This window comes from Amphiura filiformis, chromosome 5 (assembly GCF_039555335.1).
Source record: "Amphiura filiformis chromosome 5, Afil_fr2py, whole genome shotgun sequence".
NCBI lineage: Eukaryota > Metazoa > Echinodermata > Ophiuroidea > Amphilepidida > Amphiuridae > Amphiura > Amphiura filiformis.
In genome coordinates, this window is record NC_092632.1 from 61,701,084 (window position 1) to 61,811,796 (window position 110,713).

General features: G+C 38.1%; 4 protein-coding genes across 5 annotated transcripts; 3 read left to right on the forward strand and 1 right to left on the reverse strand.

Annotated features, from left to right (window-relative positions):
• Positions 1–8,831: 8,831 nt before the first annotated feature.
• Positions 8,832–10,131, reverse strand: LOC140152315 (craniofacial development protein 2-like). Its single transcript, XM_072174618.1, has 2 exons — positions 10,075–10,131; positions 8,832–9,782 (listed from the first exon to the last, which is right to left on the reverse strand). The coding sequence occupies exons 1-2, from the start codon at positions 10,129–10,131 to the stop codon at positions 8,832–8,834; spliced, it is 1,008 nt and encodes a 335-aa protein (XP_072030719.1).
• A 3,728-nt stretch (positions 10,132–13,859) lies between these two features.
• On the forward strand, positions 13,860–17,363 carry LOC140152316 (uncharacterized; the record flags this gene model as incomplete). Its single annotated transcript, XM_072174619.1, has 1 exon — positions 13,860–17,363. A coding segment is annotated over exon 1 (3,504 nt), but the record flags the coding sequence as incomplete, so codon positions are not given.
• Positions 17,364–17,377: 14 nt separating this feature from the next.
• On the forward strand, positions 17,378–19,460 carry LOC140153494 (uncharacterized). The gene is made up of 2 exons (XM_072176258.1): positions 17,378–17,490; positions 18,811–19,460. The coding sequence occupies exons 1-2, from the start codon at positions 17,457–17,459 to the stop codon at positions 19,164–19,166; spliced, it is 390 nt and encodes a 129-aa protein (XP_072032359.1). The 5' UTR covers positions 17,378–17,456; the 3' UTR covers positions 19,167–19,460.
• Positions 19,461–35,379: 15,919 nt separating this feature from the next.
• Positions 35,380–99,530, forward strand: LOC140153495 (presenilin-1-like). Of its 2 annotated transcripts, XM_072176259.1 has the most exons (11): positions 35,380–35,454; positions 35,803–36,105; positions 65,683–65,909; positions 72,755–72,896; positions 78,691–78,758; positions 79,577–79,797; positions 81,815–81,913; positions 86,799–86,888; positions 92,448–92,744; positions 97,208–97,320; positions 98,343–99,530. In XM_072176259.1, the coding sequence occupies exons 2-11, from the start codon at positions 35,926–35,928 to the stop codon at positions 98,496–98,498; spliced, it is 1,593 nt and encodes a 530-aa protein (XP_072032360.1). In that variant the 5' UTR covers positions 35,380–35,454; positions 35,803–35,925; the 3' UTR covers positions 98,499–99,530. The 2 variants fall into 2 exon arrangements, with proteins under 2 accessions (XP_072032360.1, XP_072032361.1); XM_072176260.1 differs by lacking the exons at positions 35,380–35,454; positions 35,803–36,105 and adding an exon at positions 49,806–50,512.
• The last annotated feature ends 11,183 nt before the right edge of the window (positions 99,531–110,713 follow it).

A 110,713-nucleotide genomic window follows, 5' to 3' on the forward strand; every position in this document is an offset into this window, starting at 1 on the left:
CAATTTTAGACTTTTCCCTCAACACAATCTTGGTTTTAAGAGAGTGACCATTTTCTTGCTGTCACAAAAGCGGGGTTCACATTGTCTTCAGCTTGTCATCCAAACATCGGAAGTAACATAAGAAAAACAGAAACTGAAGTGCATGTTGTTGTTATGTATGCGTTAAACCTTTAAAAGTCCAGTGGCTAGTGGGTATACTGAGCAAAAACTGATCTTATATACTGTACATGATAAGTTACTTTGTTACTTCAAAATCTATAGACAGTGGCTCTGAAAAGAGCCGTTTGGGATAGACAAGACATTTTGACAGTGTCACCTAAGCTCTTCAAATCCTTCTAATGTTGAATATGAAAAAAGAGTAATTTGCTACATCCACAACAAACAAATGTTGCTTCACATTATAACAGTGGCAATGAAAAGAGCCGTTTGGGATAGACAATACATATTTTGACAGTGCCCCCTAGTCTTTTTGTCACTTTGTTCAGGAGGCGGCTTTATAGGAGCAGGTCGACTCAGCTGTAACCCTTTTCGAGAATGGGTGCCTCTCCCTCCAGGCATGCCCTTTTCGCCTTAGTTTAGTAGTTTGTCAGGTTTTGTGAGTTGCGCGAGGGTCATGAAGAGCTTTAAACCCCCGTCCCCACCCGACCTATCAATCTCCCTCACTTTGCCTCCCCCGACAAAAACATTTTTCAGTCTAACTTTGGCTGTAGGCCAAAATATAAAGTAACACCAAAACTTTTGATTGATTCTTCTAAGATGTTTTTTTTTCTTTCTTTTGAAAATCCACTCCTCTTAGCATGGTTCATGCTTCATCGATCTACAAAGGGTCAAGAACAAACATAAAACATTTAAATGATCCTTGACATAGGTCATCGTCATGGAATAATTGTGTAGTTTGGCTGATTGCCGTTTGTATTTGATTGATTAAATACAATATTTCTGTTTGCGTTTAAAGAGGCAATTTACACACTTGGAACCGGGTTCTCTTGCGCCATTTTCTGAACGATGAAGATGAACACGTCGTAATGACTGTATAGATATATATACATCATTGTCTTGTGTATTTTGAGTCTTTAATGTCAGATTTTATTCATCTTTAAACATGGAAGTGAACATGTTATTTAGGATTATAACCCTGATCTTCGTTGGTTATATTCAGGAAATTTGCAGTCGCGAGACTGGTCGTCATATGCAGGTAAGTTGATTGCCAAACAATAGGCCTAAAGCTTTCTTACCCGTTTCTTACTCCTCCATTCACTTAGCATTTCAATCCAGTTCTTTTCCGGATTTCTTCCAGTCTTTTCAGACCAAATCAGGATAGTTTTAAACCATAATTCTCAATTACAGGTCGTGCAGGCCCTGGGGTGCTGGCATCGGTGGCGTAGTCAGGACTTTTCAGAGGGGGGGCTAAAAATGGGCTAAAAATTACAAAAAGGCCTCTCATAGAGGGGGTGGCAAGACTTCTCACATGGGACAGCTGCCCCTGGCTATGCCACTGGCTGGAAGTGGTGTAGGGGAAAACCTCCACCTCTTCCCCATGGGACTACTCCTTGACAGTTTAGGCCAAAATGCCCCCTCTTTTTCAAGATGTAGGCCTATTGACGCCACTATAGTTACAGCAATCCTACTTTTGTCATTTGGTCAGCAGGATAAAATCAGATTTTTGATTACCTCACCCCACATATTTTTTTGCCAGGGATGCACTGTCCCAAGATTGAAAAAGGGGGATGGGGAGGAGAAACAAATTAATGGAAGACCTCTGAAAACAATTTAGATTTTTAAATTTTATTCACAAAATATAAGTTTTCAAGTTCATTATATTTGCCATTTATTTTGATGAAAAATCCATTACTAATGGATTTGTGGTTCCAGAGATATGATTATTTTAGTGTTACTGGTACAATAAAATACAAAAGAAGTTGAGCACTGTTATAAAAAAAAGTGTTATTATCAAAATCAAAATTACGGACAAATGACTCATTTAGTTTGATGCATCACATTTGTTTTCACTGTTTAGAAGATTCTGTTTGCCTTTTGAGCCAAAATAACAGGGTTGTTTGATTTAAATGACTTGATTTTTTTTTAATCCCTGATTTAAATCAACTTTTTTCATTTTTTACCATTTTTGGTAAATTTATATAAGTTAATTTCTTTCTTAAGGGGGTACTACACCCCTGCCCAATTTTGGGCCTATTTTTGCATTTTTCTCAAAAATTAAAGCACATTGGTGACAAGTAAGATATGTATATTATAGGGGCAAGGACTACAACTACTGCACTGGAAATTTAATTTCAGCACAGACAACAGTTGTGGAGTTACAGCCAAAAATAAGGGAAAACCAATATTTGATCAATAAGTCAATAACTACTTGCCTTGAGTTGCTGAATTTTCAGTGCAGTAGTTGTAGTCCTTGCCCCTATAATATACATATCTTACTTGTCACCAATGTGCTGTAATTTTTGAGAAAAATGCAAAAATAGGCACAACATTGGTCAGGGGTGTAGTACCCCCTTAAAATGAGTGCTTTACTTCATTCCAAATGTTTCTACAACTTTTGGATACAATTAAAATACCTCTATGATGTCATTTTATCTATTGCTAAAAATTCATTTTCAAGGTGCAGAATTCAATAGGTTTTTTCCCCATGATTTTACCAAATTTTTTCTTTGAAATTTTCACATGTAAAAACATGTTGTGATTTTTTGTATATACCTGGTAGGATTGTGCATATGACTAGCATTCCACTGGTCTCTTTTGACTTTATCATGGGGTATTATAGCAGTTCTTGGAATAAAAAAAAATCAATTTAAATTTTAAAAAATCCGATTTAAATATAAAAAAAAAAAAAATTATTTAAAAAAGAAATTTAAAAAAATCAACAACCCTGCAAAATAATGAGGTACCATCAATTGTAAATTCAGCATTTTGGAAAAAAAATCCCATGATATACCGTACCAAATTTCATCAACGATTAGGTAAGTCGGGGGGGGGGGGAACTTGAAGCTGCCGATGGTCAAGGACCTGTAAGTGTAAAAAAGACAAAAGACATTTTATTTTTGTGAATGAAGGATTGGACATTGTTAAAACTTCTGTTTTTAAAGTGTTTTTATACAAAAATAACTCGAGCCAGCCAAGGTAACAAAATTCTATTGTCATTATTATTATGTTGTAGGATGCTGCTGACATCTCACAGTTGTTAACCAGACATAGAAGACAGTCAAACCCAACGCCAAGTAAGTACCATAATTCCCGAAATATATTTAGAACCCAAGAAATAAAATAAATGACTGAATACCAACTACATATTTTCAGGGAGATGGTCCATACAATTTTAGTATTATATTGAATTGGTGTTTTTTAAATGTGTTTTATATAATTATGTACTGTGTAATTTAAGTTCTTTTATTTTGGTGTGTGTATAAGGGACCCCATCTAGTGGGCCTGCGTGCCTGTTCGGGGTTGCCCTTTTGCACCACACACCGCATTTTAATATTTTTATGTGCAATGAAGGTAATAAACTAAACTAAACTGCAATCATCCCCCCTCCCAGGAATAATGCCACAAAATTCACACAAAATTATTTTGTTCCACTTTTGCACCATAATATGGCAAAATGTTTTGTGTGCATTTGTACCATACACTAACTCTGTCATCAAAAGGTGCTGCATTCATTATATTTAAAGAAATTTTGTCCAACCCCATTCCCCAATGTCAAAAAGAAATTTACACCACTAGGAGAGTTTATCAAAATAATTGTATACTGTTACCAAAATTAAATGCTAAAATGGACCAAACTAGAGACAATTGTGGCCAAAAGGCAGATAAAATGTGTCCCATTTTGTTTTAAATCAGGGAAATACTTTGGTGGGGGTTGATGAAAGGGGGCCTAACAAATTTGGTTTGAGGAAATTGATTACATGAAGGATCAACTGAAATGGTCTACTTTTGCAATTGAGGGGGCAGACATTGTTGACTCTGCAGCCGGGACCTAATGGGGGTCAAATTACAGGAGACAGGAGGGTCAGAATTAAGACTGAATTTATTGCTTCATCAGTTATCTACTGAAGATCATCCAAGATAATTTTTTACTTCAGTTATCTACTGAAGTTAAAGCCATATTTTAACATTTTCAAACAAAATAGATTAGCATTTCTTTGCCATAAAATGTTAGCTTTTACTGTCAGATATATCCCCTTTTATTTTTGAGCCGAACAAATACGGCAAAGCAAAGAAAATTGGAATTTACTACCAGCGCACATATATGCCAATCGTACCACTCCTTCGGTCATGTTGTGGTACGTTCCTTTGTTGTGTATATCACCGTCCCGCACGCTGTGTACGTACTGTGTGTTATGAACATCGTGTATGCGTTCGACTAGCATTTATTCCATCGTAATAATAAAGCGCCGATTCCGGCGTTTTATTCAAAATCACGGATTATGAACATCGTGTATGCGTTCGACTAGTATTTATTCCATCGTAATAATAAAGGGCGATTCGGCGTTTTATTCAAAATCACAGATTTTGACAAAACTACAGCACCTAGAGTCTTGATTTTTGCAGGGTATATTGGTTTAATAAAGTACAATTTAATCGTGTAAAAAAGGAATTTTAAAAATTCAGTGAGGGCTTCTTCCTCAGCAAATGTTATAATATGGCTTTAATGTACCACTACTTGAGTTATCTACTGAGGATAATGTACTTGTTACTACTTCAGCTATCTATTGAAAATAACTCATTACTTCAGCTAATCTACAGAAGATAATGTACTACTACTTCAGCTATCTGCTGAAGATAATTCATTCAGCTACCTACTGAAGACAATCATTTCATGTCAGAGCTGTTCATATTTGGAACAGTTTAACACCAATGATTCGAACTGATATGGAAAATATGTCTTTGAGACAATTTAAAACTAATTTTCTCATCTCATGTTAATGTCTAGTTTATGAATTCCTAGTTGTCATTGCATTTTTTTGTATATATCATGTATATCTGTCTTATATTATACTGTATTAATTATGCTAAAAATTATTATGTTTTTTATTGACTGAGGACCTGCTTGGAAAGCAGTGCTGGTCACTGAAGTTGTTACCCTCAATAAAGAAAGAATAAACTAAATTCTAGGCCTACTATATGTGACCCTGCAGCACAAACGAGCCGTAAATTCCCTAAATTGTATTCTGAGTTATGGTGTAAAATGTGTACAAAGGTCGTATTCATCGGTCACTTAAGCTGGCGCGACATCTGTCTTATTTTGATAGTCACAACACCAATCAATAATCCTATTATTGAAGTAGATAATAAGCTTCTACCTTAGATGGCTATAGAACTTTTAATAGCTCTGGTCTTTGTTTGCTTTTGCTAAATCCTTTTCAAGTGGTGGGTTATTTGTATAGGTATGCATAACCAACAATTAACCTTCTTAAACCTCGTTGACTTGGAGATGATTTGAAATGACCGCCAATTATGACTGTTTGATATTTATTGCCGGCAATGTGGAAAAAGAGACACACAAAAAAAAAAAAAAAGCTATAATTTTGTTGAAGGCGCAAAGTTTAACTAACCATAACTCCGCTTCTGGATATCGTTTGAAGTCAAATGATATACCATTTTAAAGTTTATGATGTTTATTTTTTAAACACGAAATAAAACAAAATTGACCGGGGGAGAAATTTACGGCTCATTCGCCGTGGACGGTCACATATATCATCAGCTATCTACTGAAGATAATCCACTACATCAACCACTATCTACTGAAGATATTCATTACCGGCATTTCATCATCTACTGATGATAATCCATATACCTCGGCTATCTACTGATGATAATCTACTTCATCAGCTATCTACAGAAGATAATCCACTATTTCATCAGCTATCTACAGAAAATAATACACTACCTCAGCTATCTATTGAAGATAATTAACAACTTTACCAGCTATCTACTATGAGAATCCACTATTTCATCATCTACTGATGAAAATCCATATACTTCAACTATCTACTGACGACAATCTACTTCATCAGCTATCTGCAGAAGATAATCCACTACTTCATCAGCTATCTAAAGAAGATAATTCACTACTTCATCAGCTATCTACTGAATATAGTCCATTACTTCATTAGAAATCTACTTAATTAAGATAGTCCATTCAGTTATCTAAGAAAGTCCATTACTTCATCAGCTATCTACTGAAGATAATCAACTATGTTACCAGCTATCTACTGATGATAATCACCTATTTCATCATCTACTCTACTGATGATAATCCATATACCTCAACTATCTACTGACAATCTACTTCATCAGCTATCAACTCAAGACAGTCTATAAGCTATATACTGAAGATAATCAACTACTTTACCAGCTATCTACTGATGATAATCCCCTATTTCATCATCTACTGATGCTAATCCATATACCTTAACTATATACTGACAATAATCTACTTCATCAGCTATCTACTGAAGACAATTCACTGCTTCATCAGCTATATACTGAAGATAATCAACTACTTTACCAGCTATCTACTGATGATAATCCCCTATTTCATCATCTACTGATGCTAATCCATATACCTTGATGATGGTGTGAGCCGTCGTATCCGACAGATCTCCTTTCTCTCAAAGCTGGTTGAGGGTTCGATGTTTTCTGCGGTGGCTGACCAATCCTGCGCGGGAACGGCAGTGTCGTTGACAGTCAGGGCAGACATAATCAGTATTGCTTGGTGGAATTTGGCTTTGTGTAGCATGGCGGGCTGAGCGGGGGCTTCCTGGAGCGTCTTGATACGTCGCTGCTCGAATTTGCTAACACCAGCACGACAAGCGGATCGCCACTCTGGACGGGTGAGAGCCTGACTCTCCCAAGATGCAGTAGGTATGTCACAAGCTTTCAGACTGGATTTAAGGACATCCTTGAATCTCTTGTGTTGACCTCCTCGTGAACGCTGACCATTGACTAGCTCGCCATAAAACAGGGCCTTTGGTATTCTGCTATCATCCATGCGAACAAGATGTCCAGCCCACTGGAGTTGGCCTTTGATGAGGATTGCCTCGATACCTTCCGATTCACAGCGTTCAAGTACTGAGGTGTTTGGTACTTTGTCCTTCCATGAGATACCACAGATTTTACGAAGGCACCTTAGATGGAATTGGTCAAGTTTTCTCACATGCCCGCGATACCAGGTCCAAGAGACACTTCCATAAAGGAGGGTGGATAGCACAACTGTTCTATATACACCGAGCTTAGTACTGAGTCGGATGCCATGATCAGACCAGAGTCTGTGCTGCAACCGTCCGAAACTGGCACTTGCTTTGCTAATTCGTGAAGTGATCTCGTCATCAATGCATGCATTGTGTGAGAGGAAGCCACCTAGATAGCAGAACTTCTGCACAACCTTCAGTTGATCGTCGCCGATCTTGATGACTGGGTCTATAGGTGGGCTGCCTGGCTTTGGCTGGAACATGACTTCTGTTTTCTTAATGCTTATGGTAAGACCATAGCGTGTGGCTGCTCCAGCAAAGTCGTTGAGAATGCTCTGTAGATTCTCTTGGTATAGGCAATCAGGCGCAATCATCAGCAAATAGTAGCTCACGCAGAAGTGATAGAGACACCTTTGTCTTGGCTTTCAGGCGTTGAAGGTTGAAGATTCCACCATCGCTTCTAAACCTGATCATGACTCCTTCGTTACAGTCCTTGAAGGCATCTTGAAGCATTGCAGAGAAGATGATGCTAAACAATAAAGGGGCCATAACACATCCCTGCTTGGTACCATTTGACACTGGAAATGCTTCCGATGTTGTCCCTAGGTCAGATATGCGGGCCATCATGCCATCATGAAATGAGCAGATTATCTTAACTACTCTTGGTGGGCATCCTATCTTCAGTAGTAACCTCCACAGGCCTTCACGACTGACAGAGTCGAAGGCTTTGGTGAGATCAACAAACACCATATACAGGTCTAGATTGTGTTCCCTGCATTTCTCCTGGACTTGTCTAGCTGCAAATAGCATGTCTGTTGTGCCTCTGCCAGCTCTAAAGCCACATTGACTCTCTGGAAAGGTGCTATCAAGATGGGTAGTAAGGCGATTGATGATCACTCTGGCGAAGATCTTACCAGCAATGCTTAACAGCGATATACCACGATGGTTGTCACAAATGCGTCTATCCCCTTTGTTCTTGTAGAGGTGTATTATCAGAGCATCCTTGAAATCCTGTGGAACCTCACCTTCTGCCCAGAGTTCTTTGAAGAGCGCGTTAGCTCAGACACAAGCTTATCTCCACCAAATTTGTAAACTTCTGGGGAATGCCATCCTCGCCTGGAGCTTTGCCACTAGAAAGCTGTTTGATCGCCTTTACTGTTTCTTCAACAGTAGGTGGTTGGTCGAGCTCTTCAATTACTGGGCTTTGTGGTATTTCTGCAATTGCCTCCTCAGAGATTGTTGACTGGCGGTTGAGCAGCTGGTTGAAGTGCTGAGCCCATCTCTCTGTGATGAGTGACGGTTCCTTGATCACAGTATGTCCATCAAGGTCAAGTAGTGGGCTGGTTCCTCTGGAAGAAGGTCCATAGACCGCCTTGAGCTCGCTAAAGAATTTCTTGATATTCTTTGTGTCAGCAGCTTCCTGTAATTCCTGTGTCCTGTCACGCCACCAGTTGTCCTTCATCTCACGTAGCTTCGCTTGAGCCTTTTGCTTCACATGGTTGTAGCGATCTTTCCTTGCCTGAGAGTCTTTGTTGTTGGCATACTCGATGTGAAGAGAGCGCAGTTCATCAAGCAGAGCGTTCACCGAGACATCATTTTCATCAAACCAGTCTTTATGCTTCTTCTTTACATAACCCAGGGAGTCAGCTGATGCCTGATAAATTTTCTTGCGGAGCTCTTCCCAGTGGCTAGCTGCATCACTGTACTCGGTGTCTCACGAGGTCTCACGAGGGCAGATGCAATGTTGTCCCTGAGAGTGGCTTGTGCCTCACTGGTTGCAAGCTTGGTAACATTTAATTTCTTGGTTCGTTGGACACGTTGATGCTGTCGGCTCGCTTCGAAGTGGATGGACACTTTGCTTTTCAGGAGGGCATGGTCCGAGTGACACGTTGATGCTTTGGCTGCACGAGTAAGTTTGACATCATGCCAGTCTCTCTGCCTAATGATGATGAAGTCAATTTGGTGCCAGTGACCAGAGCGTGGATGTCGCCAAGTTGTCTTGAAGCTGTCTTTCTGGGTGTACAGTGTGTTGGTAATGACCAACTGTTTCTCAGCACACAAGGTCAGCAAAAGGGTGCCATTTGAATTTTCCTTTCCAACTCCATGATGACCAAGGACTTTCTGCCATGCTGCATGATCTGATCCAACACGAGCATTGAAGTCACCAAGTAGAAACAACTTGTCAGAACGTGGTACTGATTGAATGATATGGTCCAGCTCCTCATAGAATTCTTCCTTGGCCTGGTCTGAGTATGCCATTGTTGGGGCATAAGCGCTGATGAAAATAACGAAGCCACTATTCACTTTCAGCCGCATGATAGCAAGTCTGTCACTAATACCCTGTGGGAGCTTGTCAAGGAGTTTAAGATGTTGGTTCCGTATGGCGAACCCAACTCCTGATTGTCTGGCTTCACTGGCTGGCTTGCCACTCCAAAAGAATGTATAGCCACATCCATGTTCTTCAAGTTGTGAAGTGTCTGGGAGACGAGTTTCAGAGAGCGCTGCTATATCAATGTTATAACGCTTCAGTGCTTTTGCTACTACAGCTGTTCTGCGTTCAAGGTTGTTTGGGTTGTCCTGAAGGGTCCGGACATTCCATGCTGCAATATTGATATTTGTCTTTCCTTTACGTTGTTTACGTTTGATTACGTTTAATTCTTGCTCTACCGCTAAATTGGATAATCAGCTCGCCACGGTGAACGAGCAGATTACAAGTGGAATGAGCTTTTTAGGAATCCTTTATCATCCCCCCCTTCCGGGAAAGCAGTGCTGTCCGTGGGCTGGGCTGCTTTGTCACTCGGGCAGGATACAAGATGAGTCGTCATTCCAAGTCGGCGTCAAAGCGACCATCACACCGAAGTCGCCTCACGTGGAGATTCATGGCTAGAGGCTCCCAGTAGTATCCTCCACCTGCCTCCGTCGTCATTAGTCCCTCGCCGTAGGGCTTGAGAGAAAAACCTGCACATGTCTTAGAAGTAACAGAGTTGTGCGCGTCCGATACCCCTCTCTCTTCCTGTGGACATCAGTTACTGCAGATGCGTTGCCGCAACGTGCAGAGGATGGACACAGGCGCAGCAACTGGCCAGGATCCTCGTCTTTGTGGACTGCCCTTTTCACTGGTTGCGCCAGCTTTCGCAGTTCATCCGCCTTCCGCCGTTGACCGCTATCCCATCCCTAAATATCAAGGGTTTGCTCGGTTTTTTGGCGCCGACCATCCCGCCAGTTGTAGAGTGGGTACTATTAGCTATTGTGCACTTTTTGTAGACGTTAGCTGGGACTTACTAACCCCCATGCACAGCCTCCCCGCTCTACCCGGATGCAGTTTAAAGTCATACCCAGGACATATACCTTAACTATCTACTGACAATAATCTACTTCATCAGCTATCTACTGAAGATAATTCACTGCTTCATCAGCTATCTACTGAAGGTAATTCATTACTTTATCAGTTATCTACTGAAAATAATCTACTTCAGCTATCTACTGAAGATAATTACTTCATCCACAATTATTTTTAATAATCCATTACTTCAGCTATCCACTGAAGATAATCCACTGATTTCTACTTAAGATAACTCATTATGTTAGCAGCTATCTACTGCAGATAATATACCATTTCATCAACTATCTACTGGAAACATGTTACTTTATCAACTATATACTGAAGATTGCAACTTCATCAGTTATCTACTGAAGATAATTCACTACTTCATCAGTTATTTAATGAAGGTAATTCATTACTTCAACTACTATCTACTTGGGACAATCTGCTTCAGCTATCTGCTGAAGTTAACTTATTGCTTCATTTGCTGTTTCCTGAAGACAATTCTTTACTTCATCCGGTTCCTAAGATAATCCACTACTTCATCAGCTTTCTACTGAAGGTAATCCACTACTTCTTGAGCTATATACTATAGATAATACACTACTTCAGCTACTGTCTGCTGAAGATATGACATTGCTTCAACAAATATTTACTGAAGGTATCCACTTCTTCCGCACTTAAGATAATCCACTGCTTCATCACCTATCTAATGCAGATAATCTACTACAACATCAGCTATTAACTAAAAATAAACCACAACTTTGTCACCTTTCTGCTGAAGATAATCCATTACTACAACTATCTGCTGAAGATAATTTACTCCTTCAGCTATCTACTGAAGAAAATTTATTATTTTTATCACATTAGCTATCTACTGAAGGTAGTCCATTATGTATGCTTTTTACTGACAATAATCCATCACTTCACCTATCTACTGAGGATAATCCATCACTACAAGTATCTACTGAAGATAATCCATAACTATAACTCCACTGAAGATAATCTACTTCAGCTATTTACTGAAGATAATTCATTATTTTATCATATCAGCAATCTACTGAAGACAGCCCACTACTTGAGCTTTCTATTGAAGATAATAATATAACTATCTACTGAAGTTGATGAATTGGTTTGTGAGCTAAACTATAATCAAGTACTTCATCAGCTATACTTTGAAGATTCATTTACAACTATCTACTGGAGACAATCTACTACTTCATCAGCTATCTACTGAAGATTTTTCATTAGTTTATCAGCCATCTACTGTAGATAATCATACCATCAGCTATATATTGAAGATAATTCTTCAGCTATCAACTGAAGCAACTATCTACTGAATATAATAAACTTCATCAGCTATCTACTGAAGATAACCAATTACTTCATCAGCTTAGCCTTATCCTTAGATAAAGTTTGTTTGGCTTATAACAGGCAAAATTTATTCAGCTTTTGTTACTGGGCGTGTCAATTAAGTCCCAACTCACGCTCACATAAATTCACATAGGCGAGCGCCAGTCACGCATTACGCAAAGCACTACTATTGTAAGTACTGCGCCCAACTGCATGCATGCCATTCTATATCAATACACTACTTCATCAGCTGTCTACAAAAGATAATCCCCTACTTCATCAGCTGTCTACAAAAGATAATCCCCTACTTCATCAGCTGTCTACAAAAGATAATCCCTACTTCACCAGCTGTCTACAAAAGATAATCCCTACTTCACCAGCTGTCTACAAAAGATAATCCCTACTTCATCAGCTGTCTACAAAAGATAATCCCCTACTTCATCAGCTGTCTACAAAAGATAATCCCCTACTTCATCAGCTGTCTACAAAAGATAATCTCTACTTCACCAGCTGTCTACAAAAGATAATCCCTACTTCACCAGCTGTCTACAAAAGATAATCCCTACTTCATCAGCTGTCTACTAAAGATAATCCCCTACTTCATCAGCTGTCTACTAAAGATAATCCCCTACTTCATCAGCTGTCTACTAAAGATAATCCCCTACTTTATCAGCTGTCTACTAAAGATAATCCCCTACTTCACCAGCTGTCTACTAAAGATAATCCTCTACTTCATCAGCTGTGTACTAAAGATAATCCTCTACTTCATCAGCTGTCTACTAAAGAATTCCTTACTTCATCAGCTAACTACTAATGATAATCCCTTCATCAGCTGTCTACTAAAGATAACTCCCTATTTTATCAGCTGTCTACTGTAGATAATACCTTACTTCATTAGCTGTCTACTAAAGATAATCATCTACTTTATCAGCTGTCTACTAAAGATAATCCCCTACTTCACCAGCTGTCTACTAAAGATAATCCTCTACTTCATCAGCTGTCTACTAAAGAATCCCTTACTTCATCAGCTAACTACTAATGATAATCCCTTCATCAGCTGTCTACTAAAGATAATCCCTACTTCATCAGTCTACTAAAGATAATCACTATTTTATCAGCTGTCTACTAAAGGTAATCCCCTACTTTATCAGTTGTCTACTAAAGATAATCCCTACTTCATCAGCTGTCTACTAAAGATAATCCCCTACTTTATCAGTTGTCTACTAAAGATAATCCCTACTTCATCAGCTGTCTACTAAAGATAATCCCTACTTCATCAGCTGTCTACTAAAGATAATCCCTACTTCATCAGCTGTCTACTAAAGATAATCCCTACTTCATCAGCTGTTTACAAAAGATAATCACTACTTTATCAGCTGTCTATTAAAGATAATCCCCTACTTCATCAGCTGTCTGCTAAAGATAATCCATTACTTCTCCAAATAGCTACTACATGAGCTATCTACTGAAGATAATATCCATTATTTTATCAGTTATCTACCCAGGCCACCGGGCATAAACGGGTATAAACATTGTTTATGCCTGGCTCCCCCAAAAATGCGGAAATGATGAAGATAAGTACAAATTTGTGATCTATTTGCTGCGTTTGCATTCATATTCAAATATCAAATAATGTGTTCACTGATTTATGTACGCATAAATTAATAGTAATGTTAATTTGTTATTTTACAGACTGTGGATCCAGTATTGTATCATCGGGAGACAAGATATCCTCACCTCGATACCCCTGGCCCTATGAGAGTAATTTATACTGCATTTGGATGATCAGAGTCCCTGCCAACAAAGTCATTTACATCAGATTTGATTCCATGGACATTAGCCGCGGGAAACTCATTCGTTGTGATCTGAACGGAGACTACCTGCAAATCCAAGAGACGGATCGAACAGGTGACGTGGTGGGAAATTACTGCGGACGTAATCGCCCGAGATCGGTGATGTCAAAGACGAACAGGGTCTGGATGACTTTTCGCACTGATGCGGATAGCATCGGAGCAGGGACTGGGTTTCAACTCACCTTCACTGCGATTGATCCACCGAGCGGCCGGATTGTACCGACAACCACTTTAAAGCCTACGCCGATTCTAGGGATTGCTCTGAATCACAGATTTGAACTTGAAACTGGAATAGGTGATGTTGAGTTGCTCCCAGCTGCACCATCAACTGACCAAAGCAAAACACAGTATAAAAGCATCAGTGGGGGTGTTCCAGATGCAACAACCAAACTGTTCACTGTTATTCAAGAAGGAAGCACAATATCACCAAAGTCAACTTTAACAGAAAGGGGAGCTGATCAAGATCTATCAGAGAAACCACTAAGTACTGAACGCAAGTTACCAGAGAGAAGTACTGAGCGGGGTCAGGCAGATGTAACAAGCAAAATGTCCACATTTACAAAAGAAATAAACCTATCATCACTACCAGCTACCACAATCATAATACCAGAGAGAAGTGCTGATGAGGGTCGGACATCTGGTACAAACAAAATATCCACTGTTATGGAAGAAAGAAGCACTGTTCCATCAACATCTTTGACAGATAGAATAGCTGATCAAGATCTGTTGAAGACACTACCAGCTACCACAATCAAAACACCAGAGAGAAGTGCTGATCAGGGTCGGACATCTGGTACAAACAAAATGTCCACTGTTATGGAAGAAAGAAGCACTGTGCCATCAACCTCTTTGACAGATAGAAGAACTGATCAAGATCTGTTGGAGACACTACCAGCTACCACAATCAAGACGCCAGAGAGAAGCACTATACCAACAACTTCTATGGCAGATATTTTACCCAGGACAATTTCCCCTGATGCAGTGGAAACAACCCCAGATAGTGTCATTGATGGCGTTTTTCGGAAACAAGATGGTCCTCCGCCAAAACCAGCTGTTGGGTCCGGATGTCGGGATGTGTTTGTAGAGCCAAATGGAAACTTCACCTCTCCTTGGTATCCAAATTTTTACGACACCAATATGATCTGTACGTGGACCATCTTAGCGGACCCCCTGGAGTACATTGCGTTACGGTTCGTCGATTTTGACGTTGATAATCCCATGCCTAATGGAGCTTGTGACATGAGGTACTCGTACGTCAGGATTTCGTATTTTGATAGTACGGAACAGATCGCTTCGGATCAATTCTGCGGATCGGTGTTGCCACTGAACGTCACCATCTCCTATTCAAACCAGATGGTCGTGTACTTCTTCAGTGAGCTTGGACTGGGCACAGGATTTGTAGCCCAATATGATGCTTTTAATCCAAATCCATTGATTGACGGGGCACCTGTGTTTCCAGAGATAGATTTCTTACCAGACGATGACTCCCTGTATTATATTTACTCTTCCCCTTACTACTGGACTGATGAAGACGATGATACCGATACTTCCACCAGTACATGCGGTGACATCATATCAATGTCTGGTAGTGTCTTTGTGTCTCCTGGATACCCTTCTGGATATGGGGTGCATAGTTCATGCAAATGGATAATTCTAGCAAAACCAAAGCAATATATCAAGTTGGAATTCAGTCACTTCAGTGTTGGCATCAACTCAGATGATGATGATGCCTGTTACTCATCACCAGCCTTGGTAACGGTATCTTACCAAGACTCAACAGGTCATTTTATGTCGAAGGATCTGTGCGGTAGTGCTGATCCATCACCAGTTATAGTGTCAATGTCAGACCAGATGCAGGTGTCACTTACAAGTCAACGGAGAGGTCAGAAAGGCTTTCGCGCTGAAGTCGCATTCTTTGATGCCGATGAGAATCAAAATGGCGGAGATCAAGAAACGAAAGGCAATGCTACTTCTAGTAACTTACCAAAGATAATCACAGATCTTGGTGTTGATATGACAAATGTGGCCTCACCTAGTCCAGACTCAGAGTTCTGTAAACGGATGCAAACTGAATGCTGCTATGATCTCAGCCAAGGGTCGTCTCGTGGGGTAATTGCATCCCCTGGGTATCCAGGTGGCTATGACCAGTATCTAAACTGCAAATGGCTCATCAAAGGAGACACCCACCAGTCTGTATCAATACATTTTACCAACTTTGAACTGGATTCTGCTGTCGAGGAATATGAAAACTGCTCCTTTGACAAGTCCATAGTAAGAGTTGTTTATTTTGATGAAAAACGTGGTATGAAAGAGCAGTTCTTCTGCGGTCATTCACTTCCATCAATGATAGTTTCAGACTCTCACACTCTTTATGTTGAATTCTACACTTTTGGTGACCCAAAGACTATGGATAAAGGATTTAAGGCAGTGTACTCAAAAGAGAATAAAACAGAAAGTTCAGTGAATATGGATGGTGGTGGCCATGTGTTCAGAGGATTGTTTCCATTCATACCAGTAGGGGATGATTTTAATGAAACATTGGTACCATCAGAAAGTTTACAGCCTTACACGGATGCCGCTGTTAAATCTTCAAGAGATGGAATAACTTTGGAACCAAGAATAACAAAAAGAAGAAGGCCCGGTATTAAAGATTTAATGCCAGATTTGAAAACAACAAGGGTGCCGGTAATGCAATCAAGTAGTGCAACATCTTACATTCCTGACTCAGAAGTAACAAAGGTTCACAAAGGAACAGAGCATCCATGGAGTGATGTTGTAGCTGCTACAGTAAGTTGGTCAGTGTCTTTGGACTATGACAAATCTGATACTGAAGTCCCTGAACCAGATTCTGAACCAACAGGTGCTGAACCTAATGTGACAAAGGGATCAACTTCTCAACTATTGCCAGGTGGTACACCTGCTGTAGTGGCAGAACCTGCAGAAGGGGATGTGATTTCATCTGCGGAGTCTGTAACTTGGCCCAATGGAACACCAAAAAGTGAGTTGGAACCATCTGCTGAACCAGCAACTTTGACAAATGGACCACCCGCAGAAAGTGTGTTGGAACCATCTGCTGAACCAGACGCTGTTACAAATGGAACTCTACATAGTGAGTCAGAACCATCTGCTGAACCAGAAGCTTCGCCAAATGGAACACCAGCACAAAGTGAGTCAGAACCATCTGCTGAACCAGTCAAAGTTGTGATAAATGGAACACTACAAAGTGATTTAGAACCATCAGCAGAGCCAGTAGATTTGACAAATAGGCCACCAGTGAGTGAATCAGAACCATCATCTGTACTAGAGCCTTCAAGGACTGCCCAATCTCATGAGAGCTTCACTGCAACTGCAAAGAATACAGAACAGGCCATTACTGATGGCATAACACCATATCTAGATGACCATTCACAGTTGATGCCATCTACGAACATAACGGATGATGCTCAAAATGCTACTCAAAATGGCACCATGTTGATCAAGGTTGGAAGCAGATTCATATCAGTGCCTGTCCTCAAGAGACCTCCTCTAGATCCTCCAAATCCAACTCCACCACCATCAACCATACCAACATCAAAGCAAGTACTGACCACCACAGTAGATGGATACACACAGATGGAGACGACAACTCCAAAAACGACAAAGAGAGTCAATGTTACATCCGAGGAGAGTATTGTAGTGGAACATACCCAACAAAGGACGACAACAAATGCATTGATTACTACAATGACAAAAGAAGCAAAGACCATGAAGACCAGAGGTATGTAAAATTACACAGTGTGAGAGGCTGTTCCTATTGTTTGCTCTCATTTCTCCTTTAATTTGCATAATTTTTCTCTAGACACAGGCACACACTGCTTGTTTATCCCCAAGTGTGAATTGACACCAAAAGGGAATCCAGAATTATGGTGTTTTCAAACTTCTGGGCTAAGGATAAACAAGTAGGCTGATGCACTATTCAGTCAAATATTTAAATTCCTCACACAATTGTTATTCCTCACACAAAAAAGAAGAAAAACTTATATTTGAAGTTTCAATCCTTCATCATCTGACTTCGTTTACTATTTGTTCTTGTTTCTTTAAATAAGCATACACGCAGAACCAGTAATGTAGCAAGAACTCGGGGAGGCAAATTTCTATGGGCAAATTTTGATGAAAATGGTAAAAATGGATCATTAAGTGCAAAAAGGTCTAAAAATCTTAGGGCTGGCAGAAACCCACGGGGGGGGCAGGCTTCGCATGGAAGGTGGGGGAAGCTGCCCCCCCTGGCTACACCATCTGCGCTATCACAAAGTAATCAATGTAGGGCTGCTACTCTCAATACATTAACATTAAAATAATTCAACAAAGAGTTTGTAGAAATGAGACCACAGGGGCACTTCTATTTCAAAGGTGATGTGTGGTCCCCTTTTTCAGCATCACTGTCACCCAATGACCTTTTTCCTATCACCCAATGACATTTTTTTCTACAAACTTGTGCTCACGTCACCCAAAGAGACATATTTCACCTAGGATCGGTCACCTAAAGACCCCTTATTTTCAACTTCATTGGCAATTTCAACTCAGTACATATCTTTCATGCTTGTTTTTAATATAAAAGTCATTTGAAGTCACTTCAGAACTAGCAATTTTTTAATATTAAAATATGTGGGACTGTTTTGACTATCACCCAAAGACTTGTTTGCACCAGCCCTTGGAATAATACAGGGGTGTATCCAGAAACTGATTACCAGGGAGAGGCTCAGAGTGCACCCAGGGGCATTGGTGCCAATACGGTGTGAAATGTGGGGGGTGGGGGGGGGGGGGCAATCGGCCAAGATTGTCAAAAAGTGTCTGAAAAGAACAAAAAATGGGTTATTTTGTCAAAAGGTGGGGGCCACATCCCTCCTGTACCCCACCCCCATCCGGATTGACACCCATGCCCACAGGGCTGAGTGAGTGAAATGTGCCCAAATAGGCTGATTTTGCATGCAGTGCACATGCATCCCCAACACTTGATGGATACGCCCATATAGCTTGGCTATGTGGCACACAATACTTTAAAGCCAAATATTGGAAGATTCTTTTGCTTCTTTCATAGAATCTGTGATGGGGAATACTCAAACTAGAATGGTGACCTTCATCTGTGTGGGTATAGGAGTCGCTCTGCTAATCATCCTCTTCATCCTGCTGGTGTACTGCACCATGGCAAAGAGACGCGTCACCGACAGCATGGACCTGGCAAAGGAACGCACCAACTACTGGCAGAGTTACCAGGCGTACGATGGCCCAGAGTGGATTGGCGGGGGGATGCAGGGAGGTAATGGGAGGGGTGGTGGTAGTAGGGTACAGCAGGAATCACCAGATGGTAGAATTCATGAGGAGATTGGTCTTGTAGGACATAGAGGAGCTGTCAAAGCAAAGAAAGGAACCTCATATCCGGAACGATTGATTTAGTTATTTGTGTGTATGTAATATGTTGCGGGTGGATTGATGAGAGAAGCACAGTCCTGCCAAATTGCACCTTGAAGAGTTAGTTGATAAACCTGAATTCAGTACTTCTCTTTTTGATATATAGAAGAAATCAATGCACTCAATGAATTTTTGACTGAACTATCAATTCAAAAATCAACAACCTTGAAGCCATGTATCATAAATGACGGTTTGTACTTTTCAGATAACTTTTCAGATATATTTGTCTGCAAAATTCAAACATGTGCAAGGCTTTATCTGTAGCAAAACTCTGTGTGGGGAATTATCCCCCTGATATATCTCTCATAGTGCATGAATGGCTTCATCACTCTTTGAAACTCTGCAGTGAGAAACTTTCACCTGTACAACCAAAGAAAAAAATAATTGAGTTTGATTTCTGTCTTCTATGTCGGTGCCTGTGTTTCCGCTTAATATGTCATATGCCATTATGCCAACTTGCAGCTTGGTTCACAGCTTAGTTATGATAAGGTCAGGGATAGGGTTGGGGTAAGAATTGTAATTAGGGTGTTAGTGATAATTAGTCAAGGATTTGGTTTAAAGTTGGGTAGAGGGTAAAATGGCATATGATCCAAGAGAGAATGAAATGGTAATAGTTCAGGATGCTGGTTTATTTGTCCAATTGGTTGTTGTTGATGTGTATAAGTTTTGTTTTTTGGTGTGTTATTTTGGGTGGGGTGGGAAGGGGCATGGTGGCAGAAATAGCCAGAACATAAGGAAAATCATAGAAATGAGTAGGATAATGTCTTAGGTGGTCCCTTTTAAGGTTATACTAAACTTTGCAATGATCGATCCAGAATGAGACTGCATGTAGCCCCCTTTAAAATTATCTATTTCTGGAAATAAATATCGTAGAGAGAAAACGCAAACTACGTCTAAAAGCTGAAAGTGTAAGGGTTATTATTATGCTTGAATTTTCCACTTGGCTCAAAAAGAAATGTACTTTTCAAACATTTCAATTTTTTTTCAATATCCGGAGCATCAAGATTTTTGGGAACACGGCCATAATTTCTCAGTGGAAGTGGCGATTTTGTTGGGAACTACGACGCACATTACAAACAAGTCAATAAAAGAATGTGCATATTCATTCTTGATATTGCTTGTCTCGATTTGTTTTAGTAAGCTTACATGTTTGCCGAATTTGAAGTAAAATGGCCTCCACTTGTATGTCGTTTTGTAACCAGTAATAACAATTCCGTGCACGATTTCATAGACAAAATTCTGACCTACATTATTTCTATAAACCCTCTTCTATATGCAGGTGCTATTTAAATTTTTATTTCGATAGCAGAAAATTGAGATATTTGCTATTTTTCCGACTCGCTGCTGTCAAATTGTCTAGTTTCGCGATAAAAAGATACAGCGAAATCAATTTTTTTAGAACCATTTCACCTCGTTTCGGCTTGTGCTTTGAAGTACAAACTTCAAAATTGATATAGTGATTCTATATTTCAAGCTGCGTCATACTGTGTTTTTCTTACCTCTGATTGTCGCTGCTCAAGGCCAAAATTCGAAATTTTTTGGACAAAAGTGACACTCTCATTTTTTTAAAAACACGCTGTTTACGTATACGACGGGCTCTATTTGCCCGATAAAGTGGTGTTGCCGAGTTTGGATTTTAAAATATTTAGGTATTTTCTAGCTTAAAATCTAGCGCCAATGAACCTGGTGCATGGGAGGGAAAATGTTGGGGGGGGTAGTTAGGGCGCGAAAAAAATTTGCACATTTTCATGCTTGCTGCGCTTGCAACAGGTAGATATTTAGAAATCCATTTAAGGTATGGGTATGAAAATTGGGGATCCCAAAAAATTGGCATATGCAAATGGGGTGGGGCATTTTCGGCAGGCCAAGGGGAGGGGCCACAAAATTTGGCAGTCCAGGGGGTGCGGACAAGTGATTTTGGCTGGCCGAGACGGGAGGCAAGCGATTTTTAGCGAGTCGCTTGGAAATTTTGGCTTATAATTAGTAGGCTAATACCGGTACTGCTTGCACAGCCTTTTGATTTCGAGAACGCAATTTTTGGCAAGCCGGGGCCGGGGAGGGAATAAATTTTGGCATGTCGAAAGGGAGGAAGAATGACTTTACCTAGCACACATTAAAGGGGCATTTCGTGATCCACAACCTCTACAACCCCATAGGCCTACGTCCTTTCTCACAAGTTAAGATTTTTATACCACTCATCCCGCTCTGGCCACATGTTTAGGAATTTTCACGCAGATCAATTCGTTAAGCAATGGAAAATATTGCCAAATTTGAATTTCGTTTTAAAAGCCTACTCCCCATTAAAAAAAACCACTAATTTTGGGGGGATTAAAAAAAAGTTCTGTAAAATGAAACAAAAGGCTGCCTCAATCTTAATTATTCATTTAAGGCCAGGCCTTCATTTCTGAAAATAGCGGGAGCTCAGTTAGTCCCTGTACTCAGGAGCTTGACAAGGAGCTCAATTATATAATATCAATATTAAACCATAGGAGCAGCTCAATAAATGCCATTGGTAAAATTATTAGGCCTACGATATTTTATTTGACTGTGATCCGTTTTAATAGGCTATATACACTGTATATACCTTTAAAATTTCTAAAATTGGTGGAATTGAACAAGCTCTAAATTTCTCATACGTCCAGCATAACCAAGGGCAACTGGGGTGGGTGGGAAAGCCCCCCTAGCTATGGTCATACCCGTAGTGGCGGAACCAGAATTTTTTTTTCGCGGGGCATGGGGGAAGTGAATTTGAGACGGGGGCACTTGGAAATCATTGCACTAAATTGCCGCAAAAAGTGGAAAATTACATAATTGTGCGGATTTTGCCTAAAAACTGGGTGGGAAAGAAAAATATTGGGGAAATACTGCCCCCCCTAGCGGCGCCACTGCATATCCATCCATGATGCTAGAATGACGGAAGTTCTGGCGCTGAAAGTCAATTTCAATATCACGAGTTTTTATCAGGATTTTACCAAGGGAAGGCGATAGGTGTAGGATTTTGCTGATATACCAGGCAACCCGAGAAAGGAACTGAGGTGTGGCTAAATAAGGGAGTGTTCATTATAAATATTTGCCATTATCATACTTTCGACGCCGAGAGCATAATTATTTGAAGCGTACATCGTGTCAGTCACATGGTCACATATTTTCTGTTGAAAGAGAAACGCACATGTCTCTGATTAGCTCGGGGATTCAGCTACTGCGCGCTGCGTGCTGGCCTGTTGTTGTCCCGGGTTGTTGTCGAGTGGAAATGGAAAATTTATGAATGAACTTCCGCAACTTTGCAACATCATCACGCAGCGGCGTAGCTGGGATTTTTTCCAGGAGGGCAAGACTGTAGGCCCTATGGGGCGGGGCCCAAATCCACCAAATTTCCCACTGGGGCGGGGGGCCAGAAATAGACAATTTTGCCAGGCTTATTGATAATAATCGTATATGGTAGGCCTATTGAGCTGTATTGCATATCGTTTGGATTCCCCCATCTCTGCCCCCTCCTCTCACCCTCTCTTTTTTCCTCTTCCCCCTCTTTCCCTCTTTTTTCCTTGCACTAGGGGCGGGGGGCCCAAATAGGCAATTTTGCAATTGCCCCCCCCCGGCAGCTACGCTACTGTCATCACGGTAGACATACGCGGTAGCCTACAACTACAAGAAAGGTTTACAGACAAATATAGGTCTAGTATAGGCCTGGTGGCATATTTTCTGGTGGACTCGCGGAGAATATCATGTCATGGAGGTCCCGGCGCTGGGTTGGGGGGGGTCTCAAGGCATTTTGGTATGCCTACCCATGCTTGATTCCGGGAGGTTTTTTAGCAGGCCCGACCATTTTTTTTTATAAAAACACCTCGGGCGGGTCTCTTCAAAACATTTGTACCGCGGGGATCAAAGTCACCCACATTTGGCCTAATTTGACGCTTTTTTATTGGGCACTTTTGCCAAAATGCGCCCAAAAGTTGGTCTTCGCTGTAAACCCACCCATCATAGTCGTTGAAAAGGTAGGCCTACCCCAAAACTGTGGCACATCCACGAACCCGAGGGAGAGACCTCCGCGGGTAAAAACACACCTCTAGCGGGACCAGATTTATAATTTAAAATAGGCCTACATTTTGGAAGCCAGTCATCACGACAAAACAGGCCATGGTAGTGTTAATGGTATTAACACTTTGATTTTAGGCTTAAATGATGAGTGTAGGCCTATAAATTGCAAATTTGCACACACCCCGGGGAAACCTTCTCAAGTTGGTTTGGGTAAGGATGTGAGGCTGTGACTCCGAAAAACTACGGTACGATTTTAAACCAAATTTGAATAAAACAGACCCAAAATTGTATCAACTTTTGGACTGAAAGTTTTCGCAAATTTTTACTTTTTCGAGAAAATCATTGAAAAATACCCTTCTTAAACCTAATTTTCACGACACCGAGGGTCAATAAAATCATGGCTAAAAATACAACAGAGTCTAAAGTAAATGGCTGAAAATGCACCCCAAATCTGCCGCACATCACGACACCGTATTTCACCTTATAGATTTTGAAAATTGTCGCAATAAAATAGGCCCGAACTTATCCCAAATTATCCCCGAAAAAATATTTTTTTGCAGGTGAGGTTGGAGTCTTATTATTTTTATTCTCAGAGAGGATAGGGGTTGATATTTTTAGCAGGGTACAGTTTGTCTTGTTTTTGTTTTGTTTTTGACGTTGAAGTTCCAGATTCTTTTTTCATATATTATTATTCATTTATTATTTATACCCTGTACGTGGGGAAAAAGACACACGACAGCTACAGAGAAGCCACGAAAAACTCCTGTGAAGTGCATGAAAATGACCCGAAAATGTGCCAACCGAAACACCCGAACAGGAAGATAAAATAAAAAAACAAAACCAAAAACCCAGGAAATTTCCCGAAATAAGTTCCAAATTCGTTGTCCCCCACTAAAATATATTATGAACACTCCCTTATGAAGTCTGCCCTCTTCCGGCTATTCTGGTAGTAGGCGTTGACAATTACCTTACGCGATTACCATATTTTTGAAGCATGTTTGAACCCGATTTGTTCTCTATTCACATTTTTAACGTTGCAAGTAACATTTCAAGACCTCTATTTGTGACAGGTATTTAATTATCTTGCTAGAGATGTGCCTAAAGTTGAAATTCAATATTTCGGATCGCAAAGATCGAGAGATATAAAGTTGCTGAATATCAGTTTAACACCATGGATCATATGGGCGTCGTATATGAACGATTATGATAGCTAAGCAAAATGGCTGGGATACAGGTTGTATAAATACTACATGAATATTCATGAACTATACAGATTCCATTCTTCTCTAATAATAAAGATGTCAATCACTCTCCTAGACGACAGTTGCTTGGCGCTTGTAAACAAATCGAATAATAGTGCTTGACAAGGGCTAAAAAAATAGGCTAAAAACACATTTTCACACATTTTTTTCCGGATTTTTTTATTTCACATGATAAGTAGACATATTTTCTTACGTATAAGGTAATAATATATTTTTTCTGGAGGTAAAGCCCTTCAACACTTTGTTTAACCTTAAAGTCCATACCTTTTTCTAGTTCTTACCCCTTAGACACAGGCATACTCGGGGGTGAAAAAGCCAGAGGGGGGGGGGGTGCTGAAATTTTAATGCTGAAATGGGCCAAAATGAGTATTCACTAGGACTAGGATCCACAACATGTTCATCTATCAGGGTACAGTTCTTAAACCCCAATACATCTGTACATTCATTGAATGACCTTTGAAGATTTGGGTACAAAAACTCATACTCTGCAACTTGAGGTCAAATTTTGCACTATGATTATGTAATTGAGGTTATTGGACTACGGCATTGGGATGAGGCTCTTGTGGTGCATAGTGATTGCGGTCTAATACTGGTCCAAGTGAAGATGCACATTACAACTTTTGTTCAAATTTGTTCCGGTATTTCGAGCTACGAGGAACAGATCCCCCACACCTTGTCTCTGTCCTCAGTAGGCTGGTACCTGTCCCCGGATACTAGTACGGTACCTAAAAATAAAAGTATCCTAAAAATAACGATCTTTGGCTAAATGGACCTTTTAGGGGATGTAGGTGGTGGATACTCACCACATCCACATCCACATCCACCAACACTGCATATGTGCAGATTGTCTTGTGAGGGGATTTGCACTAATTTGATCATGTAAGAATCAAGAAATGGTACGGTACATGATATTAGTTAATAAAGTTGAGTCAAAAATAGTATTTTTGTATAATGTAGTAGTTGATGCAGATCTTTTATATCTGAAAAAGGGTTATATTTTGGTAGCTTGGAACTTTTTTCTCCCTTTGATAAGGCCAGTTGATTATTAGAGTTAAGCCATATTATAACATTTGCTGAGGAGGACACCCTCAACGTTTTTTGAAATTCAGATTTTTTACACGATTGTAATGTACTTTTTAGTCTTTACTAACTAATTCTTGAAGTATAGTGAATCCAGCACCTTTTGATGATAGAATAAGTTTATGGTACAAATGCACACGAAGCGGTTGAATTTTTTTACTATTTTGAAACTAAACTGGCGAAATATGGTGCAAAAGTGGAATAAACATGCGCAAAGCAAAATATTGGGGTGATTTACCCCCCCCCCCCATCCCTGGGATCTATGCCTATGGACAAATTCAGAGATTTTGAATGAAACAATGAAGTATGTCATGTAAAATTATAACTCTGTACATACACATCAAAAAGACAGTCAATCGATAGAGTGATGCATTGGCGACATATGCGCTGACGTTTAGTGATATTATTTGCTTTCTCATCTGTTCAGGTCAAAATTCAAAAGGGACAAATCTGACAGTGAAACTGAGATTTTGTGGAAAAGAAAATATAATTCCATTATTTTGTGGAAATGTTACAATATGGCTTACCAAAAAGTGTTTTTAAATTATATATGTTGTAATGCTACCAATTAAAATTGTGTTCTAAAGTCACTAAATGTATATATATATGTATTTATTAATGAAAATATATACTCTCCACAAAAATATCTGGATGAGTGCAATATAGCCCGCCTTTCATAGCATTTGGAATTCTTTCCCAGATCAATAGGATTGGGTATACCATGGACAGCAAAAGTATTGTTTCACTTAGGACAATAGGATTAGCTACAGCATACCCACACTGCAAAAAAAAGTGTTCTGAATTAGAACACTAAAAATTGTAACACTTATTGAACATATAAAAGTGTACTGATTGTGAACACCAAGTGTTCCAGACTTTAACACAACAGTATAATTTGTGAACACGTGTGTTCACCTTTTGAACACTTGATGTTAACATATTGTCGTCATTTTGTGAACATGGTGTGTTCATGTTTTGAACACCTAATGTTAAAACTTTGAACACAAAGTGTTCCAAATCCTAACACATTTACATGTTCAATGCCATGTAACACTTTAAGAACACATTTACATGTTCAAAATCAAATGTGTTCAGCTTTAGAACACTTGTGTTCTAATCATTTAGAACACTTGTGTTCTAATCTTTGAACATTGAGTTGTGTTCACAAATGTCATACACTTAGTGTTCAAGTCTGGAACATATGATGACACTTAGGCCTACATATGTTCAATAAGTGTTACAAAAAGGGATGCAATACGCCTACACAAAGCAAAGTACAATGGGTCAATGTATAAATGTACACCTTTGTCCGATTGTAATAATTGTAACAACAGACTCAGTAGTAAATTACAGCAAACCTAGGGCTAGGCCTATGCATGTTTGACTAGTGCAACATCGCAATTACATCTATTCCATCAGGCATGCCATGGCATGAAATCGACCCGCATACTGACCAGTTGTAAGACACACTCGTCAGAGGTTTAGGCCTACAGTATAATTCACATTAGGCCTATATCAAATTGCAGATTTGCACACTGTCTGACCATGTGACTATTGCATGGTCATGATTGATAAGCTTACTGCGCATTCATTAAAATGCACTAAAACCACGCAATACAAAAACGATGAATTTACATTTTTAGTCTCGTTGTTCTATGATATGGGGAGAACACGTTCGATATATTTGTTTTTAAATAAAATGGTATTTTGTGGGTAAAATCTCACCTCCAAATCCCCGTCCAAATCGCGGTTTCTCACTCCGATGACATCGTCTGTTCTGTTATACGGTGCAACGACGCATGCGTGGCCCAGCACGTGGTAAATATAGCCTACATACATACAGTGTTCAAAACGAACACATTACATGTTCATTCAGTGTAAAAGTTGTGAACACCTTTATGGGCGTGCACCCAGAGTTATTTGGAGTGTACGGTATAGGCCTAAATTTCAATATTCGACGTAAGCCTACCCCTATAATAGGCCTATTTTCAGGTATTTTCTATAAACCGCAAAATGTTCAATGTTCTTTTATTCCGTGCAAGCTGCATGCTTGTGTAAAATAAAATGAGAACAACTGATGATCTCCATAAATAATACCAATTATAAAAATGGTTTTACAATCAGGCGAGCATTTTATGCTATTATAGATTAAACATACAGTGTTCATTTTATGAACATTTAGTGGATGATCAAACACTATGTGTTTAAAAGTTTCCTCTGACGTTATGTTACGAACACTAAGCATTACAAAATTGAATGCAGTATGTCAAATAGGCCTATATGTCGAATTTGAACAGGTGGTGTTCTAATGCTGAACATTTCAAACACTATGTGTTAAAAGTTTTCCTCTGACATTATGTTACGAACACTAAGCATTCTGAAATTGAATACAGTATGTCAACATTTGAACAGGTGGTGTTCTAATGCTGAACACTTCAAACACTATGCGTTTAAAAGTTTCATCTGACGTTATGTTACGAACACTAAGCATTATGGTTACGAACACCAAGCATTATGAAATTGAATACAGTGTGTCAAATTTTGCACAGGTGGTGTTCTAATGTTGAACACTTTTTTTTGCAGTGCATTAAGCACCCATAAACATCATAAGTACTGTTTTGGAGAGCCTGTCCCATACTTCCTTTTTGAAATTGCCAAGTTAAGAATAGTTAAGGGGATACTATACCCCTGTGGTAAATTTGTGACTATTTTAACATTTTCTCAAAAAATAATAACACACTGGTAACAAAAGTTATATTATATATAGGGGCAAGGAATCCAATTACTACACTGAAATTTAAGTGACGCATGACAAGTAGTTCAGTATATATGATAGGAAATGAGGTACACCTTAGCTGTACCTTATTTCTTATCATAAATAACGAACCACTTGTCTTGGGTGACTGAAATTCCAGTGTAGTAATTGGATTCCTTGCCCCTTTAATATACATAAAGTTTGAGAAAAATGCAAAAATAGACACAAATTTATCGAGGGGTGTAGTACCCCCTTAACAAGAAGATATTTGAAGAGCAAAATCTTACTTTGCTACTGTAACACATCTAAAGATCTGGTTGCCACCATCAAGCATTTTTAGGCAGGGAGTATAATTATTTAAATGTGACTTGTCTTGTATGTATATATTTCAGATTATATTTTCATCTTGTAGATTTAAGAAAACATCAGTATCTTTAATGTGACGCGATCTGGTCCACTGGGCTAAAGGCGGCAAATTTGAAATTGAGATAAAGGCAAAAATATGGAGTTAAAAACAATAAAATACATAATAAAATAGACTAACAAAAGTAACAAAACGTTAGAATAAAGTATGCTAGACATTTGGTGTTTTCAGTATGATATAGGCCTAAAAAGTAACTCAATTTTTCAAAATTTGTTCAATTTTTCAAAATGCCTTCTTTGGTCCCCATGGAGCAGATTGTGTCACAAATACAATAGATGTGACAAATCATAAGATAGTCAAGAGGTCTTGCTTGTGATCTTCCGTTGCAACAGACACAACACCCAATTTTCCGTATTTTAGCTATCATTTTCTGCAGCATCTTCTTAATGGAGAAAACATTTGAGAAGGAGAACAATTTATCACTTCATCAGAAAGTCTTAACTGTAAAGTGTCAGTCGCTGTGGAGAACAGAAAAGCGCAACATCTGTCGCAACGGAAGGATACTCTCAAAGACATCAGACTATATCTCAGCCTTACTGCTGGGGTCTAAGCAAGCATATACAATCCAAACAAGACATCTTTCAGCCCTTTTCATAGGGTAAAAGATATTTTGACATCTTTCAGCCCTTTTCATAGGGTAAAAGATATTTTGATATCAATGGCGATAGAGAAAAAATTGGGATAAGATTATAGATTGGATCAGCAACCTGTGTATGATATGGCTCAATGATTGGACCATACTGAAAAGAAAGAATTAAATTATATTTGTTTCTAATAGGAAATTTATACAACAATAATTTCTTGTAGCTCACAGAGCCTACAGTAAGGCAAAAAAAAGTTGTTTGCTTGTCCTCGTCCGACCGACCGTCTTGGCAATCCCGACCGTAGAACTTTTTTTTTTTTTGAAAAGGTTTTTCTTTACAATTTTCCCAAAAAAGTCATGAACATTTCGTCTGTTGTAAAATACCATTTCCTGCATGTTTCCCCTGTCCATTCGTACCTGGCTGAGGGTTCTGATATTTCGTATATCATCCTCAGTGTCTACAAAAGTAACTGCGGTCAGTGAGTGTTTCACACGCAAACAAGTACTTCACATTTATAGGCTATGCTTTTGTTGAAAAAAAGAAAGAAAAAAAAACTTTTCCGACCAACCGACCCAACTTCTGAAAGTGATCTATGGACAAACAAACAATTTATTTTTGTTAGCCTAATGCAGTATGATAGTTGCAGTACTAATTTACAGAACATTAAGATGTTAGAATTTTGATAATTTGTCAATTTGATTAATATGAAAATAGATATCGATGGGCTGGTTAATACAACCATATACCTTTCTTGTTTCTTGAGTCTCCTCTAACTAAAGACTGTAGTGGAAGAACTGGTCATAGTTCTACAAAATAAAAATATTTTTCAAACATACTTCTAGGCACATGGGTGTCAATCCTACACTGCAAACAAAAACTCTGGTGTTGAAAGTAACACCGGTTAGAGTCAATAGAGGACTTTTTAAGACTTGGGTGTAATTTGTGACCAGTAGCATAGCCAGCCGTCCTGAAAAAATGAAAGAAAAAGTGCCCCTCTGACCAAAGGGCAAAGGAAAAGACAAAGGGCAAGGAGTCCCTTTCCCATCAAAATTCACCCTGATCATGGGCCAAAATAGTGTAATAAAATACAAAACACATTGTCACAATAAAGCCATTTTCATCTCGATCATGGGTACACATCGGCCCAATAAAGCCTTTTTTGGAAGCTCGAAGACATGTAGGCTACAGTCTCTCTAAAAATAAAAATTGCATATGTTGCAACTGCAATTGTTTTTCAGCTGTGCCCTGAAATTGTGTTCCCCCCGACCAGGAAAGCTGGCTATGCCCCTGTTTGTGACGTCTGGAAGGTATAACAATAACACCAAAAGTGCTAAAAACAACACCCCCTTTGTGCAGTCCTCTCAACTGGTGTTATTTTTAATACCTGAGTTTTTGCATACAGTGTAGGGAGAATGAGGGCCAACTTTTAAAGACATCGCTCATTCTACAAAATCGGGTGCCAATCCACTGTAAAAACTGAAAAAATAAGTTCTTCTTATCATGGTTTTTTTAAAGTAAATATATCACAACTTGCAGATGTAAAAGATTGCCAACACCACTTTCATATTTTTCTTTCATATTTGACGCCCTAAATGCTCGACAATGTGTTTGTGGACCAAAGAATGGGAAAAAGGCTATTGGAACCCGATTTGTAGAATGAGCGATATGCCGATGTGTAGGCATGAATGAATCACCAGTGGTATAGCAATCTCCCCTGCAAGGTTTAAGTTTGAAAACGTGAAATGCCTAGGCCTAATGATTAAGATATGTTCATGTTAGATCTCTTGAATGCCACAACTTTCAAATAAAATGTATAGTTTCTGGTCTGCTTTTATTTCACAATATGACCAGCATTCCACCCACTGCAGTCTTCAATAATTATTTAACTTTTTGGATATGAAATCAATCATATGAAAAGAATGTTTGCAGATGAAATAATAGAATAAATAATGTTGAAAGGCTTAAAGCCCATTATATTGTATGTAGCTGGCATAAAAATAAAACTATATTTTTTGTATCTGAAAATTATCCTCATTGTTAATCATAATGCCTTGCCATGCACAGAAAGTATTATTACACATGAAATAAGAGGCCACTTCTTAAAGAAATTATCGTTCAATATGTGACACGATCTGGTCTATGGGGGCTAAAGGTGGCACATTTGAAATTGAGATAAAGGCAGTGGCAGCACAGGAATTTTTTCCAGGGGTGCATTGAGGGGGCAAAGTGAATTTCAAGGGGGGGGGCAAAATCAACAAACTATGCACAAAATTACCGCATAAAAAGGTGACATTTTGGGTTTTTACGGGGGAAAGAGTTCTGACTGGGGGGAATATGCCCCCTCCCCATGGTGCCGCCACTGGATAAAGGCAAAAATATGGAGTAAAAAAACAATAGAATACATAAGAAAATACACATCACAAAACTTCAGAACTTTAGAATGAAATATACTAGACCTTTAGTTTTTGCAGTATAATGATAGCCTAATGGTTGTATAAGGTAATAATTATATTAAACTCAATATTCAAAAATGCCTCCTTAAGATATCAGAAAGTTTATTGTATTGAGACATCTGTTGTGTTTTGATGTGATGGATCAAAGGTGGTCATATCTTGTTCCAACCTGCCTGTCAGCCAGGATGTTTCCCCCAGAAATGTGGATCTGTTGTCAAGGGGTGGGGTGCACTATGCATCACACCCGGAACATCCCCTGTTATTGAAGATGTAAGAAAATCAGAACATGTCTCTCAATTTGTTAGTAGAACTTAATGATTTTCTCATTGAATGTTAGTAGTTATAGTAGACTTTTTTGTATGCTAGGTCAAAGGTCACAAGGTCAAAGGTCATCACGTGTCAAAGGTCACTATGTCACGTGAAAGATCACTTGGGTCAAAGGTCAACACGTGTCAAAGGTCACGATGATGTCACGTGAAAGGTCACTTCTGGGTCAAAGGTCATCACATGTCAAAGGTCATGACGTCATCGTAACCTTTGACATGCGATGACCTTTGACCCAAAAGCGATCTTTCATGTGACGTCATCGTGACCTTTGACACGTGATGACCTTTGACCTCATGACCTTTGACCTAGCGTACAAAAAAGTCTACTATAACTACTAATGTTAATACTGCTGAATTACATGTACAAACATTCATGTATATGCCTCTAAATGATTTTTTTATGAAAGAGATGAAAGACAGACACCCTCTACAAAAACAATGCATTAGATTGGTCTCACAATAATATGTGTTTATACAGCCACCTGTATCAGTAATATAATTGCTCAAACTCCAAATGTTTTTGTGGAGAGTGTCTATACAGTATTTCCAAAGTAGGCCTGTTTCAGTGAAATACTTTCTGAGATGGTGTAACTGTTAATGAAATTTATAGTCATGTACAGTGAAATAATAATAAATCTCAACATAATAATTTATAGTCATGTGTAATATAAATTTCAACATAATCAATCATCATGTCATACATGGAATACATATTTGATGGCTGGAACCAGTATGGAATTGAATATCCCATTGAATATACATGCAATAAAATATTGTACCAAAAGCAACTTGTATTGTACAGTAGTAGCTAGTTATTTATTTGGGTTTTAACTTTTAAACATAAATGACAATCATAGCGCAAAATGGAACGCGCTTGAACGTATCTCATTAGTACACCTGACAAAATAGGGGGTAGCTTCCCCATGTGAGAAGTCTTTCCCCCAGCGGTGCAGTAGCCAGGGAGCAACTGCCCCTGTGAGAAGTCTTGTCCCCCCTGTGTAACTTTTAGCCCATTTGGCCATTTTCGTCAGTTTCCCCCTGGAAAATCTGCTTGCCCCCCCCTGAAAAAGTCCTTGCTATGCCACTGTCACCCCCCTCGTGGTGTGCTGGCTGCTCTTGTATTTAAGTATTTTATGCCATTTTGTACTTCGACATTTTTCATCAATTTCCCCCTTGCGTTGTTTTGCCTCCCTTTGTCCCCTCTGAAAAAGTTCTGGCTACACCACTGCATATAAACCAGAATTTTAACCTGAACTCCGGAGCATACCTAAAATCTATTTGCATATTCATGAAATGACGTCATTAATTTGCATATTCATGAAATGACATCAATTTGCATATTCATAAGATCAATTCATATTCATGAGATGTCAGTAATTTGCATATTCATGAGGTGACATTTGTATATTCATGAGATGACCTCGTTTGCATTTTCATGAGATGACATTTGCATATTCTTATGGTGACGTCGAATTTGCATATTCATGAGTTTGCATCAATAATTTGCATATTCGTGATGTTAGTAATTTGCATATTCATGAGGTGCCGTCAGTAATTTGTATATTCATGAGGCCACATTAATTTATATATTCATGAGGTAACATCATTAATTTTTATATTCATGAAAGTTTTTCATTAATTTGCATATTCGTGAAATGACGTCATCAATTTGCATATTATTTCTACAAAGTCAGAAAAAATTCCCTGTGGTCCTCTTTCCCAATTAGTAGTAAAATAGTCGCACTGTCTTCAACCCACACATGGCCGAAGGATATATAATGGTGCATGTGCCACCCCCTCCGATTCTTGAAACAGTTGCTCGCAGTGTGCACAAATAGGGCCTAATAATGATTTGATCTTTCAAATGATTTTGCGCCATGTGCACAAAACTTTAGGGGTGGTACAATAATTATGTGTACCCCGGGGTGGCGAGGGGGGGGGGAAGCATTTTTTGGCAGGGGGGGGCCAGGGAAGTTTTGGGGGGTTGGAAGGGGGGGGGGGGGCAAGCAATTTTTGGCACAGATATTTTGGGCACTGTTTCTATATTACGCCATAAAAAGGTGTAGGAAAACGTTAGAAACACGTTAAAATATGCAAAATTTCCTGCTCGCTGCACTCGCACTATATGATAAGACAATTTAAGGTTTTAAATTCCGGTTCCCCAAAATCTTGCATGTGTAAGGGGGTGGGGGCAAAGATTTTTGGGCGCATTAAAAGGGGGCGCAAAGGTTTTTTGGCATATCGAAAGGGGGGGCAAAGATTTTTTGGCATGGCCAAAGGGGGGCAAGCAATTTTGGCAGACCATTTTGAGAATTAACCACCCCGGGGGTACACATAATTATTGCACCACCCATTATTTTGACTTTCATGGCTTGGAGGGGTGCAGAATTGATGCTGAATTGTTCAGCATCAATTCTGCACCCAGGGCACTTTCCCCCACCCTCCCCCCGTTGCTTTGCCACTGACTAAGCAAAACACAAAATTACCCCCCCACACCCTCCGTGGGGAGGCACTCCAACTTAATATTTTTGTAGGGGTGTGCGGTGCGGAGTGCCAAACTTTGAGAACTAAGAACTGATTTTCGGGCAAAATAGGGGCTTACTGAATGAACTGAAATTTGGGCCAAATTATAGGCTGTGGAGCTAAAAATTCTACCCCACCCAATTTGAGCTTAAAGAGCTACAATTGTCTGAGTTTGAGGCTCAAAGAACTGGAGCAGATCCAAATGTGGGGCTAAGCAACCGCACATACCCGTACCACCTTTAAATGTGAGTGCCCCCCCCCCCCTTCAACCTGTCACCAATAGCCGCAAAATTAAACAGTACGGTAGTATTTCAAAAGCTACGAAAAAAAATTAATTTAAATTTTGACCCTCTTCCCTCTAAAGTCGTACATTTGTCAAAGAAATCACACATTCCAAACATTGCGAACAAACGCTTAAGGAATCGGGTAGCAACGTTTGCGCGGCATTGTTTTTTGTGCGCACACTGATCAGACACGCCAAATCACCAAGTTCTGGATATAAAATAATTTTTATTTTTTTATTTTTTAATTCGCGATATTTTATGGCAAATTATTAAAAATTGTTATTTCCATGTAGATTCAATGATTGTATTTTGATCAGAGAATTTAGCCGGTAACTGGTGTCCGGCAAATGTCGGTCAGTTTTATTTTATGGTGGTTCTTGTGTTTCAGACATTTTACCGGGAGAAAATGTCATCGGAGAGGGGATTCTGTTATGATCACGTGGGGGCTTTTCCCATCAATTACTGACGTCATATCACCCATCTCGCGCTCACTTCCGTATACCAAAAACTCCTGTTTTATTGTACGACCGAAGCATCAAACGCTCAGGTAGGCATACATTCTTGTAAATAAAAAAGGCATTAAACTATTACAAGTTTATAAAATATTGCGTAGATACGTAGATTTAGTTTCTATAGCCTTTGACTGTGTGACCCAAACTGAAAGAAAGCCAACGAAATTGCAAGTTTGGTTAAACTTAAAGTTAACTTTTTGGTTTTGCAATGAGATGACAACAACTCTTCAACGCCATTTTGAAAAATTCGTACTTGGCATCTTATTTGTTGTTGCATTTTATGTTGCCAATTTCCCATAAAATAGATTAGATTTTATAATGTGTATCCCAGCATCAATCCCCATACTTATTACTGCCTCATGTTTTTGCTGAATTTAAAACAGGAAGCTCATTTACTATTCGTGGCGTATACATGCGTGTTGTGAGTGAGTCACCACTGCGGAAGTAATACCTTTGAAGCGAGGCGGCCGCGACCCCGGCATAGCCTCATACCGGTTGCCTAGCCTATGGGAGACTGGGAAGAAAATAGCACAGAGAGTACCAGACTAATGGCGGACGTTGTAACTACTGCACCACCCTCACGGGAAGGGAGATCAGCGGTGGGATTAGAAGCAGGACGGCCATCAGGTTATGGGGCTGACGGAGCCAGTGATAATGAAGGACAAAATCCGAGAACCAGAAGAATGGTAAGTGACATTTTTCACAGTCATAGGGTACATGTTCACAATCAATGTTTATCCAATTTACCTTACTGTGAATCCCCGGGGGGATCACTCCCATTGTGGCCTGTACACCATCCGCGATAATCAACTTTTGAAAAACACCCTAAACAAGGATTTAACCCTTGGCTAAAACGACACCCTAAACAGGGATTTCATTCCTAACATCAAATTTCATACCCTAAATTTCATTTCCGCGATTTAGAAATTGCAATTTTACTACCCTTTTTTCCAATTTTTCATGTTTTTGACACCCTAAACGCGATCACGCTGCAGTACAGCGTACCCACCTAAAAACGACCCTTTTACGCGTTTTCATTATCGCGGATGGTGTACAGGCCACAATGGGAGTGACCCCCGGTGTGAATCACCGCCCATGCGCTATTTTTAGTTGAAGCACTATAGTATAGTAGTACTTGCTATAGTACTGTTCATGTCATTGTAATTTGTAGCAGGCCTATCACTTGAATGGTATTGAATTGACAATGATTGATGACCAAGTTCACTTGTTTTTAAAGATGTTACTTGGAATGATTACGGCACCCTGTGTGTATTTGTAAACAAATCATGAATGGAGTATCATTGTCGTTACCATCCAGTTAGTGACTGTAAGTGCCATCATCAACATAGGCGGTATTGATGTTGATATTGGCAGACGCGTAGCTATGCGTGGGAAATACAACCAATGCAAGATACAACAGAAGAGGCATTTCCATACAGTGAACAATAAACAAGAAATGAAATCCATAAACATATATCTGCACAAGCGACTGATAGCCTATCTTTAGTATTGATGCTTTCAGGCTTTAAACGATACTCAAGTAATGGAAATCGCCCCAAAGGAAGGATTTAAAAATAGTGAAATTGATCGCCACATCTTAATGGATTCACATGATCTTCCGGCGGAAATGTCAAACTGTTAATTACAACGTCTACTAGTGGACTGGTTTTAAAAATCCACTATCATCAAAGTAATCAAAACTGTAAACTACAATTTTATCCAAGAAATTAAAAGAAGAAATACTAAATATTGCTTAGTTTCAATGATGCTTACCGATTGAGTCGCCTTGATGGTGTATTTCCAATCATTTTGCAACGTGGCTGAAAAATATTTCCAAGACGCGAGTATCGCCATTAGGCACGGCCCGGTAACCTGGATAAAATTTAACTCAATTGATCGTCCAATCCTAGTTCACCTGAGTGATCACGTGGTGTGCCGAATGGAGCCGAATGAACGGTATCGGTGTCGGAACAAGGATTGTTACTTGTAAACAAATCGTTTACGGCACGTTTCAAGAAATTAAATTTACGATCTTTTGATAATTAGTTAGGGATCGTTTTATTTTAACCTCTGGCATGAGAGATTGAGAATGTGGGTTAAAGATAAGTTACTCTGTGTTCTCATTTTGCAACTAATATGCTTCTCATAAAGCGTAAATTGACGGGGTGGGATGCTAGCCATCCATGTACTTTAAAGTAGGCGGATATACCAAGCACCCTCACTACATTCGGGTCTGTGAGGGTGCTTGACCAGGCATAACGCGTAGCCAGCATTGTCAGTCCGGGGAATGTCAGTATTGTCCCTATTTTATCTTCCCCTTTTTCCAGGGGCGTCTATTCTTCCGTTAATCGCCCCCAAAGGGGAGGGAATAATTTTACCCCTTTGGGGAAGAATTTTGCATTTTGAATAAGAAAAAAATAGAGGGGAAAAACAGAAGAAAGTCAACAGGATTCAAGGACGATTAAAAATAAAATTAACTAATTTTGGGGGAAATGTATAACTGGAACATGTATTATTATGTTTTATGGCTATTTTTGGAATGAAATAGATGGTCACTGGCTGGCAGTGACTGTTCTACACAGTAGATGAATTCATCAAGTGTCATTTAGGGAAGAATTATAATGGGTACCGTACATAGCATTAGCATACATGTAGTGGTCCCTTGGCTTTTACCCATTCCCATCCCAAAAATAATTATTTTGAGGGAAACCATGGACTTTAGCATAAAACAGGGAAAAGTTGGGTCAGTAATTCTTCCCTGCCTGGGCAATAGTGACTAGTGGTCACACTATAGATAATAATGCACACAAAGATTAAGGGAGCTCTGCTTTGCATATTTCATACAAAATCCATTTCCTTTTTAGTTTGGACATCTGCCTATCTAGGGAAGCATTTGGGATTCTAAGGGAAGACAGAACCATCAATTAGTTAACAGCTCTATTGTCCAAGTTTATCTTCTCTTTTAAACCTCAGCTTCAGATCCAAATCCTTGATTATCCTTCCCTGGGCCTAGATGTAATAGTTCAGTGGCAATCTCCAAACTCTGCTACAGAAGAATTTTAATTCTAAGGCTTTATAAATCAGGGGCATGTGAGTCACCACATAAAAGAGCTGAAAACGCTAAAAACAGATAGCAAAAAGCTAAAAACACCTGTCAAAAAGCTGCAATTTGGGAAGATCCTATACTTTTGTACAGAGCAAGTGTACCGGTACAAAAAAAGCTGAAAATCAAAACAAAAAAGCTAAACTCTCACACCCCTGTAAATAATAAATCACAACTAGCTCTGAAATTAATGAAAATAATAAAGAGCCTAGATTTGTGTTTGCCAGCCTATCTTCCCTTTGAAACATTAGTCTTTAGATGCAATGGTTCAGTGTCCAGACTGTACCATCTAGGAAATAATTTGATGTTTTTAGGGAAGAGAGAATAGAACAACTCAGCCTAACAGTTGTATAAAGAAGTTTCTGGGTCTGACAACACACCTATATATCAGGCAGGGAAGGGAGGGAACAAGAAAATAAGGAAAAGTACATAATATGTAGATAACAACCAGCCTAAAATTTCCCCTTTTGGGTCCATTTTTTAGGATCTCAGTTGGGGAAGAATCTGGGGATGGATGTGACACAGCGCGGTAGGGTGAGGGAATAATTTCTATTTTCTGGAAGAATAGACACCCCTGCCTTTTTCTTCTCTCTCTCCCTTTCCCTTTTCCTTTCCACTTTCCTTTCCCTTCTCTTTTCCCTTCTCTTTCTCCCTCTCCCTTTCTCTTCTCTTTCTCCCTCTCCTTCCCCTTTTTTCTCTCTTCTCCTCTTCTTCTTGTCCTCATTTTTCCGCTTCTCCATCCCCATTTTAGGTGTCTGCCCCCTGCCCCTCCCCCCTGCTGGATATTGGATAGATCATGATGGTGACATGTAGATATGTGCAGAACATGCTGAAGGGATATTGAGAAAGATTTAAGAGAGGGGTTGGAGTCTCTGAGAAGAAAATGAAATGAAAATTTAAATTTAAAACGGCAAACTATAATCAATTTATAAAAGCTGCTTGCTTCAGAAATAATTAATAAATATTGTTTTTAAAGAGGACAAACAGCAACGTGCAATGCGGTACTCAAGTCTAGCTTTGAATTGGCTCACGATAACTTCAATCACATTTAGGCTATGAGTCCATTCGTTTTTCGGTAGATCAGTGTTGATTGTTTTTAATTTGCAATGCATGTTAAAATTTCTGCTGCTGTTTGAATTTTGATAATAGTTGAATACTTTTTTTGATGAGTCAACTGTATCTTTTAGAGCAAATGTTGCTAAATGTTAATAGTCTAGAATTGGGTGAAAACACATTTTTATTATTTACAGTGTACACAAAAAAAAAAAAAAAAAAGCCATCAGGCATGTTGTGTGCATGCATTGCAGGGAGAACCTTGTTTTGCGAGCGAGGTGGCTGATCTGTGCAAAGGATTATAGGACCAAATAAATGGTAAAAAAATGGGTGCAAAATCATGATAAATCATACACATTAACACTGCAGTTTTAAATTTAACACATTGACATTGCTGTTTTTTGGCATGCAAAAATGCTGAAGATATTTATTTAATCAGCCAAAGTTGGCAGTGCAATCTAAGAATACAGTACTAGTGATTCTGGTGACTTCCAGGTGGAGTTTGATTATGTAATTTTTAAGTTTACTACACTTTTAATCAAAACTCTAACTCGGGCAAATGTCGGGCTGGCAACCTTCAGTTTCTGTCGGGCTGGTAAATTTATGGCCGACTCGCTAGTGGGCAAAAAAGTACACCCCTGGTTATACATGTATCAGCTGATTAAATGAAGTGGAATGATATCATCCCGGGGTATAATTATACATCTTTTAGCGAATTTGTTTTAAAGTGTGGCTAGGTTTTTTGTTATGCCTGTGCAATGCAATTATAAGTCACTGATCAATTGGATCGATTGAGCCCATATTTATTGGTTGAGCTATGAGTTTCCAATATTTTAAAACTTACAGCGAGACCAAGAAATATTGGACGTAAAGCATCCAATTTTATCATTATTATGTGTTGGATCCAATATTTTCACACACTTGGATCCATCAAAACATAATAATGCTTAAAAGTGGACCGCTTTGCAATTTTGGTGCAAATTGAAATTTAAACAGTCCAATTTTAAGGGGGTACTACACCCCTGCCCAAATTTGTGCCTATATTTGCATTTTTTCTTAAAAATTATAGCGCATTGGGGACAAGTAAGATAAGTAAGATAAGATATTATGATAAAGAAGGCGCAAGGCGTCAGGGGGACACTATCTCACCCAAGCTTTTTACAGCCACCCTAGAAGGAATTTTCAAAACACTCGACTGGAGCAAGAAAGGAATTAACATAAACGGAGAGCACATGAGCCACTTACGCTTTGCAGATGACATTGTCACAATATCAAGCAACTTAAATGAACTTGAGACAATGCTGCAAGAGTTGGATGAGGCAAGCAGGGTAACCGGATTAAAAATGAATATGAAGAAAACAAAGGTCATGAAAGGATTAGAAACAGTCCCAAAGACAGTGAAAGTAAAAGGGGTTGAAATTGAGCAGGTCGAGGAATATGTATATCTTGGACAACGCTTCTCTCTTCGAGACAAAAACCAAGACTCTGAAATTGAAGGAGAATTAAAGCCGGGTGGCAAGCTTTTGGAAGATACAGCACCATCATGAAAGGCAATCTTCCAATATGCCTTAAACGAAAGGTCTACAACCAATGCATCCTCCCAGCTATTTCATATGGGGCAGAATCATGGACCTTAACATCAAAATGGAAAGAAAACTAGCAGCAGCCCAGCACAACATGGAGAGAAGTATATTAAACATCACCTACAAGGACAGGAAAACAAACAAATGGATCAGGAGCAGACCCAAGTTCAAGACATCTTGGAAACCATCAAAAGCAGAAAATGGACCTGGGCCGCCATATCAGCCGCAGACAAGACAATCGTTGGAGCTCAACACTCACACATTGGACACCTTATGGGAGGAAGCGAAAGAGAGGACGCCAACGGAAGCGATGGAGGGACGAGCTGCAAAACTACTGGGGAGAAGTGAACTGATACCAACAAGCACAAAACAGAGACACATGGAGACATCATGCTGAGGCCTTCATCCTGCAGTGGATTGATAATGGCTGAAAAAAAAAATAAATAAAAAAAATAAATAAATAAAGATATGTATTAGTGTTGGTCGATCCAACCCAAGATCGGATCTGCCGATCTCCGATCTGAAAATTAGCAGATCGGGCCGATCCGATCCCAATTCAGATTCCTTAAATGTTATTTTACAACCAGTACAAGTTCATTCAAGTCGGGCCCCAGTAATGTTAACAGTCAAAGCTTAATTCCCCAAACCTGTAACTATGTAAGATGATGGCCGTTTTTAGAGGTTTTTCATGTCAATATCAACCCAAATAAAATACCATTTTACACCCCAAGTCCCAGCGTTACTCACTCAGTGCCTCCGATTGTCGGAAGTTTAATCATTAATCCATTAAATGATGTACCATCGTATGGTTTCGTAGTTCTATGCCACTAGTTTTAATATTGACAATGTGGCGACCGTCTATAAATAAATGATCGCGCATGCTCAGTTTTGACTTAAGAGCTAATGGAATTCCCCGTATGTCACGCGCCAGGCACACAACTGCTGGGGTACTGGAGGGGGTAGGTATATTGGGCAATTCACAGATCCCTTCGGCCGAATGATGGCGGGCTTTATTTTTGGAAAATATTAGTCTTTGCCCGCGAGCGTGCAAGTTCAATTGATAAATACAACAGCAAGGTTTTGCGGTATGTGCAAAAGGTTACAGATGTCAAACAGCAACAAGTCATGACGACAAAAGCGCAAGCACAAGACAGTGAGACACGTGATTGTTTGTTTACATTTTAATTCGGTCTATCAAAGGGTGGATACATACATAAAATACAGTATGAAACGAAATGATTCTTGCGGTGGTAACAACGTTTTTTGGAAATATATTGGCATTAAATAGTAGTAATGTTACATAAGAAAGTAATGGTAAGCTTAAAGAATTGTTGTGTACTTTTATTACTGTCAAGTTCAGAGATCGGTAAGCTAGATCGGCAGCTGATAGCTCATCTGCCGATTCAGATTCAAGGCCGATGCAGTCCATATCGGCACCGATCTCCGATTCACAGATCGGTATCGGCCAACATTAATATGTATATTATAGGGGCAAGGACTACAACTACTGCACTGTAAATTTTATTTCAGCACAGACAACATGCAGTTGTGGGGTTACAGTCAAAAATGACTGAGGGAAAACCAATATTTGATCAATAAATCAATAACTAGTTGCTTTGAGTTGCTGAATGTAGTACAGTACAATGTAGTTGTAGTCCTTGCCCCTATACATACATGTATCTTACTTGTAACCAATGTGCTATAATTTTTGAGAAAAATGCAAAAATAGGCATAAAATTGGCCAGGGGTGTAGTACCCCCTTAAACCTCTTGTATCTGGCTATGATGGGACCAAGCATTAGTCAGGATATCAAGTGAATTATTTCTGTATGAATGACTGAAGTGTTGACATTGGGACAACAAAAGTAATATTAATACTCATTATATCCTTCATTAATAGATTCTTGTTCATTGATTGGTTAAAAGTGTGTCACATGATCAAAAATAAACACACTATTCTGGAAAGAAGTGGAAAAAGTACTATTTACGTCCGTAAATAGTACCTCCAAGCCGTAAATAGTACTTCTGGATAATATACTATTTACGGATAGCAGCATACCCACGTCGCAGTCCATAAAGCATAAAAATTACTTTGAACATCGACATTGACTATGACAATATTTTGTCACTGCCGTAAAACGACAACACAAACATGGCAAAATATTAAATCAAGCTGGAGTGGCTGCTTCTGCTGAAGAAGATTCACGATTTCAGCTGTTTAATTTGGACTTTTTTTACCAGTTCTAGCGCAGGAATATTACTGATATTCATACCACAGACCAACACAGTCAGATTCAGAGCGACACTGACACGGTAAGCTTAAAAACAAACACTGACAGTGCAAGACCAGTCTCGGACCGCCTAGGCCATGCATGCATGAATGAAGTTACCTGGCCTAGTACCGTGCGTATGGAGGCTTATCCCGATTGCACGATGGCCTTCGAGTTTACACATGTAAATCTTTTTACATGTAAGAACTTGAACAAATAAACAGTGACAATGAGTAAGCTTAAAAGTTAAACCACTAACACATGAACATGACAGTCATGACAGTGCGAGTTTTTGAACCGCCTAAACCGGCCTGCCATGCATAGGCCCTACCTATCCCTAGCTTGAAGCATGGTGGATTTTTCATATAATCTTTTAACCAATCAATGAACAAAAATCTGAATGAAGGATATAAAACAAATATATACCGCCTTCATTCAAGGTTCTGGTTAAAACTATGGTCCCTCGCTGAGATCAATAGTACTATTTTCCTTTGGGGCTGCGCCCCTCAGGAAAATAGTACTATTGATCTCACCTCGGGCCCATAGTTTTAACCAGAACCTCTCATGGCAGTATATATTTGTATACTAGTACTCGGGCATAATTATAATGCCCAGTGGTGTACTAAAATACCACGTAAAAGACTAAACGTGAAGTGCTTTATAACAGTAAAATTTAACTTTCTATATTAAAACCGGGTCGACCCGGTTTTATTCAGAGTTCATCGATCGACTGCTTGCTAACATCTCCCATGGATGTCAGCTTATGTGTACGCACGTCGAGCACGATGCTCGTGCAGTATTACATGTTACGATCGCCGAGCGTAGTACACGTATTGTAGGCGCTGGAATGAAATCGCAATTTTCTTCGTTATATAGTACCTCATTTGTTTGGCTCGAAATTAAAAGAGGATAATGTGATCAGTGAAAACAAACATTTAAATAGGAATCTATTCTTTATGCAAATCACACATTATTGCTTTTTTAAAAGTTAAGGCTCAAGTTAAAGTTGATATTCTTGTAGAACATGGCTTCTTCTGTGGTGTGAGTTTACCTCCTGGCTAAGACATGCCATGGATGGTTTAATATCACCACAAACAGTAATCAAGCCTTTGAGCTTGAGTGAGATATGCCGACAGATGTGCAAGGAGAATTATGCAACCTGTGCGATTGTCTCATACAGTACATCTTAAGCTGAATTTTATATTACATCACTTTATTAGCGATAGCGATTGGTTTTTACCAATGAGGTAGCGCGCTTTTTGTTGCTTTTGGAAAAGCGCTGACTCGTTCAAACACCAGTCATTTGTCGCTCAGCGTTGGAGTATGAATTCAGCTTTAGACTGAACAAAAAACAAGTTTGTTTTCTTTTTGTGACTAAATTGTGAGTTCATGGGCAATTTGACCGCATTTCTTTTTTATTTTTAGAATTCCTGGAAAAATTATATGTGGATCTTCAAGGGCCTTGTTTTTAGCTAAATGTATGTAGATCACATTTTAATTTTGTGATTAAGGTGTCAAAGGCGCTATTGATAAAATTCTTTTGTATCTAGAAATGATTTTTTTCCTATAGAACATAGTTAGGTCTGCATGCATATTGTTTTGGAGAGCAATTTTACTGCATTTGTTAAAACAAAACAAAAAAAATACTTGAGAAAAGCAGAAAAAAAAACAAAATTTCAAGCAAAAAAGAATAACGAAATGTTAGAAAACAGTTTTGTGTTTGTACACCTTGTTTACAAGTAATATGAAATGAATGAATCCTGTATAAACAAATCAGTGTACTTTACCTAAACCTACTCTGCACTGATTTGATGATAAATGGGCAATTTCAAGCATCATTCCGCAATGCGAAATTTGCATATATGCAAATTAGGGTCATTTGGAAAAGTTTCGCCCACCTTAATCTTTAACTTACCAAAAATAGTTCCATGTGCTATTCACCTACCTAATTGGCTGTGTGCATTATAAAAGAATTCATGTGCAAACTTCGCGTTGCGGAATGATGGCGCTTGGAATTGCCCAACAGTTTGAGACATGTTACCATGTACAATTACCATAAATCAATATGTAATTCTGCATTGAATGTCTAAAGTGCTGAAATTGGGACAACAAAATTTTAATTAATATTTTAGAATTTTAAAACACACTGAAAGATGGTTATAATATTGTGAGTGATTTGTGCAACATACATGTAGATGCCCTTCTAAATGCTTCAGAGCTTGAGATTAGGGTGTCAAATCATTTTGTTTATATTGATGGGGCCTAAAGTTGATATTCTTGTAGAACTTGGCTTCTTCTGTGGTGTGAGTTTACCTCCTGGCTAAGACATGCCATGGATGGTTTAATATCACCACAAACAGTAATCAAGCCTTTGAGCTTGAGTGAGATATGCCGACAGATGTGCAAGGAGAATTATGCAACCTGTGCGATTGTCTCATACAGTACATCTTAATTAAGCTGAATTTTATATTACATCACTTATTAGCGATAGCGCGCTTTTTGTTGCTTTTGGAAAAGCGCTGACTCGTTCAAACACCAGTCATTTGTCGCTCAGCGTTGGACTGGAGTATAAATTCAGCTTTAGACTGAACAAAAAACAAGGCCTAAAGTTGATATTCTTGCAGAACTTGGCTTCTTCTGTGGTGTGAGTTTACCTCCTGGCTAAGACATGCCATGGATGGTTTAATAGCACCACAAACAGTAATCAAGCCTTTGAGCCTGAGTGAGATATGCCGACAGATGTGCAAGGAGAATTATGCAACCTGTGCGATTGTCTCATACAGTACATCTGAGACTGAAAAAAAAAGCAATTTATCATTAATGGCTAAAAACAATATAAAACAAAAGAATCTAAACTGCTAGCGTAAGGTTATGCATGGTTTCTGAATTTGACAGCTCTACTCATTCAATAGTAAAAGTACTTTTATTCTGCCTTCATTTTGATGTCAGATTTTGTCATTTATCAGATTAATTGTTTGTTTATACATACACGCTATGTAACAGCGCACATGATTGGTCGAGAGCCGGGCATAAACAGCGTTTATGCCCGGTGTCCCGGATGTGAGTCAAAAATCATGTTTTTTAATAAATATTTGTAATATTTTGTTACTATTTCGATGAAATAAGAAATTAAGAATCACAAAATGTTCTGGTATGTATGAACGGGGTTCATTCATATATTTTCATGACTAAACGGTTGTTTAAACAACCGCTTAGTCATGAAAATATATGAATAAACCCCTAATTCACTATATTATGCTTGTCAAAAAGTGCAAAAAATTGAAGACTCATGCATTTTAAGATTAGTATTCTGTTTGTCATGCATATATTGCTGATAATCTCAAATGAAGGGAGCCATCTTTGTGTACATGACACCATCCTATAGTGCAATAAAAATCTGTACAATGTCTCCCTCTATCTTATTGCCTCATGATGTAGAGCAGTGTTAAAATTGAGTTTCATTCAAATGTAGGGGAAATCTTACTTTAAAATTAAACACAAGGCATTTGACATGCAAGTCTCCATACTACATGATAGTTTTTATTTCAGGTTTTTCACTATGAATGTTTGACAGCATGAGTTATTTTACTGAGATTATATTTGCCAATGTAATATTAATGAATGACTTCCTTTAGCCCCACCCATTTACATGTACAACTCCGACATACAATGTACACAGGCACACTGTGTGTACTTAACATAAGAAAAAAATGAAGCGCCTGCATTATTATTTTATTTTTTTTTTGCAGAGAAAAATATAGTCCCGATGATGACACATACACGTATGTGTACAAAATATACTTGAAATGCAAACAGTATTGAAGTTTATGTCAACAATATCCATAAATTAAAAAAATATTTTAAGTTTAAAGCAGGGCACTGGTACAGAGTCCATTGTGGTCTTAACATCATAGTCATGTAGCCCATCTAATAAACTGTTACCGTAGAAAAAATGTTTTCTTCCGTTATTTCCTTTAAAGTAGAGCAGGAAAATCACTAAGTTTGATGACATAGCAAGAAATGAACTTAGTCATTGACCGCAAGTGGCATTGATGAGTGTGTGAACGTTGTTTTCCATCTCCATGGAAACTAGACATGACATCAGACGAGAGTAAAATCTCACAGCAAACATGGCAAAGGGATTTTTACATCAGCTGTATGTATAATGTGCGTACGCAAGAAATAGGTTGCTGGACATGAGATGAATCATGAAAAACAAAATGTTTAAACATGTTGGAAGAAAATCAACTGAGTCATGGGGGGAGGGGTTGTAACAAAATTTAAAGCATTCTTCAAATTAGGTGGGAATTTGGTCAAATAAAACATATTTTTGTGTCTAATTTCTTTTTTTTTTTTCCTTTTAAAGTTATGCTTTAATATGTCAAGCATTATTTAGTATGTTTCTTGACTTTGGTTAAAATTTGGTAATTACAACCAAACTTTAAAAAAACATGGCTCAGAGTTATAGACTCTAAATTACTTGTTATTCAAGGTTTGGAAACCAGTGAAATACTGCTACTGAAAAGAAGTTATTTACATTGTACATTTCAGTTACTTTCTCTTTAACTTTTTACTTTCTATTGAACCAGGGAAGTTTCTTTCTCTCCTTTTTCTTTCCTTTCCCTCTTTCCTACTCTCTTTTCCCTTTATCGTTATTCGTTAGAGACCCTGGGGCTCAAGCCCCCAAAACACTCCTGGGCATGCACTTGATATCTCCTACTCCCAACTAATTACATGTACATAATTTTCAGGGAGCAACGGTACACATTGGAAGGATTTTCTTTTGAGTCTTGTGGGTAAATAATGTATTGATTTAATATAATCAGTGTAATTTAAGTCCACCTGCTTGAAACGGATGACACGGTTACGATAATCACAGTTAAAAATAATTTGTTCAGAATCCTTTTGAGACTTAAACCAAGGTCAAAATGCATCCTCATTCGCCGCTATTAAACCAAGGTCAAAATGCATAGTCACTTTCCGCTATTTCTTTTGTTAGTGATACCAATAGAATCAGAGACTTAATTTGAGCATAGATTATCAATGATTTGAGCATAGCATGAATTGTAATAATTGGTCAAATAGGATCAGTGAAAGTGGTTGATAAATTAATCAATGAAGAAAGAATCTATTACTCTACTCGTACCAGTATAGTCCCACCCCTTTTTTTAGGTGAAATTTTTTCTAATTTAGGGGGTGGGATTACACTTGAATTAAAAAAAAAAAAAAGTTATTTATTTTTTAAGTTTTTGAGTGTCCCTGGACCTAGAGCTAAATGCTAGGATCATTCATGTTTGACTTATTTAAAGAAAAACAAATTTCTGCATTTTTATTTATGCAAAGTGATAATTTGTGTTCATGTCATACTCTATTTAATAATGATTTCAAAGTGGCTACAAATTCAATGCATTTTGAAATCATTAGGCTATATATGACATGAATACAAATTATCACTTTGCAGATTAAAAACACAAACAATTTTTTTTAATAAGTCAACCATGAATGATCCTAGCATTTTCCTATAGGTCCAAGGACACTCCAAAACCGAAAAAATAAATAACTTTAAAAACAAACAAACATATATATTTTTTTTTATAATTTCTGGAATTAAAAAAAAAAAAAAAGGTGGGTGGGACTATACTTGAACGTGGGACTATACTCGGACGAGGGAAATTTATTTCAAGAAATAGGTGCACACATGTACAAAACACCCTGCGTGAAAGTCAATGTATTGTTGAATTCAATAGTAAGCAAGTAGTTCACTTTTTATGAAAATTACAAGTATTTAAAATTTGATTTAGCAGAGAGATGCTTTGAAAATAATTCCAGGAAATAATAAAGACTGAATTTTTTCTGCTCAATTACTTATTAATTCAAAATATTTTAATAATACAATAGAGTGCCTAAGGCCATACTTGAATATGGTATTAAAAATTTGACATTCAATTTATTTTTATCAGAAAGCTTTAACCCCTTTGTTTTATGTACTAAATTTGGTAAAATAATTTTTAGTTTTTACTTTAATGTGATATTAGAAATACATTGTGATGATCGTCCCTTCAAATCCAATTTAATGCATGCACTTATTATGAAAAATGTATTTTAAATTTAAAATTACCAGAGAGATGCTTTGAAAATAATTCCAGGAAATAATTAAGACTGAATTTATTCTGCTCAATTACTAATTAATTAAATATTTTTACAATAAGTTTTTAACGTGATATTAGAAATACATTGTGATGATTGTCCCTTCAAATCCAATTTAATGCATGAAATTGACATGAAAACCACTCACAAACTGTCAACATTCTAGAAACACTTGCTCGTGGCTGTTAACACTGTCAGAATGGGGTTGTCCGTGTAGATAGTACGCATGCAAGACACTGATAGCAATCCACACATCTGCACATCAAGGCGGTGCATACTCATCCCGGTATGCACACAGCTTCAACCCGTATGGAGGCAAGCATTATGACAAAGCATGTACATTCATGTTAGCACCTTCTTCAAGTATAGTCCTCGTGTTTAGATGTTACGCTAGTTAAACACTGTCATCGCTGCTGAGCTAGTAAAGGGGCAAACAAGGAAATTTCTCTACGGTGAATTAATTCGGTTGGGAAAAATACTTGGATCGTTACATGGAATATATGTTTGTGTGTGTTTTTTATTGGGACAAGTGGAGTAATTGTGACATATTGAAGGCTTGAAGGTTACAATGGATGAGCCACTGTGGGTCATCTTTCATTTCAACATGCTACCCATCTCTTTTGTTGTAAAGATCGTGTTTCAAGTCGACTTGCTGAGGTGATTTCTGCTGTACGGCTCCGGTGCTGGCCAGGTGTCTTCATCTTGTTTAATTACAAAAGATCTTTAAAGTGTGTATATTGTATAGATACCCGTCACGTGTGTGGGTTAGGATACCTTAATCCTCGTTTTCCATAATGCAGCATGCAGCATTACGAGAGCCTAGACGGACTAACAGTCATGAAATTGAGATGGATATCGAGGAAAGTGCCATTTTGTTGCTGGACACCGACTATCAGGATGTGGCTTATGTGCGTAGTGGACGCATTCCTATGAGAAAGGTAGACACTTTGTGTATATTGCAATTTTGGGTTGTGATTTTTGAATGCATTTGTTAAGGAATTTTGATATTTCTCAATGGTTGTAATTATTCCCAGATTTGTGGATATGAAGAAAGACTGAAAGTGTATATGGTTGTAATATTATCATATGGTGATGAGGGTTATTTTTTCTGTTAAATTTAAGGGATTTTGCATGATATCATCAAATTACATGTAAATTCCTTCAGATTTTATTTTAAAAGATTTAACATTTTATGACATGAATAATGTGAACAAAATCGTTCACGTAATTTACATAATAAGAAAGAAAATATTTGTTATACTATTCATTGTTTTTGCATTCCTAAAATTGCAAAATCTGCTGAATGCTACATGTGTCCTGATATTTATTTGCTCATCCAGAGATGCTGATCTGGTGATACATTTTGCATTGGGATGCCAAGAATGTTCAGGGGCGTAGCAAGCCGGGGGACAGGGTGGACGAAGTCCATGGGCCCCGAGGGTTCAGGGGCCCGAGTACAAAAAATAAGTGCTGATAATGGAGACCAGGGCCGGGTTTACCATTGGGCCAGATGGGCCCGGGTCAAGGGCCCCCAATTGTGGGCCCCAAAATTGGGTTATTCCTTCATGTAATTTTACACGAAATTAGGGTTAGGGTTAACGTTAGGGTTAGTTTAGGGTTAGGATTAGGGTTAGGATTAGGATAAGGCTTAGGATTAGGGTTAGGGTTAGAGTTAGGATTAGCTTACACGAAATAATTACATGAAGGATCGACCAAAAATTGCCCTATGCATCTTTCTTTTAACCCCAATAACAGCATGTTTTTAGCCAAAAGAGGACAAAAATGTAATAGAAAATTCATGTTGAGATGGGGCTAAAATAGTTTGAAATTGAATTTTTTCGCGTGCTTTGCGCACAAATGTTATAGTAACATCAGAATAAAATATGTTAGTTCCCCCTAGGTATTATACGTAAACCAAAACTTGGCCACTGACTTGAGTGGACATGCCTTCCTCGGCACGCGAGTTCGGGGCCTCCAAAATTTTGGCCTGGCCCAGGGCCCCCATAAGGTAAATCCCACCCTAGTTAAAAAGGCCCGTACTGCTCCTTGTGCATGGGCCCCTGATGCTTTTGCTATGCCCCTGAGAATGTTAGTTGTACACTGCCCACAAATGTACAAATGAGATGGACAGTATTAATGGTATAAATAAAATGTTTTATAGATGCAAATGCACTTTGTTCAAAATAACAACAGCAAAGTGTGCATGTGTGTATAACAGCAGTCAGTACTTGAAGCAACATAATACAAATTATGCAATGCAACTTGAGTACATTCAGCAAACTGAATCTCAAGTTACATCAATATGTCAGACAAAAATGGAAGCTGCTGTGGCAGTGAGTAACCACAAAACATCTTCCATGTCTCCAAAAGAAAATATTGATTCAACAAGAAATGCATGCCTCAAAAAACAAAATATAAGCCCATGCTAGACAAGTGGCCTCATTTTACTCTTAGATGTAACAGGTTATCATCTTCAGTAGATGAAGGCATTGATGACTTACCCTGCATGTGACCCTCCCTGTGTGTGTACGTCTATAATACCTTATGTACATGATTATGCATATATGCTAAAAAGGTAAATGGATGAATTGACATGGAGATATATAAGAAAGGTTCACTTGGACTTGTTATAATGGGAATTCTCTGTCTTTATACAATGACCTAATAATTATCATCGATTCTCTTTGTGCTGATATGTCTGAGCTTGGCAATGCAATGCTGTAGATTTGACAAGGTAGTGCATATTTCTGTATGTGTACTGACTGGGGCCTAGTGGGTTTGCTAAAGAGTGTTTTAAATCGCTGCTTTTGTGATTACATAAATTACTTAATATAGGTTAATAACTGCATACATGTATTACTTTTTGACAGGCCCATATGCATGCCCCCTCCCAATAATAATTTACAAAAGTATATAGAAAAAAATCCAAAAAAATACTAATTTGCAAGCAAATAAATCAGGTTTTGTATTGTTTTTTGGTAAAAAAAATAAATCAATCTTACATGATGCGAACAAGTTAGAAATACAGAGTGCGCGCAAGTGCGGTTATACATTCTTCATATGTTCTAACAGTTTTTCTGATTGCCTATGAAATCTGCATAGTTGCATTCACTCAGGAACATACATGTTATTCTTAATTACTTAATAACGAAAGTGACTTGGGCATTCAACCAAAACCCGTCATCAACAACAACAACAAAATACTAGCAAATGGAATGGGTGATTCACCTAGAGCATGATGTGTTGTGGCTTCATCCTCTATGACTAACTATGTATGGCTAATATATTAGCTTGACACTGCTTGACTGGGTCAATCAAATATGAGGATTCTGAAGTTGAGTATAGTATATAAAACAATTTCAGATGGGGGATAAACAGATGCAGAATTATGTGTTTAATTATAATTAATTGTAATTATACATGTAGTTAGCATATTTTTTTATCATATCTTTAGCTACTGAAAAGGTGTCATTTAAAAGAATATCCAGTGCAGAATCCAAATTAACACAAAATGAAATCTCCATCATCATGGATGATTTGGTGGTATCCCTAAATTCATCAACTGATGTAATACAATTTAAAAAAGTGTTATCCAAAGGAGCTGTATTGGATATACAAGGTTGTTGGTTACGATTAATCACCACTGCAAACGATGTGGGCGATGGCTACACGATACCTCATACATTCATTTATGCAGCCAGAGTGAGAAAGGGATCAATGTATGTCCGGTCCCATATTACACACACTGTCTAGGTTTGCTCCTGGCTGTCCAGCTTTTCCATTTGACCTGGTGCACTTGAGTGTGACATTGGGAAATGATCGAGTCTGTGGTTTTTTGCCTTTTGTTTTGAACAGCATTAGTGTTTTTGTGTTATATTGTCATTGCTTTATGGATTTGGAGTGCTATGAATGATGTACAAGGCTGTAAAGAATTTTTATGAAATGATGTTTATATAATATATCATAAATTTGGATATTGGTAAACATAATCAGGCTGGTTTTTTTTTTTCAGTTTAAAGGGGCTTTTAGTATGCATATCTGCTAATTTACATGGTACCATTTTTAGATTTTTTTTGCTATCTACTGCTGATAGCAAATGACAAAATTACAGTTAACTAATTTCATAATTTGCCATTTCAAAAATCTGCAGGTAGTTTGCTAAACACGCTAGAAACCTTTTAATTGATAATGATATGCTACACAGTTATTTGTAGCTTAGCTTTGAAGGATTTTATGGATAACAATTTTGAACGGCGAAAACATTATGACAGAGGTCAAAAGGTCAAAATCGTACAGGGTGCACACCTGTAAATAGCCCCCATTGACTTTGTGTACAAACAGGGTCCGGGAAAACATCGTTTTCTTGACACCAAAGTTTAGCCAAATCGTCATAATAAGTCGGATCCTGCTCATTTTTCACAGACAATCTATTTCCCAGGCCTAAATGAGGATTAAATATGAATCAGGGCCTAATAGTTGTGTTTTAAGCCTTTTCTAATATATTTAATTAAGTCGTGTTGCACGTTTCCTCGTTTGAAACACTGATTTTTTTCCTCCCAGGGTGTAGGAGTCTTGTAGTTACTGGTGTGCACTCATTTATGCAGCTAAAGCACTTGAGTCACTTGGCCCTAAAATTGATTACAGGGTAAGGCCAAGGTAACTTATCTTGTATCATCATCTCCCAAAACTGGCAAAATTGTCCAATTTGATGACGATTTATATAAACCTGTAAATTGAGCAATATCGGATGAAAGCAGGCACCACTTGGATCAAAAGAAGCTCATGTGTCAGGTCAACGTTCTTTCGTGCCAATATGTTTCTGTATTCATAGAATTGTTGGGTACTAATCTCATACCTCACAACTCGAGGTTAAATTGTGGACTATGATTGTTGCATAAAGGTTTAAATAAGACTATTTTGGCTCTTAGTGAGGGTAAGGGATGCACCATTTGATTTTCAGGGGGCAAATGGTTGGGTTTTTTTTTCTACCAAAGGTGGCAAAATGTTGTTATTTATTTTCCATTACCTTTACTCAGTGGCAAAGTTTTTTATTTTCAATTTTAATGTATATCTTATACAAAGTTTGATAGGGAAAGTTTTTTACTCATCAGTGGGGTAAAAATATTTTCCATCACACTAGTAGGCAAGTTTTTTTTTTTCAAAACTCCCATGCACCCCCTAGATCTAATTGATGCTGCTCACCAAATCCTTTAGATCTTGATTTTATCTCATATTTCCAGAAATGTGGTGAAATATGAAAGAGCTACAAAGCCTACATTGCCATTAACAAGACTGCAATCTGTATCAAGACTACACTACCTGTAACAGTTGCAGACAATTTTAACTTGGTGACTTGAAACCCTCTTGAGAAATTCACTAAATTAGAATCATTGCTCTATTCATGTATTTCAGAGATATTGCAAGCCTGCCCTTGGAGCTCCCCCAAATCCAGGCCTTCTCTATAGATGAATACAATATTACAGAGAGGCTTACCCTGGATCCATATTTTATATTTCCTCTTACTCCGGTGATGCCGGTAATAGTAGTGATATCTATCTATGGCGTAACCTAAATATTTCATACACTTTATTTAAGAAACACCTGTGTGTTTCCTTCACCTTGGAGCCTCCATATTGTAAATATGAATAAGTATTCATAAGTATTCATAAGCATTCGTAATGAATATTGCCAGAATGGTTTATGAAAGATTTAATAACTTAATAACATTGTAACAATGAAAATATTAATGTTGTGTGTAGCTTCTATTCTAATATGCCAGTACTTTGAGGGCATAGCAGGGTACTAACTCTTTGCTATTTGAGTATCTAGAGCAGATTTGAATCTAGATGCAATCTTTTATTTCAATCCTTCACAATACTTCAGGAGGTTTTCATTGCAAACATGCAGACAGTAAAAATGGGGAATAGCAAAAAGAGCACTATCATTGAAACAGGCATGAATGCATGCTTTAACTTATAATAGGCAAACATAACTTTATTACTGCTTCAATATTGTAGATTTTATGTGCTATCTACTGAAGATGACATCCCTTCAATATCTCCTGTGCTTTGTTCTCTGTTCAACAGTGGTAATAGTACCAGGCATGAGAATTTTTCTGTTTTATCAGGACTTTTTTTGTGGCTCAACATTCTCAGACTCTGTTTTTATTTCTTTTTAGCCTATTTTATACCATTTTTGCCATATGTTTTTCAAAATTTTCCTGTTTTTTTAAATAAAAATTTCTTTGAAATGTATTGCCGGTTATACTAATACTAAGCAAAATTATTTCTTTTTTGGTCATTATATATTGTATATCATGAGTCATTATATATTGTATATCATGAGTCTCAACTCTAACTCAACCAAAATAGACAATTGAGTGTGCGTCAATCGAGGGCGCCAATCATGTAAAATACACTTAGCATAGGTATGTAATATGATATACACCATTCTACTGTGATTATATACAAATCCAGCGCCCTGCCTTTTACCAGCCGAACAAACTATAGTGCTCATGTTTCAAACATGATAACCTATCAGAGGCTAGGCTCATTTGCAATTTATCAAGAATGCATACATTTTGTTTGTTTTAGTGGGATATGTCTAGTATGCTCCTGCAGCAAGTTTATCAATTTACCTCAAAATGTCATCATTGAAATTGATTAATATAATGCATGCATGTATGTATCATGTGTTTTGCGTGGTTTACATTTAAGCATCAAGAAGCAATCACTGGTTGCCACAGGACGATATTTTTTGCCATTAAAAAATAACGTACGTAATGAGGTAAAAGCAGCAGGCTTGGTTTAGTCATGCATATTTCATTTTAAGGTCTTGTTTGAGGCCATCTGAAAATGAGCTTGTTTTAGATGTTAAAGCCATGTTATAACATTTCCATAAAAAATAGATTATAATTTGGTTCACCTCAAGTTCGGTAGTGATTTAATTTTGAGCCGGACAACTGAGGTCAAACTGAAATTTACTACCAGTGCAGATGTCGCCAATGCATGTCACGCCTTCGGTTGTGCTACTGCACGGGCCTTTGATGTGTGTGTACCATCCCGCACGCTGTGTACGTACTGTGATGTGAACATTGTGTACGCGTTCGACTAATTTTTCCATTGTAATAATAATACAACGATTCAAATTGCGGATTTTGACAAAACTACAGCACCGCACCTAAAGTCTTGATTTTTGCAGGGCATGTTAGTTTAATAAAATATATTACAAAAAAACAGAATTTTGACAAATATTGCGGGCGTCTAACCGCGTCTTCCTCAGCAAATGTTATAATATGGCTTTTATACGGTAACAATGTTCTTGATGATTAACCGTATCTGCAAACATGGGGATTCACAACCATAATATATCTGGTGATTATAATAATTTGTAGATCTATACTTTGCTGTCGCTTGTATCAGAGTGTTTAATTGAACAGAATGAAACAAAAAGGGAGAAAAGATATGTTAGATAAATCATACTTTACAGCGAGTTATTGAATTAGTATAACAGGGAGCCCAAGAGAGTGTTCTTCAGATATGTAGCACATATATGGTGTCAGTTCTGTGTTAAATTTTAAACTGCTGCTGCAAAATTAATCACAATTGACTTCCATTAACCAACTGAATGATAGCAGATGACATACATAGAGGACGACATGCATAGCAGATGACATGCATAGCGGACGACATGCGTGGCAGACGACATGAATAGCGGACGACATACATAGCAGACGACATACATAGCGGACGACATACATAGCGGACGACATACGTGCCAGACGACATACGTGCCAGACGACATACGTGGCAGATGGCATGCGTGGCAGATGGCATGCGTAGCAGATGGCATGCATGGCAGACGACATGCGTGGCAGACGACATGCGTGGCAGACGACATGCGTGGCAGACGACATGCGTGGCAGAAGACATGCGTGGCAGACGACATACATAGCAGACGACATACATAGCAGATGACATACATCTCAATTTTGTACTCTCTCAATTTTGGGTTAGAACTTGAGATGAATGCAATAACATGTAAGCATACTTAAACAACTTTGAAATGCTTCGAAATCCTTACAAACAAATGAAGTTTGCATTTGCTTCCATGCAGTGGCGGATTTAAGCTGTCAGCAAGTCAGCAGTTGCTGACAAGGCCCCCCTGTTATTTTGGCCAAAGGGCCCCCCTGCTTTTTTGTTTTTGTTTTGTTTTTGTTTGTTTTTTGCTTTAGTTGTTTTCTGCAAGGTTCAAAGGTGCGCTGGGTAGAATAGTACTGAAAAGGTTATGTATTATATGCCTGTGCATCAGTGCAAGAGGACATTCTATTTATGCCCGCATTTATGATTCTTAAAAAGTTTCATTAAGTTTTGCCCGTTTGGGCCACAGCAAGAGGTCAAAAGGTCAAGGGCCCCAGGGCCCCAAATTTAATATTTGGGAATACAATTTCTATAGAATCAGGACTACGAATTGGTAGGCCTGCCTAGAGCATTACACATTCTCAAAATACAAGTTGGACATCTAGTATGGGTCCAGGGCCCCCAATGTTAGATATCCGTATCATCAAAGCTGGCTCTAAAACTACAAAGGACCCCGTATGTGAACCGACCATGATGCACTTAAGCCTAAAGTTCTTTCCCTTTAGATATGAATTTTGCCATGCAATTTTGGCCCAGATATCCAAGATCAAGAGTGCCCGGGGGCCCAAATGTCAATACAAAGGGCTAGTCGTTTCTCAATAACTATTCATGGTTACATGAGTTCCAAAGGTCAAATATTATAGGCCCACTTGGCCCTTTGTTTTAACGTTTGCGGCCCTCTGCCCCAGGGCCTAAAATGTTTTTAAAAAGTAATTTAAAGCAAATATAACAGTTCATGGTTCTGATTCGGTACACCCAGCACTTGGGCAGTGTACCTTTACATGGATAGGCCTACATGAGCCTCATAATGTGAAATATTATGGGCTACAGGGCCCAAATGGGCCCACGCCCAGGGCCCCCAAAATGTGCCCCCCTCCAAATTGCCCTGTGCATCTTCCTTTTTAGACCTAAAATACCATGTTTTGGGCCAAAATAGGGTAAAATTGCATAATTTTGCCCACACGAAGCACGCACTGGCCCTATATATAGCAAAATTCACCTTCATTTTGGGCTAAAACGGACTGATTTTTTTCCGTGCTTCACCCGCAAATGTCATAGTAAAATCGAAAGCAAAATATGCTCGGCTCTCTCTCAATTGTTATGCTTCTGCCGCAATCGTATGCGGAAATCAATTTAAACTAAACCACTTGAGTGCATATGCCTTCCATGTTTTGCACCATGTTTTAACAGTTTAATTTCAAAATAGCAACATTTTTCTCGCGCTTCGCGCGCACTTGTGCCATAAACTTATTTTGTCGCCAAAAGGTCCTAGATTTAAGAATTTTTCCCAACCCCATACCCCAAATGTCAAAATTCACGCGTACCAACGTATTGGAGGTCAGATTATGATATTTAAACTGATTCTGGACCTTAATCTGGGATTTTGCTTGCTTCTTGACTATCAAGCAAAAACAGAAAAGGAAATATTCCTTGTTCACAAATCTGATAAACCCCCGATTTGGGTATAGGATAGTGAAAGTTACTACATTTAAGCCTACATCAACTTTTACTTCAAATAGTTATCTCATAACGTTGGGCCGAACTAATGATCACTACCAAATTTTGTTCTTGCCCTCCTCGGCGACAAAAATTCAGGCACGCTCCTGATTCAACTCTTTACTATTGGGCCCCCAGGATATTTTGCTGACAGGGCCCTTTTCCTTAAATCCGCCTCTGCCATGTTTCTGAGGATAGGTTCAGAGGTTCACCACACATGCTGATATTATGTCTCTACCAGAAGCCTACAAAGTACAATGAAAGGTTATATTTAAAGGCTTTTGAAATTCAACAAGTCTCCTGTACTGTGTGATCATGCAAAAATACACTGAGACTAGTGATTTTATTGATGTCTGATAGATGCAACAATCGTACGACCTAGCGCAGTGCTAGCTAGCAATGTTAAATGGATGTTTTGTTTTCGAGGAGATGAACACCTACACAGAAGATAATGTGCAGCCGTTTATACAGGATGATATGGGGAGAGCTGATACTCACAAAATCTATTGTAGTACATCAGAATACAGATTTAAAGGATTTATGTTAGTCTAGACTTAATTTCAGGAGGAATAGTGAATGGACATAGAGTAACTCCTCTAGCGAAATGAATGGAAACAAACAAGTTTCTGTTGCTGTATAAAATTGTATCGAGCCTGAACTGCTCACTCTTGGAGAAAAATGAAATTGAAAGAGGTAGAGAAATTTTTATCAAATTAATTTAAGGTTTTTTGAATTTATGTAAGATGTGGTGATGATCTCATTGCAATAAAGAATACTGTGTAACAAGCAGAGAAATTATAACTTCCTTGTGTTAATGTGGTACTACACCCCTTGATAAATTTGTGACTATTTTTGGCATTTTTCTCAAAAACTAATAAAACACTGGTAACAAAAGTTATGTATATTTAAGGGGCAAGGAATCCAGTTACTACACTGGAATGTCAGTGACTGAAGACAAGTAGTTATTGATTTATTGATCAAATATTGGTTTTCCCTCATTTTTGACTGTAACTCCACAACTGTTGTCTGTGCTGAAATAAAATTTTCAGTGCAGTAGTTGTAGTCATTGCCCCTATAATATACATATCTTGCTTGTCACCAATGCGCTATAATTTTTGAGAAAAATGCAAAAATAGGCTCAAAATTGGCCAGGGGTGTAGTACCACCTTAAAACTTGCTTTAAAAAAAATACTTGGGTTCAATGCAATGTCACTGATGAATGACCCACTAGACTCTTACCCAGGATCTGTGCTCTAAAGAAACATTAGTGAGTACATGAATTTGGGCACACTAAATGTTTCTTTAGAGTCATATTCATGTTTGCAGAAAAGTTTTTTTCTTGAATCTCATTTAGTATTCAGAACTAAAATTATAATCTGATAAAAAATATATGTAGAGGTGGCAGTCTAATTTTATTTAGTTCAGCCTTATTTTGGGCCTTTGTATCCCAAATTTATGCCCTATTTCAGGGTTTTTTTCTGGGGCAACAGTTCTGGGGGTGGCTCCCCCTGCCACTGAAACCTGGAAATATAGATATTTCTTTGATTGAAAATGTACTCGTTTATAGGGACTTATTTCCGGAAAGGTGGTCCTATTCATCTTGTTTAAAACATTTTGGCAAAGTGTTACAGAAAGAGTGGCACGATGCACGGCGTTGTACCACAAAGAGTAGATAATACTATATTAAAGCCTCAAAGCAACACACGTACTGTGTCGTACTGTGTATGAGGTTTTTTCCTGCTTGGATTTTATCTCGCATATCTTCCTCGTTGACTCATTCAGTCTTAGTTGAACTCAGGGCATGTCTCATACTCTAATACAATGATGAAGCTTTTTGTTTTATACATTGTAATATTCAAGGCAGCATATTTATTATCATTTTCAAGTGTGATCAGCATATAAGAATAAATATTTATTATCATAAAACTAGAAAGCTTATTATTATATTTTTTATAATTGATTGATATTTTTATTTTTATTTATTTATAACAATTTCACTTATTATCTTTTGAACATAATTTATCTAGATATTTATTTGGTTTTTATTGACTTCATTTATCTAATTATTAGATTTACCTTGTTTCTTTATTTATTCTTTATTTATTTATTTGTTTATTTTATTTATTTATTTACCTATGGTACTTAAAATATTATTTATACATTTACTATATTATGTTCATTAATTTCTTTTTCTAATTGCATAAATTAATTTATTTGTTAAACCTATTTCGCTCGATTTACTTCTGCTTTCAAAGAATGAAATCCGGATTCAAGCTGCGTCCTGCTTTGGGAAATCACTCAATATTATGTCAGTTGTTCTCAATTTACTGACCTCAAGTCACTTTGCTATCTTCATAAGACAAAATTAAGAGGGAAAGAGAGAAGGATAAATCCCCATAAGATTCGTACAAAGATATATTGCATTAAAACTCAAATGAAGTGAGCCTGATTGATAGTAACTTCTGCAGCAGTAATTATTCAACGGCTCAAAAAAAAATCGCGGCATGAACATTTTTTTGTTGTGTTTTTATGGGATGAGATTTATTAGGATTGAAGATTTGAAGATTGATATTGAATTTTATGTTCCTTGCATAAAATGATTGAAGTATTTGTAAACATTTATTTTTCATATTTTAAATGTATTAGGAATACACCCAAATGTATTAGGAATACACCAAATGTATTACATGTAGGAATACACCCAAATGTATTAGGAATGCACCCAAATGTATTAGGAATGCACCCAAATGTATTAGGAATGCACTCAAATGTATTAGGAATACACCCAAATGTATTTGGAATACACCCAAATGTATTAGGAATACACCCAAATGCAGAGATGTCAACAAGTCATTTTTTGCAAATCAAGTCCAAGTCACAAGCAGTGTTCGATTTTCATCTATTTTTTTGTGTAGCAAAAATTGCTACTCACTTTCAGATTTGAGTAGCAATTCCAAAATTTTGAGTAGCAGTTTGTTTTCACCATATTTTATCGATTTTTTGTATTTTCTTATCTTCTCACAGATTACTCAATCCCAGTACTCAATGCTTAAAAAATGTTATGCAACTGCAGTGTTGCAGACCGAATGTGGTTCAAAATTCGGCACCTAAACTTCCTAAGCTGATTATCATGTGCCCTTTCTAAACGCAAATTTTCCTTCAGTAATCAAGAGAAGTCCTACATTTTTGAGTAGAGGAAACTCACTAATTTATTAGCTGAAGCATTAAAATAATGTGAGGAATCTATGAAATCCTAAAAATCTTGTATAATTTTGGAAGATTGTCACCAAGGACACACGATATTTCCATCTCACCACTGAACTATACACCATATAAACAGTGCTACTTCTATGACGTCATAAAATTAATATGCACGTTTTTAGTTATCTGGTAATACATGGAAGTTTGTAACACAACACGTCATGGAAATAAATTTGCATACAAGGGAGGATACTGTATTTAGTTTAATGGCGTAAACATCACGATTTAGGGACTTTTGAGTCATATTTTTGTGGATTATTTTCTTGGAAATAGAATTTATGGAAACATTTTTGACTTCGACAAATGGCAACTTGCAAATGATGGTATATCAGCGTGGTTCACGATCGCAAGTAGGCATTTTTCCCCAATTTTTTGGGATCGCATTTTTTGCTACTGGTCTGTGTAGTTGAGTAGCAGTTTGTAAAAAATGACTCGCATTTTGCGATGCGAATCCAGGTAAATCGAACACTGGTCACAAGTCCTTTTGTCCAAGTCACAAGTAAGTCAAGTCATTTTGAAAAAGTTGCAAATCAAGTCAAGTCACAAGTCATCAAATCACAAGTCAAGTTGCAAGTAAGTCACAACTTGTCACAAGTCACTACAAGTCTATTCACCAGTTTTGTGTTTGCTGGGACAGGACTCCGAGTTTTCAACCTGACATACTTTTACTTCCCAGCGGATAATTCATTAATGTTATTGTAGGCCTATTAATATTCATAAATTCTATCCATAAATTGCAATTTACAGGAAAGTAACCTCAGACTTGCGTTGGTAAAAAGTCAATTTTTTCAAGTCCAAGTCCAAGTCAGTTTGTCTAAGTCACAAGTAAGTCAAGTCATTTTGCAAAAGTTGCAAGTCAAGTCACAAGTCCCAAAAATAGTGACTTTAGTCACACTCGAGTCCAAGTCACACGACTCAAGTCTACATCTCTGCCCAAATGTATTAGGAATACACCCAAATGTATTTGAAACATTACCAAAATGTATTAGGAATACACCCAAATGTATTAGGAATACACCCAAATGTATTGGCATACATCTTAATTGTATTAGGAATACACCCAAATATATTAGACAGTCTGCTTGCATTTTTAAAATTGGGCACAAATTGGAGAATTAGATTCTTACAATATGTTTAGTGAACTTTGTGCTATTTTTCTAAAACCATTTCATTGAAAACAGTAGATTAGTGAGAATGTAGCAATTCTAGTCCAGGTTTTGAGAATGTGGTGCGATTCTCACATTGTGCCAAAACTGAACCTCATCAGGTCAAATGCCCTGAAAAAACAATGTATAGATTGAACGGTTTTCGAACTTGTGGGTCATGAAGCTGTGTATGGCAAGGGTTCAAATTTGGTGAGAATACATTTTGAGAATCATGCTGACTTGTCAAGGAATTTAGGGACTGTTCACAAACACTTGTAAGGGGGAAAAAATTTTCAGGGCCCCCACTTTACAGACCTCAAAAATTTCAGGGCACCCCTTTTTTGACATGAAAAGTATGGGTCAACCCATAGAAAAGCATATAAACTTTTTCCAGAAAAATTTGTGGTCATTTTTTCAGGCCCCCCCCTTAGGAGGGTCAAAAATTTTCAGGGCCCCCCTTTTTGCATCAGGCCCCCCTAACAAGTATTTGTGAACGGTCCCTTACTGTGAGTTTACGAAGTGCAAAATTATATGACTGAATCATCTTTGGTTTAGTTTGTATGGATTTTAGTGATGGTGTCAAAGTCTTATGAACTCCAATGACAGACCATTGAAAATCTGTATCTTATTCCATCTTCCGTCGTGTTCTCACTAGGTACATTCAAATGCTATTCCTGTTGAAATCTATACCTGCTATAATGGAAGACATGACCTTAATCTCCCACACAGGGAGTGTGGATTTCAAACGGGGTTACCTGAATAAGTGACTCCATTTCAAATCTACACACCCCTGTGTGGAAGATTAAGGTCATGTGTTCCATAGGGGGTGTATGGATTTCAACTGGAATAGCCCCCAATAAACATTCATGGTGTACATGTAATTGGGTGTTAGATTTAAGGGATTCTGTCCATTCTAATGTGGTTATATGGGAAGCACACTTTCACTTAACAGTCTAATTTAAGGAACTACGTTATCGCGTTGGCATGCATGTGAATGAGTATATATGTGAGAGTGCAGTGCGTGTGCTTGTACCATAAAATGAAAGGATGCATTACACAGAGACTGCTATATAATATTGCATTGTCTCATACAATAGGTTTTTATTACAGCTCATGTACTAATGTTCTGTTCGTGATACTCAGAACCTAATGTAATAAAATTTTGAACTAAAAAGTTCTACAGGTGGACAGACCTTTTGAAGTAGGGCCGGTCGGTCGGGCATTTTTTGTTTGTTTTTTCTTTTGAGGCTAAAATTACCTTAAACTTTGCCAAACCCTGAAGCCATTGGAAACATTTTTTCTAAAAATAAATGTTCAGCCAAAATTAATCAATTTTGGCCCAAAAAGGGCTAATGTTAGCAAAATAAAAAAAGAAAATTCCTCAAAAGGCAAATTCTGGGTTGATTGGGCCGTAAAATAGGCTTTTTTTTATCGCCTTAAATACAAAATTGTCTTGCACATATAATGTGTGGATTCTTGGCATGTTCCCTTCCTTTTCATTTGACTAATTTAAGGTTCCCACATAGCCCAACTCAGTGATGGAATAGTTTCATGCTTTTCTGACTTTTACTGAAATTTGAAGTGGAGAGAAAGCCTGACAGTAAATGTGGCATGAATATTTCCGCTTTCACATTGGAATCACTAATTCCTATCTCATACTAGCTTGTTGAACAAGTGGTTATCCAGAGCTGAACACACAGTCACACACGGAGGAAAGAGATTGAATGTCACCTTGCAATTTATGCTATCCCTAGATTAAGGGTCAGCAAATCCCAAGCTAATTTTGTTGTCTTAATGTTGTGCTTCTTATAACACTTATTTAAATCATCATTTTGTATGGTGTTCCTCAGTGCCATAGCTTCAAAGGGTCATGGGGGTCACACGTCGAAAATCCTATTGGAAAATTGCCAAAAATGGATTATGCCCCCTGAATCAACACTGGTGCCCCCAGCATGGTCAGTGCTTCCCCCTCCAGCATGGTCAGTATATATCTGCAACGATATTATTGTAAACATCTGAATATTTTAAACAATATCCTCTTCCATTTGTGTGTTTGTCTTACCACAGGTGAACGGGGAGGACCAACAGGGTAGAAATGAAACATCACGCGAACGAGAGCGACCAACCCCGCATTCAAACCGTCCTGACCTCGATGATGAAGAGGAGGAGGAGCTGCTCAAATATGGCGCCAAACACGTCATCATGTTGTTTGTCCCGGTGTCATTATGTATGGTGGTGGTTGTGGCAACCATATCGACGGTGTCATTCTATACAGACAACAGCCAAGGTTATTTGTAAGTGTTTTTTCATGTTCGCAAGAGAGAGAGTTTTGAACGAGGGGCCCTTTTTCATAATGTTGTTTTATTTTTATATATATTGTATATAGTGTCATTGCGTAGTAAAAGGACTCAAATACGTCTGGTTTTGGGGTCAGATGCAAGCATATTTACCTGGCATACCGTAAAAACTCGATAGTTAGCATATATGCTTACTATTGAGAAACATGAAATTGTACCAAAGTCCAGCGCTTTACCAACTGGGCTAATGGGATTGAGACACAAATTTGCAGCTTTACTTGATTTGCTCAAAACCGTTTACATTTTTGTGGATGGGGCACTTCATGTTTGCATGTTTTAAAAGCGCTCGATAGTAAGCACATATGCTAACTATCTAGTTTTAATGGTATTTAGCTGTGTAAGCATTCAAACCAGAAAAGGGAATTGACAACTTGGGGAGATGTTTTTATGATGGTTATTCATTAGGTACAAATTTAGGTTTGAATCTAATTTTAAGAGGCAATCTACTTTTAGCCAACTCTTTCTGGAGGCACACAATTTTTTGAGTTGGTAACTGTTAATCTACTTGCAAAGATCAGTGTCCAAGGAGTCCAGCCCACTATGAACAGCTCTTTTCAGAGCCATCGCAAGAGGCAGTCTTAAATAATTGTGCCAGCTGAATTTTTACGATCCTCCCAATGAGGAAATCACTGAATGGGCCTTTGAAAATAACCTTGCCCCATGTATGTGTATCACATCAAGAAGCAAGAAGTGAAAATGTTCAGAGAAGAGCTGCAAAGACTTGATTCTGTTTCATTTACATAATATGCACACAGTGTGCTTCATATATATAGAAATTCACCTGCAGCAACGCACTGAATGAAATGAAGCAATTTTGAGTTTTACGTGGCATTCTAATATGCGAAGTGGAGGGAAACGTGAGGTGGGGAAATTTGGAATACTGTCTGCTAATATCGGAAATTTTTTTCAAAATTTACATTACTGCAAATTACAATATGTATTGCAGTCTATATAATAATTGATTTTGCGGTGGTTCTCTACCTTTTAGCATGATTAAATTGTTGTGCTACCACTCTAGGTGATTGGGCTATTGCGGTTGGAATCCATACCCCCTCTGGAAGACATGACCTTATTCTTCCAAACAGGGAGTGTGAATTTCAAATAGGGTTACCTGAATGGGTGACTCATTTGAAATCAAAATCCCCTATGTGGGAGATTAAAATCAAGGCTTCCAGAGGGGGTGCATGCGTTCAACTGGAATAGCCCAATGCTTCCAGATACTGCTTATGGTGTTTTTTTATATTGTTTTTAATCAGATTTTCTAAATAGTACATTGTAGTATGAGGCCAAAAAAGAAAAGGGCATTGTTGAAAATGAGTATAGACTAATTGAACGGAATGCTTTGTATTTAGGCTGACGATGTAAACATATTCCGTGTGCGTGTCCAGAATATATATTTTGTCAATTGTTGCACCTGTGTATTGACTGAATTGAAGCAGAAAATCATGCAAAACATGAGCTGTCTTTTGCATATCAGCCAGTAGTGTAGCCAGTGGGGAACAGGCCCCCCCCTGACAAAAAAGGAAAGAAAAAAGTGCCCCTCCTCTGACAAAAATGATAGAGAAAATCTGGAAGGAAAAGGAAGGAAGGAAGGAAAACCTTTTATGTATTATATCCCACCGATGATACCAGGTCAAAAAGATGCAAGTGGGAAATTGTTTTTGTTGTTGCCTCATAAATTTTCATTTACTCCCCCCCCCCCCCTCGGAAAGCTAGCTATGCCGCTGACATAAGCCTTATACCTTATTGAAGTAGGAAAGTTGTTGGTCTTGCAATGGCTATTAATTGATTTAATTGAGTGATACGTCAGAACCAGAATCAATTTGAACACCCATACTACACAGTCAGACGCTATATGTTTATCCAACTGGATACCTAACCCTAACCGCCTAAGGGCTTTTTGGCGACGGGAAGGGAAAGAAGGAAGGAATAAAGAGAGAAAAGAAAGAAAGAAGTTGTTTGCTCTGGGTGGGATTCGAACCCGAGACCCCTCGCATGCCAAGCACTGGGTCGGCGACACTTTGCCATGGGTCTTGGGCTTCGCTGGCCAGCAAAATCGTGCCTATATATCACTTAGGGCGATTGCATCATCACACCACGTGGGATGCATGCACGAACAGCGCATATATCAAGTAGTATTTTGTAGTATACCGTCCTGTTAGGGTTAAAGCCTTTTTTTCTAAGCGATACAATTAGGCATACATATGAAGATACATTGTAATAGGATCTATGCAGAATAAGTTATGGAGAAGAGTTGGTTTCCAAAGTGCGGTTGCTAAGAAGTTGAAACCAACAGGGAGTCTCCTCCAAGTCAAAAACCAATAATGGTAATAGTGGTTAAAAAATTTTTTATAATAATTTTAAGTTGTGATGTTGCAAATATCACTCTGGCTATTTAGAGTTTATTTGTCAAGTGAAAAGCTGTCAGTTTCGCCAGAAATCTTCTGACTTTCTCAAATCGTTGATGATGTTATTGATCCATCTGCTTGGAGCGGGAAACTTGACTGGATGTTTTGGTTTTCCCGGAAGTGGTATTCCTATCTCCAGCATTGGTCTTGAGTAGAGGATCAAAGATGTGAGTGACTTAGAAAGAATATGCCCTCATCTCTGTTCATGGTGTTGTCCCCTCTCTTGCGAATCCATATTGCTTCCTTTACCCATCTTGCTCTGCGACCCTGTACTCAAAACCAACGCTGGAGACAGGAACACTACTTCCGGGAAAACCAAAACATCCGGTCAAGTTCCCCACTCCAAGCAGATGGATCAATAATATCATCAACGCTTTGAGAAAGCCAGAAGGTTTCTAGCAAAACTGTCAGCAGAAAAACATAAGTTTTTCACTTGGTCTTGACAAATAAACTCTAAATAGCTGATTAATTAACAGACCTGATGAACCTCTTCAATCACAAATATCACATCTAGAGATTCAGTACCAATTATAAATGAAAGTATTTCCCAGAAGAAAATAAGTGTGCTTGTGGTTGAGAAATCGGTTCAAACGTGACCGAAATTGACAGGGAATGATTTGTGATAATTCATGTTAAAGTGCAACCGTGCCTTGATCCAAGTAGTTTGGTCTTATCTTGCAAGTACCCGACTATATTTGATGCATCAACCACACACTCTGTTTCCATGGTGTGAGGTAGACCTAGTTACTACAAAATCCAGCAGGAAGTGTAATTTTATTAATATTTTAGCTTCGGTCTTAAGGGATGGGGTATGAATGTTTGGACAGTATTTATTGTGGGACATTAGAGCACATCAGACATATCGAATTGCGTTCTGAATCTGAAGAATGTCCTTCTGATATCAAATAATTTTGATTTTTGAAATTAGCAATGTAATACACATTTTATGGCAAATGATTAAAATTGATATTTTTGATATAAAACAGTATTCGAAGTAAACTTTATTAATCTGATGATTTATACTTAAAGTGTATGTAGGTGGGATGAAAAGCCGACGATCAATTGAAAATTGTGACCTTTCGTATTGAAGATATGGATTTTTTTTCCCAAAACACCAAAAAAATTAGGTCTTTTTGGGAAAAAAATCCATATCTTCAATATGAAAGGTCAAAATTTTCAATTGATCGTCGGCTTTTCCTCCCAGCTACATACACTTTAAGAATATATCATTAGATTTATAAAATTTACTCGAGGACTGTTATATCAAAAATGTGAAAATATCAAATTTTAATAATTTGTCATAAAATTTGTATTATATCGTGAATTTCAAAAATGAAAATTATTTGATATCAGAAAGACATTCTTCGTATTCAGAATGCAATCGATATGTCTGATGTGCTCTCATTTCCCACAAAAATACTGTCAAAACGCTTGAAACGCTCATTTGAGATCCCTTAATGAAGCAAACATTATGTGACATGTAGATTATCACTTGAACTCCTAGCCTTTAATGCTAACAGATCCCTCATTCTACTCTCATGATGTGATGTAGACCCACAATCTTAGAACAAATGTGTTCGAACACTTACTCTAATTGGGCCATTCCATTTAAAACCCACATTACCCCTGTGGAAGATTTAGCTAAAGTCTTCTGCAGAGGGAGTATGAGTTTTGAATATAATAGACAATTGGGTAACTCCCATTTGAAATACTCACTCCAGTTGTCTAAGATATGGGTAAAGCCGTAACACAGGGGGAGTATGGGTTTTGAAATGATTAACCCTGATCAATTACATTTGAAAAACACACTCCCTCTGATATTTCCAAAATTTTCCACAGGGGTAGTGTGGATTTTAAATGGAACAGCCCATTGCCATGTTTTTCTTACCATAGTGTGCACACTATATTAGTCACTGGAAACTAAGAATTATTTATAGTGATGTTACCTTGTTGTTTATCTTCCATATACCTAAAGCCACAATTTTTCCGTGTTACAAAATTTAAATTCCGTGTTACAAATTGGACGATTCCGTGATTTTCCGTTTTACATTATAAAGCACTGAAAAGTGAATGAATACAAGCATGTTTTTAAAACTGTAATTTGTCTTATTATATAATTATGTACCTTTTTACTGTAGTCTCTCCTCAACATCCCCATTAAAATTAAGCATCATCATGCAGTTGTCTTGTGTGTACTTCCAATAGCTGTATCGGCCAGAATCTTGCACAGTAGGCCTAGAATAAATGCTAGAATGGATTGTTTAATGGTTGATTACTGCTAAATTATCACTTTTCGTTGTTTTCTTTTGCAAATCAACACAAAAGTTAGACATTTTACACAGTTTTTCACTATTTTGTGGCATTTTCAAATTTCCGTGAGCAAACCCCGAATTCCATGATTTTTTCTGTTTTTCCGTATCACGTTTACATATACCCCCTCCCCTTTCCCCACCAATCAATGTTGGGAGAAGATATGGTGAAGATGAGGACATTGTGTGTTACAACATTGAACAGGAGAAGAAGGGAGACCATTTCCAATTAGGCCTTTAAAGCGTTCAAACATTTTTTCCCTGAGATTGCAGTAATTGAAGCTCCAAGGCATATGGTATACTAGTATCCGTGGTGTAACAAAAAATACCAGCAAGAAATTGCCATAAATTTTAATGTTACATTACTATCAGGGGGAGTATCAGCCAATAAAATGCTTCCATTTCAGACCAGGGAGATTCACACTTCCCTGATCAGACTGAACTGCTCGCAGTCAATTTGCCACATTTAGCTTTAATTTTTTAGCAGTAAATTATGTTACCGTATTTTCGAATTTGATGCTGACAGTTGCAATGAACCCCATTTTATGCGAGGCATTAAAGTAGTAAGAAGTATTGCTCGACATATCAAAACAAGTTGCTGACAGTCATGCGGTGTGAATGAATCTTTTTCTGCAGATTAATACACCTATTTGCTCGACGCTGTTAGCTTTTCATGTTGGCATTTCCCAAAGGGAATCAAGCGGTGACAAGACAAAGTTTTATGTGCCACGGTAACAAATTCTTGCATTGCTGATGCGTAAAAGTAATCGGAATCTGATTAAGTTGACCAAATTGAATTTGTAATAAACCCTGGTAGGGTAGTTTGCAACACCATGATGTACTAAATTGGATTGTAGATCTGTATTTCATTTGTGCCAAGGCAAGTAGCTGCTTGGTAGGGTTTATTGCACAGATTAAAGATACACTTTACAGCAAATTCAAGTTCTAGATTTAGTTTCAAAATTAAGATTGGTGTATTACTTAAACACTGGTTAGCGTGAATCAAAATTGGTTCTTTTGATGGCAGTCTCTTTCTGCATGCAGGAAGTTATGGCAATCAACTCTTTTCTCTTCTTCTTTCTTCCTTCTTTGTTTACCTTCCACCTCACCAAAAAGCATCTGGAGTATTAGGGTTAACTTGTATCTGGTAAAACTTGACTATAGTCTATAGTGCATGCCATATGGTGGTAGTTGGAAAACTGAAATAACAGTATTGTGTTTCTTAAATCCTGAGTGTGTACTGTAAGGTCATTAAATCTGAAAGATATGACTGTCAATTAAGATGCCGAACTTGCCAAATTCAATGGTGGGTACATTGCACAGTGTCATCGCCCCGATATCTTCATGGCAGAAATCGCCATGGTAGGTTGAATCCACCGCCACGCATGGCCATTTTGTTCCGACCTGTTTAATAGTTTTGAGGCGCATAATGGGCGAAGGACATCTGACTAAGGCTACTGACAATAGCCCGGTGACTGACCTCGCTGTGTGTGAGTGAGCATGGCACGCCATAGGTCATCTGCTTTTAGACTACCTCCACGATTGGCCTATACACTGCGCTATATAGTTCGGCACATATAAAATCAGAATTATTGTCAGTTTTTGAGTTCAAGGCGCAAGCTTCTTTCTCAAGACGCAAGCTAACGACTATCATATCTGTTCAACAAATATATTCAAGTTCAAGGAACCACATCTGGCTTCTTTAGACTAAATCAATTATGGGAGATATTCATCATTTTCTACCCCGGTATCCAAAGATTTTCGTCTGAATATCAAAATTGTGCATAGCACATTCACGTGTATCGATCCTGGGTATTGATTTTAGTATCTCTGCTGTACCAAGTAATTATTAGCCAGGCGATGTCGGTGTGCATTGTACAAGTCATTATTATAGACAGCACACTCTCTGATATGGGCTTACTGTCTTAATGTTACAAAGACGGCCAAAAACTGACTTATCTCTCATTCAATTTTGTAGCATATATGAGTAACAGAAGTAGATATTGCTGGTATTGTTTTCATAATTGTTAACAAAAGTAGTATATTTTGATATCATTTTTTGCAGGATATACACACCATTCCACGAGGACACTGGGGGCGCCGGTACCAAAGCCTGGAATGCTGTCGTCAACGCCATCATCCTCGTTAGTATAGTTCTCGTCATGACTGTCTTCCTTGTGGTTCTCTTCAAGTATAGATGTTACAAAGTAAGTAGTGGTCTTCAGAGACAAATTTTAAGGAGAGTAATGCTGAAAAGGCTCTCCTCAAATTTGTTGGAGTGTGATTCATAGCTCTCCTTACTAGTCCTTTTTAAGTTAAATATCAATTTGGACGACGAATCTTTGACCTTGCATTGGACTTAATGTTTGGGATTGAACCCAGGACCTCAAGTGGGTAAGGTATAGGTCATGTAAATCTGAGGTCTTGTATGAATAGATGGATGCCTAGATGATGTTGCCTTTTTCTCTTGTTACATTTTTACAACCACTGAGAATCTAAATGGATTCTCGTAAATATTTCAGTTTATCATACAAAGTTATAATATGGCAAGAATCCATGGATTCACTTGGTTACGAATTTCTGACCCTGGATTGCGATGTATTGTATTGAAATCCAGAGGTGCAAACCATAGATTTATCTGGACTACTGCACATGTCCCACCAAATGCCAATTTCTCTACGATTGAAGTCTCTGAAATTTGTATTTTCTTCAGGCATGTAAAAACTTTATATTCTTAGATTGTCCAATTTACAGCCTGCAGAAGAATCTCTTTCTTTTCCACCCAAAGTGCAATGGTCAGTCTGGACATAAAGATCTACTATCTGGCTCTGCAGTGAGACTAGTTATTTAAACCCATAATGTACAATTTTTGCCATACTCTGTTATTCTTTTACCCAAAATGTTGAAATAATTAGTAATACCTGCCAGGAAGGGTTCCTATCCATTTAAAGCTGAAATAACAAGCTAGAGTGAAAGAAAACCCACTGGCTATTTTGCCAATTAACATGGAGTTCTATGGGGGGACTTATGTCATAATTATGAATTTATGTCAAAATTGCTCTGTTGACCAGACAAGCACAACAAATTTGACTGATTCCATTTAAGTGTAAGTTTTGACATATGTAAATGTAACAAATATGTCCCAAAATAAATCAGGTTTGCAAAAAAAAAAAACAATTCAATATATTAATTTTGTACATTGTGGCTTACCAACACAATGCTAGTTAGAGTCAGTGATCATGTTTTGGACTGCACATTTGGAATACTAAGCAGGCCCTTGGTACTCTGTACAAGCTGCCTATACCGATTCGGAGGACAAAACAGTCTCAACCACAGCTCTGTATTACCACCCTGCGAGACAATCTGAAATACACCGGACCGACCAGGACCAATCAAATTTATGGATTAACAGTTATTCTTTCTGTTTAAACGGACCACAATCCGGACAACCTGAACACTGTGACAAAGGAGCAGGGATCTATAAAACGCATAATGCATCCCAATATTTTTGCTCATGATCGTAAGAGATCATTAAAAATCATTCAATACAAATTAAATTTAATTTGGTCGGAAGCCATAATTGTCAAAGTTTCTTGACTAAAATTTACACGCTTTACCCAAATCTAAGCATTAGTATTTTCTAAGTTGCAGCAAATTTAGGTTGAAATATTTATGTTTATATTTTGATCACTTACTGGTTTTGAGAGAAAAGGAAATTTGTTTGCCAAATATCAAATGCATTTTCAATCTTTATGCATGCAATAGAAAGAATAAATAAATAATAATAATAAAAAATAATACTTTGAATCCTCAATTAATTACTATCAATCTCACTTTATTTTCTATTGTCAAATTGACCTTTCATTAAGGAAATGAAACGGCAAACTTTGTTGAACGCAAGCAAACACATCCTTCATCTGTTCGATCAGTTTGATTCGCAAATTGACCTTTTGAAGATGAATTTGTGAAATAAATTAATGTCACATCAATTCAATCACCTTTTCAGGAAAAAAAAAACAAAACAAATATTTTTATAAAATTAAGGGTATACGAGGTATTGTTGGTCGAAGCAGCCAAAAAAATCGATTTTCATTATCTGAATCAATATATTATTGAAAAATAACACTTCGGTGTTTTGCAAAAGTTTATTCTACAAATCATATACTTTGAAAACTTGCTTAATTTATTGTTATTAATGAGTTACGTACGTTTTACTAAACACTTGAAAACCGGTAACAGGAGTGGTGCTGCATGTATGCAGTTTGTTGCGTACTATTTGGACAATACTGAAAGGTTGTGTGGTCTTGTCTTCTGTACAAACAGGCCCGTACGCAGGTTTTTTACGCTTTTTTGGGGGGGAAAAGGTCCAAATTTTGTCCACTTTTCACAAAATTGCCCCCCCCCTTGGAAAAAAGTCCACTTTTTCAAAATCAGCACCCCCAAATGAAATCCTGCGTATGGGCCTGTGTACAAAACAAGTTCCTCACATATATACATGCAGTAGCGTATATATAATAACGACCAAACATTTTTTTTCGTCATTTAGATTTTTTTTTGAATAATGACAAAATATGCATTTTCCACAAGCCAATCTCTTACACAAGACATACCACCATATGCTTGATTGAGCATTGAATATGTGACTTTACTTCATTTGTGCGAATGAGATGCTTATCCTATAGTATATTACTACTTCAGAATCATTGATGTAAATAACTTTGATACTGGAGAAATAAAAACCTTTTCATAACTTTGATGCTGTTTCTAAAAATTCTAAAAAGTAAACAAAATACAGATTAAATAATAATTTCATAAAATTTCAGCATGTGTAGAAGTTACCTAGTCAATAACACCACCCATATGGCATCAGCAAAACCATGTAGCCATCTGATGTTCTAACCCTAATAGCACCAGGTGCTGCAAAATACTACAGCCTGGCTGCCTCCCCGGGCTGCCTCCCATTCAGCGTGGTGGGGCGGGCTGCCTCCATTCAGCGTGGTGGGGCGCGCTGTCTCCCATTCAGTGGGGTGGGGTGGGCAACACATAGGACAGGTTGTTAGGGTTAAGGAGGGGGGAAAGCTGACGTGACTGGACTTTTATCAAACAAGCATAACAGATCCTACTTGCACTCTTTGTCATTTATGATAACTATTTTCTTCAGTGCTATTGATGAAGCATAAAAACTGTGGCTCTAAGCTGCTGATATGTCATCTGTTTAAATGTATAATATGTCAGACTTGTTGAATAAATAATAATGATTCCAGTCCAGATAAACAGCGCAGAGCTGGAGAAAAGGTTGTCTTACATATGACAGATTAATATTTCATACGACATATTAAAAAAAAGAAAAAGCTGACACTCTTGTTGGTTTCGTATGTCTTTAATAAAAGTCTGCCATGGGTAGACCAAAGACGGTGCTTTTGATTTACTGTAATCTGACAGAGCAGTATGTTAAGAAGAAATAACATGTAGCTGAACTGTTAAACCTGTAATTTGTACATTGACAATATTTGTATAAATCATAAAATACTGACTGCTGTAAGTGTGAAAGTTGAAATTGTTCATGCTACATCTATTTCATTATTTTTGGCACTCGCGAAAGCCTATGAGAAGTTAAAAATGCACGAACGTGTTAAGGGGACTCAATCTTTTGTGCGTAATTATAGAGGGCCAGGGGATTCACTCTATCATTAAAAAAATTATTTGACAAAGTCAAAGAGCCCTAGGAATAAAAACTGTGGTGTAATTCACGCCAGATACAATTTCTTTATACGACAAAAATTAATTTTTGTAATCGATCAAGAAACAAACGTTTTATATCAATTTTAAATTTAGCCTGAATCCGTAAATATGGTACCTCTTGCCCTTTTTTAGGTCAAGGCTATTTTTACCATTATGCAGCGAACCATTGTTGAAGCTATTTCACATACATGTACAAAACATTCTAGAGAAAGAATGAGGACATATAGTGTTGAAATATCTTTTTTGATTTCGAATGATAATGTCATGAAGTCGTAAATTTTAAGGTCAAATTCCTAAAACCAAAACAAAACATTGCGACGCTTGAGATAATTCCCGACTTATTTAATTTCATCATGGTCTTTATTATTTGTTTGAAACCTTTCCCAAACGTTCGTGCTATTTATGCATAAAGCGGCTAATCTATCTTTACAAAAGCGCGTCTTTTTTAGTAAACAAAAGGCTAAAGATGGCATTATGAAATTTATCTTTTATCATTACACTCATCCGCTCAACTGCCACGGTGGCCGAGCGGTAAAGCGCTAGACGCGTAATAGAAGGAAGTTTAGAATCACTGGTTCGAGTCCCAACGAAGCCTGTGGAAACTTTTTTTTTCTTCAAAATTCATGATCGCATTCGAAATGAGTCACTTGTCGGTAAATCATGTATCGTATCCTTAAAGTGTTTATGTGTATGCAGACACTTGAACAAGCATTTTTTTAATTGCTGCAGCACAAAATTAATTACGCAAAATAACCACTTTAAAGCTGAATTTATACTCGCATGCTTTTGTAGAACATTTTTGCAGAAAAGCGATCCTTGTGCATGCTTAGTGTTAACTTCTGTTTTCAAAGCATCAAACCGATCAATCGATATAAATCGCTGAGGCAAAAACAATGTCGCTTTTTTGAGTTGAATAAATTTCAACTCCAAAGTAATGTTGATTGTTGCTTGACCAATCAACCAATCATTTCCTATCAACTGGATCTATTATTTTGCTAAAATGTATTTTGTGGCCTTTTTAATTTTTAATTGTCGTCTGCAATCGCGATCGCCATGAATAGTGAAAATGCAAAAGAGATGAGCAGTTCATCCCAAGATTCGGTCGTTGCCCATCATTTTCGAAAAATGTGATGGCGATCAAGTATAAATTCAGCTTAAGAGTATTTGCTGTTTAAAGTATGTACAAATGTAAACAGACTGCCATTAAAATGTTTGAACAATGGACAGTGTATATCTATATTAGTTTAAAGCTCCTGCAAATCCCTGTCTTAACTTACGAGAGAAATTTCCTTGCAAATAAAGATGTGTAAATGGTCACAAAGCTATCCATGGTTGTTAGAGAGCTGTGGTTTTGGGTCAGACAAAATGGATTTTATTATTACTGTTGTGGTTTGGTAATGGATGTTTTTGTGCCATTCAAGTAACCATCCAGAGATAATCTTACTTTTTCTAGTGTTTTAAACTAGTTCTCTCTTTGTGTAGGATATTAAAGGGAAGGTGTTGCTTCCTGAAATTGATTATTGAACCTACATTTGGATTCTTACGCTTGGTAGTGGTTTGACCTTTTTGACGTAGGGGGGATGGGGTTGGAAATAATTCTAAGCATACAAAATCTTGAGTAAAGGCTAAGAGTTAGCTCATAATTTTAATATTATATGTTATTTTTGCTAATTGGTTATGAAAAAGATTGGAAATGTGTTTTCCAAAAATTAGAATGCATAACTTGATATTAGCCTTTGGTCAAGTCCTTGGGCTTGATTGTCACAGAATACGTAAAAGGTCGAAAAACGCCCTAAAAATACATGTTTTTGGCCCTTATTTCCAAATATGCACCAAATAATAAAATTTTACTTTCATTGCTAGTTAGGACTAACTAAAGGATTAGGATTTAGCTATGTTTCATTTGGCAAAACAGGATAATATTTTTTTAATCCAAAAAAATTTAATAGTTCTGTATTTTTCTGGAATGGGGAGTAGCATTGGAAGTCCCAAGATCAAACCTTGTCAGCCATGAAAGATCATTTCTACCATCTACAGCCCAATTATGGAATTCTCTTCCTGCCCAAATTCCAGTGATTAGATCAAGGGCCAGCTTCAGCAGGGAGGTTAATCGCTTTCTGGGTGCTTCCTCTTCAGCAGCTTCAAAATGATTTTTTTGTCCCTGCTGTTAATGCCCAGTTATGCCATGTTATAAAAAAAAATTAAATAAATATCATGTGAGTTAACCATTTCATTGTGTTTTCTGTGTTTATTGTACAGGTCATTCATGGATGGTTAATTGTATCATCGTTACTTCTACTGTTTTTCTTCACATTCATTTATCTCCAGTAAGTATCACCTTCACTTTGCAATGCACAGAATAAAGCCATTTGTAGAGGTGTGGTCCGATCGGTAAAGTTTGTTCGGCTTATGTAAGGCAAAATTTATTTGGCTAATTAAGTCCCAGTTCACGCTAGCGCAAATTCACATTAGCATGTACCAGTCACGCATTACGCAACACACAACTAGCGCAAGCATTGCGCTCAACTGCGTGCATGCCGTTCTATATCAATACACAGTGTTGTGAGTGTTATTTTTTCACCTTATATAAGCTGAACAAACTATAGCCTCGTCCCCACTTTTCCTCATTAAAATGGTGGCTTATGTAACAGTGTAAAACTTGTATTTTTGTAACTAAGGTGACAAGAAAACAACCCTGTTCTATGTGCGGACGGACCTTTCAAGTGGCTAAAATTAAAGAGGCTAAAAGGCTAAAGAGGCTAAGATTTTTTTGCAAACATATTTTCTAAAATTGTCCAGCCAAAAATAATACATTTTGGCCCCAAAATAACAGTTGATTTTGCGATATTTTATTAAAGTTAAAAAAATACAAATTTCCAAAATGCAAAAATTCTGGGTCGATCGGGCCGGTAGAACAGATTGGGTTTTTTTCCGTCGCCTAAACATACAAAATGATAGGACTTGAAATGTGTTGATTTTGAATTTTATGATATAGCCAACATGGGTTAATAACCCATTTATTGTTCACACAATCCATAAGACCTCCAAGTGCATATTTTTGATTTCTTACATTATATTGGAATGAAAAACCACCGTGCCCTAATAAATACTACATTTGTTATGTTTCTTGTCTATGTACAAACAGAGAAGTGCTGGCCACATATAATATACCAATGGACTATTTCACAGTGACTGTGATCATCTGGAATTACGGTATCGTTGGCATGGTATGCATACATTGGAAGGGGCCGTTACACTTACAGCAAGCCTATCTCATCATGGTGTCTGCTCTCATGGCTTTGGTCTTCATCAAGTACCTGCCGGAGTGGACGCTCTGGACCATATTGGCAGCTATTGCTATCTACGGTAAGCTTGTTCAATGGGCAGTTGAAATTCATACACCCCCTAGAAAAGACATGTTCTTAAATTAAGCTTCCACACTTGAGAGCGTGAATTTCAAATGGGGTTACCTAAATGGGTGACTCCATTTTAAATCTACACCCCATGTGTGGGAGATTGAGGTCATGTCTTCCATAGGGGTGTATGGATTTCAACTGGAATAGCCCAGTGCCAAAAATGCCTGACATAATATCAATGGCTCAGCAGCAGGAGCATTATCTCCATTAGTTGCTGTATGAATGATTGCATGCAGGGTCTTAGCTAGAAATTGATAAGTGCCCATCGTTTTCACCAAAACTGCCTGTACCAAATTTGACTCTGAAAACATAAACCAGACCTCTGCACCTTCTGGAGGATCATTCAGTTCAAAAAGCTATTGCTGTAGCCTTCATTTATTAATCTGGTCTTGTTTTGAGTTCACAGGACTTATTTCAGGCATTACTTTTAGAATTTAGTATATGTCACAGCCATTAATTTTGCCTGTTCCAGGAGCAAACTGCCTGTCCAAAAATGTAAACAACTCACTAAATTGCTTCATGTAACAAGATAATGCATTATATATGTGTGGTTTTATATTTTTTTAATTCACATCATTGCTCAATCCCGGAAAACAAACAATCGTATTCATCAAACAGTTATTAAGATACTGCTGTGAGCATCATGGAAGTACAAATAAAGCATTAGTATCGTCAAATAACTTCCTGAGTGGATATTATAGACTGCAATAAGCCCAATCGCCATTCTAACTTCCGGTTTTTGAGAGCAGTTTTGGGACACTTTGACCTCTGACATATCAGGAAAATTGACATAATTATTATTAATTTTCTTATTATTGTCATAATGTTGGTCATTAAAAATACTAAATAATTAATTTATAAAATAGTAATATTTTTTACATTTGTTTTAATTATTGTAAAACATTTTAGATTATATTTTGTACATACAAAAACCCAATATTTCTGAATTTTCTGAAAGGTCAAAGGACAAAGTGTCCCAAAACTGCAAAAACAGTCCTACAATGCATTGCAAACTTCCAATGCCAATTCGGCTTATTACGGAGAAAAAGGACAGAGAAAATTGACAGTGAAATGGACAGACACATAAAGAAGTGATGTTTGTACAAAGCAAAAGGCTCTTAGACAGTAATCAGGGCTGAATTTTAAATGTTTGTGACACCAGTCAGTCGAGCGGTGGTTCTTAAAAGTTATCAAGCCATACTACAAACGGTATCAAACTGACAGTTGGATAACTCGCACTGGTCTTAAATTGTTACCTGCTTGCCAGATGCATTGTGAATGATGATTGGCTTATCTTGTGTACACATGTTCTTCATTGACCAATCATGGCACTTGGTATACCTGATGTGATTGTTTCATTCATGCATTGACCAATCATAGCATTTGTTATACCTGATGTGATTGTTTCATTGACCAATCGTAGCATTTGTTATACCTGATGTGATTGTTTCATTGACCAATTATGGCACTTGTTATACCAGATGTGATTGTTTTCAATACTGTTTGTTGTTTCTGCATTCATCCATTTGTGAATGTTTTGTGAAATACTAATTTTTTCGAAAAAACATCAGCTTTAAAAAAAAAAAATTTATCCTTTTGCATAACCCATTGTAAATGTTGCAATCAAATAAAATGTGACATTTGTCGTTAAAATTGATTGAAAATATCATCTCAGAAACAGAAATTTTAAAGTTGATGGAATTACAAGTTGCATGTTAGACAACTCATTTTTGTCTATTTGCATCAAATGGTTAAGAAACAAAATTGAAAAAGAATATTATATACATAATTATATATATCATTTGTAAATTTGGTAAAGATATAATTACGTCAAAATGTTGTTGTGCCTCAAAATAAGAATAATATATTAATCCAAGTCCGTCCAACATCTGCTGATGTTTTGATCAGTTCAACCTGTTATCATAGATTACCAATTGCTTTTATCATTATTCCATTTCCATTTACAGATCTGTTTGCAGTACTCTGCCCCAGAGGACCTCTAAGGATTCTTGTGGAGACGGCACAAGAGAGAGATGAACAAATATTTCCGGCTCTTATCTACTCATGTGAGTGAAAACCATAAGTCTGGGGATATAAGAACACATTGGGCTATTCCATTTAAAATCCACACTACCCCTGTGGAAGATTTTGGAAATATCATCCACAGGGGGAGTATGAATTTCTAATGGAATTAGCACATAGGCAGCTCCATTTGAATTTCATACACCCTCTGAGAAAGATTCAACCTGAATCTTCCACAGAGGGCGAAGAACTCTCAAATCGACGTACTAATATAAATTCAATTTGAAATTCATACTCCCCCTGTGGATGATATTTCCAAAATCTTCCACAGGGGGAGTGTGCATTTTAAATGGAATAGCCCATTATGGCTTGGGAATGTAAGAAGGTCCTAAAATGTTGTCGCTGCTAGCTGATATCAGTTGTTATGCATGTGACTGTGCAATTATAGTCAAGTTGTTTGGTCAAGTAGTTGGCTGGTTGTTCCAGTTGGAATCCATACACCCCCTATGGAAGACATGGCTTTAATCTTCCACACAGGGGGTGTAGATTTCAAATGGAGTCATGCATTCAAGTAACCCCATTTGAAATTCACACTCCCTGTGTGGAAGATTAAGGTCATGTCTTCCATAGGGGGTGTATGGATAATTGGATATCAACGGGAATAGTCCTTTGTGCCTGGTTCAGCAAGACAACCTTACTAATCTGTTATGAGGATTTAGTGTTGCCTGGCTCTGAGTGATTTTTGCACTTCAATAGCATATGCTATAGTCACATACAGTATGTGATTGTCATATTTTCATAGTGGCAGCTATCCTAAAGCCTGCCACAAGAATCACTATGATAAGCATTTAGCATGTACATGGGATGTATTACTGTATGGTCAGTAGCATAGCCAGGATTTAAGTGCTAGGGGCAAATTTTTGTCCCCATTTGTCAAATTTTTGTCCCATTGTTAGTCATTTTAAAACAACAGTCATGACAACAAGATCCATTGGTCATTGAGCGTGTAAAAGGGGCTGAGGGGCGCTCGATGATCAACACCGCGTACAGGGTCAGAAATTCGGTGAGAATCCGAGAATCCATTCTCGCAAAGATTCTCATCAACAAAATTGCAAGAATCTAAATGGATTCTTGTAAATATTTCAATTTATCATACAAAGTTATAATGGCGAGAATCAATGTATTCTTGCAAAATTCCACTGGGAGAATCCAACAGGATTCTCGCACTAGGTTGTGAATTTCTGACCCTGGCATACCTGTTGAACAATTAGGAAATTCATTTCATTAGAGACAAGGCACAACATGGAAGCATACTGCTAGCATGGAAGCATGATATTCTAGATATGTGCAACGAACATGTTGATTTGAAGGTGGTTCTATATATAGCAGTATCCATGAACAGGGACAAGCGATTTGCGCAGAACTTTTTTTCCGCGCAATTGGCTATTTTTTTTCCTATGGGCAGGGATACATGATTTGCACTGAAAAAAAGTTCCATGCAATTTGCTATTTTTTTTCGCGCAAATCGCCTGTCCCTGTCCATGAACAAATGTCATGGATGAGCTGGATTAGGTTGCCTGGAGACACAGATACTGTGATGTTATTCAGAGATTAGCACTAAGCTGTATGTACTAAAATAGTCTCATCTCATAGGTTCATTGACCTCTTTCCAGTAAGCATAGCCCAAAGGTTGACCCCATGTTGAGGAGTATGAGTTTTTGTACCTAATACATTCACAGGTCAGGGTAAGAGTGTGCAAGCATATTGAGGTTATAGAACTTGTTCCTTGCAGATGGTGTTGTGATCATAGCATAGGTTACATCATGGATTAAGCTCATGATGATAGTAACATATTGTATTGCATGGCAATTGTATAAAAATGAAATTATACTAAGAGTGAATGAGTCCAAATTTGGTGATTTGTTCAGTAATCTAAAAAGTCATCTATGGGTGAAAATATTAAAGTAAAACAGCATACCGTATGGAATTTAAACCCGATTTTGAAGTTTTTCTCACTGACAATTCACTTCTAATAAATGCCCCCTTTTGGAAAAATGCAACGCCCCTGGGGCATGTATTACAAACAATATGGTATATATCAAAAATGAACGGTCGTCATTTGTTTCCAACCAAAAATGTGCTCAAGGTTTATCAGATGGGGTGATTTTATAGTCTAGTTAGTGCTGATTGCTAACTGGGCTATACAATTTCTCTGCAAGAGATGATGTAGATCATTTGGTATAATATATTTAGCTGTTCATAGCGATGGGGCACTGCAATCAGATATCTTTTGACAACTCAAGTGAAGATTTTTTTCTAAGGATTTTTAACAATTGCAGCTTTCTTTGCAAAATTTTTACAGTACAAAAATTTTATACATTTAAGTAGATAACCATCATCTACTATTTAAAACAATTGTATCAATTTAATTTCATTGAAACTCACTGGAATTTTTTTTTTTTAAATGTGGCTAATGATATAACAGCAAAAACTACATGCTGTAGTTTAAAATCAAATTCAAGCCAAAAACTGAAGGCAAGTTCAAATATGATTCAATACCAAACAAGGCAACAAGCTCAGAGCAAAATAAGCTGTGTCTTTGCTATATGAAAGCAAGTTCACTACTTGACTTAATATTTTGTTGTTTGTCCCTGAAGAAGAGCAGTTTATCTGCTCGAAACGTTGGTTGTTTTTTTGTCTGTTAGGTTTTGTATGTCTGCTATGTGTACAGTGATTGTGGGTTCTGGAATTGGCCATTTCTGGCCATCAAACTTTGCCTGTTTTTGTGCCTACATTGGTTGTTTGGTTTATCGTGTCTGCTTATGTGCACAGTGATTTTCATCATTTGCTCTCTAGTGCACTTTTGTGTTCCTATTGATCCATGTTGTTTTTGCAGGTTTAGCACTTCTGTGGGCCTAAGGCCGTCCTGTATAAACAGTGATCGGAGTGCCCATCTCCCTTTCATTGGCGATTGGGCCAGACACCTCCATGTAATGTTGCTATAGGGGGATCGCTACACCTCCTCAACAGCGAGTCTGTTACCTTCCCAGCATTTAAGAATGCCGGTACCCATTTAAACACCCGGGTGGAGAGGAGTAATCGAGATAAAGTGCCTTACTCAAGGGCACAACACGATGGCGTCGCCGGGGCTCAAACCTGCAACCTTCCGGTTATGAGTCAGTGAAAATAGTGAAATATAAATGCTCTTAAAAATACTTGGTTTTGCCAAGTCGATCACAAATTCATGCTGTTATAGCCTTTCTACTGAGATGAATGCATCATTAATTTCCCAAGTTGGCCATCATGCATAGATGCATAGAGGTATAACCTTTTGATACAGCAATCTAGACTTGTGGCAATTTCTAAGAATGCGTATAAATTACAGGACTTCTCCGTGGCCGGAAATTTCCTTAATATGATGTTTGTTTGCTTTGCTATGTGGATGAACAATATTTTGATACCTAGTTTAGAAAGCAATAATTTTGCGTACAAATTTAGTTGCATTTGTATTTCTTTTCTCTTTGATGCTCATTGTTTCCCTTGCTTTAATTTGTAACCATTTTTGGCTGACACTTGAGCCCGGCCCCCCAACTCAACACAAAAGTTGGCAACCATGAGAGTTACCAAATAGCGCGGAAAAGGGGTAATTTTTTTCCAGTAGCGAGGACCGCGAAATTGGCAAAATAGGGGGTATTTAATTTGCACTGTCCGTAAAATTTGGGTAAAAGGGGTACTTGGGAAAATATATTTAGTGTCATTTAAAGGGGTGTTCGAAATTCTGGTCATTGAAAACCACAAAAAAGGGGTTGTTTTGGGCCAAATTTTGTCCTCGATTTTACATGGAAAAGGGGGTAAATTTGATGAAAAATCATTGCAAAGGGAGTCTTTGAAAGATTTGGTAACTCTCATGGTTGTCACTTTTGTGCTGAGTTGGGGGCTGGGCACTTGAGTCATACTTCAGATTATTGGTCAGACAGGTTGCACAATCTAAACTGCTCCAAAAAAGAAACTTACCAGGTAAGAAATTTGTCTGTCAAATTCAAACGACAAATTGTGTTACACTAAATGGGATATGAGTGGAAGCAGTGTTAATTGACGCGAATTTTTACACCTCATTTGTTGCAAGCGGATGAGTATTTTTGAAGTCATGCTTATTTAACCGAACCTATCCACTGGAATGAAAGTTGCACTCATACCACTTGAGATGGTTGGCAGTATACAGGTGTAATCAGTGCTCTCCTCTTCTTCTTTGCATGACTAACTTTCCTATTGCTTCTTGTGAGGATGAAGAATGATCAAAGTTCAATGACAATTGTCCTTATTCAATCATCTGCAACTTTCAAATTTGATAGTAGGCTTGTTCAAATGAGCATAACTTCAAAAGTTTTGATCTGTTTGCGACAAATGAGGTGTCAAACTCAGCGTAAATGTACACCGCTTCCACTCATATGCTATTCAGTATAATACGATTTGTCGTTTGAACTTGACAGACGAATTTCTTACCTGGTAAGTTACTTTTTGGGACCAGTTTATATTTGTTGCATTATTTGAGTAATTTTAAAATAATATAAATAGGCACAGACATGCCCATCCATTGCCAACAGTGGCACATCGATCCAGGAGGGGGGGGGGTCCCTCGGCCTGTAATACCGGGAGAAAATTGACCAACATCTTTGTTGTGCATCTCCTTTTGTACTATTTCAGCATTCAAATTTGTGCACACATTTGTCCCGGTAAAGTTATTTTTTTGCTAGTAGGTCAGTGGGATAATTTTGCACCCCTTGGACAATTTGCCGGTAAGCCTCTGATCAAACTGAGCCAACAAATCAAATAAATTATATTTTTCTAATCCAATGTCAAAACAAATAGAGGGTATTTGTATCAGTTGAGTGATGTTTTTCTATATGTTATTTCTCCTTTCTATTGCAGCTACTGTAGTATACCTAATAGGCATGGCAGATACAGACCCAGCAGCGAAAACTAAAGGACAGAGTAACCGGGCATTAGAAGTCAATAATGGTAGGTATCCATGCAACCGTTCATTAAATCAATCTATAAATCAATCAATCAACCAACCAACCGGGCATTAGAAGTAAATAATGGTACATGTAGGTATCCATGCAACCGTTCATTAAATCAATCTATAAATCAATCAATCAATCAATCAACCAACCAACCGGACATTAGAAGTAAATAATGGTAGGTATCCATGCAACCGTTCATTAAATCAATCTACAAATCAATCAATCAATCAATCAACCAACCGGGCATTAGAAGTAAATAATGATAGGTATCCATGCAACCTTAATATCAATCAATCAATCACTTTTATAGAGCGCCAAAAAGCAAAAAAAAATCGCAATATAAGGCACTATAAACTAGGCGCAAAAAGCAAAACAAAAAAATAAACAAGGATTATACAATGAAAGTGATACATGCAAAATATACTACTGCTACATCATTTTAAAAGCAAAAATGTCATACAGGCAATTATGAAAAGATGATGTTTCAACAGTTTCATGAATATATCCAAAGACCCACGCAGCAAGTTTGATGTGATTTGGCAGTTGGGTTCCAAATGCGAGGAGCATGACATGAAAATGACAGGCCGGCAAATGTTAAGTGTTGAGTGCAAAGTTTAACAAATTGAGGTGCAGAAGAAGATGTAGAACAGAGTCATCTGGAACCAGTAATACATCATGTCATTTGGCTAGTCATGTTGTATAGTAGCTTAACAAATAAAATATAAGAAGTGGCAGTGCCAGGAATTTTTTTTGGGGAAAAGTAAATTTCAACAAATTTTGCGCAAAATTGCTGCAAAAGGTGCAAATTTGAGTAATTTTGGGTTTTACTGGGGGAAACAGGGGGGAAGTGTTATGACTGGGGGGCATATCCCCCCTTCACCTTTGTTTCATAACCATGAAGGTATAGGACATTTTTGTTTTTGCTATAGCCCCGAATGAAATTTATTTAATTATGTTTGTACTCACTCAGGTAGCATTGTGTGTGAATTTTACATCTGGACTAGAGGCTATTCTTTTTTTATGGGCATTTTAGTGTCTAAAATGGCCCAAAATGAGGGTTTTTCAATATTGCCGTCCATTTCTAATCGTCACCCCATAGGCTTTACATGTAAAATAACAAGGCTCGTAAAAATTTCATAGCCTCTAGTTAGGATGTAAAATTCACACAAAATGCTTTTGAGTGATTACAAAGATAATTAAATACTTTTCATTCGGGGGCTATGTGGAATTTTTTTTATGTATTCCTTGTACAATGACATTTCACAATAAAATGTCCATTGGAAACAAAGGTGCCTTGGTGCCACCACTGAATATAAGAATCTTTACTAGTTGCTTGTTATCATGTGTTTACAAAACATATCAACAGCTTCAGTTTTAGATTTTTTTTTTTTTTTTTTTTTTTTTACATAGGAGATATGACAAAATCATAAAAGCAATCACTCCTGACAAGTCGCTTGAATGCGGACGTGTAAATGACCTGGACTCAATTCCACAAAGAGTCGTCACTTGCGGTAGCCATCACAAGTAATGATGCGATCTCAGCTCCATTTCACAAAATAGGTGTGATTAATATATATACGGTATTAAAGTAAAAGGCATTCATAAAAGGGATTCTTTGTAGAGTATTGATGAGGGGAACTTTAAGATGGATTTTTTTAAAGACATTTGCACAAATTTATAATAATTCTGAAGATTACGAAGTTTAATGTAGTAAATAATACTCTTGGCTTTAATTGGGGTTGCATACAGGCAAGTTAAACCAAGAAATCAGTTTTTGTAATTATGCTTTACTTTCTTTTAGGGTAGCTTTTTTTCAAAATTGTAACAAATAGGGCACATACTTTGGGGATAAACTTTGGCATGACATTTCTTTTGATGGAAGGTTGAAATTATGGGTATTGTGAAAAAAAGTCATACCCACTCTAGCAATAATGTTGTGTACCAAGGTTGAAAATTCAACATTGAATGTGGTTGATATTTGACTGATTTTGCTCGCTCCTATCACCTATGAGCCAGGCAGGCAGGTAGGTTGGCTATTAACCAGAAGAAAAGAGTATTTACCTATTTTTGCTTAGTCAAATAGACTCAGCCGTCCAACTTGCCTATTTCTGATGCATCACAGAAAGGTGTCATAGTTGGACCTTTATGTGATCTGATCTAGATCTGATATGAGCCAGCAGCCAGCCAGCCAGCCATATTCAGGTTGTAGTAATCCCAGGGGGAAATCACATTTAAATGGGGTTTATGGAACATCAGTATTATAGTGTGTCTCATTACAAGTAATTGGAGAGTAGTTGGATTTTGTAGTAGCAGATTCAAATTGCACGCTAACCTAATCCCACAGGGTGTATACATGCGCGTAGAAGGGCGATTTGTCTGTATGCTGGCGACACAACCACGTAAACGCACTGATTCTAGTCTGCCACTACAAAATTCAACATGATGTTACTCTCAACTTGAGACAAGACACAGTATAGTAAAAAAAAGGTTATGAGGCCTGCAAAAGGAACTGATTGAGTGATACATGTAACTAACTTGTTTTGTTTGCTCTTAAAATTCTTCTGGACAAAGATTATACTCTTGATTATACTGTTTTGACAGTATAAACCTGGGAGAGTTAGCTCCGTCAGTGAAGGATGTTGTGGTTTGACCCCAATATTTCAAACACATATCCCAGAGGTTTGCTTAATTGTTTGTGGAGTAGTAACAGTGGCCATCATGATCAGTGACCATTTGTAAAGTGTTCCAAGGCCTTGTGGAATCCGTAAAGTTCACTATAAATCACATCTTGCCAACAAGGGTGGCAAATGCTTATTGATAATTCAATGTTTTGAAGGTACATCGTGAAAAGTAGTAGAATCTGTGGTAGAATATTTTTTGTGTGCCCTTCCAATTTTTCGAGTGAAGAAACTCAGGTGCATATGTGATACGATCTGATCCGTGCCGAGCACTCCATCGCTGCCTGGTAGCCACGGGTGTTTCACTGGCCCGGCCAACATGGGATGCATATATGCTGGTAGTTATACTTTGTAAGATTTTACATTGTTAGGGTCAAATTACTCAGTCCCTATAGCATATTCAACCTATCATGGGACGTTTTTCAAACAAATTCAGGCAACTGGGTGATCATGCATATCACGCTAAAGACGGGGCACAGATGATTGACCGACAGCCTGGATTTGCTGGATAAATGTCCCACGATGGGTTGAATCTGCTATAAGCATACGGATGTTAAAATCACAAAGTCTGTAGCATACTTTTAAGTATTAAAATTGCAATGTTACAAACTTTGTATATGTCCGTTTTCTTAGGTATTTTATTGGGTTTTTTGTTTTTGCTCCTTATTTTTGCCTATATCTGAATTTCGTTATTGCCAACTTAGATCAGAACATGTCACCTATGCAATGGTGAAGTCAGGACTTTTTCAGAGGGTGGACAAGGGGGAGGGGGCAAGGCATATTTCAAGGCATGCAAGGGGGAAAACTTTGATGAAAATTGTCAAAAATAGGCTAAAAAAACCAAAAAAATGCCTAAAAATATCAGGTTGGCTGCATCCCACAGGGGGGAAAGAGGGGGCAAGATTTCTCCTAGAGAGGACAGCTTCCCCTCCTCCACTGCACCTTGGAAACATCAAGGAAACAATGAAAGAAAAATACTTTGAAAGGTCACTGAATGGGCCTTTAAACCAACCACATACGTGATATGCTAGCATTTTACAGTTGACATTTCTAAGGTATGCTCAAGTGTGCAAAGGAAATGAGAGTTGGATTTAGCAGCAATTGATAGCAACAATTGGATTTGTTACCTGTACCATCAATCATCTTTACCCATATGAACAAGTTAATGGCGACAAGGAGAGTGGGAATATATCTTGACAAGACTTAAAAGGTGATCTCTTGGATCTGTTTGCTACTAGAGTAGGGCATATGGGAATTTCGACATCTATTGGGCTGTTCCAGATGAAATTCATATACCCTCTGTGGAAGACATGACCTTAATTTTTCACACAGGAAGTGTGAATTTCAAATGGGGTTAACCTAAATGGGGGACTCTGTTTGAAATGTACATCCCCTGTGTGGGAGATTAAGGTCATGTTTTTCAAAGGGGTGTATGGATTTCAACTGTAATGGCACATTAGATGGAGAATTCCTCTAGGCATGATGGTTTTATTCTTATCTTTTTATTTCATTATCTTTCACTTTACCAGCTTTCGTTCACACTCGTTGCTGGATTTAGCGAGTGATACAGCCTGGTACAGCGTAAACATGCAAGTGTGGTTCTGATTGGCTAATCGAATCACATCATGAAATGTTAGCACCTCATTCGCTGAATAAGCTGTGTAGCATTGGGTTATTCCATTTAAAATCCACCCTCCCCCTGTGGAAGATTTAGCTAAAGTCTGCCACAGAGGGAGTATCAATTTTGAATAGAATAGACAATTGGGTAACTTCCATTTGTAATACTCACTCCAGTTGTGGAAGATATAGGTAAAGCCATAATACAGGGGGAGTATGGGTTTCAAAATGATTACCTCTGACCAATTACATTTGAAAAACATACTCCCACTGTGGAAGATATTTCCAAAATCTTCCACAGGGGTATGATATGCCCTTAAAGCCTGTGGGTTTCAACAATATTTTTGTGCGGTTTTGTATTGAAGGTTTGAAATTAATCGCACAAATTATGAAAATAAAAACGCAGTGAAAATTTCACACTGCAGACAGAAATCATAAAAAAGTCACATTTCTTTTTTGTTTTTCAACCATGTTTGACCCATTATTGATATGTCCAACTCACAAACCAAAAACACTCCCCCACAAAGAAAAAATGAACAGTTCAAGGCCAGGCAATCAGTCATTTTTACATTATTTTTGTAATAAAGTACATACAATTCTCAGTCAAACATTATTTGTGTAGTAACATACAACTCTCAGTCAACCTAGGGGATTTCATACCAATCTGTGCTACTTGGATCTCTATAAGCTACAAAATGCTGTGCGTGCCATCGTCAGCTAGCACTTGACTTTTACATTCAGGAGATTTGGGTGGGTGGGTGTCGTTCCAGAATTGTTATCAAAAAACTAGGCTAACTAAAAAAAATATCAAAATATGTTGGGCAAAAAAAATAAATAGAGAAAGTGTCCCAGATATGCATTAACAAAAATGCACACATTTTCGCATAGCCTTTTCAACATATAAAAGGGGGAGGCTTAGGGTTAGTCTATTTTCTTCTTTCCAATCTTTTGGTTTGCCTAGGTTGACAAAATTATATTACTGTGCATGCAAATGATGAAAGTTGGTGTTGTGTAAATTGAATTACACTCCATGAACAAATCATCCTCTTAGTGGCAAATGCCTCTTACAAAATCTGATAAATTATGCAAAGTATTGTCAAATCAAAAGTATTAAAATCTACTTTTTCATTTCCTGATGTTGGTAGGCACATACCCGTCACTGGGTGGTTAGAATTGTAAAGCAGGAAGAGAAAAGAAGTGTTCACCAAGTTTAACTTTGCATTCATATGATTATTATCATTATGTTTGTTTTGTTTCAGAATCAGCTGGTGCCACGGGAGGGGCAACATCACCGGACGACCCAGATGCAGGCTTTGATGTAGACTTCAAGAATCGCCAGGACAGACACATCCAGGAGAGACAGAGCGATCGACTGGAGAGACCCGATGAAAGGGCTGCCAGCACGGCCAGCACCAGCTCAGATGATGCTCGAGCTGCAGTCAGGGCACTGAGGCAAAACTCTGCACAGCAGAGACAGCAGCAGCAGCAGCAACAACAACAACAGCAGCAGCAGCAGCAGCAACAGCAGCAGAGGGAAGAAGAGGATGAGGAAGAGAGTATGTATTACAGAAAGCACATGGGTTATTGCAGTCGAAATTTATACACCCTCTGTGGAAGACATGCCCTTAATTGTCCACACAGGGAGTGTGACTTTCAAATGGGGTTACCTGAATGCAGTGTCTTAGCTAGCCACCAGTCTGGCCATCATTTTAGACGGGGAGTTTGCTCCTGGGATGGGCAAAATTAATGCCTTTGACAGATGCTACATTATAATTGTAGGTGTTTGGAAAGTCTGTTGACCTTTTTAGTAATCTAGATTTGCAAAACAAGGCTATAGCAGCACATATTTGAACTCTTTGAACCCCCAATGGGCTGTAGAAGTCTGGTAAATGTTTTAAAGGTCAAATTGGGACAGGCACATTTATTCAAATGACGGCAGACCTGAATTTCTAGCTAAGACCCTGTCTGAATGGGTGGCTCTACACCCCCTGTGTGGGTGATTAAGGTCATGTCTTCCATAGGGGGTGTATGGATTTCAACTGGAATAGCGCAATGGGTCAGGGTTTTTTTTCACAGAAAATCCGTAGATATAGGTCCATTTTTTGAAAAATATCAATGAAGGGGTTAGTCTTGTTTAAGACGGTCTCAATATACTATAGCCAGATTTCCTCAAGCCCCGACCGCTTTATACGGCCAATAAAATCAACTAAATTTCTGCACTGATCATTTATATTTCGCACCATTGGCAAGCGAAGCGATCACTCAAAGCTATTGGCGCTGTCAGTTTTATCTTCATGATTTTACAATCCGTGATCAACCGTCTTGTACAACTTGTTTAGCTCATTAATCTTTGTATGTAAATGACCCAATGCACTGATGAAATATGCTGTTTTCATTGGTGGTTGTACGATGATCAGACCGCCCATTTGCTGCCAATCTTGCAGTCGAAACAGCTGTGCTGCACATATATGTGCATGCACCACTGGGGCAAGTGTTTACGTTTCAAACAATAAAGATCTCGGTACATGATTGGATGGCTAAAGTTATGAATATTCAGCGGCATCTCATTTTCTATATTTGGTAGTCTACATAATATCTGGAATCTCAGAGATTTAATACAAGTTGATCAAGACCGTATATTTGAGCCCCCCCCCCCCCCATCGCTAGAGAATCGATCACTGTCGTTGGCTGTTACTTACACATGTAACATACAGTATGTGGCCCGCCCGGGTGGATACAGGCTTGAATCAAGAATATAATGGGGTAGGTCTTTGCAAATTATCCTTAGACAGGGACCATGTTTCAAAATGTTTGTCCTAAAAGAGCAAATTTTTTAGTAGAAATTATCCTTAGTTGAAGCTCTGGTGGCATTAAAACATAATTCAAATACACCAGTGACTGGTTTAGGGTTCATTGAGTATAAGAGTAATTTCTATTTCAATTTTACCTCATTCTAGTCGGTAACTTAGATTGCGACTATATTCTTATTGCCACAGTACAATTTTGCCACAGCAGAAAAATTCTCCGACAAAAAGGCATGCAAATGACAATCGGAGAGTGATAAACAAAACAAAAACAAGGCACATTTGCATTGCATTCTACACGTTTCGCACACACCATCCATTTCACAAGCCTTAGGATATATCATGTCTGGGCAGAGTGTTCAGACAACTACTTAGATCCAAAATAAACTCGCCAGAAACATTGCAACTAGAATGTACATAGAATGCAGACGGACATGTCAACAGACACGACCAACTTGTCAGTGGGAGTTTGCTTTGCAATCCATCTAAAATACACTTGACAGACCTGCAATGTCTGACACCTTGGAATTGTTATGTAGGTCACTTCTGTGTGGGGTATTTCAACCGCTCAGTGCCAGAAGTGGGTAAGTGCAATAGCTGCCATGTGTAGATGAGTACAATATACTGTGTGTAAATTGCCAAATGTTCACAGGGCAGCTATTGCACTTGCCCACTTCTGGCACTGAGCAGGCGATTTGTGAGCATCCACTGTTTTTCTTCCTACATTGGGCTATTCCTGTTGAAATCCATACACCCCCTGCTATGGAAGATATGACCTTAATCCAGGGCGTAGCAAGAGCATCAGGGGCCCATGGACAAGGAACAGTACGGGCCCTTTTAACCAGGGCGGGATTTAGCCTACCTTATGGGCCCTGGGCCAGGCCAAAATTTGGAGGCCCCGAACTCACGTGCCGAGGAAGGCATTTGCACTCAAGTCAGTGGCCAAGTTTTGGTTTAACTAAAGGGGAACTAACATATTTTGTTCAATTCAATTTCAGACTACTTTGGCCCCAGATCAACATAAATTTTGGTATAATGGTATAAAAATCCGGCCCTGCTCTCCATTATCAGCCCTTATTTAATTTTTGCTTTTGTGCTCGGGCCCCTGAACCCTCGGGGCCCATGGACTTCGTCCACCCTGTCCCCCCGCTTGATACACGCCTGCCTTAATCTTACACACAGGGGTGTAGATTTCAAATGGAGGCACTCATTCAGGTAACCCCATTTGGAATTCACACGCCCTGTGTGGAAGATTAAGGTCATGTTTTCCATAGGGGGTGTATGGTTTTCAACTGGAATAGCCCATTTCTGCATACTGACAAATACCCGATTACTACATAACGTGCCTAGCTCAATTCACAGAATGTGGGTATCGATCATGGTAAAATAGTTTTGCATTTTCAAATATTTGTTGCTCTCTGCAGTTTGAAAATAAAGTTAATTTTCTGCACACAAAGAGTATACAGATACTTTTTGTGCGCGGTATGATTGAAGAGGTTCGTTAAGTTCGTTTAAAATTTATCAATTAATTTAAGAGTTCATTTGTCAAGACCAAATGAAAAACTTGGTTCTTCTGCTGACAGATTCGTTAGAAACCGTCTGGCTTTCTCAAAGCATTGATGATGTTATTGATCCGTTTGCTTATGTAGTTAATATTATAGTCTGTTTCGTCGCAAGTTGGGAATAACGACATGTTGGATTTTAGAGTGGCAGATGCTATAAATTGCGCACCCTAACCTAATCCCACAGGACGTATACATGTACGCGCACAGTGATTTTTCGGTACACTATGAAGCCATGTAAATGATAGCGATGAAGCCATGTAAATGATAGCGATGAAGCCATGTAAACGATAGCGATGAAGCCATGTAAATGATAGCGATGAAGCCATGTAAATGATAGCAATGAAGCCATGTAAACGATAGCGATGACGCCATGTAAATGATAGCGATGAAGCCATGTAAATGATAGCAATGAAGCCATGTAAACGATAGCGATGAAGCCATGTAAATGATAGCAATGAAGCCATGTAAATGATAGCAATGAAGCCATGATAGCGATGAAGCCATGTAAACGATAGCAATGAAGCCATGTAAATGATAGCAATGAAGCCATGTAAACGATAGCGATGAAGCCATGTAAATGATAGCGATGAAGCCATGTAAATGATAGCGATGAAGCCATGTAAACGATAGCGATGAAGCCATGTAAATGATAGCAATGAAGCCATGTGATAGCGATGAAGCCATGTAAATGATAGCAATGAAGCCATGTAAATGATAGCGATGAAGCCATGTAAATGATAGCAATGAAGCCATGTAAATGATAGCGATGAAGCCATGTAAACGATAGCGATGAAGCCATGTAAATGATAGCAATGAAGCCATGTAAACGATAGCGATGAAGCCATGTAAATGATAGCAATGAAGCCATGTAAATGATAGCAATGAAGCCATGTAAACGATAGCGATGAAGCCATGTAAATGATAGCGATAAGCCATGTGCTAGCGATGAAGCCATGTAAATGAGCAATGAAGCCATGTAAACGATAGCGATGAAGCCATGTAAATGATAGCAATGAAGCCATGTAAATGATAGCAATGAAGCCATGTAAACGATAGCGATGAAGCCATGTAAATGATAGCGATGAAGCCATGTAAGCGATAGCGATGAAGCCATGTAAGCGATAGCGATGAAGCCATGTAAATGATAGCGATGAAGCCATGTAAAGCGATAGCGATGAAGCCATGTAAGCGATAGCAATGAAGCCATGTAAATGATAGCAATGAAGCCATGTAAGCGATAGCGATGAAGCCATGTAAATGATAGCGATGAAGCCATGTAAGCGATAGCGATGAAGCCATGTAAATGATAGCAATGAAGCCATGTAAGCGATAGCGATGAAGCCATGTAAATGATAGCAATGAAGCCATGTAAATGATAGCGATGAAGCCATGTAAATGATAGCGATGAAGCCATGTAAATGATAGCAATGAAGCCATGTAAACGATAGCGATGAAGCCATGTAAATGATAGCGATGAAGCCATGTAAACGCACTGATTCGAATCTGCCACTAAGAAATCCAACATGGCGTTATTCACAACTAGAGACAAGACACATTATACATGTAGTTATCTGGGGTTTGTCAGTACGAGAAAACTGCAAGGATATACATGATTTAACTAGCAATATATTTGTTGTGTTTCTCTCACAGGGGGTGTAAAACTTGGTTTGGGTGATTTCATATTCTACAGTGTGTTAGTAGGGAAAGCATCAGCTGACGGGGATTGGGCCACCACTATTGCCTGCTTTGTTGCCATTCTTATTGTAAGTATAGAATATAATTTTATGTTCACGTAAATGAACATTTTTGTTGTGAGAATAGTCATAAATTCATCAATTTATATTTTTGAAATAGTTTAGAACATTATTTTTGAAATGAATCTAATACTGGAACTAAAATTTGCAACTCACTGTGCTACGTTGTGTCCACTAGTATCGGACTTCATGTGGTTTCTGATTGATGATGGTGTGATGTCAGACGGTGAAGAATGTCTTGTAATGCTGGGTCTCATGCATCTGATGTCGCACCATCATCAATCAGATACATGATGAAGTCTGATGGTATCGGATGCAATGTAGCAAAGTGAGTTGCAAATTTAAGTTGCAGTATTAGATTAATTTCATAAATTAGGGGTTCATTCATATATTTTCATGACTAAACGATTGTTTATGCCCGAGGGCTTTTGCGTCATACATACGCAACATTCTGCGTAAACAAGGTCCATTCTTGTTTGCCAGTTACACTTGCATGCAAATGCTTAAAACTCAATGTTTTTTCAATACGTGGGTCCTGGGTTCCTTTACCGGAAGTCACTTTAAGCGAAATTCCTTCCCACAATACAATATGCTGGTTCTAACAGCACCCTCTGTTAGCACCATCACACACACGCTATCAGCAGAGCATAAAGTATGTGTTTGCATATGACGTAGGCTACCGGTTGTTCCAGGGTATGCAATGGCAGGGTAATTTCGGTCAAACTGGGTTCCGGTAGCAAAACCCAAGATCCACATATAAATGACTCCCATGACAGCTCTCCCATAACATCCTTAAAGATGAACTCGACCGCTGGTTGACCAGCAGGTACCGGTGGTTGAACGGCATTCTATTGTTTCTAAACCGGAATAACTAGACGGAACCGTCCGGAACTTGCAGTCAACCGCCGGTAGAGTTTTGATTTCATCCCTTACACATCTCACATGCAAAGTTCAAGCATCAAATTCCTGTGAAATTATGTTTTGTATATAATTTTACTTAATTTTCCAATCTGTATGTTTTTCCTTTCCAGGGTCTGTGTTTGACGCTTATACTCCTAGCCATCTTCAAGAAAGCCTTACCAGCCCTACCCATCTCCATCTGTTTTGGTCTTGTCTTCTATTTTGCAACTAGCTATCTCGTATTTCCATTTACAGACACACTAGCCAGTGAGCAGGTGTATATATGACGACAAAACTCGCAGACCAAACTTTTTGTAATAGGAGGGGCCTTTTTATCAGAAAAAACAACGTAAATGGGTTTGCTCTTTTTCATCTAACATTGTAAATTCCATTTAAAAAATCCACGCTACCTGTGTTGAAGATTTTGTAAATATCTTGCACAGAGGGAGTGTGATTTTGAAATGGAATTAACACATTACGCAGCTCCATTTGAATTTCATACAATATCTTGCACAGGGGAGTATGAATTTCAAATGGAATGCACACATTATGCAGCTCCATTTGAATTTCATATTCCCTCTGATATTCATCCTGAATCTTCCACAGAGGGAGGGCAAGTTTCAAATAGCATTGTTTAATGTGCTAATTCTATTTGAAATTTATACTCCCCCTGTGGTAGACTTTTCTTAAATCTTCCACGGGGGTGTGGTAGATTTTAAATGGCATACCCATTGATTGTTAACTGTTACGCCATTTTGAAATCCGATAGAGCACGAGCGAGAAGTGACCAATTCTCCCCTCATGCAAGCCCCCTCTTTTGTTTTGGAATTAAAGTTGTACGCCATAAAATGGCTATTTCACAGCTCAAAAGTATGAGTATTGTTGCTGCTTATGAGCTCTATGATGATTTTAGTTTTTGGAAAGTCCTAATAATTTTAGTTTAAAAAAAAAAAAAAAGAGTCCTGTATGTGAAGTCTGTATGCTCTGCTTGATTTAATTGTGCAATAACAGAAACCAAGATATGAGAAAACATATGTGACCATCCACCACTATAGGTATATTAGCCAATTCTAGACCAAGTTGGAATAGTCGGCAAGCTTATAGCTCGCATTGCGTACATGCTTAGTATGCTACATTGATGCAACAGGTATGTTCAAGCTGGCTAAGAATGACCTAATTTACCTATAATGGGCTGTAATGTTGACATTTTCACTTTAAAGAGGAAACCCCGCCAGAGCAGTTATTTTGGGGTGAACCAAACCTGCATGGTTATTACATTAATCAGTGACAAGGTTATCTCTGAATTTGACAGGTGCTAATTGATGTTTTAATGTTATCATCAATTAGCACCTGTCATATTCAGGGATAACCTTGTCACTGATTAATTTGATAACCAGGCAGGTTTGGTTCACCCCAGAAGAACTGCTCTGGCGAGGTTTCCTCTTTAAGCAGGCAAATTCTCTTTAAAATAAGTGTTACAATGATATATTACATGTTCCTGTTGTTTGTTAGCAAGTTTGTAAAAAAATCAGTAAAGGAGTTGGGAAATTTACTCTCTGTTTCAGAGAAGAACGGCAGTCCCTTGCTCAGATTGACACGAGTGGCCTGTTAATGAGCGACATATGCGGAGCTTTCTTTGCGCCGACCAACGTTTTGACGTGAAATCGGCCAATCAGATTACCGCGTCTGTTGTTATGATTGCCAATCAGAACCCCACTTCTGTGTTTATGCTGTGCACACTCTCAAAATGTAAACAACTGCCATTCTTCTTTGGCAGAAACTGTAATAGACCATATCTCAAAACAAGCTATGCTGATATTACAACTTCCCATTCATGGTGAATGGTCACATATTACCTTCAGCACTTGGGCTGGAAAGTCAACAAGTTAACTTTGTGATATACTGGACAGAGAAATTGTCTTAAAATTGGTTTATAATGAAATATTGCATTTTCCATTATGCTTGTTGGCAAAAGTCAATGAATAATCACTAGATGGGCTCTAAAGTATTTTGTTTTCATTGTTTGCTGGGACCAAACTAAAAAAATTAGACTGAGTGACAGTGGATCGTTTGTTTTCGCCTCCATGAGCATGTAATTTGACGATCATCATAATTTCATCTGGAGCATTTTTGCCAACTTCCCAGCCCATTTGTCAGAGGGGCCTATGAATGAACACAATGTGTGTTAATGCGAATCAAATAGTTGGGGCATTAATTAATGTACAAAACTCAGAGGAAAGTGATTTATTTATTTTGTTTTGTAACATATTATATTAAGATCATTTAAAACGTGAGCACAAAAAGATGGAATGAGACAAGAAAAAAGGTGAGATAAACAAAACAAAGGTTACTTGCAAACTTTCATTAATTTGAGCATTCCTTGTGATCTCAGTCAGGGCTCAAATTTGACTGTGACACTCCCAGACAGGGGGTGTGAATTTCAAACGGAGTCACCCATTCAGGTAACTTCATTTGAAATTCACACTCCCTCTGTGGGAGATTAAGGTCATGTCTTCCATAGGGGGTGTATGGATTTCAACTGGAATAACCCTCTGTAAGGGATGGCTTCAAAACCCAATCAGCAGACTAGTGATTGAGCCTGGTTTCTATTGGATGGAACAATAGAACATTGTTAAACAGCCGGTCCTGAGCGCTGGTGGAAGGAAAGGACTGGTGGGCAATGTGTGATATGTAACAACTGATCCAATCTGTGCTGTTGGGCAAGTTGATCTGAGTATTAATCTGAGCCTTGCTGCACTGATGAGGTGTTGCATTTTGTGAATGCAAGTTTTGTTGTTATTATGTAATGTACGGTATACAACAGATAATTTTGTGCATGTAATTTTTGTACTCTCACAAAACAAATATCGGTCAAACAGTATGGAAGAATGTGATATAATGAGAGATTGAACTAATGGTAAAAAACTACACATTTTGGCTACAATTGATTATCTTGTACTTTTTGGTTCCCATCCAGGGCATGACCCAGTTTGACCATTCAGTTATTGAAGCGAGTACAGAAAATTAAGGTTGCTACAGAATTTCCTTTAATGTTAATTTAGGACAGCTGTTATGAGGAAATTTGCTATTTAATTTTTGAGTAAATATAATTTATTTTGAAATGGTGAAAAATCTCTACATTTTTATAGGACAGCGATATGTTGTCATTGCTGCATCTTATATTATAACCATTTCGTAGCTTGTCATGGAAAACGACTGCAATGAAAATGACATCAGAGGCCCATTTCATAAAGACATATGATAAATCTTACTTTATTTTAATACATTAGGTTTTACTGCCTGAACAGAAGTGTTCATATCTCACCTCCTTTTTCAATCAAATCGACGGTAATAACTCTTGTAGTGAGGGATCAACATTTAAATTGCTATAGGCTAAACTCACTTCCTGGGAACTAAATACCACACAAGGTCATTTTTATGTAACTCATTGACCCATCTGTGTCACTGTCTCTAGCTATAACGACTGTGCCTGTGTATCTGATCACTTCATTGACAGATACTAACCCCAGGAGGGAATTCAAGTTGTGTTCAATTCTCTTCAGACAGCAAAACCTAATATAGGGTTTCATATGTGATAACCTAAATGTAAGATGACCGGCAAGTCTTTGTGTAAACGAACGAGAGACGTCTACGGCCCTCAATACATCAATTTACCACTCTGAGTACAGACTTTGGGGTGTATCAGCATGGTGAATCATATGGAATGCATCTTATTAATACATATTTTATTTCTCAGAACGGCCTACCTGATTATTGGAAGTTTATTACAACACATCAGATTTTGTCATAAATGATTCAGTGGTTGTTAACGATTGACACTTTTTCATGTGCTTTATTTGTGCCTTTGTACATCAGGCTGTAATGAATTATTTTGGAAATGGTTACATGTAGTTTGTCAATTTGTTTTGCTTCATTATTATACCCTTTCATGGATATATCAAGATCATTATCATGACATTTTGACTGCTCAGTGCCAGAAGTGGGTAAGTACAATAGCTGCCCTGTGAACATTTGGCAATTTACACACAGTATATTGTACTCATACGATAATTGCCAAAGTCATTTTTTGTAATTTTGAGAACAAAGTACAAATATGGTTCAAGCATACATCAGTTACATAATCACTCTAATTATTTCTGATGATTCCCTTTCATTTGTCTCATTATCATATGATCACTAGATTTCGCGGTTCTCGGGTCGGGCAGTTCTCGATAGGCCTATTTCTAATTACCCAACACCCGTTACCCATAAACCTGCCCTGTTTTGCTTCATTATTATACCCTTTCATGGATATATCAAGATCATTATCATGACATTTTGACTGCTCAGTGCCAGAAGTGGGTAAGTACAATAGCTGCCCTGTGAACATTTGGCAATTTACACACAGTATATTGTACTCATACGATAATTGCCAAAGTCATTTTTTGTAATTTTGAGAACAAAGTACAAATATGGTTCAAGCATACATCAGTTACATAATCACTCTAATTATTTCTGATGATTCCCTTTCATTTGTCTCATTATCATATGATCACTAGATTTCGCGGTTCTCGGGTCGGGCAGTTCTCGATAGGCCTATTTCTAATTACCCAACACCCGTTACCCATATACCTGCCCTGACCTTTTAAACTACTATGAAATGTGTCTCTCAATGATTAAGACCCAACTTGACCCAACTTAATCAACTCGGTTTGTTTTGTTACTGTGATGCTTACTTCGGTAGTTCAGTAGGCCTACCCATAATCTGAAAACCCATCAGATTAGGCCTATATGCACGTGTTCCGTATTGAAATATGTGTTAAAAATAGGCCTATTGGTCCGATGAGATGCACCTGTTATCACACTGTAATGCTTTCCGATGCGTGCACTGTACTCCGCGCACAATCCCGTTGATACTCCGCGATAACGCACCGCGAGCACACGCTAGTACACTGCGAGAACGCAAACCGCGCGCAAACGCGATAGCACACGGACGGACGGACACTCTGTGATTAGTATTATGATGTGCAAAGATTGGTGAATAAATGTTTAAATGCACGCTTGAATCATATTTTCATACTCATACTTCTACTTTTGTTCTCAAAATTGCAAAAAATATGACTTGGGCAATTATCGTAGCAGGCTGACGACTTGGTAGCTACACATGGCAGCTATTGCACTTGCCCACTTCAGGCACTGAGCAGTCGGTTTACTTGTTCTTTTGCAGCAGATTTGTTTCAAGCAGTAACAAAAATTGCTACCTCTCAATATTATACTATATGAGCCATTTGTTTTGTGCATATACAAGGTGTTTTTGTTTAACTGCTAAATTCCTGGATCCTCACATGTCTTCTGATGTGTTTGTCTCTGAAGATTAATATCGGGCTGTTCCAGTTGAAATCCATATACCCCTATGGAAGGCATGACCTTAACCTTCCACACAGCGGTGTAGGATTTCAAATGAGGTCACTCCTTCAGGTAAACCCATTTGAAATTCACACTCCCTGTTTGGAAGATTAAGGTCACATCATCCATAGGGGGCGTATGGATTACATCTGTAATAACCAGTGTTCGAAATTTTGGTTGTCCGTTCGCCCGGGACAACTAAACGTGGGACAACCATTTATTTTTCCTTAATTCGAACACTGGTAATAACTCCTCATAATCAAATCAAATGTTAAGATAGCAGCTGGTAGTACAGTAACTGAAGCAGTCAACACTGGACCTTCATTTTTGCAAGTCTGTATGTTCAAATCTCTGAAAAAACATTAAGGCTTGCTTATAGTTTGACATCTTATGAGTGATTTTCTGTTGTAGCAGACGACGCAGCGGATAATTTTCCATTTGTAGGCGTTTTCCCTTCGTCGCTGGGCAGGAAAAACCTCTTATGTCCTTGTGGCCCCTGAACATGTTTAAATGAAAACTGTCAACAGGTTACATAGGAGGTTTTGCTTTAAACATGTTCAGGGGCCAATGACACAGGAAGTTTTTTCTGCCCAACAACGCCTTGTAGAAAATGGGCTATTCCAATTGAAATACATACACCCTCTACGGAAGATGTGACATTTAATCTTCCACACAGGGGGTGTGAATTTCAAATGGGATTACCTGACAGGGTCATTCCATTTGAAATACACACTCCCTGTGTTAGGAGATTAAAGTCATGTTTTCCATAGAGGGTGTATGGATTTCAACTGGAAATGCACAATGTAGAGAAGGGGTATAAAGCTTATCACTGTTGTTGCTGTGGAGAACTGATGGGTAGCTTCTGCTAATCTGCCCCAATGGAATAAACATGATCCGCAATGTTGCATACTTAATCAAGACTATGAGAGTTAACAAGACTTTGAGGTAGTCCAAGTATGCAGTGGTCCCACAGACGAGGAAATATACAGACTATTTACATAGGCTTAGGAACCAGGGGTCGGTGGGGGGGGGGGGCTCAGCCCTCTCAATAAATTTGGTGTGGGGGAAGGAATACCTTTCAGCCCCCCCCCATAATCGTGAGGTGAAGTTAAAAATTGTGATACAATAGAGGGAAAATGGGTGTTTGTGACTTATATTTTGCACAATTTTCTGACTCAGTGGGGGGGAATCCTCCCCTCAGGCACCCCACTGGGTTGCCCACCAATTTTTTTTTAAATTTTCAGCCCCCAATGTTAAAAATCTTCCTAAGTTAATGCCTCACCAACAGGCAAAGTCCCTGCTTGGTATGCTGTGAATTCTTGCATATTCATGAGGGCCGATTGTTCGATCGTGTGTGTCTAGCAAATCGCGCACATACTGTTTGTGGCTATCATGAAGCTTTAATATGATTTATAATCAGCTCTGTGATGCATTATGTACATGTAAGTGAACGTTGTAAAGTCTGCTTTGAAAAAGGTATGAGGCGCAGAACAGGTTTTTGTGTGCGTTCTTCATGGAACGATTGGCCTTCATTAACAGATGAGAATGGACTTTGCCCATTGGTGAATGATCCGTATATTTTCTCGTCTGTGAATGGTCCTATTAGGTCATGTTTTTATATCAGAAGTTCATTACTGATAAAGAAAAAAAAACAACCGTTTATTGATGCAAGTAAAATAGTAGAATGTTGTCTGTTATGCACATGTGCTAACCTTGAGATAGTTGATTCATATGGCTTTGTGCATAATATTTTGTAAATTTAAGTACAGCTACTAAAAGGAATTAAAACAAAAAAGACCATTTTATAACATGTTGTTTATTGTGATTCCTTATGTGAGATGTGTCTGGGGGTGTGCTTGCATTTACTTTTCTTGCCGATATGGACATTTGTGTGTTTTTCACGTTAGTTACAAGGCGTAAAAAACAAACTGTATTTTAAAAACCTTTCCCCACACAAAGATGAAATTGTACACTTTGCAACTGGACTAGTAAGAGTAGGGTAGAGGTAGGGTGATGTAAGGGATTGGTTTGGGGTATAGGTAGGCATGGGCAAGGTAGGGTAGGAGGGATGGGTGGGGTAATGGCAGGGGTGAGGTTGAAGTAATGGTTGTGAGTGTTGGGGTGGGTGTGGGGTAAAGGGTTTGCATGGGATAAGGGTAGGTTGTGTTGGGGGTAGGTGTGGTGGGGTACTGAGTAGGGATGGTAGAGGGTGGGGTTGGGTAGGATGTTCCAGTAACGTAGTGTGAGTCATCCGATTGGGGGAGGGGGGCACCAGGCTTGCTGGGGGACGCAAGCCATTTTTCAGCAATTTTCCTATGGGATTTTCTAAATTTTCAAATCAATTAGGGGGATGGGCCATACCCCTATGACACGAGGCCACTGGAGTGTTGTATAGGCAACAAGTGTGGTGGGAGAATAGGGTATAGGTGAGGTTGGGGATGGGTGAGGTAGGAGTGTTAGGGTTAGTGGGGTATGGTTGGGGATAGGTTAAGGTTAGGGTAGGGTGTGTTTCTGTGTTGGGAGTTGGGTTTGGTGGTGTAGGGGTGAGGTTGATGATGTTTGTGTTAGGGTAGGAGTAGGGTTTGGATGGGGAGAGGGTGTGGTGGGTAGGATGTGGTGGTCAGGCCCGTAGCCAGAATTTATTGGTGTGTGGTGGGCTAAAAAATGGACCTTTCATGAATTTTCTCTTCAAAAAAGACCTTATTTCAACATTTGTAAAGCAAAAAGTGGGCCTTTTATGAATCTTTCCTTCAAAAAAGGGCTGGATTTTAGTGTTTTTACAGAACAAGTGGAACTTTTTGTTCAGATTGGCATTTTTGGGTGTGCACCCCACCCCCCTATACGGCTTTGGTAGTGGTGGAGGTAGTGGTTGGGGGTTGGAATTTGTTTTATTGAAAGGACAGAACAGGATATATTTTAATCCACTGATTACAATTAGCCATGAAGTGAAAAAATCTAAGGAATGTCTTCAACAATCCTTTCTTTGTTGAACGTTAAAAAAAAGCTTGTGTTTTTTTGGGTTTTTTTGTTCACTTTTTATTCTTGAAAAGGTTGACATGTATATGGACAAAAGGTAGACAGCTGTCCAATCTTTCACTTTCTTTCTAGAGGTAATACACATCACAGGTCATTTCTCTTTATAGAATGTGGTGGCTCTGAAAAGAGCCGTTCTAAATAACACTCGGCAGCAGCAGTATAGTGGCAAACTCGGACATCACAAAATGATGGGCCTTTGTAATAATATTCAACATCATGATCAAGGGCATACATAATGTGACCTCAACGTAATCTCATGCATGGAAAACGTTGGCACCACTGGCTAAAATGAACCCATAGCTATCCATACACATTAGTTTCTAGGTTAGGCAAAAAAGATTGTCTTAGAGCTGTCACACGTGTTGGTTTACAGTGCAAATTTGTCTTGAAGAAAATTGGCCAATTTATTTGTTTTTCTTTAGAAAAATCGGTAAAAATATGTTTTGAATGCATTTGTTCAAATGACTTGTGTGTAAAATAGTTTTATTAAATTTTTAGTATCTCAAGCCCATTTGAAATGGGGTTGGGTTGGGAAGGGAAAACCTTACTCCGTATTGGATTTAAACAAATTTTCACAAGCTGTGAGACATAGTTTTTTAAACCTGTTTATGTAGGAAATCAAATTTAAAGCTTTTATCATAGTTGCACCTGTATAATTCCATTCAGTCACAATACGTAGTTTTCTGCTTCACTGCATCATATTTATTTCTATCCTCTTCATGCCTAGCTCGTTGATATCTCCTGAGTATCTGCTCGTACACTAAAATCCAGATTGTTCCTTTGTCTGCGTGGTAAAAACCAAACGGTGTCTCTTCAGAGCCACACCAGGCTGAGTCAGCCGAGGAAGGGCTAAAACGTGGTCAAATTACTTTGCATGATCCTACGCTAGCTTGACTTCCTCGCATCCAAGCCTGTTCCCCAGAGCCCAAGTTAGCGTTATCCATCCGACACCACGTGGAGGTTTGGGTTGAGTTGCCCGCGAGCAATTACTTTGCCAGCTCTACGGACCTTGCCGGACAATACCACGTGTTTTTGTGGCGCCCGGTTTTTATATCATATCTCGGTGCATTTTTCTCTTACGTCCGCAATGGCACAGCTGAATAAATGAACATAAAGTACCGATTGGTCGAATTCTCTGAATAAATTAATCAAAGAATTGCCCAGACAAAAAAAAACACCTTTGCAGCTTTTGTTTTGATCTTCAGGTTGGTAAAAACCATCTAGAAATTGGTTCAATCAGAACTTTGCTAAATCAGAAAATAAAAAATATCATCAAAATCAGATTTTTCTAAAGAGAATGTGCGTGTTTACTGCGCTAACATAGGCCTACCCAACAAATCGTTGCGTAGCCAGGATTTTAGTGGGAGGTGGGGGGAAGCCAAATTTTCGTCCCCATTTTTCATTTTTTGGTCCCATTTGTAGTCATTTTAATGATACTCTTTGCCGTCCTCATTTTATTTTTTTTGGGAGGAGAGGCGGAAATGGTCAAATATGGGGTTAATTTGGCGTCACTATTGATGGGGGCGAGGGCATGCATGATTGTATGGGACCATCTTATCATAAATACCTCACCCCTCCACCGATTTTGATAGCTTTTTACTTGTTGTTTGGAAAAAGACTGGCAGAAAGTATTATGTATAAATTACATTCTTAAAAGCGGTGACGCTGGACATAATAGAGAGATTGCGGAGAGGCGTTCACTGCAAACGCCATACGGGTTACGGATTTCTGCATTTTGCGGTAGAACGTCATAGTCCCGTTCACATCCAAACTAGCCTCCTACACAGCCAGTTTGTGTCGCTCCTAACGCTCGTCGTTCCTAGTATGTTCGTGATAGCCGCATAGAGTCTGAACCAAGACTACGTGTAAACGCAATTGCAATCATGATGGCGCTATGCTGAGACAAATAATCTAAAGGTAATAGGAAGCACCCATTGATTCACCTTGGGTGCATCGAACCAGAGAAGATTATCTTCTTTCATCGAACTACTTTCCTCGGTATTGATATGCAAATACGACTGGCTGTATCTATAATGCTCTAAGCATTCAGTCCAGATTAGCGATATTTAAATTTTGCGGGCTATTGGAAAATGAGTATAGGCCTATGTTCACACGTGTATGCTATTTGTCTAAATAATCTAAACAGAGTTTGGTGTTGGATGCCTGGGAAGTCTTGGTGTATATTATTCGAATAAGAAACAAACTCCATTATCATATAAATAATACCCTGTTTACTTTCTAAAGCAAAATGAAAATAGATAATCTAATATGCCTAGTTCGATTACTACCCAGCAAACACAAATATATTACAGAAAACGTTAAATGTCGGGTTAAAGGTTATGTGAGGGTCAAGGGCATTAAAAGTTTTAATAACATTCAAAAAAACCTTTGTTCTAAACTTGCTGATAAACGTTATAACACAACAGACACTTAAATATGTTTGCCAAATGATATTTTACTATAGCATTTCGAATTTTGGCTTAAAATGTTGTTGTATTATTTTTTCAGTATAACACGAGTTTTCATGATTTTTATATAAACATACATCGATATGTTATCAAAACGTTTTAACTAAAACCAAAAACACATGCATTATCATGTTTTAAAAACATTTTGGAGTTTGCTGAATAGCATCCATAAGCAAAACACTTTGACAGCTGTTTAATGCACAACGAAAAAGCAAGGCGAAAAATAGTGTTGCACGAACTTCTGTTCCCCGTCCCAAGCAGACAATTATACCGCATTTATGCCGTAACACGACACAATCTTGCCTAAAACGCCTCTTCGCAAGCTGATTTTTGGACGGCATTTCCACATACAAATGGATAGGCAATCTGCCCGTTCGAATTCGCGTCGAAAAAATCGAAATTTGTTCATTTCTTCTTGTCTATACGAGATCAAATTTTAACCCCAAAATGGATTTTATTACATGTCGGACTCTACTTGTTCTATTAGGATATTTTGATTCGTTTCATAACATGATAAACATAACATTTTTCTGCATTTTATAATGCGTTTTTTTGTCATTTTGGAACGTCATTTTTTGCTACCAACCGCAACGTAATCGCCTTACGGTAATTCCACGATTGACCAATTCACAATAGATTTCACCCTCTAGAGGGCATAATAACCGATTTTTGACTAATGTAGCTTGCTGTTCGCGTTCCCGTGTCACGTTTCACGTAAATTTCGCAATCTCTCTAATAGGCCTAATCAATTCACCTCGTCTTTTAAAGGGGCATTTCGTGATCCACAACCCCATCCTCATCCCCCATTTTCCTCAAAAAAAGTTGAGCTCAGACCATGCAGTGTAAACCTCTGGCTACATAGTGTTTATGTACCAAAACATTTTTGCAGATAAATTCCTTTAGCAAAAAGCAAAAATATCGTCAAATTTGTATTACGTTCTTTTGGTGTATACCAGAACAAAATTACAACACAAGTGGCAGCTCTCAAACGCAAAATCGGAATTTAGATTTCTTCATAATTTCAGTTTATAGGCCTATATTTTTTTTACACTTTCGCTGCTGGGATCACTGCCTTTATGGAAACTTGAGACTCACTGGTCATGATTTGTGTTTTAATTTTTGATTATTTCTTTCCATACCAAGCAATAGCTGCTGATCTAATTATAGGCTGGTCACTGTCAACATTGCCGTAACTCAAGATGCAGGGCACTTTTCATATCCACAGATAGACCACATACGTTTATACAACATGTACATGTACAATAAAAAGGTCACTTTCATGAACTAGTAACATAAGATTTTGTAATGTGTGTGGCTCTGAAAAGAGACGTTTGGAGTTGGTAGAACAAAATAATACGCTGAAAGTGACCAGCTATGAATGAATGGCATGGAAAGAGAATTATATTCAATGACTGGTATGACGCTAGACAAAATAGGCCTAATCAATTCACCTCGTCTTTTGAAATGGGCATTTCGTGATCCACAGCCTCATCCTCGTCCCCCATTTTCCTCAAAAAAAGTTGAGCTCAGACCATGCAGTGTAAACCTCTGGCTACATAGTGTTTATGTACCAAAACATTTTTGCAGATAAA

Bases quoted from the DNA above. Each gene is read 5' to 3' on its own strand.
- LOC140152315 (XM_072174618.1), bottom strand. From the start codon at position 10,131: ATGACGACGGAGGCAGGTGGAGGATACTACTGGGAGCCTCTAGCCATG. The intron at 9,783-10,074 runs GTGAGGCGACTT...CGGACCCTTCAG, and splicing joins CTCTAGCCATGAATCTCCAC to GACAACCCAAACAACCTTGA.
- LOC140153494 (XM_072176258.1), top strand. From the start codon at position 17,457: ATGACAAAAGAAGCAAAGACCATGAAGACCAGAG. The intron at 17,491-18,810 runs GTATGTAAAATT...CTTCTTTCATAG, and splicing joins AAAGACCATGAAGACCAGAG to AATCTGTGATGGGGAATACT.
- LOC140153495 (XM_072176259.1), top strand. From the start codon at position 35,926: ATGGGAGACTGGGAAGAAAATAGCACAGAGAGTACCAGACTAATGGCG. The intron at 72,897-78,690 runs GTAAGTAGTGGT...TTTATTGTACAG, and splicing joins TCAAGTATAGATGTTACAAA to GTCATTCATGGATGGTTAAT. The intron at 78,759-79,576 runs GTAAGTATCACC...ATGTACAAACAG, and splicing joins TTCACATTCATTTATCTCCA to AGAAGTGCTGGCCACATATA.